A 139884-nucleotide genomic window follows, 5' to 3' on the forward strand; every position below is an offset into this window, starting at 1 on the left:
ATGTTTTTTTGTTGTTGGGGTTAACCCTCCGGTCCCAGAGGAAAAGGACCCGGGTAATTCGAGCAAAGAGGAAATTAAAGTCTTAACAAAAATTATTTTTCTTAAATAATTCATCTTTTAGTAGAACTCATTAACCACTTTGAGTCCAATTAATTGTTTCAAATTTACAATTGTTTAAAACAATATTGGAGTTTTCTAAAAATGGTTGCTTTTTTGTACTTGTGTAAATAACAAATGATCAAGTTTATCAAAGCCCCATTCTTTAAAAAAAAAAGTTTATCAAAGCCTCCAAATAGATTGTACTACCTCTTTAAGATCGAAAATAATGTTGTGATGAAAAAACTAATCCGAATAAAATAAAAGTATTATACATATAAATGACATAATAAGAAACACCAAATCAATATCTGAACTGAAATATCTGAAGGTACACTATTCACTCCGCATAATTTCATTTTTGTGTTAAACTAAAAATTTTGTTTGTAGTCATGTTTCGTTGTTTGATAAGATCCAAGATTTGTAGCGCAACACCAAAGTAGACCTTTCCTTCCTTCAAATCCTTCTCAAATTTATAGATCATATTTCTTCATACAATAGCATGAATTTTGTTACCCTGAAAATGCAAATAGTTAATTAGAAGAAGAAAAAAAAAAGGAACTGGATAAAAAAAAATGAAGGAAAACTAAATACAGAATTTTCACACCTACATGCTATAACAAAAAGCACATAAATACAACCACAATGAAAAACAATCATAAAAAGTATACTCGAAACCTAAATTATGGACACAAAATGTCTTTTATTTTATGAGAGGAAGATGGTAGATGAAGATAATGAAAAACAAATTGTCTATATATAGGAAAAAAATCATGTCAAGATCAATTTTGATTGGCTCATAAAAAATAAATGAGTCATGATCTATTTTGATTGGTTAAGAAAAAAAATTATGAGTCATGATCCATTCTAATTGGTTGATAAAAATATTAAATGCAATGGATACATAATACATAATACATACACAATTAAGTCAACTTTCTTGATCAAAGGTCTAATGCATTGCAAAAAATTTGTTTGAGGAGCATTAAATGCTAGAAGCAAAATGAGACGCCACGTGTACTTATGCTCATAGAAGTATCCTTTTGTATTATATAAAGATGAGGGCATATAGTTGAAAGTTAGGTAAGAAGAGTATTTTCTTTTACTTAGTAATGAGGGCTTATCGTTGGTTTAATACCATTACATACTACTAAATTTGAAATTAATAATGTAGTTACATGCCCACACAAGACTAAATGGCTCCGTCACTGATTGTACCATGCCTCTGGTTTATTATAGTTATGTAACGTGCACCTATTTAAGTAACACGTGTCTAAACGAGAAAATGAGTTAGATTTATGAGTGGAACAATTATCGGTAAACTTTACTTATCTTTTGATCGAATTTCAGATTATCGGTAAATATACTTTTACAAAACTACTTTTATCAAATATTAATGTATTTACATTTTTCGTAAATACAAAGTAGAAGTTATTGACTTGAGAATAATGCAACTAGCGGACAATCATCAAAACTAATTAAAATTGCATTGAAATACTATGATTCATTTTTGAATTTATCAATAAATGAGATATTAAATGATTGGACTAACTTTGGTTTCGTAAGATGAGTATTTTCTTTTACTTAGTAATGAGGGCATATAGTTGGTTTAATACCATTATATACTACTCCCTCATGTCCAATATATAAGAAACAATTGACTTTTTTAGATACATTTGCTAATTAATGTATGAGGTTTATATTCTAAACCAGATACATCAATTATCAAATGTATCTAAAAAGTTAATTGTTTCTTATATATAGGACCGGAGGGAGTACTAAATTTGAAACTAATAGTGTAGGCACATGTCCACACAAGACTCTAAATGGCTCCGCTACTGATTGTACCATGCCTCCGATTTATTATACTACCTTCGTCCCTAATTATAGGACTCTTTTGTGAAAAACACGGAAATTAAGAAATTTGACTGTTGAATTAATTTTGTTGACAATTATTATTGTTGTTTTACATGTTTACCCTTTATGAAAGAGAATTAGTTGAAGTTTTCATAGAGTATTTATTATATATTGTAGAAAATATGCAACATAAATAAGGATATAGTGGTAAAGAAATAATTAATGTACATTAAAATTTGAAAGGGTCTTATAAAAAGAGATAAAGAAAAAACACAAAAGAGTCTTATAATTAGGGACGGAGGTAGTAGTTATGTAACGTGCACCTATTTAAGTAATGTGTGTATCTAAAACGGAAAATGAGTTAGATTTATGAGTGGAACAATTATTGATAAACTTTACTTATCTTTCAATCGAATTTTGGATCATCGAAGCTTTTCTTCTATAAGAATCAAAACGTTACCCCTAAAAAAAAGTAATGTCCACCTACTTACAAGGTTTCCTAAGCGCACCTATTTATAAGATTCCTTAAAAATAAATTAGTTTTACTTGTGCATTTTGAAAGTTGATGCAAAGGTCATTTGTTCATGGTGAACATACTGAGATGCTTTGAACAGGAATGTTAAATTAATATTTTATCATAATACAAAAGTTATACTAATAAAGTTGCACAAAATAATAAATTATTCAAAAGAATATGAATTTGATTTATAGATGAAACAATTCTCGACCAAAATTTAATTACTTTCGGTCCAAACTCTAAATTACCATTATCTCTTTTTTTTTTCTTCTAAAAATCGGAAAGACAACACTAAGAGAGAAAAAAAAAAAAAAGTGAATGTGCATTGATTCCCTTAAAACACTCACTCTGTCTGTAGTATGTGCCCTGCTGCACGCACCTGTGCGTACGACGTTGGTAATTGATTTTACACGTGCATTTTTGAAGTTGATGCAAAGGTCGTTAGTTTATTGTAAACATATCAATGAGATGTTTTATAAACGAGACATGTTTTTTGGCTTTTGAGGGGAATAGAGACATAGTATATATGTTTGAATGGTGGTTGTGACCTAACAATTATTTGATTGTAATATTGATTTGAGCTACTATATTCTTATTAGTGGATCCTCGGTGCTTATTGTTCATTGTTAGCATTTTATTTTCAATTATAAACTGACCGTTTCAGAAACTTCTCAATCAAATTTTTGTACGTGGCCCTTTCCAAAAAAAAAAATCCCAGTAAGTAATCCCTTGAATGCGGCCATGAGAAGAGGCTCGAGGCAAATTGGGAAAGCTATGCTCTGTCCAAGGTCCAAACGTTTGTTTGGCAATTACTATTACCAACTCACCGGAACTTTGTTCGGAAAAAATAGAGGGAGAGGGTCATCTTTTTTATACTCGCAATTTTACTTCTTCTTCTGTTATATGGTATACAATTTTCAAGTTGGTGGGAATGGGGTGATTTTTCCCGGAACATACTTTCCCTTTTCAATCCTCCTCCTTCAATAAGAAATATTGGAAATGCTTAGTTCTTATTTGACACACAATTGTTTGAAAAATTTGTGACGCAAGAAATGGAATTATTATTTTTTTGAAGAAAAAAAAATCCAACGATGGAAGAGGTCGTAAGGGTATTATAGTTTTGTTTTGGATGTTGCTTTCACCTTTTTTTTTGGACTCAGGATGTTGCTTTCACCTAGGAAGAAAGGGATACCTTGTTTGTATTATTAGTGGTTATTCAACTCTTTGGTTTTTATGGTTATTCAACTCTCTCATATTCCTTGTACTTCTCTCATTGGTGTTAATATATTTCACTTTGCCGTTAAAAAAATATAAATTGACTTCAAAATAAAATTATGAGAATTTATACTTTCTTAAAGCATGATGTATTATGTTGAAATTGTACTACTGGTGAGTAATTCTCTTTTTCCCTTGCATACGTTACCATAAATTAATTGAATTTTTTTTCCAATAAAAAGTATAAGGGAATTGGGTTCCATTCCATAGGCTCATCAAGGTCAAGACAAGCCTCAAGATTAAAAGAACACTCATAAATGTATTTATAAATCACTTGTTAAAGAGGTTATCATATCGGCCGACAATAAAAGTAGAACTCACGATCTTGCGTGTGAATCAACTCTTAACCAACTGAACTAATCATAATTGGTTAGATTAATTAAAACTTGTTTGATATAGTGGTTGTGAGATTTAATTAATTATAAGTATTTTTTGGTACAATATAATAAGTTTTTTTATTATAAGTATTTTATTGTTTACACTTTGCTGTTTGCCCATGATGGATCGTGATTTATTTTACTCATGAGTTTATTTTAGTTCTGGGTATATATATTCTTCTAGTATAATATAAATCTTCTTATGGTATAGTGCATGCAAGCTTTCAACGGTTGCCATAAGCCCTTACGAGTGTCAAGTCGGGCAGTATGCATAAGATTATGATGGGTCTGTGGAGCACTCATAAAAATCATATAAGTCTAAATGTGCAACAATGTGATAACACGATAATCGTGATGTTGTGATGTGAATGGTAGACCTCTTACCTACACGTGTCTTTGGTTCATTTAACTTGCTACACTAATTTCAATGTATTTAGGGTCCATTTGATGGTCAGGATAGGATAGAGACAGGATATGATATAAAGCTGGATAGAGATAAGATATGATAAGGACATGATAAACATTAATCCTATCATGTGTTTGATGCGCACATGATAACAACATGATATCATTATAATTAAATGAAAAAATTGCTCTCATAATTAATTAAATATTATAAAAATGGAATGTTATTAATTATAATAGAAAATATATGCTATCATTATTTTAAAAATGACAATATTTTAAAAATGACAGAATATCAGGATAATAAATAAGGAATGATCTTCTAATCCCATCAGGATAATTTCTAACCCAGCCTATACTTATGATAGAAATTACAAAGGAAAGTCAGGATAGGATAGGAAAATGGTTTATTTTATCCTATCCCTTTGGTGCATCAAACATGAGATTTAAGCAGGATATGATTAATGTATCATATCATGTCCCCCTATCCTGACCATCAAACGCACCCTAAGTACTATCATTCCAACATCGTTTCATATAGCTTGGTGCATCACTTTGATGATGTTTAACCAAAAATTTCATTTTGATTTTTTTTTTTAAACTTTTGAAATATGTGGAGGTTTGTTAGATATTTTGAATATTTCAAAATTAAATTAATTCACATTTTATTTTGATCCAATTGATTAAACTTTGTTTTCAGAAATTACCTTTGAAGTCTTGGTGAAATCAGTTTTTTACTTTTACGTATGAAAAAAAAATCAATCGGAAGGGGATAATTTACCTTGTACGTCCCACAGATTTTTCGATGTACATTACTTACTTTTGCAGCTTTTGACATGTTTGGTTGCTTTTGAGTAAAATTGATTCTGGAGCAGTAACATTGATTTTGACATGTTTGGTTACTTTTGAGTATGATTGATTTTGCTTCCATTATTGATTTTAACATTGATTTTACTTTTGATTCTATACTTGATTTTTACACACATATTTGTAGTTCAACTCACTTTACATGAATGTATGCAAACATAAATCACTTTACCTTCAATTCACTTTTAGTCCAAATCAATTTACTTTTAGTCCAATTCACTTTACCCATGTTCTATTCACAATTCGCTTTAAGAATGATGGGAATTAAAGGATATAATTTGAGTTTTGAGGGGTTCAAGCAAAAAATAATATAGAAAGTGATCCAAGCTTTTAAAAAAACGAGGGAGGTTCTCTTGAATCCCCTGGGTGTAATGTGTCGGTGACTACATGTGTAACAACACAACTATGTTTGGAAAAACTACCAAATGAAGTTCCTTCAGCAACAAAATATTCAAGTTAAATTGTTTCAGATTTTTGTAGAAACATATTCACAAAGTATGTTCTGAACTTTTTACTTGTATTGTCCTATAGGAGTAAAAAGCTTGCAGTTTGTATTTTGGGTGTGGTAGTATGTAGAGAAGTATTTTATTTATTTCATTCGTTGAAACCTTCTAATGTTTTATTTGTATTAAGCCCTAAAGGGTTTCATAGTAATAAATTTTGTGAAGTATGAACTTTTCATAGTTTATATGGAGATATATATAATTCTATAATTTTTTTTATCTCCATTTTTTTTAAAGAGAATGATATCATCATTTTATCGCTTAAATATTTATATAATTTTTGTATGAAAACCATTACGGATGCTCTCTATAACACTTATTTTCTTACATTTGATAAAATTAGGTTCATATTTTGGAAATAGATTCTACATAAAGTTGTGAAATTCATATGAATTTCACTAAATAAAAGAGTAAATATTTGAGAGAATGTTCATTGCTTTTCTCTTTTTGTGTGAATTTCTTAATAAATAAATCATCATGCCCCACATATAAAAATTATTGGATCCGTCATTGTACACTTGTGAACATATTTGTGCTCCTTCGGACATTTGAACAGATGTTGCATCTCTGACTTGACTTTCTAAACCTTTGTCGTGCATTGTACACATGTTTCGTATTCGTCAAATTGTGTTTTCTTTTATCCTTTAAAATCTTTAGGATATGATTAGGTTGCATATAGCTCTTTGTTAGGTCAACAACAACCTTATTGTATTTCACAATTAATCTACCTACATGAAGGTGACTTTTATAACTTTGTATCCATCAAATGGTTGTGAACTTCAACAAAAATGGCAGGAAAAAAATCCAACAATGCAATCAAATTAAAAAATATAAAACATGTATATTGACATCAATTGAGTGTAAAACCTTCCGGATATCCTTCTTCAATGATTGAAGACACTCTTTTTGCAAAATAATAATAATAATACAAATTTTTGGATGGAATAGGGCATGGAAGGTGGTGAGTGAATAATGTGTAGTACAAGTAAGCTGCCTAATATGCCTAATATATCAACATATCTGATACGACAGTTAAGTGTCGTACATAAGAATGAAATTTAATTAATGTAATCATGTGAACAATAGTTAACTACCATTAGAAATAAAATGGTTCATTCAGGGTGCTTGAGATCAAACCATGGTGCCTAAAGAGCAATTTTCCTAATATTGTAAGTTCTTTTTCCTTGTTCATTTCAGTAGGCCCAATTCAATATGTTCAACAAGAACTTCCTCATTATTACCAACAACACCCCCTTCTACGTTATCGTCAAACACCCCGTCCACAATATTTTCAACACCTTATACACCCATTTTATCGGAATTTTGCTCTTTACCCAAATAGTTTTGCTCGTTCCCAAAGTAAATTCTCTTTTTGCCCTCACGCAACTTAACATACGCTAGTACAAAATGATACGTGAGTTAAGTCACGCTAGTGTTAACTAAACCAAAAAAGTAGTGTGAGTTAAGTCACGCTAGTTTTAACACTAGCGTGAGTTAACTCACGCTGGTTCTGTGCACGCACCAGAACAGACAGGCACAGGCAGCAGCTACTGTCATGTTCTTGTTCTCTGTTTATTCGTTCGTTCATACATAGCTACAACCATTCATTCATTCAACCAAAACTCATAATTTAGATAACATGCATTCATTCATTCATAATATAGAAACACAATTTTAACGAAAATTAACGTAAATGTCATAAATAAGTGCAACCGCGCAAATGTAAATATAGTACAACCAAAATGTCAGAAAAATACTACAAATATCCAAAAAGTCATAAAAACAAGTCCTAAAATAAGACATTACTGCTCCTCCTGTGGACTCCTAGACCTCCTCCTCGGAACCGGCTGCTGCTCAAACACGCTATAATCGGTACGGAGGCCCTCCAAAATGCCAAAGAAGAGTGGATTAGAAACCACCTCTGGAATCTGCATCGCATGCTCCACTCTGCCTCTGATGCTGCTGATGACCTGCAATGGATCGGGAGGATGTCTGACCCACTCATGGTCAACAAGAATATCCTGGTAGACAGGTCTCGGCATCACAATGTCAGGCTCTGGAGCAGGGTTGACGATGAGAGGATGGGACACACGGTAGAACCACCTAACATACCTATCTGAATGCTTCCAAGGCTCGTCGTCTGGGACCTGGGCACCCCTATGCTGCTGGGGAACGACATGCAGAGCAAACTCCAAGAAGGCAGCAGAAGGAGGGGCCTTAGACCCGATCTATCAACCGGTTCCCAGAACCAAGGGTTATCATCTGCCGGCAACGGAAGAGACAAGGCAGAAAGCTTCAGTTTCCTCCCGTGCGAGATGTCTTTCATCTTACGATGCACTTGCAACTGAAATACAAAAAAAAATTAAATATGTAAAATAAATATGAAACTTTGACATAATAATAAACTATAAATATTCTACGTAACATAAACTTTGACATAATAATAAACTATTTATATTCTACGTAACATAAACTTTGACATAATAATAAACTATATATATTCTATGTAACATAAACTTGACATATCATACGTAAAATAAACTTCACATAATAGTAAAATATCATTAAATTAAATAAAGCAATTTATACTCGTAAGGCCCCCTGGAAAGCCCCCATCCTCGTCCTCCATAACAGGCTCTGCATTCTGCTGCTCAGGATGCTGCTGCTGAGGAGGCTCGACATACTGCTGCTCAGGCTGATACCCCTCGTGAAACTGAGGGTGATACTCATACCCCTCCTGATAGTGATAACCCGGCTGAAATCCAGCCTGCTCCTGATAATGCTGATCCTGATAAGCCAGCTACTGATAATGTTGCTCATGCTGGTACTGTGGCGGGTCCATAATCTGGGATGCACCACTTTGTGACGTCGATCCCCCCGCAACATCGACAATAGCAAGACTCGTGGCCCCCAGTCTCCCTCGACCTCGACCAGCCGGAGGATGTAACGGTTGCTTCTCCCTCCGTGCACTACCAGTAGGGGCATGCCTCCCAGCCCTAAAACCGTCATTCCTCTCCTGCTCAGACATATCTGCACAAAAACCAAAAAAGCTTTAACACATTTGCACATAATTTCAACAGCAAAACATGTGTCATCTTTAATAATACAACAACAACACTATAATGTCGACAATGTCATTTGAATCCATAAACTACCACATTGCAGTTAAATTAACTATCATCAACATTAACAAACATAGCTATAACTAATTACATCATTAACAATCCAAAAAAACAAAAAAAAGTATCATTGAGACATTTCACCGAACACGTAGTGTGCATTTTTCAAACAACTATGTAATCTAACATTTTCTAAACCCTAAACTACCACATTGTACCCTAAACAACATCTAAACAACAATTCCTAAGTTAAATCATCACTAACAATCATAATCTTTAACATGCAAGACAATTTTTTAAAAACCTAAAAATGTTAATTTTCTACAAAAATTCGAAAATTTCAACCAAAATAATGCAAAGAAGTAGTATAATAATCACTTACTTGATATTGTGGACGAAATTTGGTTTGAATGGCGCAAGAATGGTGAAATTTGGATTTGGGGGTGAAATTTTCGTTTTTTGAAAAATTGAAAATGGAGGTTATGTGTTGTTGTGTTGCTGATAACTGACTTAAGTAACGTAGCGCAACTTAAGTCACGTTATCGTTATAGCTGGCGCATGTTAACTCACGCTACATGAGTTAACATGAGTAAGGGCAAAAATGTCTTTTACTTTGGAAATGAGCGAAACTGTTTGGGTAAAGAGCAGAATTCATTTTATCGGGCTCAATGTCATTTAGCCCAACAACATTGTCTTTACCATTACCATGATGAAGAAGGATTTCCAAAAACGAAACTACATATCATTTTGTTGAAACAATGTATCAATTATCATAACTCAATTGTAACACACGTTTTCTTCAATGAAAATTGTTTTTTTGACAAAGAATACTTCCAATTGACACATGGAAATGACCTTAATGCCCCTGACGGTAGTTAACAACCGCAGGGAAACACGTCGGTAGTTAACTACCGCTGAGTGCCAGCGGCTGTTAACAACCGCTGCATTCTGTATCTTAAGAACGCAGAAACTGCAGTTTCTGGTTTACAGAAACACATTCAACACAACTTCTAAAGCATACAAAAATCACCCAAACCTCATTTGCACGAAAATCATCCTAATTTCTTCAAGCTAATCACAAGTAAGTCATCTTAATCCTATTTACATGCAATATAGGTTATTCAGGGTTGTATTTTCATAATTATAGCAAAATGTTAGTGTTTAGGTTAGGTTTAGAAATTGCAAATTAGTATAAAATTTGATGTTGTAATGGATTGTTTATGCTGGCATTGTTGTTTATAGTAGGTTTAGGTACAATGTAGTTGTTTAGAGGTTCAAATAACACTAATTGTGCTTTTAATTTAGAATGCACATAAGGTGTTTGTTAAAATGCATAAGTGAGGAAATATTGCTTTTTTTGTGTAATTTGTTTTCAAGTATGTTCAATTTTATAAAGTATATATGTTATAATTATTATAAGCTTGGATTTTTAAATTTTTTGGCAAGTTTGAAGCATGACATAATGTGGTATGTTATATAAAGTTTGATGAATGTGTTATATTAAATTTTATGAATGCCTAAGTTTCATTTTTGATATGTTACATGTTACTTGCTATGTTCAATGCCTTAAAAGTTTTAAATACATTGTATGCATGCCTATGTTCGCCTATGTTCGATGCCTTAAGTAAATGCTTAGATACATTGTATTCTTAAATACATTGTCAACTTATTTATGTTTTTTAAAATTTGTTTTGTACAGATATGACTAGGGATATGGATGAGCAGCAGCGGGTTATTAGAGAGGATAGGATGCAGAGAGGTAAAGAGGCGAGTACCGCTAGTGCTCGGAGAGAAAAGAGGGCTGAAGACCCGTATGTCCCTAAGACTCGGAGGCGCAGGGGCCCGATGATACATGGAGAGGGCTCACAGGCACATGTGGATGACTCCTCCCAGGTGGTTGATCCGACACCAGCGCATGATTATGCTGGGTATGCGGATGATGGTTTTGTTGGCTATGATCGGATGGAGGAGGAGAGGATGTATTTTCAGTCGCAGCCGCAGGACGAGGCAGAGGATGAGGGGGTGCCAGAGGATGAGGGGGTGCCAGAGGATGTTGTGGCAGATTATATGGAGGCACAAAATGTTATTCCCGAGGGTGAGCCTGAGCGTGAGCCTCAGCCACAACGAGGTAGTCGTGTTCCGCGGATACCGCCCTATCCTGCTGGAGAGGCTCCCTTTCCTGGAGGACCTCAGACCACGTCATTGTTGTCCGACTACGCGAGACACGTGGCGAACCCTCTTTGGGTGAACCATAATAATGTAAGTGTTTAAATTGTTTAAAATTCTTTAAATGTTTTAATTAATTATATTAGGTAGCGTAAGTGGTTTAATTAATTACAATAACGTAGCGTAAGTTGTTTAATTAATTAAAATAACGTAGCGTAAGTGATTTAATTAATTAAAATTAGGTAGCGTAAGTTGTTTAATTAATTAAAATAATGTAGCGTAAGTGATTTAATTAATTAATATAACGTAGCGTAAGTGATTTAATTAATTAAAATTAGGTAGCGTAAGTTGTTTAATTAATTAAAATAACATAGCGTAAGCGATTTAATTAATTAATATAACGTAGCGTAAGTGATTTAATTAATTAAAATTAGGTAGCGTAAGTTGTTTAATTAATTAAAATAACGTAGCGTAAGTGATTTAATTAATTAATATAACGTAGCGTAAGTGATTTAATTAATTAAAATTAGGTAGCGTAAGTTGTTTAATTAATTAAAATAACGTAGCGTAAGTGATTTAATTAATTAATATAACGTAGCGTAAGTGATTTAATTAACTAAAATTAGGTAGCGTAAGTTGTTTAATTAATTAAAATAACGTAGCGTAAGTGATTTAATTAATTAATATAATGTAACGTAAGTGTTTTATTTATTTAAAATAACGTAACGTAAGTGTTTTAGTTATTTAAAATAATGTAGCGTAAGTGTTTTAGTTATTTAAAATAGTGACAATGTCTTATATAATTTGAATTTCAGATGTGGCATGATGCAGCGGGTTATAAGTGCGTAAACGCGGGGAAAAGGTTGAAGGAGCTTGATAAGCCGGAGGAGGCTATGAGGTGGTTTTGGGAGCCTGTGGAGGGGGTCTGGCCTCCATGGTTTGATACACGTTGGGTATTCGACTGTGACCCATGCGATGATACGTGCTCTATGCGAGAGGTGGCACACGAAGACGAGTAGTTTTCATCTACATGTGGGGGAGATGACGATCACTCTGGACGATGTGCATAATCTTCTGCACATTCCTATTTACGACCGCATGTTGGAGCACGATGAGTCGATGGATCGGGAGCGATCTATTGATATGATGACCAGGTTGTTGGGCATGTCAGATGCTGATGCCAGAGCCCAGGTTAGGGATGAATCTCCTGGTCATATCAGTTATCCCGCATTGAAGCGGGTTTATGAGCAGCACCTGACTGAGGCTAGACGACTTGAGCATGCACAGTCGAGGGAGGAGATGCAGGAGAGAGCCAGGAGGAGGGCGTGCTGTGTGAGGAGTTTCCTTCTATATCTCGTCGGTTGTGCGCTGTTCACTAACAAAACGAACAGACACATCGACTTGATATATCTGGATTGCATGGCGGACTTGGGGGCGATTGGAAAGTGGTCATAGGGAGGGATGACCTTAGCCTACCTCTACGATTATCTGGATGATTCTGTTATCTTGAATAACAGAACGATGGCTGGCTCTGCGACTCTTTTGATGGTAATATTTATCTTAATTTCTTTATGAATTTATTTTATAAATTTTATTATCATGTTAGACTATTTTATAATTTTTTAGATTTATTGAAGTTTTAACTCGAATAATTATTTTTGTGTATTATTTATTTTGTTGCAGGGATGGATTTTGGAGCATTTGCCAAGTCCTTACCCAAGGAAGCGTAACCCGGATTGGGACCCGCGGACACCATGTGCTGGGAGATGGCTCACTAGCAAAGACCATAAAAGTGTGCACCATTACCGCTCACGTCTGGATCGCTTGGAGGTGGATGACGTCAGGTTTTCTACCTATGGTGATCGCAGAAACGTGCACCCATTTCAGATGTTGTGCACTTACTCGGGATGGCTTATGTGCGGGAAGGAGAGGGTGTACCGTCATTTGCCTGAGCGGGTGAAGAGGCAGTTCTCCTTTGTCCAGGACGTTCCCAGACATCCTTCAGCTGTCCCTCTGGTGCCTACACAGATGCTGACTATTGTGTTGATGGACGCTGCGGCATGGTTAGTACCTGGTTGGGTAGATGGGTGTGAGACACCATGGCAGCATGTTCCTGGCTACATGGCTTGGTATGCCAGAGTCTCTCACCCTCGCATTCTCCCACCTGATGAGGGATCCCCTCCCAGGCCGGCGAACGTGGAGCAGCTGATTGAGGAGGAGCATGCCAGGGAGGTGCCTGACACACTGACGATCGTCCGGGATGTGGCGCACATAGCCCGAGATATTGCGGCCAGGCAACCGACATGACCAAAGAGGAGATTGTCCAGGAGGTCATGCGGATAGCTAGTGCTACTGAGCCTGCACTTACTTATCAGATTTCCAGGCGACGCAGGGGGCAGCAGAGGCAGGGTAGGCAGGGCTGATTAGTATTAGGATTTTTTTATGTATTTTTTGACTATGATGATCATGATGTATTATTATGACATGTTCCATACATTTTCCTATTTCTATGACATATACGTACGTTCGTTTTATATTATTTCTTGCGTTTTAATTTTACCATGTTCCTGTTAAATATTGGATGAATATGTTTAGGTATCAATTGGTTATTATATGAAAATTTTAGAAGAATTTCCAAGTGGTTATTTGATGAAAATCTTAGATGAAAATGAATATGAAAATGAAAATTGGTTAGGAAACCTTCAGGAAAATGGAAATGAGCTTCTGGAAAACGGGCAAGCACGTAGCGGCAGTTAACAACCGCTACCTTCAGCTTCGGCGGTTGTTAACAACCGCTGGCACTCAGCGGTAGTTAACTACCAGCGTTTTTCCCAGCGGTTGTTAACTGCCGCTGGGGGTAATTTGGTCATTTACTTGTGTCAAAAGGAGGTATTCTATGTCAGAAAAGCAATTTTCTTCTTCAATAGATCGTCTTAATAACAATAACAATTGAGTAACATTTCAAAAAATCCATCAATCCAAATTAAAATTTCAAAAAAAATGAAAGAAATATGTTTTGGACTTTTGGTTTGTTTTCCTCTGATCTCCTCATTATCCAAACATTTGAATTCCTATATTTAAAGACAATAGAATTTTTCATTTATTTTTTGTTAAAAAAAAAAGAAATTTTCATTTATTTTACTGTCAAAATTGTTAAGTTGGACGTTGTGATCGGGGTTCAATTTTTTTTTTGATCAATTTTGTCCCTGTACACGTGGAAGCTGACTTGGAACTCTACGTCAGTGCTTAACGTGATACATCATCACTGTTAACGGCGAGACTTGATAAATGAACTAAATTGATTGACATTTATAAAATTCAATGACGTATTGGCTATTTAAAAAAATTGAGAGATAAAATTGACCGATACATGCAAATTTGAGGACCAAAATGCCTATTCACTCATAAAAAATTTCATTTATTTTGCTGTCGAAATTGTTAAGTCGGACGCGGACGCTGTGATTGATGTTCAAATCCGATCGATAACTATTAAAAAAAAAATGGCAAAAGTGGAAATAACGTAAGTGAAAGACATTTTGTTTGAAATAACAGAAATGGAAGCAAATGTGGAGAGAGAGAGAGAGAAGGATTGATTGATTAGAAAACGTTTTGTTTGGCGCTTTCCTCGCCTTCACTGTTTGAATCATTCTTCGTTCTTCTTCACTATCTTTCTCTTTCTCTTAACTGTTCAAAATCCACTTCCATTCCTTTTCCTTTTTCACACAGAACAGAATCATCGAAATGTCGTGATTGTGATTTCGGTTCAGATCCAGATTCATGGGGATTTGCTTCAGCATCATTGAACAAGAACATAATCACATTTCTCTTTCCGATTCTAAACCTAAATCCGCAGGTAAGTAATTACGATCCCTTTCTCTCTTTTTTTTTTTGTTGATTAATTGATTAATCGATTATATAATTCGATTCCGATTTCAGTTGGAAATGATTCCGGTGCACGAACGACTCCATTAGGTACCGGTTCCATGAATATCAAAGAACTTCGCGAAGGTGCTGGATACAGCAACGTTCACATTTTTACTTACAACGAATTGAGACTCGCTACCAAACAATTTCGTCCCGATTTCATTTTAGGAGAAGGTGGATTTGGTGTTGTGTATAAAGGTGTTATTGATGATAGTGTAAGGGCTGGTTATAAATCCACTGAAGTCGCCATTAAAGAACTTAACCGCGAAGGATTTCAAGGCGATCGTGAATGGCTTGTAAGTTATTTAGCGTTAAGGGTTGAGTGTTTAATGTCTACCATTCCTCATAATTGAATTTAATGTTTGTTTTATGTTACACATTAATGGTTTTGTTTTTAATTTGTGCTTTAAGTTGGTTTGGTTTAGATTGAATTAAAAGTTGGTTGGTGCTGTGAGAAAAATTGGTTTTGAATGAATTGATTCTATAAAATTGATTCTAGCTAAAATCAAGTTGAAGGTAAAATAGTTTATGTTCGGATACATTCATGTAAAAGTGAGTTGAACAATATATTCGAGTGTAAAAACCAATTCTAGAATTAGAAGCTTTAATATCTAGTTTCAAGTAGAATCGATTTTGGAGGCAAAATCAATCCTACAATAGAGAAACCAAGCATTCTATGAATGTTTGGCTCATCTAGAAGTTGAACCGAACATTCTATGAATGTTTTTACTTTAAAAGCAAGTTTGATGTGAGAATTATTGTAAATTATTTACTTTTTGTGTTTTTCTATCTCCAATTGGAACCCTCCATTTCCCCTCCATTTCCTCAAAAGAAATGGTGAGGATCCCAACTCAATTTTATCACATCTAGTAAAACTGAGGTTTGGTGTCAAAATCAGTTTTGCCTGACGGAAAGCAAACACACGAGGCAAAATCAATCAATTCTGATACCATCCGGTGTGAAAACCAAATGCAGTTATTTTATGGTTGAACAATGACAGTTGATAGTTAGAGTGGTGAGAAAATTTTTATGCAAGTGAGCAGTAAACAGGGCCAAACTTAAATGGTCTGATTTTGTTTGTATTCCAGGCTGAAGTTAACTATTTGGGTCAATTCAGTCACCCGAATCTCGTAAAGCTCTTTGGATACTGCTGTGAGGATGAACACCGGTTGTTGGTCTATGAATACATGGCTAGTGACAGCTTGGAGAAACATCTTTTTCGCAGTAAGATTCAAATATTTAAATTTTGAGTAGTATTAGGGTTATGCAATGAAACCGGATTACTCACATTATTAACATATTTGTAACTGGTACTGGGTCAGTTGTGCTTAATCTTGCCATTGACTACGTCTTAATTATTTTTATATCTAAAAGACTAGTTAATCAACTATTATGCTCAAGCTTCTTTCTGCTTCAAAATGGTATAGACCATCTTCCAGCTCTCCCTCTTTCTCTGGCCCTCTGTCTCTTCTATGTCGGTGGCCTTGGTAGTTGGTACCATATGTAGTTTGTTTGGGGGCAGCCAAGGTCCCAAAAGTTTAACACCTTAATATTTATCCTTTGACATCCTACACGATTATGATGTACTTCCTTTTTGCTTGATGAAATATAAAAGGTAAACAGGATGTTCGAAAAACTGTTTCAGTTGTAGTTGTCCTCTTTTGAAATTTGACTTGGTAATAACAATAAGATAAAGAACATAATTGTTTCAGATTTTTTTAAAGAAAAGACACCTATTTTGAAAGAAAATCCTTCTATATAGTGCATTTATTCAAAGTTTTGGCAGAAAGAATCCAAACACTCATATTTCTGATTATTTTGAGAAGCTACTTTAAGTAGTTTCTTTCACTTTCTGAAAGAAACTGTAATTGTAACTGTTTTAAATTGCAACCAAATTAAAATTAACTTTTGCTTTACATAACCTCTAAATAAATAAATCAGCTTTTTAAAAAAATAATAGCAAATAGGCCAAAGCAGCGTCTTATCATCAATGCATGTGCTTAGCGTCCCATTTACAATGATCCTAGCCATTCAATTATTTTAGTGCATTGAATAAATCAATTTAATGGTATACTAAGGAAAATACTGATAAGGAAACTTCCTCTTAGAGTCCTAATCGTCCCATTGTTTCTTGATGGTAGGAGCGGGCTCAACATTGACTTGGTCTAAAAGAATGAAGATTGCTTTGCATGCTGCAAGAGGGCTTGCTTTTCTTCATGGTGCAGAAAGGCCTATCATATATCGTGACTTCAAGACATCAAATATCTTGCTAGATGCGGTGTGTTGCCTTCTAATGTGGAATAAGTTTTGCTTTCAACTTTTTGTTTTATTGAAAGGAAAAAATCGAACTGTTATCATATCCATAACTAATATCATTCCTCTGTTCAACCTGACTTACTAGACACTTGAACAGTCGATGAAGTTTATTTTAGCATCTTTATGGTCTCAGCTAATGGTTATTACTGTCAACTGTAGAGAGTTTGCTGAGCTTTGCTTCGTTAATATGTCTTTCTGCTGTCATGTAGTTGGCGTTGTCTTGAATTTTTTTTGGAGGAATCTTATCCCCGAAAACCATATTTATCTACTTTCCATCTCCAGTAGAATATTAAATTTATCAAGCAGAAGAAGAAAAATTGTCTGTCCTACTCAATAGCATCATAATTCATCCATTTTATAAAAGTAAAGATTGCATAGGTTTCAGCTATCTAAATATTGAGGCATAAATCTGCAGGATTTCAATGCCAAGCTTTCAGACTTTGGCCTTGCAAAGGATGGGCCGATGGGGGATCAAACACATGTTTCAACTCGAGTAATGGGCACATATGGATATGCTGCTCCGGAGTATGTCATGACTGGTAAGTTATTTGAATCTATTTTTGCTGAATTATTTTGTCAGTTATCTTCACTTTTCTAAAATTTCTGAAACATAAAAAGTTCTTCATCGACAATAAAAGTATATTTTCTTTATGGGTAGTGCTAACTTGTGCCTTTAGGGCACATGTTAAGAAACCTAAAAGAAGAAACTTTTTTTAAAATTGTGCATTCAATTCATTAAAAAGTTAAAGATTAAAAGTAATGCACACATTCCAATAAACTATTTCTATATTTGATTTATTAACTTGTGCCTTAAGGGCACAAGTTAGCATTCCCCTTTCGTTATCAATACTTATGCAATTTACACGAGTTGATGTTGACATAAACACCTGTTGCAAGACCATCCTGACCTAGTGGCCTTTTTGTGTACTTTATTGTTGGAAATGAAAGCATGCATGAATTTCATTACCAAATTGAAGAGGTATTAAATTGGATCCTCTTAATTTCTTCAACCTGGGTATTGTATGGAGGAGTAAGGAAGAAGAAACAAGTAACAAGCACATGAGTTTCAATATTCTAAATTTCTCTCTGTATAGGTGGGGTTCTATGACATACTATATTAGGATTGGTATGCCATTCTACTTGTGATATTGAATCTTTTTCTCTTTTACCGTGTCTTGTAAATCGCAACCTGTGCTTTTTCGATTTCTTTTTCATTCTCTTGATAGACATTTTTTAACGAAAAAGAAAAGGTGGAAGTAAACTTTCTGCTAAGTTGTCCCAAAAACATGATGTGAATTTTTCCCTTGTGTCAAATTTTAGTAAACTTTATTTCTGAAGTCCAGTATATATTATTAATTTGTTATGGTATGGGAAACTGTCACTTTTCTCCTTTTGACAGTCCTTTAAAAACGATGATCAATTCACTACTTTAACATGTGTGTCTATTATCATATATCAGTTGTGATTATATCTGTTATGTAACCTATTTGTCAATATGGACAGGGCATTTGACTGCTCGAAGCGATGTGTATGGTTTTGGAGTGGTGCTACTGGAATTACTTATTGGTAGGAGAGCACTAGACAAGAGTAGGCCTAGCCGAGAGCACAACTTGGTTGAATGGGCTCGCCCGTTGTTGAATCATAATAAAAAACTTCTGAAAATTTTAGACCCGAAAGTTGAAGGGCAATATTCAAGTAAAACTGCAACAAAGGTGGCCCTTTTAGCATACCAATGTCTTAGCCAAAACCCGAAAAGCAGACCTCTTATGAGCCAGGTTGTTGAAATCCTTGAAAACTTTCAGTCAAAGGAGGAAAACGAGGAAGATAAAATCCTTCAAAGTGGTGGTAGCAGTGTAACCATTTATGAGGTTCCAAAGAGCAGCAATGACACTCCAACTAAGAGCTAACCAAATTTCAAATGATGAGGTCTATAAGAGCGAGGCAAGATCAGAAAAAAGCAGAACGCAACCTTCAAAGGACTATAATTTATGTTCTTCACTAGACTCCGATGCTCCCTAGATAAGCTTCTTCTAGAAGTTGAAGTTTCATCTGTCCAAATTGTCCAAAATGTTAAATAGGTGGATCATGATGGTGTTTTCACATGTTTATCGAGCAGAATTTGGCAAAGGCAATTATGTAGCTTAAGCATTTCACTTCAATTATTCTTTCCAATTTTGAATCATTGGGATGTTTGTTGAAATATTTCACATAGTTAGTGTCAAACATTTATTTCTTAATTATTTACTTTGCACTTGAAATGCACTCACTAATCAATTGAAACTTTGATATGCTCTTGCAAGACACTACCTGCAATTTTTTTGGTGATTGCCCAGTGCTGTTGTAAACAGTTACAATAGATCGTTTCTGATTATATTGTTCAGCTCCTTTTTATTTTATTTTTTACAAATATAATATCGATCAATTATTTACCTGGATTTAAACCTTTCTATCATCTAACTTTGGTCTTAATTTGCTAACAAATTAATGGTTACAAGACCATTTAGCGAATTTAGCATGTCAAACAAGCAACCAATGATTGATTAGATTGTTGGCATTTAAACATATCACAATAATTCAATTTTCAATGCATTAAATGCATCAATTTTTATAAAAACTTACTAGTTAAAAGTTGTTACTAAGGCGAGTTGTTAGCATTTCCCTCTATGTATTGGCAAGTAGTATACCATGCATAATAAGCATCTCTAACGTTCTGAGTTTACCCATTGATAAGTGGCATGGTACCAAATAGCCACCTCTCTATCATAACCTTATTTCTTATGGTACCAAACATAGTACTAGTATGTACCCTACTCTTGCACTTTGCAGGTCATGGAAATTTGGTGTTCAAATAATGAGTAATAGTGACAAGTGTAGGATACTGGTGTTGAGTTGAAGGAACGAATGTTGATTATATTCAAGTAGAAAACATGCAATGGGTGAAGCTTCATATCATGTCATGTCATCTCTTCTAAACTAAACAAACTGCAAAGCCATACCGCCAAGCTAGGAAGAGTGTGCATACAATCTGCAACAGACTAAAAAACTTTTCCGCCAATTGTCGTGTCATACATACTGTTTCTTAGTTCCAGAAACCCGAAAATGTTTGCGTAGGGTGTTTTGGTGGCATATCATCATAATACAAGACAAGGCATGCTTTATGTCGACAGAATATAAGCAATTTCAGTGTCCTTCAATTTGAGAAAGAAATTATGTGCATGTTTAAGAAGCATTGAATGAAAGGAATGGTTCAGATGCATGTGATGCACTTACTGCATGCATGCAATCCAAATCCCTTAAAAACCTCAATGAGAAAAGCTAGGTAGGAGATACTAACACAGCATATTGTCAACAACTCACTATATGCTTCAAAGCTTCTAACCTTCCGAGAGACACAGTCATGCAGATTATGAAATAAAATTATGGGTTTGGATTTTATTAATCATGTGCTTCACTCCATAGCCTTGAAAGATTTCAATTAAATTAAAACCATTAAACTTTTCTTTTTAAACAGAAATATATGTTTGCCAAAAAAAAAAACACAGTTTCTTGTATCTGTAGAAAAGCAACACTGAAAAAAATAGATGCTGAAAGAGCCACGCTACTTAGATTAATCCATATGGTCAAGATGGTTACAAGACTGAAATCTTAAATCCTGGTCATCTTGTCCGGATTCATCAGACTTGGAAACAAAATCCTCAAAAGCATCTAGAGAAGATAACGTTGAATTTGTCTGCAAAAGGGGGGAATTGAATCAGCATTATTGAGTATAAATAATCAAGACAATAAGCAGATAATAGTTCCCTTTATCTTTCTTAACTTTTTGTTTCCTTAATCTAAAACACATGAAATACCAAATTCCATTACACGTCTGAACCCTAAAAAGATGCGGAAGTTTGAAAAAAATCCAAGTATTGTGTTCAGTAGCATTTCCCTTATAACCGTCACTCTCTATGCTTAAGCTATCTCTCAAGTACTCACTTTACAAGCTTATTCTTCTATCATACTTATACACATACTAAACAAGCTCTAGATATCGTACAACATGCATGATAGGAGAAGAAACAACTACAGCTGGCAGCATAAATATATATATTCATCAAAATCAACAATAATTAAGGCAAGGCTCAAGAGTATGGAAGTACTACACAGTACACACTTACATTTGCTTGTCTCAATTCCAAACTGAGACAAATCTATATGTCCTTTTCAAAGTACCTGTAGCAATAAATAAATATATAAACACAAAGTATCTGCTGAAATGGAACTTAACAAAAGCAAAGTGAGGTACTACAGTCTTACATATGCAAATGAATCTACTTGCTGATAGAAAGGTAGGCTGTTACATCGCTACTTGCTTCCACACCCAAGTTTGGTACACTTAAATCTGCAGCTCTTTTTAACAACAAAAAATGTCCAAACCATTTAATGTCCAGTAGGCTAAATAATTAGAGTATGCAATGTTAAGGGACTGATTTGGCATTTAAATTTCCATGCTATATGCATGATCACATCACCCTTCAATTGCTTCTTTTCAATTTGATCTACACTAAAGATGTTAAATATAATTGTTCTTTTTTCAGAAAAAAAATGACAACATTATGTTATAAATAGACGAATCAGACTAACGAATAATTGTCACCTACTAAAAGATATTTAGAAGTGAGATGAAGTCATGTGCCTTTTGGTGTTTAATACATTTGTTGTCCAATACAATTGCCAGTGGAAAATTTGAATAATGATTATTATTCTGTTTTCAACAGACATTGTGCCCACAAAAGGCAAAGCTACACGATTCATAGCCATGCCTTAATGATTCTGTTTTGAATCAATCGGTGAGGGATGGAAATCTAATGACTTCTTCTCGCAAAGAGGGACTATCTTATTAGATTTGGTCAGTGTACTATCTCTAACAGAATGGTGGTATCTGGCATATGGGTGAAATGGGAAGCATGAAAATTAGATGGTACAAGTGAGAAGATAAGATTGAGTAACACAACAGATGCATAAGTGAGAAGATAAGATTGAGTAACACAACAGATGCATGAACAAGCATCTGAAAATCCAAGATTGGGTAACACAACAGATGCATGAACAAGCATCTGAAAATCCAAAATCAATACCTAAATGAGATGTCATCCTCAACCATATCATCAGCAACTTGAAGCGGAACAGGTCCATCAGATTCTTCTTCGTCAAGCAACTCTGTCAGTGAGTAAATGGGTTCCCTTTATTTTTAGTGATGGAAATTTGACACACATCATACATTTGGCTATTTGCCTATGTCACTTTGAAATAATTATCAAACTTATGCAGGAGTAAGAAACCAAATAAAAGGTTGCAAACTTAAGAGAGGAAAAAACTAGTATTCTATTAAAGGGAGTAGTATAGCTAAACCTAGTGCAAGCTCATGAGAGCTTGCCATAGACCTTCCCTTCCTCTATTAAAGCCTTGTAACTAGCTGTCAAAACAGTCAGAACAGCTTTAACAAAGTGCCTGACAAGTATCAGTCAGCTTTGACCCAAAAAACTGCTACAACAGGTCTAGTGCTAGGGTATATATAAATGAATCACAGTTCTGATGATTCATTACACAATCAACAAAATACAAAAATCAAGACAAGATTCAAAGAGAATCATGAGCAATTTACAGAATCTCAACATATTCCTAGAACCTCTATGGGTCTACATAATTAATCATGGTATTTTGATTTACCTAATATGCAGTGTTTAATGAAAAATTAGGATTCATTAAACTACCTGTGTGTAAGATCATGTAGAGTAATCTCAGACTACTAGTTCCTAAATGAGAAAACATGGCTATCATAATCAACAAGATGAAAAACCAAAACATGGGGGCTATCAGACTACTAGTTCCTTTTGTATTGCGCGCGCGCACACACACTATACACACACATTCCAAGAGAAACCAATGAGGATATCTAGTGACTTCTTGCAAACAGGAACCAACTTACTAGTATTTAATATAACGCATTGTGACATTAAATGTGTGTATGTGTGTGTGTCTAGGTTCATGTACATTAGACGTAGCATCGTTATTTCTTTTCTGAAACTCTCTAAACCATTTTCAAGTAAACAGAATTGCAGGAATGTCCAGTGACATATAAGGTTTAAACTAACAGAAAGGAAACTCGATATTTTACAATTCAAAGTAAAAGAAGAGATAATTACCTGATGGTCTTTCAATGCCACCATTTACAGAGCTACACAGTTGTGAGTCATTGCACTCATTGAGTGACTCGAGATCATCAATAAATGAATCAGTACTAAAACTTTTAGCAATTTCCCTTTCAATGTAAATTATCATGCTATCTGGTATAAACTCATCTTCCATCATGTTTTTCAACATAGACTTGAAAGTTTTCATTGCTGACGAAGATCTTTCGGTTGTGGGTGTAGAAACCGGAAGAGTCATGATAAGGCGGAGTAGTCTATCAATCAAGTAGTAAACTTCTGACTTTTTCGTTGCTGCCAAACATGCACACAATTCTTGGATAGTTGATAAGCTCTTCAAAGTTGAATCTTGACGAGCATCAATAATGAAATGTTGAAGTTGAAATCGCAAAGTAATCTTCTCCTGCTCATTGAAATCCATGGGATAATATTTTTCTACAAGAGTGCAAATATTATCAATGTTAAAAGCTTGGTAAGTATCCTTAGGAACCAAAGCAGAGCCTAGAGTCAACAACTCCATTGATTGGTCACTGAACCTGCTATTCAACTCTTGTATTTGCTTGTCGATGGCAATAAAAAATACTTGTTCTCTATAATACTGCATTAATGTGATTTGATCCACCTGTTCGCGACGAGCGCGCCGTGATATTGGTACATACGGAGCATTGAACTGAGGAACATCAATACCATTTTTATCACAAAAAGATGTCGCAGTTTTTAACAACTTATCCCAACCATCTTGTCTCATATTTTGAAGTAGTGCTCTGGTAGAGCGAACTATATGCTTGATGTTAACTACATTTGGATATTGTTGTTGTAAAGCTTGACAAAGAATATCAGTTATCCCCATAGTATTTTTCATCAAATGCAAGACCAGTACAAACTCAAATGTAGTCAAGTGATTATAAGCCATATAAGCATCTCCATTTTGACAATAATTTGACCCATTCTCAGAAAGTTTTTCTAAAATACAACAAGTTGCATCATACCTATTTATCAAGCTACAAATAGGAGAAAAATATGATGTCGAACGAGCATCACCAACTTGTTGCATAGTACCCATACGATCTTCCCCTTCACCAGTTTCAAGCTCTCTGGTTTCTAGTAACTGTGCAATTTCATTTAACTCGGCAGCTAGTAACTTATCATCGGGCTTACGACAAGTACAGAAAAAATTGACAATGTTAGTCAAGCTAAAAAAGAATTGTATAATTGGACTAATTTCTGTTGATGCACCAACCAAGGCAAGATCCAACTTATGTGCAAAACAGTGAATGTAGTATGCAGAAGGACATTCATTCAAAAATAGCGCTTGTAAGCTGTTCCATTGTTCTCTCATATCACAGGTAGCATCATACCCTTGACACGAATGTTAGAAACATCAAGATAATGTCGAGAAAGTATAGCACAAACTTGTTCCTTAAGAGTTACTGCATTAAAACGACTGTATCCAACATCCACAATATCAAAAAACCGCTCTTGTATAAACCCATTTTTATCAACAAATCTCAAAATAAGAGGCATTTGTTCCTTTTCTGATTTATCACGAGCTCCATCAAGAACAATGCAAAATTTGGAATCACCAATTTCGTCACGGATATGCTTTTTCACTCTACTGGCAAGAATATGCAAGATATGTTTTTGAAATGGAAATGAAGCCCACTTGGAAAGATAGGAGTCATTTCCGGACAAGGCTTGGGAAAATTCATCATTCCATGATGCTATAAGTTCGACCATTGAAAGAAAAGCCTCTTGGTGTCTTTGTTCAGCGGTTTGTTCGCCAAAAAGATCAATACTAAAAGCCATATCTTGAAGTGCTAAAAAACGAACAATGGTGATGAAATTCTTGAGACATATTCGATTCTTGGTAATTTGATCTGAGTTTTGTTGAGCGTGAATAACAATCTCACTATACTCATCGTTTTCTTCAGGACAATTTTGGGGTTGAGAAGTGGAAGCTATGTTGTCTTGATCTTTGTGAGTAAGTATCACGTTTAAAAAGGAATCGATTCCTTGACTTTTGACCATTACTACTACTCCTTTTTCTGAAAATGAAAAAACAAAAATGTGAATGGAAACTATGAAACAATAAAATTAAACCTAGATAAGATAAAATGCCGTTGAAGAACAGAATGAGTTTCTTTCACAACCCTAGTTTCTTACCCAAATGAAATAACATTGAAAAACCCTAAACAGAATCGGTTTTCGCTATAAAAAAAAAAACAGCAATAAAATTAAAAAAAACAAATGTTGAAAAGAAAAGAAGAATGAAAGAACCTGAGAGGAGAAGAACCGCAGCTAGCACAGTGATCGAGATTTGAGAGAGAGAGAGAGAGAGAGACAGTAGTGTAGCATATAACACGGATAATAAAAGGCGCGCAATACCTTTTGTTAGAGCAAGGGTTTTGTTTCGTCAAAAAAGAAAAAAAAAAAAAAAGGGTTTTGTGTTTGTTTTTGTTTTTAGTACTTCCTCCATTTTAAAATGAGTGTCGTTTTAGGTGTTTACACACATATTAAAAAATACAATGATTAAGAGAAAGAGAATGGTTATTTTACCAAATTATCATTATTAACTATTGGTTAGTTTTAAAAGTAATATTTTGGAAGTAGTGTGCAGAGTATTAATTGGAGGGTACAATTGAAAAGAAAAAGTTATTATTGCATTAGAAACTGAAAGCGACACTCATTTTGAAACAAATTTTTTTGGCTAAAGCGACACTCATTTTGAAACGAAGGGAGTAAATTGGTAGGTGTGATCGTTCTCTCGTTCTAATTGTCACATTTGAGTTTGTGCGTAATTTTCAAATAAGTAATTAATTGAAGGGTTAAATATATTTTTTGTCCCTATAAATATACAAACTTTTCGTTTTAGTCCCTCTAAAATTTTCCTTCAACTTTTAGTCCCTAAAAAATTCTCCATCTTTGCTTTTGGTCCCTCTTTTAAAGTAAACTCATATGTAGAATTCATATTTTTGAACAAAAATTTTCAGAAAAATTCATAATATTAAAATTCATATTAAATTTATGTTTTGTTAAAAAATTATAATTTTTTTGGGAAATATTTTTACAATATTCTACACATTTCTGCACAATTTCATTAAAAATGACTAAAATTAACTTAAAATAGGGACCAAAAGTAGTGATTGAAAATTTTATAGGGACTAAAAGTTGAAGAAAAATTTTAGAGAAACTAAAACGAAAAGTTGGTATATTTATAGAGACCAAAAACATATTTAATCCTTAATTAAATTTATTTTAATGATAAAATTGACACTTTGAAGTTTTTTTTATAATACAGAAGAGTCATTAAAAGTTGATGTATTTGATCTTTATTTTAAATTAGATACATCAACTTTTTTAATTCATTTGTCTCTTATAAAATCGTAGTTAGTAGAGAATTTTTTTTTCTTCTTTTTTTAGGATTTTAGTAGAGTAGTTTTGTGATGGTAAATTCAATAAATAATGATGGATCAATGGAAAAAAAATAATAAAAATTTTGAATTATTATTCTAAAGTCACAATGATCTTGAGAAATAGGGAAAAAAAATGCAAAAACAACAATTAAAATGAGACAAAAAGAATACTGATTTGTCGGGATTGAATCTTTAGGTTCATCAGATTGTTAGTTTTGTTCTTACGCCCTAGCTCTATGCACGTACTCTTTTTTTTATGGGTCTTATGAACGAGTGCCTTTAAACATCCCAAATTTAGTAATTAGTCTTTTAAAAAGTTAGCTATTATAATTTCCAATGCATTTAATACACAATTTTTCATTAAAAAACTTTTTATTTAAAGTGCTTAAAGAGTGCCCCGAGACACTCGTTAACCTTCCCTTTTAATAGGGATGCACTTACTCTTATCTAATCTTTTCATGTAAATCTATATTGTAACTGTCTTTGAAAAATCATTACCATATACTCAATTTTAGTTGGAAGTTTGTGTAAACTTTTTCGAATTTTGATATCAAATCAACACAATTATTTTTATTTTGTAGAATATAATGAAAATAACTAATTTGATAAGGATCAAATATGCACCAAATACATAAAAAATTTGTCTTATTTTATTGACCGGCATTTGACAACTTGTTATATAATTTTAAGAGGAAGTTTTGGATGGTCATCATTTGAACAAACTATTTAGACACACATACTTGATAAAACGTAGAAAGAGAACAAAATTAAATACAGTGTAATTTTTAAATAATTAATATGTATTTTTGTGTACAAGTCCAAATGGTACCTAAATGACCGTGAAAATCTAAACATTTTCCTAACTTGAGTTATCCTTCTATGAGTTGTTAGGACTTGAGTTATCCTTCTATGAGTTGTTAGGATGTTGTTTATTGGATTTTTTTTTTTTTTTTGAATTTATCAAAGGCAATTATGATGCATAAACATTTCACTTCAATTATCTGTCTCTCCAATTTTGAATCATTAGGATGCTGGTTAGTGGTTATTGAATATTTCATTTCATATAGTTCGTGTCAAACATTTTATAATTATTTCCTCCGCTCAGGAAATCCACCCATCGAAGTGCATCCACAAAATATTCCAATTTTTTTTTTTTTTTTGAAAGACAAAATATTCCAAATTATAAAAATAGTCCAGTGTATTGAAATTGTAAAAAACATCCAAAGTGTTTTCTGTTAGTTATTTTATGAACAACACTAACTAACCATAGGCATATCCGAGAATCAAACTAACGAAAGCCATATTCAAAAACTGGTTCAAATAATAAGGATCCTAATTTTGAAGGTTGTTGTCGGAGGAGGCCGAAGAGAGTTGACACAGGATAGAGAAAGGTGAGGGGTGAAGCCGTGAAGGTGTCTTGGGAAAGTGCAGTGTCTTACTCCCAAGGGTATGGAAAGGAACGGTTTAGATGCATGTTGACTGCACTTACCACATGTTTCTAATGACTGCATATAAATCTTAATAATAAATGCTGGGTTGAATACTCTAACTTTTATATAGATTATAGAGTCATAATGCATTTCAGAGCCCATAACCTTCTGAGAAACACATTTATGCAGATAGTGAAGAACAAAATGCTGGGTTTGGATTTTATTAATCATTTACTTCACAACATAGCATTGAAACATCTCATCTCAATAAATTAAAACCATTAAACTTTTCTTTTAAAACAGAAATACATGTTCGCCAAAAAACACAGTTTCTTACATATCTATATAGAAAAGCAATACTGAAATAGTTACTGAAATAACACTACTTAGTAAGATTCATCAATACATCAATGATTGTTAGAAGATTGAGATCTTAAATCCTTCTCATCTTGTATGGACTCCTCAGACTTGGAAACATACCCCTCAAGAGCCTCAAGAAAAGACAAAACCGCGAACTTGTCTGCCAAGGGAGGAAAATTGAATCAGCAATATTACATAATCAAGACAAATGAGCCAAATTTCATTACTCTTTGTTTCCTTATTCTAAAACAAATGAACCAAAGTTTGAAAGAATCCAAGTATTGTGTTCAGTATCATTTCCCTTATAACTGCCACTGTATGATTAAGCCATCTCACTTTATATTGTACAATCTTATTCTACCATACCAAATATAATTAAAGTAATTTATAAACATACTTACATTTAAAGTATTAAAGAACTACAAACTGGGACGAATCTCTGTCCTTTTCAAACTACCTGTAGCAATAAATAAATATATAAACACTTAGCATCCGCTGAAATGAAATGTCACAAAGAAAGGTGAGGTGCCACAGTCTTACATAAGCAAATGAATCTACTTGCTTAAGTCATGTGCTGTTTGGTGTTTAATACATTGGCTGACCAAGATGACACAACTGGTAGTGAAAAATAGTTTGATAGTTTAAAACAGGGCATTCAGGTTAATTCTATTCTTAAGAGAAGTTTTATCTACAAAAGCAGCATGTTTTATCCTCGTCACATTCGTCACATCTACCTGACATTGAATCTAAGCTTGATTAATGATTATGCTGTTTTCAACTGACATTATTCCTCAAAAGGCAAAGTTACATGATTCATAGCCATGCCTTGATGATTCTGTTTTGAATAAATCCGAGGCACAAAAAAAAGGATATACAAATTATAAACTCATAAAAGGATATCAAATGACTTCTTGCAGAGGTATCGTCTAGTGCATCATCTCAAACAGAATGGTTGTATTATAATTAGCAAATGAGTCAAATGGGAAGCATAAGAAATAGATGGTACAAAGTGAGAAGATCAGAAAATTGAGTAAACACAGAAGACAACTGATCATGCATTTGAATATCCAGAATCAATACCTAGATGAGATGTCATCCTCAACCTTATCTTCAGCAACTTGAAGCGGAAGGGATCCATCAGATTCTTCTTCGCCAAGCATATCTGTTAGTGAGTAAACAGTTATCCTTTATTTTTCATGATGAAATTTCACACACACCATACATTTTGATTTTGCTAACTTCCAAAAAAAAACTGCAATATTCAAAACACGTCTACTGCTCTACATAATTAATCATGGTTTTACAATGTACCTAATATGCAGTGATTCATGAAATTTAACATTCATTAGACGACCTATGTGTAAGATCATATGCAGTCATCTCAGAACTGATCCTAAATGAGAAAACATGGGTGCTATCAAAATCAACGAAGATGAATCAATCAAACATAATCAATGAGGAATGCCTTTTGTAATGTATGTTCCGACTTCCGATAAAACTAATAACACACTGAACAAAAATAATAGTCTAAATTAACAAAAAGTATGGATGCCGTTAATTCCTTACGTGCTCAATGAAATATGTGATGCACGGGTTTTCCTAAATGGTTGTTCAAAACCTTGCAGCTGGGTACTTATCTGTGCAAGTACATGTTGGCTATGCATGGAAAAACTGTTGTGCTGGATTCTTTGCTTTCACAACGACATTTAAGTATGTTGAAAAATAATAGTAGAAATTGATAATCAGATTCATGTATTTGTGAGTTCATGTACATAAAAGTAGCATCCTTAATAATTATCTTGTAAAATGTAAGTTGTGTGTGTGTGTGACTGTGTGTGTCAAACTTAGTGTGCAATTCCCATCAGCAATTAAGAAATTTTCTTCTCTGAAGTTCTATATAAACCTTTCTCAAGTGAGCAGAATTGCGGGAATGTTCAGTGATAAACGGCTTAACCTAACAGCAAGGAAGCTCAGTATTTTACAATTCAAAGCAAAATCAGAGACAGTAACCTGATGGTTTGATGATGCAATCATTCACAGAGCTACACAGGTGTGAGTCATTGTGCACTTTGAGATCATCAATAATTGAATCAGAACTAAAACTTTTAGCGATCTCCTTCTCAATGTAAATTAGAATGCTATCGGCTAGAAACTCATCTTTCCTCATGTTTCTCAACATAGTCTTGAAAATTTTCATTGCTGAAAAAGATCTTTCGGTTGCAGCCGTAAAAACCGGAAGAGTCATGATAAGACGGAGTAATCTGTCAATCAAGTAGTAAATTTGAGCCTTTCTTGTTCCTGCCAAACATGTACATAATTCTTGGATAGTTGATAAATTCTTCAAATTTGAATCTTGACGAGCTTGAATAATGAAATATTTAAGTTGACGTTGCAAATCAATCTTCTCCTGCTTATTGAAATCCATGGGATAACAATTTTCTACAAGAGTGCAAATGTGATCAATATCAAAAGCTTTGCAACTATCCTCAGGAACCAAAGCAGAGCATAGAGTTAACAACTCCATTGCTTGGTCACTAAACCTGCTATTCAACTCTTGTAATAGGTTGTCAATGACAATAAAAAACACTTCTACTCTAAAATAGTGCTCTATTGTGATGTGATCCTTTTGGTGACGAGAGTGCCATGGTCTTTCTACATACGGAGCATTGAATTGAGGAACCTCAATATCATGCTTTGCACAGAAACATTTCACATCTTTTAACAATCTATCCCAACCATCTTGTCTAATGTTTTGAAGCAGCGCTTTGGTAGAACGAACTACGTCCTTGACATATGGACATTGTAGTTGCACAGCTCGGCAAAGAAGATCAGTTATCCCCATGATTTCTCTCATCAAATGCAAGATCAATACAAACTCAAATGTGGTCAAGTTGTCGTAAGCAATAGAAGCATCACCACTTTGACAATAAGTTGACCCATCATCAGCAAGTTTTTCAAGAATCGAACAAGTTGTATCATACATACTTATCAAGCTACAAATAGAAGAAAAATGTGACCTCAAACAAGTATATTCAACTCGTTGCAAACTACCAATTTGATTTGCCCCTTCGTCAATTTCATTGATCTCTAGCAAATGTGCGATTTCATTTAACTTGGCAGCTAGTGACTCATCATGGGGCTTACTACAAGAATTGAAAAAATTGACAATAGAAGTAAACTTTGAAAAGAATTGTTGAATTGCAAAAACTTCTGACGATGCACAAACCAAGGCAGGTAGCAACTTATGTTCAAAACAATGAATGTGGTATGCATAAGGACATTCATTCAAAATTAGTGTCTGTAAACTATTCCATTGTCCTCTCATATCGCTAGCGCCATCGTACCCTTGACCACGAATGTTAGAAACATCAAGATTGTGTCGAGAAAGTATAGCGTAAATTTCTTCCTCTAATGGCTCAAAGTCTTTAACATGCACAATATCAAAAAACCGCTCTTGTATAAAACCATTTTTATCAACAAATCTCAAAACAAGAGCCATTTGTTCCTTTTGTGGTCGATCACAAACTCCATCAACAACTATGCAAAATTTGGAATCACCAATTTCCTCGCGAATATGACTTTTGACTTTACTAGAAAGAATATGCAATATCTCTTTTCGAAATTGAAATGAAGCACACCTGGAAAGATATGGGCCATTTTCCAGCACAATTTTGGCAAATTCATAGTCAGATTTTGCTGCAACCTTTGCCATTGATAGAAAAGCATCTCGGTGTCTTGCTTCGCTAGTTTCGTCATCACGACTAAAATCAACATCTTGAAGTGTTAAATTACGAACAATGTCAATTGAAGTCTTGAGACATAGTCGATTCTTCTCAATTTTATCTGATTTTTGCACGTCAATAACATTTTCCAACTCACCATATGCAACTCTAGGAACCTTGGAAAGTTGTTTTTCATTTTCTTCAACTTTCGGGTTCTCGAGACAGTTTTCAGGTTTAGACGTGGAAGTCAAACGTTCTTGATCTTTGTGAGTAACTATCCTCTTGAAAAAAGAATCGATTTTTTGACTCTTAACCATTACTACTTTTCTTAACTAGTGAACTGCATAGGAGAACAGAAAAACAAAAACATCATTAATGTGAATACAAACAATGAATGAACAAAAATAAACCTAAACAGTTGAAGAACACAATGAGTTCCTTACACAAAAACATTGCAAAACCCTAAAAACTAATAATAAATATTAAAATAAAAAGTAAAAGCGAGTAGCAACATTTTGAATTGAATGAAAGAAAACGGAAAAGGAAAAACCTGAGAAGTGAAGTGAAGGTTGATTGAGATTTTGAGCATTCAACACAAATAAAAAACGCGCGCTACCTTTCTTTGTTCTTGACAAAATATAGCAATTAGCGAAGGGTTTTAGTCTGTTTTTACAGTCCCCCATTTTTTTATCTGTGATGATATCGTACAAATAGGAGTTTACTTAATTAACCCTTACTTTTGTAATTAAAAGTAAATTACAATAATAATAGATACATGTTCACGAGAACATTTTCCTTTAGAATTTTTAAGGATAAAAAATATTAACCAAAATTTTACCTGATTTAAAAATTTCATAAAGACTAAAAATGTTGACGGAAAATTTAATAGAAACTAAAAATATGATTTCTTTTTATGTACTAAAAACAAAATTCTAAATATTTATAGAGATCATTTACTTAATTAACTTTTGTTATTAAAAATAAATTAACAAAATAATTGATATATATATTCAGTTAGATTAGAGTTCACGGGAAAGTCCTCGTGAGCTTATCTCAATTGATATGGACAATGCATAATATATACAAGATCTGAGGTTCGAACCCCGACCATCACCAAAAAGAGTTCACGAGAACATTTTCCTTTGAAAAATTTGAAAGACCAAAAATATTGACGCAAAATTTTACAGGATTTAAAAATTCTGATAGAAAATTCCACATAGACTAAAATGCTGATGGAAAATTTATTAGGGACTAAAAATACAATTTTTTTTTGTTTGTACTAAAAACGAAAGTCTAAATATTTTTAGAGACAATTTACTTAATTAACCCTTATTTTTTATAATTAAATAAATTACAAAAATAATAGATACATATTCCTTCAACAACAACAAAAAAAGAGTTTCACGAGCATATTCCTTTTCTCTCATGACATTTCATTTTTCATATTTAATAGTTTTGTAAAAAAAAATCTTTTTTGAAATAATTTTGTTATAGGGCACTGAACTTCAAAGTAGCAAAGAATTTTCATATAGTTTTTATATTTTTTGAAAGAACTTTCATATAGTTTTTGTTGAAAAGGAAGAATTTTCATATAGTTAATTGTAGTTATAAAATCATTTACAATTACATTTTTTTACTCGATCATCAAATCTGAATTCAAGGGTAGACGATACTTTGGTCCAATTGTGCCAAAACAAAAATTAATAAATAGATTAAACACGTTAAATATGTGACTTGAAAAATAGTTTAAATGGGTGTTATATTATTTTCGACAATATTGTGTATATTTTCTGCGGACAATTTACCCTCAAAATTAAGTGGATAATGTGAGTTTTTACCCTGTCCATCGTGAGTATTTTTTGTGGGTACTCGATATGTATGGGTGCAAATGCCATCAATGATGGTTTGGATTTTAGTAATCATGTACTCACTATATGAGAAAAGCTAGGTAGGAGATACTAACACAACATATTGTCACCAACTCACTATATGCTTCCGAGCTTCTAACCTTCTGAGACACGGTCATGCAGATTATGATATAAAATTATGGGTTTGGATTTTATTAATCATGTACTTCAATCCATAGCCATCAAAGATCTCAATTAAATTAAAACCATTAAACTTTTGTTTGAAAAATAGCCACAACAACAACAACAAAAAGAAAACAGTTTCTTGTATCTGTATAAGCAATAGTGAAAAAAGAGATGCCAATAGAGCCACGCTACTGAAACTCATCCATAATGTCAAATTGCCAATTATGGTTACGAGACTAAGATCTTAAATCCTGATAATCTTGTCTGAATTCCTCAGACTTGGAAACAGAACCCTCAAGAGCCTCGACAAAAGACAAAACCGTGAACTTGTCTGCAAAGGAGGAAAATTGAATAAGCAATATTAAATAATAAAAGCCAATATGCAGAAAGTAGTTCCTTGTATCTTTTTTTCTTTACTTTCTTGTTTCCTTATTCTAAAACACATGAGCAGAAGTTTGAAACAATCCAATTATTGTGATCAGTATCATTTCCCTTATAAATGCCACTATATGATTAAGCTATCTCAGAAGAACTCACTTTATATTGTACAATCTTATTCTATCATACCGAATACAACATATCCTACAACACCCTAAATTGGAGAAGAAACAACTAAAGCTTGCATCACTAAATATACATTCATCAAAATCAATAATAATTAAAGCAAAGGCTAAAGAGTGTTAAAACACTACATACTTACATTTACTTAGATCAATACCAAACCGAGACAAAGCTATATGTCCTTTACAAAGTACCTGTAGCAATAAACAAAAATATGAACACTTATCTGCTGAAATGAAATGTAACAAAGAAAAGTGAAATGCCACAGTCTTACATAAGTTGTTTTTTTTTAATGTATGTTAATGTATGTTAATTGTTATGTTAGTATTTTTCTCCTTGCCAGGACTTGAACCCTGGATCATTAATCCCTTAGCTCAAACCAGTTGAGCTACTGCACACACACAGAGAGTCTTACATAAGCAAATGAATCTACTTGCTTAAAATCATGCGCTGTTTGGTGTTTGATACATTGGCTGACCAAGATGATACAATTGGTAGTGGAAAATAGTTTAAAACATGGCATTCAGGTTAGTTCTACTCTTAAGGCTTTGTTTGCGAGTTGGGTTTTGGAGGGGAAGGGAGGGGAAGGAAAGGCTTATGGAGAGGTAAACCCTTGTTTGCGAGTTTTAAAAAACAAGGGAAAGGTTTTGGGGGGTTTAGAAGGGCTTCATTTGTTCAATTTTAAAGTTCCCCCAAATTGGGGGGTTTTGGGGGGTTAAGCATATAAATTGACAATTTTGCCCTCATAATAATTTAAATTGACAATTTTAAATATAACCTAATTATTACGATCTCTTTTCAAAACAACTTTTTCTAAACAGCTTATATATCAAAAACAGCTTATTACAACCTCTTTTCAAAAAACAACTTATTTATGCAAATTAGCTTTTAACGACCTCTTTTTCAAAATCAGCTTATTCAAAACAACTTATTCATCAAAAACAGCTTATTACGATCTCTTTTTCAAAAAACAACTTAATGAAAACAACTTATTCATCCAAAACAGCTTATTACAATCTCTTTTTCAAAAACAACTTATTCAAAACAGCTTATTTATCCAAAACAGCTTATTACAACCTATTTTCAAAAAACAGCTTATTCAAAACAGCATATTTATGCAAAATAGCTTATTACCACGTCTTTTTCAAAAACAACTTATTCAAAACAGCTTATTTATCCAAAACAGCTTATTACGACCTCTTTTCAAAAAACAACTTATTCAAAACAACTTATTTATGCAAAACAGCTTATTACCACGTCTTTTTCAAAAACAGCTTATTCAAAATAGCTTATTCATCCAAAACAGCTTATTACGACCTCTTTTTCAAAAACAGCTTATTGAAAACAGCTTATTTATGCAAATCAGCTTTTAACGACCTCTTTTTCAAAATCAGCTTATTCAAAACAGCTTATTCATCCAAAACAGCTTATTACGACCTCTTTTTCAAAATCAGCTTATTCAAAACAGCTTATTACGACCTCTTTTTCAAAAACAGCTTATTGAAAATAGCTTATTCATCCAAAACAGCTTATTACAATCTCTTTTTCAAAAACAACTTATCCAAAACAGCTTATTACAATCTCTTTTTCAAAAACAACTTATTCAAAACAGCTTATTTATACAAAACAGCTTAATACGATCTCTTTTTCAAAAAACAACTTATTCAAAACAACTTATTTATACAAATTAGCTTAATACGATCTATTTTCAAAAATCAGCTTATTCAAAACCGCTTATTTATGCAAATCAACTTTTAACGACCTCTTTTTCAAAATCAACTTGTTCAAAACAACTTATTCATCCAAACCAGCTTATGACGACCTCTTTTTCAAAAACAACTTATAAAAAACAGCTTATTCATCCAAAACAGCTTATTACAATCTCTTTTTCAGAAACAACTTATTCAAAACAGCTTATTTATCCAAAACAGCTTATTACGACCTCTTTTCAAAAAAACAGCTTATTCAAAACAGCTTATTACCACGTCTTTTTCAAAAACAGCTTATTCAAAACAGCTTATTTATCCAAAACAGCTTATTACAACCTCTTTTCAAAAAACAGCTTATTCAAAACAGCTTATTTATGCAAATCAGCTTTTAACGACCTCTTTTTCAAAATCAGCTTATTCAAAACAGCTTATTCATCCAAATCAGCTTATGACGACCTCTTTTTCAAAAACAGCTTATTGAAAACAGCTTATTCATCCAAAAGAGCTTATTACAATCTCTTTTTCAAAACGTGGTTGGATAAATAAGTTGTTTTGAATAATTAGTTTTTGAAAAAGAGGTCGTAATAAGTTGTTTTGCATAAATAAGTTGTTTTGAATAAGTTGTTTTTTGAAAAGAGATCGTAATAAGTTGTTTTGCATAAATAAGCTGTTTTGAATAAGCTGTTTTTTTGAAAAGAGGTCATAATAAGTTGTTTGGATAAATAAGTTGTTTTGAATAGGTTGTTTTTGAAAAAGAGATTGTAATAAGCTGTTTTGGATGAATAAGCTGTTTTCGATAAGTTGTTATTGAAAAAGAGGTCGTAATAAGCTGTTTTTGGATGAATAAGCTGTTTTGAATAAGATGATTTTGAAAAAGAGGTCGTTAAAAGTTGATTTGCATAAATAAGCTGTTTTGAATAAGCTGTTTTTTGAAAAGAGGTTGTAATAAGTTGTTTTGGATAAATAAGTTGTTTTGAATAAGCTGTTTTTGAAAAAGACGTGGTAATAAGCTGTTTTGCATAAATAAGCTGTTTTGAATAAGCTATTTTTTGAAAAGAGGTTGTAATAAGCTGTTTTGGATAAATAAGCTGTTTTGAATAAGTTGTTTTTTGAAAAAGAGAGTGTATTAAGCAGTTTTGTATAAATAAGCTGTTTTGAATAAGTTGTTTTTGAAAAAGAGATCGTATTAAGCTGTTTTGTATAAATAAGCTGTTTTGAATAACTTGTTTTTTAAAAAAGAGATGGTAATAAGTTGTTTTGGATAAATAAGTTGTTTTTGAAAAAGAGGTCGTAATAAGTTGTTTTGCATAAATAAGCTATTTTGAATAAGTTGTTTTTTGAAAAGAGATCGTAATAAGTTGTTTTGTATAAATAAGTTGTTTTGAATAAGTTGTTTTTTGAAAAAGATATCGTAATAAGTTGTTTTGTATAAATAAGTTGTTTTGAATAAGCTGTTTTTTAAAAAAGAGATCGTAATAAGCTTTTTATTTTTATTTTTATAAATAAGCTGTTTTTTAAAAATAGATCGTAATAATTTATTTTTTATGAGATAAGTTGTTTTTAATTAATTTCAAGATAAATTACAAAGTAGAACACAATGTATTGTTTTTAAGAGAAAAAAGGGTAAAATAGTAAAATTATAACATAAGCCCTCCATTTCCTTTCCTTGTTGGTTTTTTAACTCACAAACAAGGGGAAGGTTTTCCCTCCTTTCTCCCTTCCCTCCCTTTCCTTCCCTTCCCCTCCTTAGCCTTTCCTTTCCTTCCCCTCAAAACTCGCAAACAAAGCCTAAGAGAAGTTTTATAGCAGGATTTATCCTTGCCAGATCTACCTGACATTGAATCTAAGCTTGAGTAACGATTATTCTGTTTTCAACTGACATTTTGCCTACAAAAGGCAAAGTTACATGATTCATAGCAATGCCTTGATGATTCTGTTTTGAATCAATCTGAGGCACACGAAAAAAGGATATAAATTATAGGCTTAAATATGTGTCCAGTCCCTGCAAATAAGCCGCAGTTGAATTTTAGGCCCTGTACTTACTAATCCTCCCAATTTGCCACTGCAAATATTAATCACTTATAATTTGGTCCTAATCACGTTTTTTTGATGAGGTGGACGCTGATTAGCAACGTGGCGCTTATGTGGCTACTGGTGACTGGGTATGACTCAAGACACGTCAGCAAGACACATTTGAAATGACTTTTTTGCCCTCAATAACTTCAATTTTGTGTGAAAAGACAATAATACCCCTTTCTTCTTCCTTCTCCCTCCCTCTCTTCAAAAACCAGTAGAAAAAAATGGCTTTCCCAATTGTCCTTTACTTCCAAAAACCAAAATCATAAACATAAATTCACAAACAAACACATGAATATTAGAAAAGAAAGAAGAGGAAAAATCCAGAGTTCAAAAGCTGAGAAAAGTTTGCCGAGTTCCTCATCATTCTTAACAGCAAGCTGAATGTGCCATGGAACAATCCTATTTCCAGCCAATTCCAAAACCTAATCAACAAAAAATTGAGTTTCTAACTTTCAATTATGAAATTCATAGAAACTCCTTAAAAACAAAGACAAATCGATTGAATTAGTATATTGTTACGTGGTGGGTGCCATTGTTTTTCTTTTCCTTTTCACAACATTCCATTAACATTTCAAAATTTTCTTTTCATTGTTCACACATTCCATTCACATTTCCAACTTCAAAATTGAAACGTAAGATGGGAGAAACTGCAAAAAGTAACATTAGAATCATGTTTTAAATTGTGCGGTTACGCCATGATAATAATTGGAGAAAAGAAACAAACCTCGACAGCGAGATACTCGAGGACGGCGGAGAGATAGACATGAGCTCCGACACCAACATGTCCGGCGTATTCATCGCTGGATTCAAGTTGGACGGTGGCGCCGACGAGTGAGCAGCACTGATTGCTTGCTGAGCCATTTCAACTGATGTTTGAAATCCAAAAGATCTATCGATTTCAATTCAATTTTCTGCAACCTTTCATAAGATTAAACTAAAAACCCAAATCGAAATAGACTCAATTCAGCAATATATCTCGCAGATTAGGGAATTAGGTTGAATTCAACAATCACATATTAGGGATTGATGAATAGTTAGTAACGATGGTGGTGGTGGTTGGGGGGGGGGGGGGGTGTCGTTGGTTTCATTGGGAGAAGAAGAGAGGAGAGTTGCTGATCCAATAAGAAGAATAGGAATGAGAAGAAGATGAAGACAATGTATTGTTTTTAAGAGAAAAAAGGGTAAAATAGTAAAATTATAACATAAGCCCTCCATTTCCTTTCCTTGTTGGTTTTTTAACTCACAAACAAGGGGAAGGTTTTCCCTCCTTTCTCCCTTCCCTCCCTTTCCTTCCCTTCCCCTCCTTAGCCTTTCCTTTCCTTCCCCTCAAAACTCGCAAACAAAGCCTAAGAGAAGTTTTATAGCAGGATTTATCCTTGCCAGATCTACCTGACATTGAATCTAAGCTTGAGTAACGATTATTCTGTTTTCAACTGACATTTTGCCTACAAAAGGCAAAGTTACATGATTCATAGCAATGCCTTGATGATTCTGTTTTGAATCAATCTGAGGCACACGAAAAAAGGATATAAATTATAGGCTTAAATATGTGTCCAGTCCCTGCAAATAAGCCGCAGTTGAATTTTAGGCCCTGTACTTACTAATCCTCCCAATTTGCCACTGCAAATATTAATCACTTATAATTTGGTCCTAATCACGTTTTTTTGATGAGGTGGACGCTGATTAGCAACGTGGCGCTTATGTGGCTACTAGTGACTGGGTATGACTCAAGACACGTCAGCAAGACACATTTGAAATGACTTTTTTGCCCTCAATAACTTCAATTTTGTGTGAAAAGACAATAATACCCCTTTCTTCTTCCTTCTCCCTCCCTCTCTTCAAAAACCAGTAGAAAAAAATGGCTTTCCCAATTGTCCTTTACTTCCAAAAACCAAAATCATAAACATAAATTCACAAACAAACACATGAATATTAGAAAAGAAAGAAGAGGAAAAATCCAGAGTTCAAAAGCTGAGAAAAGTTTGCCGAGTTCCTCATCATTCTTAACAGCAAGCTGAATGTGCCATGGAACAATCCTATTTCCAGCCAATTCCAAAACCTAATCAACAAAAAATTGAGTTTCTAACTTTCAATTATGAAATTCATAGAAACTCCTTAAAAACAAAGACAAATCGATTGAATTAGTATATTGTTACGTGGTGGGTGCCATTGTTTTTCTTTTCCTTTTCACAACATTCCATTAACATTTCAAAATTTTCTTTTCATTGTTCACACATTCCATTCACATTTCCAACTTCAAAATTGAAACGTAAGATGGGAGAAACTGCAAAAAGTAACATTAGAATCATGTTTTAAATTGTGCGGTTACGCCATGATAATAATTGGAGAAAAGAAACAAACCTCGACAGCGAGATACTCGAGGACGGCGGAGAGATAGACATGAGCTCCGACACCAACATGTCCGGCGTATTCATCGCTGGATTCAAGTTGGACGGTGGCGCCGACGAGTGAGCAGCACTGATTGCTTGCTGAGCCATTTCAACTGATGTTTGAAATCCAAAAGATCTATCGATTTCAATTCAATTTTCTGCAACCTTTCATAAGATTAAACTAAAAACCCAAATCGAAATAGACTCAATTCAGCAATATATCTCGCAGATTAGGGAATTAGGTTGAATTCAACAATCACATATTAGGGATTGATGAATAGTTAGTAACGATGGTGGTGGTGGTTGGGGGGGGGGGTGTCGTTGGTTTCATTGGGAGAAGAAGAGAGGAGAGTTGCTGATCCAATAAGAAGAATAGGAATGAGAAGAAGATGAAGACAGGGGTAAAACCGTCTTTTCAGCGTAGGCTTTCTCATTAAGGGCAAAAATGACCTTTCATGTTTGTTCTGCTGACGTTGCATCACTCATACCCAGTCACCACTTGACACGTAGGCGCCACGTTGCTAATCAGGGTCCACCTCATCAAAAAAACGTGATTAGGACCAAATTATAAGTGATTAATATTTGCAGTGGTAAATTGGGAGGATTAGTAAGTACAGGGACTAAAATTCAACTGCGGCCTATTTGCAGGGACTGGACACATATTTAAGCCTAAATTATAAACCCATATCTAATGACTTCTTACAAAGAGGTACCGTGTTATTATATTTGGTTAGTGCACTATCTCTAACAGAAAGGTCGTATTATATCTAGCAAATGAGTCAAATGGGAAGTATAACAAATAGATGGTAGAGTGAGAAGATCGAAAGATTGAGTAAACACAGAAGACACATGAGCATGCATCTGAATATCCAAAATCAATACCTAGATGAGATGTCATCCTCAATCATATCTTCAGCAACTTGAAGCGGAAGGTATCCATCAGATTCTTCTTTGCCGAGTAATTCTGCTAGTGAATAAACAGTTACCCTTTATTTTTAGTAATAAAATTTCATACACACCATACATTTTGATTTGGCGATTTGCCTATGTCACTTTGAAACAACTATGAACTTATGCAGGAGTCGAAACCGAAAAATAGGTTGCAAACTTCCAAAAAAAAAATCTGCAACATTCTAAACACATCTTCTGCTCTACATAATTAATCATGGTTTTACGATTTACCTAATATGCAGTGATTCATGAAATTTAAGATTCATTAAACTTCGTATGTGTAGGATTATATGGAGTCATCTCAGACTACTGATCCTAAATGTGAAAATATGCGAGCTATCATAATCAACAAGATGAAACAACCAAACATAATCAATGAGGAATGTCTTTTGTATTGTATGTTCCGATAAAACTAATAACACACTGAACAAAAACAAAAGTCCAAATCAACAAAAAGTATGGATGCCGTTAATTCCTTATGCGCTCAATGAAATATCCAGTGCCACTACATGTTCACTATGCACCTAATACAAACTTATCACTAGAGTACAAAACAGTGCTTGCAAAACACCAGGATTCGTTGCTAAGTTGTTGGGTTTGCAACTAAAATGAAACAAAATGCAACTTCACTCTCTTCAAAATGCTACTTCCTTTATTTCAGAACAATATTTAAAAATAGATACGAAAAAAATGTTGTCCTTGCTTCTTTGCTTTCGCGTATGATAAAAAGAAAACAGTTTCACAACGACATTTAAGTATGTTTAAAATACCAGTATAAATTGATAATCAGATTCGTGTATCTGTAAGTCAATGTCAATAAGAAGTAGCATCTAATTATCTAGATGTATATTAATATCAAACTTCTTGATCAATCCCATGAAGCAACTAATAAAACTGCTTCTCTGAAATTCTATAAATCTTTCTCAAGTGAGCAGAATTGCAGGAATGTCCAGTGACATAAGGTTTAAGCTAACTGAAAGGAAGCTCAATACTTTTACAATTCAAATCAAAAGCAGAGATAGAGTTACCTGATGGTCTGGTACTGCAATCATTTACAGAGCTACACGGTTGTGAGTCATTGTGCTCTTTGAGTGACTCGAGATCATGAATAATTGAATTAAAAGTAAAACCTTTAGCAATCTCCTTTTCAATGTAAATTATCACGCCGTCTGCTAGAAAAGCATCTTCACTCATGTTCCGCAACATACTCTTGAAAATTTCCATTCCTGAAAAAGATCTTTCGGTTGTAGCAGTAAAAACGGGAAGAGTCATGATAAGACGGAGTAATTTGTCAATCAGACAGTAAACTTCTGACTTTTTTGTTGCTGCCAAACATGTACACAATTCTTGGATAGTTGATAAATTCTTCAATTTTGAATCTTGACGAGCATCAATAATGAAATGCTGAAGTTGACATCGTAAATTAAGCATCTCCTGCTCATTGAAATCCATGGGATAATATTTTTCTACAAGAGTGCAAAGATGATCAATGTTAAAAGCTTTGTAAGTATCCTTAGGAACCAAGGCACAACTTAGGGTTAACAACTCCATTGCTTGGTCGCTAAACCTGCTATTCAACTCTTGTAATTGTTTGTCAATGGCAATGGAAAACACTTCTTCCCTGTAATAATGTTCTATTGTGATGTGATCCTTTTGGTGATTAGAGCGCCATGCAGGTCTGGCTACATACGGAGCTTTCAATTGAGGAACCTCAATACCATTTTTATCACAAAAACATGTCACACTTTTTAACAACTTACTCCAGCCATTTTGTCTCATGTTTTGAAGCAGCACTTTGGTAGAACGAACTATATGCTTGACATTAACAACATTTGGATTTTGTTGTTGTAAAGCTTGACAAAGAATATCAGTTATCCCCATAATATTTCTCATTAAATGCAAGATCAATACAAACTCAAATGCAGTCAAGTTATCGAAAGCAATAGAAGCATCCCCACTTTGACAATAAGTTGAACCATCATTGGTCAGTTTTTCTAAAAGAGAACAAGTTTCACCATACATGTTTATCAAGCTACAAATAGAAGGAAAATGTGACCTCGAACGAGTTTGCAAAGTAAAATTCTCCCCTTCGCTGGTTTCAAGCTCATTGATCTCTAGCAAATGTGCAATTTCATTTAACTTGGCAGCAAGTAACTCATCATGGGGGTTACTACAAGAAGAGAAAAAATCTACAATAGAATTCAATTCAGAAAAGAACTGGTAAATTGGAATAACTTCTGACGATGCACAAACCAAGGCAGGCTGCAACTTATGAGCAAAACAATGCATATGGTATGCAGAAGGACATTCATTCAAAAATGGTGCATGTAAACCATTCCATTGTTCTCTCATTTCGCAGGTACCATCATACCCTTGACCACGAATGTTAGAAACATCAAGATTATGCTGAGAAAGTATAGCACAAACTTGTTCCTTAAGAGCTGATGCCTCAAAATTAATGTCTTTAACATGCACAATATCAAACAACCGCTCTTGTATAAACCCATTTTTATCAACAAATCTCAAAACAAGGGCCATTTGTTCCTTTCCTGATTTATCAAGAGCTCCATCAACAACTATACAAAATTTGGAATCACCAATTTCCTCACGGATATGGTTTTTCACTTGACTAGAAACAACTTGCAAGATCTCTTTTCGAAATTGAAGTGAGGCACACTTGTCAAGATATGGGCCATTTTTCAACATGGCTTGGGAAAACTCATCATTAAATGATGCATTGAGTATTGCCATTGAACTGAAAACATCTTCATATCTTTCTTCGGTGGTTTCTCCATCACCACCACAAATAGCGTGATCTTGAAATGTTAGATAAAGAACAATGCCAATTGAAGTTTGAAGAATACATTCTTGATTCTTCATAATTTGATCTAAGCTTGGCACATCAATAGCATTGTCATTATTCCCATCTTGATTCTCCTTCTCAAACTCATCACATGCAACTCTACGAACCTTGGAAAGTTGCTTCTCATTTTCTTTAATTTGTGGTTTTTCGGGTTCAGAGGTGGAAGCTATATTGTCCTCATCTTGCTGAGCAAGTTTCCTCTTCAAAAAAGAATCGAGTCTTTGATTCTTGACCATTACTTTTCTGAACTACATAGGAAAAAAGAAAAATAAAAATCTTCCCACGAATAAATCAAGAGTAAACCACCAAACTAATCCCTGACTTTGTAAAACACTCTCAAATAGGTCATTGAAATATTGCAGAAAAGTTAATGACTTTGTTAAATTTGAATCATATAAGTCATTTATGAGAGTATATAAGAGATTAATTTGGTGGTTTATAATGGATAAATCAATGCCTCATTAGACACTATACAAAAACATAATTGAAAAAACACTAAACAGAAGCTGATTTCGCCATAAAAAATTAACAATATCGAGTAACAAAAAAAAGTGAAAAGAAGAGAAGAATGAAAGTGAGAAGTGAAGAGAGGAATGAATACCTATCGTGCGTGTTCCAGGCAGCGATGGAGTGAGTAAATGGCGGGCATTACCTTTCTAAAGCAAAAGTGAGGAGACAACCACCATTCTCAACTACTTTTTTATCAGATTTTATTTATTTATGTTAATTTCAGATTGCTAAGTTATTATAATAAAATACCTTTCTAACAATCAGTTACTCCCTCCGGTCCTATTTACAAAAGGCAATTTACTTTTTATATATATTAAATAATTTATGTATTTGGTTTAGGTTCTTGACTAGATACATACATTATTTAATGTATCTAAAAAGTCAACTTTCTCTTGTAAATAGGACCGGAGGGAGTATTATAATAAAATATTATAATAAAAAAAAAATCTATTTTTAAGTCTATTGAATAAGTAATGAATATGTCCATATACTTTTAAAAAAAATAAATATGATATATATTATAGACTACATACATCGTTTATTTAATAAACCTAAAAAATGTATTTTTATTTATAATAGTGATTAGAGGATGTAAATACTTCCGTCGACCATTTTTATAAGAACATGTAACAAAAATCACATGCATTTAAAAAAATTGTTAGAAAAGACGTAAGTATAAATTTGTATCCTCTAATCACTATTATAAATAGTGATTAGAGGATAAATTTGTATGAAATGTGCTTCTTTATAAATAGTGATTAGATGATATAAATAGTATTTGAATTTATCCTCTAATCACTATTACCATTTTTATCCTCTAATCACTATTGTAAATGGTGATTAGAGGATATAAATAGTGATTAATCACTATTATAAATAATGGTAATACAAATTTATCCTCTAATCACTATTATAAATAAAAAAATTGTTAGATGTAATAAATGGTGCATTTCGAAAAGACGTAATAAATTAATCTATAAATTTTTAAATAGTTTTATATTTAAGGACAATTTTTCTCTTGTAGATATGGTTAAGAAAGGAGAGAGAGTATAAATTGTTGTCTTATTTTACATTTGATGGGCAATATTGGTCACATTTGAAAGGAGAGTATAAATCGCCTATATATCATAATTTTGTCACATTTCAAATATTTGTTTCTGAAACTATGTCATTTTATACTAAATAAGAATAAATTTTGGTAATAGACCTATCCCATTCTTACAAAACCAATCGTAAGAGTCCCGTGAACTTAACTTAGTTGGCAAAGACAATGCATAATATATACAAAGTCTGGATTCGAATCCCGGACACCACAAAAAATCAATCGTAAGGGAGAGAATATCACTGTTTATAACTTTTCAATGATTTTCTCTTTTTCAAAATGAAACTTCAAAAAAATTCAATGCACTCTCTTGGACCCACTCAACACTAGATCTTGAGTATCATGACGATAAATTCAAATCTATCGGGTTTTTCATATAAGAAATGATATTTGAACAACTGTTATTTGACAACTTTTATGACAACTTTATCTCTCATACTCACATTGTCCTTCTACTTGTGACAACTTTATCTCTCATACTCACATTGTCCTTCCACTTTATCTCTCTATTGCTTTGATTTTTGTGCCACTATCTAAATTTCTTTGTATAATTTGGTTGTCAAACAAGTTGTCACAAGAAAAGATTGTTCAAATAACATAGCTCTTTCCATATTGGACATAACACATTTTTATAAAATAAAACTAGCTTGTAAAGTAAATGGTGCAATTCTTTTAAAACATTATGTGTCTACATTTTTTTCAATGCAAAACTTAATTTGTTTTCTTCTCAATATAGTGTAAACAATAAAATGCAATGATAACATCAGCAGTTTAAACTGATACTTTAGTAGATCAATATAATTCTTTAACTGGTATAACTCCGGATGGCAACTCGACATATAGTCAAAGTGCACTTCTGATCCCATAACCTTCTGAGAGACATCGGATATTATACAGATTATGAAGAAACCGATAGATTTGAATTTTATTAATAAATCATTTCACTCTAGCCTTGAAAAATCTTAATTAAATAGCAAGCACCTTTAAATTTTCCTTTTTCAAGCAGAAATATATGTTTGCCACAAAAAACCAAGTTTCTTGTATCTATAGAAAAAAGATGAAAGTAGCCTGCCAGGCTACTTGGATTCATCCATTGGGGTACAAGATTGAGATATTAATTCCTGATCATCTTGCCTAGATTCCTCAGACTTGGAGACAGAATCCTCAAGAGCCTCCAGAAAAGACAAAACTGTGAACTTGTCTGCCAAGGGGAAAACAAAGAATCAGCAATATGAAATAATCATGTCAATAAGCCAAGTAGGAATTCTCAGAAAATATTCCTCGTATCTTTTTTCCTTCATTTTTTGTTTATTTTTATAAAAGACATGAAATATCAACTTCCTACACACGCCTGAAACCTACAAGACATGAAACTTTGAAAGAATCCAAGTATTGTACTCATTAGCAATTCTCTTATAACTGCCACTCCAGTACTAGAAAGCAAATTTGTGATATTGAAGCCTCTACCGTATACCAAATGGAAAATGTGAATAAAGGTGGGAGGAATTCTAGATGTCCCTACAACACACTAGATTGGAGAAGTAACAACTACAGCTGGCGTTTAAGATGCAAGCAATCAAAATCAATAACAATTAAGGTGGAGCTGAAGAGTGTGAAAGTACTAGAAACTTACATTTACTTGGATCAATTCCAAACTGGGACAAATCTATCTGTCCTGTTCGAAGTACCTGCAGCGATAAATATATAATCACACCGAATATCTTCTGAAATGAAATGTAAAAAAGAAAAAGGGAGGGACAGCAGCCTTTACATAAGTAAAAGAATCTACTTGCTGACGGAAAGGTGGGCTCTGCAACAACTCCAATATATCTTCTGGAGACCAAGTACCCTACATCATAGAATACTACATGAATCACTAAACAAAGGAATACGAAAAGTCAATCGCTACATTGGTATAACATTACCTCTGGTAAATAGGAAGCTAGACGCTGCTCCAATGGTAACGTCTCCATCAATGGCAATATCAGATCAGGCTTCAAAATGTCACCGAGTTCAAAGCCTAATTAAATGCAAGAAAACTGTCAATGTAGAGTGAACAACCTTTTGCTAATATTTTTTATAAAATGATGTTAAAAATCTAAACCCGTCAAACTGCATACTAATGCCCCTCATCATGGGATACAGTTTTGAATATTAAGTTGACAGCTTTAATTTTTAGAGAGCACAGAGAAAGTTGTAAAAGTAGATTGAAATTCGAATATTATCGTATGCAATTGCAATATTATCTGCTGACACATATCCATCACACAGTCTTAATAGATAGCAAGGGAATGAATACAATGCCAAGTGATTACCTTCGTCAGGATCAAGAATGCTATCTGCATATCATCAAAAAAGTAATAGGTCAGATCTCAACACAGTTAAAAGGGAATAAAAGAACATCTCTCTAAATGTAACTTATTACCTGCAGCAGGTCCAATGTTGCTCAATATTCTCTGGAGATCTGCCAATTTAACTGGACCAGAAGATGTTACATCGCTAGTTGCATCCACACCAAAGTTCGGGACAACCAAGTTTGCAGCTCTTTCCAACAAAAAAACAAACTTTTAGTGTCCAGTCAGGTAAATAAATAGATATGCAATGCACTAGTAAGGGATTTGGTAACTAAATAGCATGCTAAATGAATGATCACAAAGCTCAATTTTAATTTGCAAGCTCACGCGTCCGAAAACATTTGAATATCCAAACTAAGTACCTGGATGAGATGTCATCTTCAACCGTATCTTCAGAAACTTCAAGCGGAAGGGATACATCAGGTTCTTCTTCACCAAGGAGCTCTGTTAGTGAGAAAATGTTAATGAGCGTGTTACTCTTTACTTCTGGAGATGAAAGTTTTACTCTAACACCATACATTTAGCTATTTGCCTATGTCACTTTGAAAGGTTGCAAAGTTATGCATGAATCAAAACCAAATAAAAGGTTACCAGCATCAAAATTTTCTGTCATATTCTAAGCACCTGTGTACGTAACCATACTAATATATTTGGCTTTCACCTAATATGCATTTTTTAACGAAATCTAGGATTCATCAAACCACATATGTGTAAGAGTAAGATCATATGGAGTCATATCAAACTATTAGCACTTTAATGACAGAATATGGGGCCACCATAATCAAATGGAAATACTTTCTGTATGTTCACGTAAAACTTTTAACAAAAACACAACAAAAACGTTACTCTAAGATTTGCAAAAAGTAAGTTAAGTACTGTACACAACTGCTCCATGAAAATAAATTATTTACAAGCAATGTTGTCAATAACGGTCGTGGGTCGTGAAATATAAAATTGTATTCAAATTCTGCTGCGCTGCAGTGATATCACGCTACTATAGCCACTATTTGACAATACTTTTTACTAAATTACATTTCGCAAAACAATAGCAGTTTGTTGAAATTCTGCTATGCTTAGCCGTTATTTGACAACAATGTGCACAAGTATTCCTAAATGGTTGTTCAAAACCATACAGGGTGCTTATCCAGTGCAAGTACATACCGGCTCTACGTGGGTACCCAATACTAAGTTGTTTGGTTAGCTACTAAATGAAACAAATTGCTATCTCACTCTCTTCAAAATGCTACTTGCCTAAAAAAAAAAATTGACATGGAGCCTAGCTTCTTTGCATTAATTAATATTAAGACAATAATACTACTTCAAACTTCACAGTGATATTTAAGTACGTTGAAAATAAAAGTAGAAATTGATAAACAGACTCACGCATCTGTAGGTTCATGTACTAGTGCAAATTTAGTAGCATCCTTATTTATAATCTTGTAAATACAAGTTTTATTTATTTCTAGATGTATATTAATATTAAACTTGCAGAGCAATTCAGAAATTATTTCTGAAATTCTCTAAACCATTCTTAAGTAAGCAGAATTGCAGGATCGTCCACTGGCATAAGGCTTACACGTTAATAGAAAGGAAGCTTACAATTCAAAGCAAAAGGAGAGATACTTACCTAATGGTCTGTTGAGGTAATCATTCACAGAGCTACACAGTTGCGAGTCATTATCAGCATTAGATTCCTATACACAATAAAGGTTCAGGTAGAAAATAGAAATATAAGAACTAATCATCAAGTCAAAATACTTAGGGAGACAAGTGGATATTCAGTAATACGACCAACCTGCATCCAGAAGAAGAACTTTCTGTCATCGCTATTAAACTTCAATATGTAAACCCTTCCAGATGTTTGATTAACCTAATCAAACCAAGAATCAGAAGTCAGAATATTCAGAACCATAAAATAATCATACCCAAGATATTAAGAGTAAAGCAGTGGAACCTGCTCAAAAATAGCCTCGTTCGGAAATATTATCTGATCCTGTGTTGGCTTAGGTCAAGAAGCATCAAAATAAATACAGAAGGAACAACTAATATTTCAATTGGCATAACATACGATACATTAAAAAAATAGAATAGTTGCCAAGTCAAAATAATAGAGGTCAGGAAAGAGCAGGAATAAAGACAACAACAACACCAACAACCAAGCCTTGTCCTACTAAGTGGGGTTGGCTACATAGATCAAACGATGCCATAGTGTTCTATCAAATACCATATTTCTATCCAACTTATAAATCTTTAGATCTTCACAAGTCTTCTCTTTACATTGCCAAACCACCTAAGCCTAGTTTCCACAATATTTTCTACTATAGGTGTTACCCCAACTCTCTCCAATGTTGTCATTTATAATCCTATCTTGTCTAATTTTACCACACATCCAACTCAACATCTTCATCTTTGCTACGCTTAATTTATTTTCTTGTTGGTTCTTTACATCCTAGAACACTGTCTCGTACAACATTATCGGTCTAACATCTGTGATAAAATTTTCCATTCAGCTTGAGCAGTACTTTTGTGTCACATGAGGCTTTCCTCTATTTTAACCACCCAGCTTAAATTCCATGGTTTACATCTCCTTCTATTTCTCCGTTGTTTAGCACTATGGAATGGACCCAAGATATTTAAACCGTGTAACTTGTGGTATATGACATGATTTCCAACTTTCACAAAGTGCAGGAAGAGAGAATAACACATAAATTTGTTTGAACGTATCCTACAAAGGTTAACTTGGTTTATATGCCTTCTGTGTGAATTTAGGTACAGTGGTGCTGTTTTACAAACAATAAATTTCAAACATTAACCCAACACTTGTTCACTTCTAACAACCATATTTGTTAGCTATTAAGCTTTTTTTATAATTATCTAGTTGAGAGAAACCTTCCCCAACAGTTTCCATAGGTCCTGCAAGTAATATACTGAAACAATAGCTTTATAGGCACATATAACATTTTCTATCTTTATCATTGTGACATACTAAAGGAGGAAAGTGGAGGAGTGTTGTTGCAAGGGGGAAAAACAAGATTGTCTTTTCTAGAACAAACTGGCCCACGTTATCTTTATAAATAAGGAAACTACCAATATCCATAATAGACACACAACGAGAGAGAGAGAGAGAGTTAATAAGGACAACTCTGCACTTCTATGAAAAATAAACACTAAAGGTTAATCTGCCCCTATAAATTTCATTTACTAATAATTCTAGTAAATTTTGTTCACAAACAAATGAGAAATATTTGTTAATTACCAATTCTATTTGACCCATATAGAGTGAGTGTGTTTCAAAGGGTAAGTTGGGGTAGCTGCTATGACATAAAAGATGGTACTCGTCTTAGGTGATTCGGAAATGTGTGGAGAAGACCCATTAGAAACACCATAGTAGAGTTGAGCAGATGGAGGAAATGTTGGATCGGTCAAATAGTTGGAGGTAGGGTGAGACCAAAGAAAACTACTATATGGGAAACAATCAAAATAGATTTGAGACAAAAAATTAATCGGTCCAGCTATTCTATACAAATTCTAATCTCCTGTTTTTGCAAATCAAGTTCTTAATCCTATCAATTCTACGATGAGTCATCACTCAACTGAACATAATAGTACGTACGCCATTCAAATGAACAGCAATTATATATATTTGGGAAGAAAAAAGGATACATCTTCAACAACATTTAGTGTGCGATCAAGCCACTGAAAATGAACTAGTCCCTCCTCACCCTGAGACAAAAACAACCACTTCAACTAAAAACCAGCGGCAGTCATGGTTGAGTTGAGATAATAAAGAATAATGCTCAAACTTCAACAATGCAAATTCAAAGGGATGTTAAAAGCAAGGCAAAAAAAAAAGAAAATGAAACTAATATTGAAGCGAAGCATACCCTAGCAATGTGAACGAGTCCTTTGCGTGCATCAGGAACTACCCTTTTTCCCTCTAGTGACATTTTACCAGCACGAAACTCCAGGAGAGTTTCCTGTCAATAGACATAACAAACCGATCAATCATAGCATAAAAAATATACTACATTAACACTTCCATCCCAGATCTTCCTGGCTTAAAATTTGACTTGAAGGTTACAGTGGTAATATACTCTCTCTCTCTTTTTTTTTTTTAGTAAAGAAAAAATAAGACAAAGAATCCAATAAACGCAAAGAGCGAGCGAGCGAGCGAAAAGGAAAGTAAAAGATAAAGAGATTATTACCTGGATTGCAGGAAAAGCGTCGATGGAAGATGAACTCATCTGGTTTCAGTAAACTGCAAAAGGAGCAAGGAAAATATTAGTAACAAAATAAAGGAGAAAGGGTATTATAAAACCCTAGAGTGCGAAATATGAAGTTGGAGTCGGAGGTTGATTATTACTCAACTCAATTCGATGATGGAACGAAGCGAAGCGAAGGTATGTGAAAGTGAAAGTGAAAGTGAGGGTTCCGTTTGTTTATTCACTCAGATTTTCTCTGCCGCTCCGACCCCTGTCTTATTCTTATTCTTATTTCAACCCCTTCTTCTTTTTTTTTTTTGACGTTGGATTTCAACCCCTTCTATTCCATATAACCACGGAATTCTCATCTATCTATTTTTTTTTTTTTAATAGTAATCTTTCTTTAGCATACGAGAGTGTGAAATTATAAATTTTTTAACTTTGGTGATTCTTTTTCCCAATAATTTTTTAGATGAATTGAAATGATTATCTGAATTAAGAAGTTTTAGTCTTTTTTTTTTTTTTAGGGAACAAAATTATGATGGCGACCAAATTATATATGTGATTTTTTCTAAGGAAAAAACTAATATACATTCGACAACCATAATCCTATAATAAAAAAGTTAATTGACACCTATTTGCAAAAGCTTTTGATAGTGTCAGTTGGTCCTATTTGCAAGCCATATTACGCAAGTTGGGTTTTGCCCCCCAATGGATCTCTTGGATGATGATGTGCATATCTACTGTGGAATATCATGTAATTTTTAATGGTGATCGTATTGGTCCTATAATACCAGGGAGGGGTCTCCGACAAGGCTGCCCTTTATCTCCATACTTGTATATTATTTGTGCTGAAGGATTATCTGCCATTATTAAAAATCATGAGTTTCAAGGGAAAATTCATGGAGTTCGAATATGTCGTACATCACCGTCCATAAGCCACCTTCTCTTTGCAGATGATAGCTTTCTCTTTTGTAAAGCTACAGAATCAGAAGCTCAATATCTTAAAGGTATTCTTGCTAGCTACGAATGTGCCTCAGGTCAAGCAATTAACATGAGGAAATCTGCCATAAATTTTAGCTCAAACACACCCCAAGACATCATTTCCTCCATTACCGCCTCTCTCGGGGTTCACAATAATATTGGCAGCGGTAAGTACTTGGGATTGCCTTCTATGGTAGGTCGTAACAAAAAGGCTATTTTTTCTTATTTGAAGGATCGGATATGGAAAAAATGTCAGTCTTGGAGTGCCCGATCATTATCTCGTGCCGGTAAGGAAGTTTTGATAAAATCTGTTGCACAAGCCATCCCTTCTTATTGTATGGGAGCCTTTCTCATCCCTGCCTCGCCATGTGAAGAACTTGAGCGGATGATGAATTCATTTTATTGGGGTTCCAAAAAAAATGGTCGACGAGGTATCAATTGGATGCGTTGGGATAACCTCACACTTCACAAAAGTCTAGGTGGCCTCGGCTTTCGAAATTTGGAAGCCTTCAATCTATCTATGCTCGGCAAGCAAGGTTGGAAACTCTTATCCGACTCCTCCTCTTTACTCACCAGAATCCTCAAAGCTAAATACTTCCCTAGACGGGACTTCTTGGATGCAACCCTCGGTCATAATCCAAGCTATACTTGGAGGAGCTTATGGAGTACTCAATCCTTACTTACTTTGGGCCATAGATGGAAGATAGGAGATGGTTCTAAGATTAATGTGTGGAGTATGCCGTGGATCCGCAACCTTCCCTCTCTCAAACCATCCACTTCTCCGCCGCTACACCTAGAAGACCTTACGGTAAATTCTTTGTTCAGTGCCGACTTGAACTCTTGGGACACTACTTTGGTGCAATCTCTTTTTAATGACGCAGATGCTGCTGCCATTTTGTCAACTCCACTTTTTGCTCGTTCCCTTTCTGATATTCGAGTTTGGAAAGCCACTGTGGATGGTACATACACTGTCAAATCAGCTTATCGGATCTGTTCTGACTTACTTCTTGCTGCCACCCCTGTCCGCAATAATCTAAGCTGGAATACTATTTGGAACTTGAGGATTCCACCCCGAATTCGATCTTTCATGTGGCGCCTTGCTCATCAATGCTTGCCTACTAGAGTAAATCTTCTCACTCGAGGCATCCCTTGTGAGGAAACTTGTGTGTGTTGCGGTATCTTAGCTGAATCACATATGCATCTGTTTTTCGTTTGCTCCAAGGCGTCAAATTGTTGGAAGCAAATTGGCCTGCACTCTCTCGTTCAGAATTTGCTCTTAACGGCACAAAACTTTTCTGTTATGATCTTTGATTTATTGAACAGGTTGTCGTTGCAGCAGCAATCCTTGGTAGCTACGATCTTGTGGAGTCTATGGAAGAACCGCAATTCAAAGCTTTGGGAAGACATAGACAACTCCTCGGAATTCATAGTTACACGAGCAAAGACTACAATTAATGAATGGAGTTGTATACAAAGAGCAAAGTTACCGATGAATAATGCGAATACCTCTCTTACTTGGAGTAAACCGCCGGAGGGCACAATCAAATGTAATGTAGACGCCGCTTCCTTCAATAATAACTCAATCATGGGGTATGGTATATGCTTCAGAAACTCTTCAGGTGTTCTCATTATTGGCAAATCCGGTTATTATTATGCCTCCACTACGGTCCTGGAAGCTGAAACCATCGGCTTGTTGGAAGCTATCAAAGAGGCCATTTCAACTGGAATGCAAGCTGTCATATTTGAAACTGATTGCAAAACAATACCTGATGCACTTTCTGTCAATAATATCCCCGAAAATGAATTTGGTGATCTCATATTTCAATGTAAGAGTCTCTTGCTCAATAGACCCGACTTTGTAGTGTCGTATGTTCGGAGGCAAGCAAATAGGGTTGCTCATAGTATTGCTAGAGCTTCCTTATGTCATCCTAGCCCCCATATCTTTAATGTTGTACCTTCTACTTTGTACTCATTAATTATGAATGAAATGGCTTAATATAGCCTTTGCTCAAAAAAAAAAAAGTTAATTGACACTATACTTTAGAAACAGTTAAACAATTGTGAAAACTATCAAATATTATTATTATTACTAGGGAAATGGTAACCGGTGCCCCCGGGGCACTGGTTAAGGATATGAAAAAGGAAATTATATAGTAGTTAATGCATTGAAATTGTGTAATTAATTTATAATAAAGTCAAAAACAGTTTCATTTTATGGTAATAATTCCCTTTTATGGTATACTTAACCAGTGCCCCGGGGCACCGGTTAGCCGGACCCTTATTACTATTGTTAATCAAATATCAAAACGCAAGTACAATTTTAATCTCCAGCATACAAAACCAACATTGATGCAAATAATAATCACCTAAGATAGCCTTACGCATCCATCGCTTACAGCCATCATCGTGTATGCATGATGTAATGAGTTCTTATTAGCATGCAACATTTTGACCAATACACCGATGCATATCTTGTCGCTCTGAAATTCACACATGCACAACAAGACATTCCTATTTACATCATGCTATGTTCATGTTGCTCAAATAAAAGATCCAGATTTTTAGATCTTTTTCAATCAGTGAGATATAATAAAAATGAACCATTTGTAGGTGAGTTATAAAAAGGAGAGATAAGTTCAAGAAAATTATAACAACGGATATAAAAAAATGTAGAAGTAAAGGGATGGTGAATAAGTAATTGTCTTGCATTTGACCTACAAATTGTTGTGATACTATTTTCTTTAGGTCTTAATTCTTCAATCCATGATTTCGTTCCCCAGTAAATGCGATAAAATGGATAAAGATAAATATTAGTTATGCAAACCACGAATGCCTAAAGTAAGGTTAAATTTGAAAGAGACAGCAACGAACCATCACAACTAAATGATGATGTTAGAGTTATTGTTTGAGTTATTCCTAGCTAGTAAAAACACCCAAGTAATTTCTCAAGAAGGTTAGCAACAAATTAATACATAACATTTTGATCCAGCATCGTCGAAATTTATAGAATCTCTCATGATCTATTTTTTTTTTTTTTTAACAAGAAATAAAGACAAACTCTCATTATCTATTTTTAATACATAACATTATCTATTTCATCTTAGAGATGAAGAACCTGGTGCTGCAACGACTATTGATTGATGTATAACAGGGTAATCAACCATGTTTGTTGATAATATAGCATATGCTACATTTGTTTGTGGAAAGTGCTGCATCTCGTTTCTTTAACCCCGCAAAATGTAGAACAAATACGTTATTAAAATCATGGCCATTAACATAAAAATATGGTGTTGAATTAGTGATGAACCAAATGAACTATGATTCTCATGTCTAACTAGTACGATATCTTTGGTGTGATTTTTTTAAAACAACGACTAATTATATTTTATTTGACACACACATGCACGCACGTGCGTGTGTTTGTATCATTAATAATCAACTTATACTTAAAAACTACATATCTCCACGAACTAGAACAATAGTTAAATTGGGGAACTTTTTCTTTATTTACACATGATATCCTATGAGTATGACCAAGTGCAGAAAATTAATTGCTTAAAATATGAATATTTGTTCAAGGAGGCAACGTTTTATGACAGATGCATTTCTATACAATCGAACCTAAAAGAAAATTATTAATCATATGTTTAATCATAAATTATTGGGGGGGCGCATCTACATTTTGCTCCTGAGAAGAACTGTCACTGCTAGTGTGTCCTATTTTTTCCCAGGAATTAACGTAATCTTTCAAATTTATATGGTTCAAAACTCTAATTGCTACATTTAGGTGGTACATAACTTTTTTTGTTTTAGTCTTGATAGGTTGAGAAAGCAACTAAGGAGTCTTAATTATTTTTCTAAAACGTGCATAAAGTTGCATTAATTTTTCTTTGTAAGAATATCAAAATGCATCCTATTTTTTCTCAGGAAGCATAATCTCTCTTCACTTATCTTGTCGTGCATTTTACTGAAAAACGTTATCTTGAATGTTGGTCATTGTTTGTTATTTCTATATGGTGCAAATGGGGATATAATTTTATATACTTCTTTGATGATTAATTTGCATTCTCAGACACTATCAAATTTCAATGGCTTTGCATTTTAGAAAAATGTATTTGTTTTAGTGGATTAGGCTTGCTAGGCCAAATATATGATGAATTAATGTTAACATGTGCGCCAGTCATGACTTGAGATTGGATCGTGACAAAATTGGGTAAGTAAGTCCCCCGCTAGTAGATATTTCTCTTCCTTTTCAATAGAACATTTTTTTTTTAAGAAAGTTTTTTACAAATATAACAGTACGTTATTTACATTTTATGTATAATTTTAATTTTTGTCAAAAAAATGTATAATTTTAATCAAAATTTAACTAATTTAAAAAAAAAAACATTGTCCATAATTTATAGGGTTAGCGTAATAAAAAAACGGAAGGGAATAAAGCGTCTGATAGTAGTCATAGTCCTATTTATATGTTTGGATACACATTAGAATTGATTAATCGTAATATTGCAAAACATGATTTGGTGGTTTTATGAAGTTGTTTGGCTGCACAAAGTTAAAGAAATTTTGTTATCCAAAATTGATTATCGTAGAAGCATTTGGAGTTTTAGCGGCAAAGTGAATTGATTTTATTTCGATATCAAATGTTGTACCAAAATCACCATCTCCTAACAAAAAAAATTTATTTTTATTCTAAGAAGGGATAGTATTCTCTTTCTCTTCTCTCCATCTCATATTCATGTCAACAACTATTATAAGAATGATGTTGATTAGACTCTCACTCGATTTAAGTTGCTTCAATATTTCAGTGTTCACAACAGAATCAACTCATTCTCGTAGATAATCTAAATTAAATATCATCAATTACATGTTTACAAACATAAATATAATAAAACATGTATTAGTTCACCATACCTTTAGGTACTAATTAACTTGGAAGTAACTTATGGTATTTCTCGATATTTTGGATTAAGAGGTTTTGTTTTTGCATAACTATCAATCTTTATATCTCCGTTCATTCTAGCAGCTTTTACAAATTGAGTGATGTTGGCCCTTTTGCAACTGAGAGGTGTCAAGTTATCTGTTTGTTTTTATATTTGCATGGTTTTGGGGTATTCTTTAGATCCCAAAAACGTGTATTGAACTTGATTTATATGCATGCCTTCTCTCATCCATATTGTTGTTGTAGTAATTCAAATGGAATACTTAATGAGTGAATCATCAACTTAGTCCCTGAATTTTCACGCGTCGGCCAAATTAGTCCCTCAATTATGCGAAATATCAATTTAATCCCTGAATTTGTTAATTGTCAATCAATTTAGTCCTTCTGTTCAAACGGAGGGTTTACGGGGCTGACGTGGCCGTTAACCTCTCACATGTCATACGCCATGTAGGCAGGGACTAATTTGGCCGAAAATAACAAACATTTTGAAGGACTAAATTGATTGATTTGCAGAAATTTTTTTGGTTTCTTCCCAAACAGCTCTTTTCTTCCCCAACGTATCTGTCTTCCCCAATTGTATAAAATTGGAACTCTAATTAAACAATCTGCAATCTACATTCTAATATCACCTAAATTTCCTCCAATAATAAGTGGTCCAGTTCCAGTTCTTCCCCAATTCAAAAAACTTGAAACCCTAATTTTTCCGTATTGAATTTGAAAGCCAAAATCCACAAAATTTCTTGAAGTAAAACTATTTAAATTGAATCTCAAATGATGGGGGGTGGGAATATGGGAAAAAATTGTTATTAAAGTCGAGCTTCATCTTCAAGCTCCAACTTTAATGGTGATGAAAAGAGGTTGAAGATGATTCAGAAATGTAACCTTCAAATACATCCCTACGTAATATTAAAAACCATCAAATAAGTCCCTGAATTTTTTAATCATATATCAAATAGATCCTTGAAATTACAGAACACACAAATTGAAACTGAAATATTATATAGGCAAAAGTCATAGGTCATAAGTCATAAGTCTGAGAAATTACATAGGCAAAAGCAACCCAATTTTGGGGCATTAACAAGTCATAAGTCTTAAACGGCAAGTTAAGCAAAAAGAAACCCAACTATGGGGCATAATTCAAATAAGCCTAAATATTACAAATCCAAAACATCTATTAAACTCGAGGAAGCATCACTTCTTTGGAAATCCGGGAGTTGGTATAAACTCCATGAATTTAGTAGGTTGAGTCGAACCGGGTGGACCATAGGTTGGATATGGAACCCTAATCATGCCAGCAGGAGGTTGATGAGCTGGTGCAAGACCCCTCATTGGTGTTTGCTTAGGCCTATCAGCTGAAGGAATCGGTCCTCTAAGGCCATACCTCCTTGGTGCAACACTTTGAAATTGCAAAATCAATCAAATTAGTCCCTGAATCATATTACTTACTATCAAAATAGTCACTGAATTATATTACTAACTATCAAAATAGTCCCTGCATTATTTTACTTACTATAACATCAGTTCTAAAACTATAACATTTTCAGCTATTACTATACATCAGTATGCATGCAAAAAGGAGACATAACTTGAATGAGAAAAAGACTAAGATGGTTATTCATACCTTTTGCATGTCTGAGATGAAGTTCCATCCATTACGCTCATAATTTCCATTACGCCGGGGATGGTGATGATTTTGGAGGGGTGAGAATGGAGAAATTTTTAGCGGGAGGGAGAAGGGTCAAGGATGTTTTTGATGGTTCTGACTGAAATGTGAAGAAAGAGGAATATGTAATGCAGGGGCAAAATGGGAAAAGCAGGAAAAAATAAACTGAAAAGTGAAAAATGAACTTTTTCCAAATCAATCAAATTAGTCCCTGAACACGTGGCTTCCTTCTTGCCACGCGTACAAGACAACACAGCATGCAGGGCGACATGCCAGCATGGCTAACGGAGCACTTGGACGGAGGGACCTTTTTGATGGACGTCTAACAAATTCAGGGACTAATTTGATATTTCGCATAATTGAGGGATGAAGTTGGGCGACGCGTGAAAATTCAGGGACTAATTTGATGGTTCACTCAATACTTAATATTTCATATTCATAGTAAACAAAAATGCAACAATATGCGGAAACAATTTTTATAAACATATAAGATAAAATTGATATAATAAAATATCAGAAACTCATGACTATTTTCAAAATATAAACATTAATGTAACGTTTCTATTTAGTAACTTTTATTTTATATGCAAAACACCGTTCAATGTTTGCACCGCTCTCGTTGTAGATTTTATGTGTTTATATTTGCATAAAAAAATTTTTATATACATATACGAGAAAGTCAATAGGATAAATTTTTTAAAACTCATGACTATTTTTAAAATATCAACATCAATGCGTTTCCCTAAAATAAATTTTTATTTTATATTTTAAACACCTTTAAATATTTGCACCGCACTCGTTTAAGATTTTACATGCTTATATATGTATTAGAAAATTTTAATTTACCTATATGCGATAGTTGATATGATAAAATTTTAAAAACTCATAACAATTTTCTAAATATTAACATTAATATAATGATTCTATTAAATATTTTTTATTTTATATACAAAATATCGTAAAATACTTGTACCACATTAATCACAAATTTTACGTGTTTAAGTCTCAAAAATCAAATTTTATATATACCGCTATAAGAAAGTTGCAAAATTTTTAAAAACTAATAATTGTTTTTAAAATATCAATATTACTTATTTTTTATATGCGAATTGTGAGATTAAAAAATAAAAAAGATGAAGAAAAAAAAAAAAAACTATTTTAAAGTAAAGTGAATTTGGAGCCTAGCCTAAAATACTTTCAATCTCTCTCACTCCGTAGGGCGTAGGGATATGCATTATTCTTCTATTAGGAAGCACATGTTGATGGGTTCCTTCTTGTTCAGACACAACAACATTTCTCTTTATCCTTCATCACGGTCACGGCGTTGTAATTATTCGATGGAACACCAAAGTGAAAGAGATAGTCATCATGTTCATTACAACCATACCCATCCCTCCAAATACGCTAGATGGAACGCTAGGTTCGTGCGTCACATTCAATTCAATTCAATTCAATTAATACTATGCTTCTATCTCTTCTTCTTATTCATTTTATTTTACATTACAGGGAGAGCTTCGAATTCATGTACGCAAGGCCTTGGCAACGAGTCAATGATTTTTACTTGAACACTGTCCGTGGCAACTTCTCTTTGCCTCTTCTTTTTCAATCTCAGGTCGAATCCCTAACTAACTACATTTCAATTATCAACTTCTTAATTAACCCTTTATCCTTCCTTCTTAATTATTCACTTTCTAACAGACCCATCCTCATCATCATCATCATTCTGGAGTTCCAGAAATTTTGGATAATACTGAGTTCGAAAGTGATGGTGTATCCAAAGATCGCAGTGGGAAGTGGGCAAGATTCAATTTCAAAATTCTTCTTTCCTATCACGGCGCTTCTTTTGATGGCTGGCAAAAGCAGCCAAACTTGAATACTGTTCAAAGGCAACTTCTTCTTCTTCTTCTTCTTCTACACTGTTTAATTCATATTGGATTCTCATTTTGCTTGCTTCTTCATACAGCATTGTAGAAGTGTCACTTGGTAAATTTGTTGATGAAAACAAAACTCAACTGCTCAAGGACAAAGGTCTGCCTATCGAAGGTTGTGCTGCTGTTGCTGGTCGAACAGATAAAGGAGTCACAGCCCTTCAACAAGTTTGTTCTTTTTGTAAGCCATTTCCCTATTCTTAATATCAATGTCTTTGCAATGTCAAATCCTTCTTATAAATGAATTGCTACATACACAATATCAAAAAACCATATGTCTCTGCATTCCACAACCATATGTTATGTCTAACAATATGGCTCATATACAGACATAGAAGAGGGGTAAGGGGCGGTGCGTTGCAAAGCTCCCTCCACCCCTGCCCTTGGGTTTGGCCCAAACGCGTGTGTTAGGCCCAATTGTCGTTGGGGGAGACGGGGGTGCGGGGGACCATAGCACCGCGGTCATGGTTCGTGGGTATTGTCGTAATCTGGTCCATATATATATATATATATATATATATATATATATATATATATATATATATATATATATATATATATATATATATATATATATATATATATATATATATATATATGGGTTTTGCGAGAAGACACCTTTTATGAAGGTGTCTTTTAGCAAGTTATTCTATGAGCATTTGTTAAAAGACACCAACTAATTTTTATGAAGGTGTCTTTTAGCAAAGTTATAACTAAAAAGTGGAAATCACACCTTAAGGTGTGGATTGCTAAAAGACACCTTCATGGGTTCTAGCAAAACCCTATTTCATCAAAAGTACCATACGAAACTATAGCAACTCTATGGTCGTAGAGGTAGACACAATTGACCGAACTGTGTGAACAAAGATGTGTCTCACTGTCTTGCGATTTTCGTTTCTTTTATTCTTCTGTTACTAATTGCTGTTCTAACAAATAACAATTATATTTAGTACATTTAACCTAATTTGATGGTAAAATTGTTATGGATAAATAAGGATTGAGGTTGAGAAAGAGAGAAAAAAATAAAGGAATGTGAAGAAAACTGAAATCTGAAAAGAGAATTCACTGAGATGAAAAACTGAATATTGAAATATGACTAACCAACTGACAGAGGTATAGACAGTGGGTTCTTTTTTTGCACTTTGTCGGATTTGATTGAACCTTCCGTCCCTAATCTAGGGTTCATTATGCACAGACACTTGGAAGAAGGATATTAAACCAAAAGAAATTGAAGATGCAATAAATGACGCAGCACCAGGAAAATTGAGGGCTGTATCTGTATATGAGGTAATATCCTTTTAAATAATATGCGACATGAAGCTAATGTTTGATACAATTATCAGTTGCCATGAATATAAAGAAAAAGAATCAGAAAAAATGGTTTGCTGGTCTCACATTTATAAATGTGATAACAATAATAATGTGAATTATGGTAGGTATCACGTGCCTTTCATCCGAACTTCTCTGCCAAATGGAGGCGTTACCTTTATATTTTCCCACTCACCGATGGACAGGATAAGCACCAAAGTGGCGGCAATGGGGAGTCTTGTGACAGTTTTATATATAATGGAATTTGTGATTCTGACAGCAAGGATGGGTTAGAAAATGAAAATAAATCATATGTGTTCAGCGTAAGGAAGGTGAACCGGCTTTTGCAAAAATTGGAAGGAAAATTGCTGTCCTACAAGATGTTTGCCCGTGATACAAAAGCTTCAAGAAACGAGTAAGAACTTAATACTTGAATTTCTATCTTTGTGGTGCACATTATAGATACTTTCACATCATACTTTTGGGGAAGATAGCGAATTTTATTGTTTATGCGACTATTATTTGGAATCAAATCTTAAATTGTATGGTGTATACAGTTTTTAGATGAATGAGATCTATCATTCAAATGATAATTTTTTTGTTTGACAGCACTCGAGGAATAGATGGGCCACCTTCATATTTCCTTGGTGCTGATACTACTTTTAAGAGGGGAACTGTCCTTCACTGAGTTTAGTCGTTTACTTATTACTGTCATTCTGTTTCAGTGGTCCACCAACAGAGTGTTTTGTTCACCATGCTCGAGCTATGGAAGCCAAATTGCCTATAACTGTGAGTAACTTTTAAATTTTTAATATTTGTGCACTCTGTAACTTCTCTTTATAATTTCCTTTATCTCTTTTTTGTTGCCCAATATTGTTATTCTAAATTCGAAGCACTTTGAGTTGTATGCTCTTTTTATGTTTTGCTGTGCTTGTGGATGTGACTTGCTCCAACTGGCAGAGTGTGCACGCTAGTGCTCTCTACTCTAAGCTTCTAGGTAGCTCAGAAAAACAGATTCTCGTAAGCAGGGCACATTTGTTTGTGAAGATACATTGGTTGATCCAGAGACATGGCCACTACTGGCCTATGGATTCTGTTTTGTCTACTCTGCCCAAGTTCCATTAAATCACTAAACATATCCACTTTATTTCTAGCTTATCTTCACATTTTTCCTTTCATATGATTTAAGCAGAACATTACTGGCAGACCAAGCTTCAAATTATAGTCATATTCATTAGGTGAAAAACAAATTATTCGTGACTTTGCTTGCTTATCATCAGAATAGAGAGGGTAAATTTGTCCAAGTAAACACTGAATAGGGGAAGGAAGGGCAATTTCTGAAGGAGTAAGGATCCTCTCTATTTCTCAAAAGAATGGGAGTGCTCCATCACTAAAGTTTCTGGCGTATAAAGACCTATATTTTTAGAAATGGTGACAGGTGTTTCGTATTACTGGATTTTTATACACTCAAACCATTATGGAGCCCTCCATTTTTTTTTTTTGAGAAATGTAGAGGATCTCTACCTTTTCTGAAGAATGCACAGACATGCATCATTTTACTTCACTTTTTAAATTTATGAATGACAAATATATGGAAGTTTGTTTATGATGGGTTTCTTGGACCGGTGGCTTGAGCTGGGTCATCAACCTCAATATAATTCACATTGCACAGTAAAGTGTATACTGTTTTTTTTTTTGGGGGTACTTTGGGAAGTGAAAGTGTCTAGATATAGCAGATGATAGTTTCTAGACAGCAAAACGGAAAAAGGAGAGTGAAAACACTCGCAGACATATTAGCATTAAGTGAAAACTAAATCTGTAATGCCACTTGACATTAGTCGCAGCCTTTTTTTTTACATACACATTGTTTATGTTATTTTTTGTATGACAGGAATCTTATGAGATATTATTTGTTAGAAATGCTAGAAAAGGACTGGAGAAATTTCTGAATCATACATTAGGTCTGATTTTGCTTGTTTTCATCCTAGCACGGGGTTCTTCAGCTAGCATTTAAGATATATGGTACTACTAGTGTTTTCATGTTTCCTTCAGCAACAAATAATGGAATCTTCCAAACGAGATGAAGATTCTATCGTATTATTTCCATTACACATCTTGACCATTTAGTCCAATCTGCATTGAAATGGATTGAGTTTTATATTGTTGATTCCAATTAGCCTACCAACCAAACATGCAAATTATGCTATTTGTCCATGGACTTCGATATTAACAGATTTTATGTCTCCATAATATTTGTCGTTACATGATTTATATGTCGTTGGCTTCTTTCTATTGATTTTCGTCTATATAACCTTGACAAAAATGTATTTTCAGTATTTTTCCTCTGAAATATTTTACTATACCAAGAAATTTTCTATTGTTGGGTTTGTACTATTCAAAAGCTATATGAATTCTTTTGCCAGTATATTTTTTTATTTATTACATCTTTCAAGTTTTGTCCTTCTGAGTGACAATAGGAATTTAATACTTTCTAGTTATGCTTTAACTCAGACGCCTTGGTTTTATAGAGTTTTTTGATGTTGAAGAGAAGCTTATTGATGTTCCATTTCACCTGTGACATTGCTAGGAAAATGGAGAAGAAACGAGGGTTATGTGCATTGAGTTAGTTGCTAATCGCTTTTTACGCAAGGTAAACATTGTATGTTTTTTATTTCCTTAGAGGAAACCATATTCTCCGAAGGTTTTTGCTTCTCCAATTTTAGAGTGTTAGCAACACTCACTCCAACACTTTTATTTTTGTACACTAACACTGGATGAAATTCATGTATGTCCCACCATTTTGAGAACAGGTCCCACATAAAACGGTGAGATCTACATAAATTTCATTTAATAAGAGATTGAGTATTGAAAAGAGAATGTTAGAGTGAGTGTTGACAAGACCTTTATCATTCTAAAAGAGAGAGAGAGTGTGTGTTAGAATGCTTCAATAAGAGAGAGTGAGTGTTGAAAAGACCGTTATCTTTCTAATATTAAGATGTTGATGCTTCAAAAACAAATGAATCATTTTAAAGGACACATACATTATATATCATTATTTATATTTTATCCATTTGTAATGGAGGGTTATGCCCATAGTTTTTTTTGTTCTTCTGATTTCCTGATTGTGCAAATGCCATGGGCGTGCAGTCTGGTACATAGACCATCTCTAATAATTGGCATGTGTATTTATTATTTATTTATTTTCACATATTGACTCGACTGAGGCTAATCAAATTTTTGCAGATGGTTAGAGTGCTTGTGGCAACCACAATTAGAGAAGCTGCAGCCGGTGCTGAAGATGATGCCTTGTTAAAGCTTATGGATGCTACGTGTAGGCGTGCCACTGCTCCTCCAGCACCCCCTGATGGCCTATGTCTAGTTGATGTTGGTTATGCAGAATTTGAACGGGAAAAATGTTTCATCATGAAAGATTAGAGCTTTGGTAAGTTGTAGAAAAGTGAATTTCTATGAAGAGATCATTTTTGTAAATGACTCTAAAGGGTCAATATTAAAAGCGAAAAATATTGAGTGAGCAAAGTGAAAGCGGATGCATGCACAAGGATTAAAATGAAAGCCATCACATATGTGAAAAACTAAAACCGTGCTTATAAAAAAAAAAAAAAAAAAGGAGGGGAAAACTAAAACCACATTGCTCTTAAACTCGCCGTGGTGCAGGGGAGAAAGTGGAAGGGGAGCAATTTGGATTCCCTCTAATTGTGGAGGCACTGATCTAAATTATTGGATAACACATATTCCTGTATTTTGGACTCGGTTCACCCAAAATTGGGAGTAGCATCATTGTAGAGCTTTTGATCAATATTGAACAATTTAGATTGTGTCTGCGTCAAATTCACGATTCATTTGTCGGAGGGATTTCAGATCTGAATTCTCTCTTTGAATTTGTGTATTGACTTAACTTTTTCTCATTCTCCTTCATTTATTTATCCAATCAAGCCCATGTTCACATCCTTATTGTTGGGGTTTCAGGAATTTTTTTAGCTGCAAACCTATACATATAGGTCGTATCATTTAAAATAATAAACGTTAGTCTTTTATTTATTTATTTGAGACGGAAAAATAGACGTTGCAGTGCGAATGTTATCTACTACTACAATAATTATTCAAAGGTACAGTGCTGTTTGAAAGTTTTTGTTACTGTAATTACCCATTTGATAATAATTGAGCGTTCATTTTCATCTTTAAAATTTGAATCCTAGTTTATAAGAAAAATACAGGCTTGAATATTTTTAATTTTTAAAATAGATGTTTATTTGAATTAGTTTTTCTTTAGTTTTAAAATAACTAGTCCCTTTATATATATATATATAATTTTTGACATGAACTAAAAATACTTAAAAGATTAAAATTAAATAGAAACTAATATTTGAAAGACATCATGTTTTAAGAATAGTAACATTTAAGACAAACAATATTTATCATTACTTGTTTTCCTGCCTTATATGTTACATCTTCTCTCATAATAATAATAATGAGGAAAATGCTAACTAGTTCATGGGGCACTAGTTAAGGAAAATGCTAATAACAATAGAGTGTGGGAATTGGTACAAGTTAGTGCAGAGAGATGTGATAATGAAGAAAGCATGAATGAGCATGGATTGATGATGCAGTGTGAGTGTCGTTGGCCTTTCCTTTTTTATTGTAAAAGGTTGAGTCAGCAGAACAGAAACCTTAAAAATAGGCATACAAAAAGTGGTGTCTTATTTAAATTTCAAGGCTGTCCGAATAGTTCTACACATTGTTATTGTTATGCAACCATGAAACAAAAGACTTGGTCAACCTCTGGTTACCTCACTCTCTCAAATACATTATCCATCTCCTATTATTAGCTCTTCTTTTTCTTTCTTCTCTCTCCTGTTTCAATGCCATCAAAACTTTTCCACCCTCCATGACCAACCCCTTTGCTTCTTCACCCCTAGCAGCTCCTCTTTTCTTTTAATCTCCATTGAGAATCAAACCTTCCCTGAGGGCGCGCACGCCGCCCGTAGCGCGTGTGGGCCATCTTCACTATGGCACTCATCACTCATATTATGAACAATAATATCATATTCATCACATTCATTCTCTTGTTTTGTGTTGTTTCGTTATCTTATGGTGCTTCTGACTCTGAATTGCTCCTCAAGGTAAAGGACAATCTTGAAAAAAACCCTGAGGTATTGTCAACATGGAACACGTCAACCACACCTTGTAATGGTGATCATGCCAATTGGCGTGGTGTTCTTTGTTATCAAGGAAACGTTTGGGGATTGAAGCTTGAGAATATGGGGCTAAAAGGTTTCATTGATGTGAGTTCTCTTAGGGAGTTACCATATCTTAGAACGCTTAGTTTCATGAATAATGATTTTGAGGGTGGTTGGCCTGAGATTAATAAACTTTTTGGTCTTAAATCGCTTTATCTGTCAAATAACAAATTTTCTGGAGAGCTTCCTGAGGATGCTTTTGACGGTATGCAGTGGTTAAAGAAAATTCATTTGTCAAATAATCAGTTTACAGGTCGTATTCCATATTCTGTGAGGTTGATGCCAAAGCTTATGGATTTGAGATTGGATGGAAACAAATTCACTGGACCTCTTCCTCCTTTTACAACAGAATCCAAATTGAAAACAATCAATGTAGCTAATAATCAGTTGCAGGGACCAATACCAGCCGCTCTTAGTAAAATCGACGCTTCTTCCTTTTCCGGTGAGTAACAAATATCCTATTAGCGCACACACATCACATGCATGTATGGTTTATGTATAAATGACTAATATAAATATAACTCAATGTGATTAGCTTAGTGGAAGCATGTTACGTCTGTAAGTTAGGATAACGCGTACACGAAAAAATTGAGATATTCTATTTTTGTTGGTCTTTTGCCTCAAACAGGATCAACTCCCCTAGAAGGATAGTTGTGGATTTGACAAAATTTGGGAGCAGTGTTGTAGGAATTTGAACAAATCCACAAGAGTCATCGCGTTTTATATGGAAACAGTGTATAGATGAAGGTGGCCGTTGCAAATTCAGAAATAAATTAAAGCTATCATAATATGCTTTGATTTTCTTTGTATTATTGACACTGATTAAAGTATAAGGGTCTGCTTGGATTGACTTATTATAGCTTCTCTACCGACATAAACACTTGTGAGGCTATTTGGGAGAAATAACTAATACATAAACCCTTTTAGCTTATATGAAAATCAATCGACTTTATTTTATATTTTATTATAGAAATAGCTAACACATAAACCCTTATATGATAAATGTTTATGTTAGAAGCACTTAATTAAGCTGTTTACCCAAACATGACATAAGTATATATAGCAGCATCAATCTTAACTAGTCTATATGTATCAAAATGATGAGCAGGTAATGAAAATTTATGTGGAGCACCATTGACTGCATGTCCTATAAAGCATGCATCAATTGCAAGTATTTGTGTTGTTGTTGTGGTTGTTTGTGTAGCACTGGCTGTGATTGGAGTTACTGTGTTTTTCATCCTACACCGGCGGCGAAGAAAACGAGAGCCATCATCGACTCTAGAGAATCCACCTTCAGGCCACTACAACAACAAAAAAGTTGGAAGTGAAAGAGATATTGATGATGAAAGTAATAGATCATCAAGATCAATGAGTTCCAACCACAGTAGAAGAAATGATCACATGAAGTTGTCTTTTATAAGAGATGACAGAGAGAGGTTTGATTTGCAAGAGTTGCTGAGAGCTTCTGCTGAGATTTTGGGAAGTGGTTTTTATAGTTCTTCTTACAAGGCTTCTTTGACGAATGGGCCAACAATAGTGGTGAAGAGGTTTAAGCAAATGAACAATGTAGGGAAGGAAGAGTTTCAAGAGCATATGAGAAGGATTGGAAGGTTGAACCATCCTAATTTGATTCCTCTTGTTGCTTACTATTATAGAAAAGAAGAGAAGCTCTTGGTTACTGACTTTGTTCAGAACGGTAGCCTAGCTGTTCGCCTTCATGGTACGTCTTATATATGTATGAACTCATTTCTATTTTTTTTAATGACAGAATCGATCAAGAGTAATCTAGTTCAGATCACGGCTGAAGTCTTCAGTCAAATTTTACTTAATTCACAGCCAAACTTCATATCATTAGGGCCAATTGTTCTTGGAAATCGAATAGTTAACACAAAAAAGAAGAGGGCTTATCAGTCCCCCCTTTCTGCTACATTGACCTTCCCTTAATTACACACACATCCTCTCTATTATGTAAAAGTAGAGAACTTGTATATTATTTAAGAAAAAGTGAAGGGAGACGTATGCAATTTCCTCTTTTTTAACAAAGGCTAGATTTGAGCTAACTACGATGTTTTAAAAACTAGATCGAACACTGAACCAGTGAGACCTTCAAATCATGGTTTAATTGGTTCGATCGATACAATCACGGTTGGACTGAATGATAAATGAAAAGTAAAAATATTAAAAAATAAATAAAAATTCAGTTGAACTGATTGCGGTTGAAATGTTTTTCAACCTTGGTTCAATCAGACTAATGTAACCGGGATCAAGCCAACTAACTATTCCTGGTTCAACTAGTTAAACGTCTGGTTTTTAAAACATTGGTTTACTAGTTGCACATCTATTCGTTCACTAATATTGTTTGCTTATGAATATAGTTATGCATGGTTACTTCTTGTGTTTCAGGACACCAAGCACTAGGGGAACCAAGCCTTGATTGGCCAATAAGGTTGAAAATTGTGAAAGGCATAGCAAGAGGTCTTGAAAATCTATACAAAGATATGCCAAGCCTAATTGCACCTCATGGAAATCTCAAATCTGCAAACGTACTTCTCACTGAAACATTTGAGCCACTTCTCACAGATTTTGGATTAGTCCCAGTAACAAATCAAGAAATGGCCAAGGAAATAATGGTAATATACAAATCACCTGAGTATTTGCAACATGGAAGAATCACAAAGAAAAGTGATGTTTGGTGTCTTGGAATATTAATATTGGAGATTTTAACTGGTAAACTTCCAGCTACATTTTTACAACAAGGTAAAGGAAGTGAGGTGAGTTTAGCAAATTGGGTGATTTCAGTAGTACCTGAGGAGTGGAATAGTTCAGTGTTTGATAAAGAAATGGGTGCAACAAAGAATGGTGAGGGAGAGATGGGAAAGCTTTTGAAGATTGCATTGAGTTGTTGTGAAGTAGATGTTGATAAAAGATGTGATTTGAAAGAAGCTGTTGAGAAAATTCAACAAGTGAAAGAGAGGGATAATTCATGATAGTGAGGAGGATTTTTTTACAGCTGACATGAAATGAAAATAAAAATCTTTTCATGGTGATGAATTGTTATTACCTTACTCATTCAGTACTTGGATTTTCTATCTATATCCCTTAAAATTGAAAAACAATGTCACATTAATATGAGAGATGGATATATTAATTTACCCGGGACATTTTCTCATTAGAAATAGACAGCTTCGTCTACAAGTCAGAGTTTTAGTTCAACTTATAAAAATACAAAATTGTTTGGTGTTTGAATCCCGACTCCACCACTTATGTGTGTGAGTTTTTAATTACTATTGTCTATAGAAAATATAGATTGCTTCTATGCTTTATTGCAATTCCAAATATTGGAAAATGTTGATATTTTATAAATGATTGCCTGACAATATCCTATATTTCCTTTTTATTTTTCACAATATCCTATATTTTTCAGTAAAATTTTTTTTTTGTAAATAATAATAATAATACAATTATCTAAATATTTTTAAGAGCAAAATGGGTCAAAGCTCCAAAACAATTCTCTATTTTTTATTTTTATCTTTACAAAAATCTTATATAAAATCATGTTTTTTTTACAAGACCGTCGATTGGGTTGGAGTATTGTGGGCATCTAAATTGTCAAGGTAGTGGAAAGAATTCTGCTCTTTACCCAAACAATTTTGCTCGTTCCCAAAGTAAATGTCTATATTGCCCCTGCGTGAGTTACCGAAGTTAAGTCACGCTGCGTGAGTTAACTCACGCTGCTTTAAAAAAATAATCGATCAACCCAATTCAAGAGAAAAGGAATCAACAGAGGAATTTAATTCCCCAATTCCAAATCGATTTCGATTGCAAATCTGAACTCATTCAAAACATATATTGCTTGCTGAAATCAATTCCCCAATTCCTTATACATTGCCGACACAATTAAGACTTGTTTAATGTGTAAATTGTCCAATGAAGACTCATTAAAAGCATATATTGCAGTAGGTAAATTCTTGCATGTACACCCTCCGGTCACTATTATATAAGCAAAAATCAACATTCTAGGTTCATTCATTAAATGATGTATGTAGTCTTTGTTATAGACTACATACATCATTTAATGAATGAACTTAAAATGTTGATTTTTGCTTATAATAATGACCAGAGGGTGTAAGACTTGTTTGCCGACACAATTAATTGGTGTAATTAAAGGAGGGGTTGAAAAATTGGAAACAAACCAACCGTTTCAGTGAACAACGATTTGGAATTTGCAGAATTGGATATTGCAGAATTGAAAAATGTTACGTGAAGCTTGCGTGAGTTTGGGAAGAAAATACAAAACTAGAGTGAGTTAACTCACGCTACTCATTGTATGTTTTGGTGAACTAGCGTGACTTAAGTCAAGCAACGTGACTTAAGTTGCGTTTCGTTTTGCACTAGCGTAAGTTAAGTTACGCTACGTACCATTTTGCACTAACGCATGTTAAGTTGTGTAAGGGTAACAATGTCATTTACTTTGGGAATGAGCAAAACAGTTTGGGTAAAGAGCAGAATTCTAGTGGAAAGATATTTCGATGGATGAACCCAACACATAAGTTACAAACAGACCCTTTTGGGTTAAGAGAATCATAGACACGCCAATCTTGAATCTAGAAAACAATCCGACTCAAGATTTTCAAAATTAGAGTCACCAATTTGAATTTAATTAGACAATCTAAATTTTTTAGACATAGTATAAAAATTCAGCGGTATTTGGTCAAAGCTTTTTATTTCTTCCTCCCAATTTTTTATTTCTTGTACCTTTTAACGTATACTCCCTCCGATCACATTTATAAACAAAACACAGTTTTTAAGGTTCATTGAATAACTAATGTATTTGGTCTATAAATGTGACCAAATACATTAATTATTTCACGAACCTAAAAAATTGCTTTTTGCTTATAAATATGACCGGAATGAGTATTTCTCATGTGAACTCCAGATTACTATGATCATCTTCGCCCTTTGAATTTTACTTAGCTCTTGTCTGAACTCCGGATCATCATGGCCCTCTTCCTGTAGAAATCGGATGGTTAACACACAAAAAATTGATTAATCAAAGAGTTCCAAAAAAAAAGACGCGTCTTTCCTTACTTTATTTTATATATATATATATATATATATATATATATATATAATTATAATGATATTTATCCATTTAAATTGGTATAATACATTGAAAATAACATAAATTCAACTTCTTTAAAAATGAAAAGGATAAATATGCAAAACTCACAACACTCGTATTAATAACATAATGACAAAATGCATTGAAAGGCTACAAATTCAAAGTGACAAATCTATTTATGTCTATGTAACATTAAGAGCTAAATTATTGATTAAAATTGTAAAGGGTGAAAGTCAATCTATCAATTTAAAACAAATGAACACTACAATAAGACGAAAAACAAATAACACCTTACCAACGTGACTAACAAAACAACGTCGATAGTACCAGAGCTCTCTGATGAGCACATAGCAAATTGTTGTTTCGCCTTTTAATAAAAAGAAAGTTTATCAAATGGTACAAGAGAGATTCATGAATCTAATTCAAAAGAAGTGAAAAAAATTCCTTTCAATTCTGATTAAAGTGGATCCCTACTATTTTGGCTTGAGTCTCAGGCTACATAAATTCGCTATATCCTACTTGAGCTTTTTTTGGATGAGAACTTGACATATTCTTTTGAGAGAAAGAATAAGTCAAAATTCACAGTATCTTACTAGACCTTTTTTTTTTCTTTCTCTTTTCTCAAAAAAACACTTGACCTATTTTTTTTTTATTATAATTTATTAATTAATATTATTTCTTAAAATTTTAAAAGTCTGTATAAATATATTTATAATTATCACTACCAAAAAAATATATTTATAATTATATTTTCTTTTTATTTTTTAATATCTGATTACAATCTTTGATTAAATTACACTCATCTCCCCTAAGAGAAGCTTGAATTACACTCTCCTCCCCTCTTATGTCAAAATACACACTCCCTTCCCTTGGAAAAGTAAAATTTATACTTCTCTCCCCTATAAGATGCTTGAATTACAACTCTCTTCCTTAATAGTTAAATATGCACTATACTTTAATCTATTTTAACATAAATAAATATTTTCATGATATATACTAACTTTGTACCACTATTTAAGAAAAATAAATTCATTTCTTTATAATTTAAATGTCAATGATAATTAAATTTAAATATTTTTCTATTAATTTTATAATTTAGAGTATAAAATTTAAATTTTTTTTTAAAGAAAAAACTTTTAAATAACCATACTTTGTCGTCTTTAGTAATTTTTCACATATTTTAATTATATTTTGGGTTGTTTCATATTTTACAATAGGGTTTAAAACTATATGTTAATAAAATTGTGAATAAAAAATAGAGAAAAATATGTATTCAAATTTTGATTATATTAAAATGGGTCCGCAATACAATTTTTTTCGAAGTGTGTTAGATTATATTTTTTTTGGTAGACTATTAAAAAAAAATATTGAGGGAGTGCAGTGTAGATTTTAACATAAGAGAGAAGAATGTAATTCAAGCTTTTCTTAGGAGAGGTGAGTGAAATATTTTCTAATATGTTTTGAATAAGAAGGGAGGCAAGTGTATATATTTAACATAAGAGGATGTGGGTGTAATTCAAGCATCTCTGAGGGGAGAGGAATATAATTTACTCTTTTAGTTTATGTGACATTCAATATTTTGAATCTTGATTAACAAGTTTTTTTTTTTTATAAATCTTGATTGACAAGTTATTAAAATATAAGTAATTGAATCAATTATAGTAAATAATTTGAATGAAAATATTTTTAATTTTGTTTTACCAAATTAAGCTTGTTGAGCGGTTCCTTTTGCCTTGAGCTCTCTCATAGAAAGAAAAACAACACTTTTATGAAAACCTCAAAAAAAAAAAGTGAAGAGAGAAGAAGAAACTGTAAAATTTCACCCTTTCATTGTGGCATTTCAACAAACACCACAACTCCATCATCCATGGAAGCTCTTGCTTCACTTCACCACCGTCACCAACCTCTTTGTTCTTCTCTCCACCCTTCTCTATCATCAACCACCGCTTCTTCTCTCTTTCTCTCACAACCTTCACCTTCAACTTCACCATCATCTTCCATTAGAGCTTTATCTTCACCATCACCCCCTTCTTCTGAATCTCTTCAAAATCTTCAATACCCAGAAACCAAAACCCCTCAATTCTTCAACCCTCTTGTGAAAGTTCCAAACTTTGACCCTCCTCGTCAAAACCCAGAACCTAAATCTCCTCAATTTTTTAACCCTATTGGTAAATTTCCCTCTTTTGTTACTGTTACTGTAGCTGCATCAGCTTTTCTCTTTCTGGGTTGTTGTCAAAATGGGTTTAACAAACCAATAACATCACTTTCTTCAGTTGTTTCTGTTGAGGAAAAAGCATTGGATGAAAAAAGTGATTTTGAAGAATTTTTGGGAAATAAACCAGATCATGTTGAATCTGTTTTGTATTTGAAGATGAAAGAGAGAATTCGCGTTGTTCACAGTTTCAAGAAAATTAAAACTGATGATGATGAAGCATGGGAAGTTTTGAGAGCAGAGGTTGTTAGCTGCAGTGAGAATTTGGAGTTGATTAAGATTGGTTTTGAAGAGATATTGGAGAAAGATATGGATTGTAACAAGGCGCATGAGGATCGTGTTCTCGAGTACCTTGAAATGGTTGATGAATGTTATGCCTTGTTGAAGGGTATTAAGGTTGCAATGGATAAGTGTGAGAGAGAGGATGCAGATATAAATCGTTATCTTAGATTATTCGGCAAGGTTGTTGATCGTATTAGGGTCTTGGAAGGAGATATGGTTGGTGCTTTGAAGTATTTTAAGCAGCTTGAACAAGAGTGAGTAACATGAAATTTGATTTTAGGGTCTTCTTTTGGATGATTCATTTCTGATAATCACCGAAGAAGATATTTTTCAGGCTTCTTTTCAAGTTTTGGTTTAGTTTCAGTTATTACTTTCATTACTTTTATCATATGATATGTTAATTTAAAGTAGTGGTTTATTAAGATGTGAAGCACATGTATATAATTAGGTATTGAACATTTAATTATTTAGTAGCATATCATCCTTTGTTGTTGTATTGTATGGTATGCACCATTTCATGTCCTTTGACATTGCTTACTGGTATGAGATGTTAATTTAAGCATAAATTTTTGACCTAAGTTGATGAATTTTTCCAATCGTTTGCTTTTATCGAAGCTTTTACAATCGGCTTGGTTTTATGCGTTCTGGAATATTGTAATTCTGTTTCTGATTTTGCGAAGTGTGAGAAACAGATTATATTTTGCAGTTTGATCAGGAGTGCTTTTGAATTGGTGGCTTCTAAACAATTAAGTTTTATCATGAATTTTATCCCTTGCACAAGATTCCGAAGAAAAATATGTTGGAAATTTCTGCAATTGCAATCAAAATAAAAAGCTATGAATTTTTCTAGTTTTGAAGATAAAAATCGTGAACCCAAGTTAGGAAATCTCAAGCCAGAATCAACTTATGGGAAGCGAACTGCACCTTTAAGGTGAGGGTAACTAAAACCTTACAAATTATATTCTTTTCAACATTTAACATGGCAGCATTTAGAATTTGTACATACAACTCGACTTCTAGTGATTTATACCTTGTTTTGTTTAACAGATTTTTTGGGTACAGTACAATATTTGTTTACTAGTTGGCCATTGTTTCTTTCACTGCCTTTGCCACAAAATGTATAGATCTTATGCAGTTTAAAAATTTTCCAGTTGAAGTTGGAAATATAATATAAATTCATTTAAGTGTCTTCACTTATAGGTAGTTCATGGCTTTTGACTATTATTATTGGCATACCTTTGTGGCGTCGCCACAATAGAACATGATATTTAACTTGTTTCTTAAGCCGAATAAGGTTTAAAAAGTATGCTACGTGTTTACACATACATGTTTCGTGCAAATGGAGTTAATGAAAAAAGTTTCTCTAGCCTTTATTGTTTGTCCAGACACCAAATCTGTTAAGTTGATTCTTTAGATTGAATATTAGACTGTACTGGCTAGCAAGCTTGACTTGCAGGCGTGTAAGACCACCCCAATTGAGTTTTGTAGTCATCTCTGTGATCCAAAATCGTTCCCCCACCCAGCTGACAATATTCAAATTCATTATTCAATTGTTCCCCAAGTCTATGCCCAAAACATTGAAAACTTCACGATCTTTTTTAGTTGAGAACAGTGGCTATAGTATTGTACCTGAGTTTCATCCAATTCAATGGCTCATGTTCTCCGGAAAAACACTTTTGTTGTTAAGGTAAGTTTGATCTTTACAAGAGCTTTTCATCATTTATCTTGTCTTTGAAGCTCAGTCATTGGCACTGTCAACACATTGTACCCATTTTTACGACAACGATACTGATAGTCTGAAGGCAACAACATAGTGTGAAATTGTTGACTAATGACCACATTCAATTACATTACATGTAGCATTACTATTGCTAATTTACTGCAGAGTACAAACAGTCTTGCTACTTTACTACCAACGATTGTCTGAATTGATGCAATTTCTTAGCTCTTTAAAGCTTGTGTTTGATATCGCATTAGCGGTGAAACACAAACTACCGCGTGTTTCAAGTTGTAAGTTTTCACATAAAGCTGCATTAGGACGCGAGAATGGTAAAGCCGACACACAAGCAAACATTACAAATAATATTTTGTCAAAATTACTTACAGTTTGGAACTTCTAGTTATGTTATCAAACGTAGTGGTGGAGACGAATAAAAAGATTTGAAGTAAATTGATTTTAAAAAAAATTATGAAATAATTTCACAAGAGTTTATTATTTTTGTTGTTGCAGTCCTTGTGATATTCTGTTCATGTTCAATCCATCCACAAATATTCAAATAAAAAAGTGTATTATTGGATTTAAAAACAAAATCAAATTATAAAGACTAAAACAAAACAGACATAGACAAAACAAAAACAATGTCTTGATGTAAAAAAAACAATCCTGGTTAAAAACGATGTCTTGTTGTAAAAAAAACAACCCTGGTCAAAATGATTTTTTTTTTCTTTTTGCGGAAGTCATTTTGAATAAAAGATTTAGAAATAAACAAGATAATATATGTCTATTTTTTAAAGGAGGTTTCGAGGTGATTCACTAGCTAAAAAAATATTATCTTGGAGAGAAGAAAAACAACGAGAGAAGTATTGTATTTTTGTTTGTTAGCTAATTATGGTTTGCGTCAATATTAACCTTCATAGATTACAACAACACATGTCATTATGTTATGGTTCATTACAAAATGTAGTACGCGTGATTATTCACTAAATATAGAAAATATTAACAAACTGCTAACTTGGAGTTACAAAATACTTCTTAAAATAGTTACGACCAGGTATTAGTTATATGTTTCTACACTTACATTTGTTGTCAATTCCTTCTTCAAAATGTTCTGTCTCTAGCTAGTACACTAAAAAAAACACAATAAATAGAAATTTCTTCTAGTTGATTTCACAAATTCATTTATTCATTAAAAACACTGTTTTACATTTAGGGTAATAATAATTTACATTTATTATTACCATCATTGATTTATTATTACCTTCATTCAATTGAAGGTAATAATAAAATCAATAGGGGTTTCATCAATATTGAGAAAGTAAATTGATTAGCATAATGTCAAGGTCTATTCAAGAGAAGAAGCTAGGTGCAGGACGTGTTGTGGCAGTGGCAATTGAGAACAACAAAACAAGTCAATATGCAGCTAAATGGGCTGTTGATAATCTTCTTCCTAAAGATCAACATCTCTTGTTAGTCCATGTTAGACAAAAAGCTTCTTCCATTCCTACAACAAGTAATTATTATTCTTCTTCATTCAAGGCCTAAATATTTTTCATATTTAACAAACCATGCACACGTTAATTACTTCAATGATTCATTAATGCAGCTGGAAGCCATGTATCTGTTGATGCCAATGATGATGTAGGCAGAGCATATATGCGACAAATGGACAACGAATCTAAGGAGCTTTTCAGTTCCTTTCGTGTCTTCTGCAATAGAAAGAATGTAAGTTCTAACACATAATGTGCTCTTGACTTTTCTAGGGATTGCTATCTGGCTCTCGTCCACAAATATCCTAGATTCACCCAAAAAAATCAGAAAACTAACGATTAAATGTCTCATTTTTTTTCTTTAAATATGATAGATACTATGCAAGGAAGTTTTATTGGAGGACATGGATGTATCTAAGGCAATCATAGAAGGTATTAGAGAATATTCCATTGAACTTTTGGTTCTTGGGGCACCATCAAGAAGTGGTCTTGTGAGGTAATTATTCATTCCGCACTTCTTACCAAATATTAGTCCAACCAACTATGAGAAATAGAATAAAAAACATGCATGATCATCACAAGAAAACATTAGTTTGAGCAAAAAATGAAGATATTTTGAACCATTTTTTATTGTGTCGGAACATAACATATTCCATTTTTTGATGAATTTTAATGCATGACAGAAGATTTAGGACAAGTGATGTTCCTAGCCTTGTGTCTAAAGGGGCGCCTGAGTTCTGCACCGTGTACATTATTTCCAAAGGAAAAATCCAATCTGTAAAAACTGCTACTGCTCCATTAGCTCCTAAAGCCATGCCCCGTAATAATGCATTGCAGCCACAACAAAGTCCTGATAGAATCGATGTACAACAACTAATGCGAAACCACCCACTACGACGTATGTTTATTTCTATTTTAATATTAATCTAATTTTGGTTATGTTATGTCATTTTTGTTTTTTGTAATGTTGCTCACAAAATATTATTTGTATGTATCTGTTACATCACAGCCTCAAATGAGAAACCAACATACCTTGCACATCGTCCAGGCGATGAAAATGAAATCATGTAAGCAACTTATGAATTATTAGTTGGAATTATATAAAACAATCTAATGTAAAAACTGATAACATTCGTAGCATATGTTTAGACAAAAAAAATTCTTTATGCTATAATATAGTATGCATCGTTACTATGCATAAAGTTATCTGAATGTTAATAACAATATAAGTCTACATGAGAAATGGTTACTGAGAATAGTAACTTCATTTTATGGACAGATCACCATTCACAAATGGTGCAAGACCGACACACAGATCGTATGAGTCCTCAATCTCTGACTCAGACATCTCATTCGTCAGCAGTGGAAGGCCAAGCATTGATAGGATGTTCCCTTCATTGTATGAAGAAATGGACTCTGGAAATGGAATCACCCCTCGAATTTCAGGAAGCTCGGATTATGATCTTAGAAGCTTCGGTTCGTCGTACTCAGGTGTTAAGTCAATTGATCACAATGATTATTCATTCAATTCACAAGACAGCGGTCGTAGTGGGATGTCCATGTCATCACAATCAAGGATATCATACTCGGTAAGCTTATTAGAACTCTATGTTATATGTATATAATTAACAAGGTGAAGATGACCTAATATGCCTTAATCTGGTTAACATGACAAGCGCCATGGACTTGTGAGATTTAAGTATGTAGTAGAAAGGTGTCTAAAAAAACCATATGTATGTATTTCTTTTGTCTTATGCGTCTAGGATGAAAGATTTGATAAATGTTTATTTTGAAATTGTAGGACGAAGTGGAAGCTGAAATGAGGAGGTTGAGGTTAGAGTTGAAGCAAACAATGGAAATGTATAGTACAGCTTGTAAGGAAGCACTAACAGCTAAAGAAAAGGTGTTTTGCAAATTTTAATTCAGTTCAAATATATTAGCGAATAAACTAAATTGCCATAAAAAAAAAAACACACGTAACTAAATAACTAAAATAGTGACCGTCAATAAACTAACATAACATCATTCTCCTACAGGCACTGGAACTTCAACGTTGGAAATTGGACGAACAAAGGAAATTGGAAGATACACAATTTTCTGAAGAAACATCATTGGAAGTCGCTGAGAAAGAGAGAGCAAAATCTAAAGCTGCTATGGAGGCAGCAGAAGCATCACGAAAAATTGCAGAGTTGGAAGCACAAAAAAGAATGAGTGTAGAAATGAAATCTAACTCTGATTCTGATCAGAGAAAAAGGACAATAGGAGACAGTGTATTAAATAGTCCTGCAAGGTATAGAAGATACAGTATTGAAGAAATAGAAGAAGCAACAAATTACTTTTCCAACTCATTGAAGATTGGTGAAGGAGGTTATGGACCAGTCTATAGGGCCGAACTAGATCACACCGCAGTTGCTATAAAAGTGTTAAAACCTGATGCGGCTCAAGGACGCTCACAGTTTCAACAGGAGGTACTGATATTTTAAAATGACATAATATACGACAAAAATATTTTAAACGAGACGCCTAATAAGTGACAGATGGAGTATAATTAAATCACCAAAATCATTTGAGCCTTGATGTAACTAGTGGAATAATATATAGTTGAATATTATTGATTTAATTAATCAATTAGGTTTTTTGGTATTTGATTCATGCAGGTTGAAGTGTTGAGTAGCATAAGGCATCCACACATGGTTCTCCTCCTTGGAGCATGTCCGGAGTTTGGTTGCCTAGTGTATGAGCACATGACCAATGGAAGCTTGGATGATTGCCTATTCAGGAGAAATAATAGTAAATTACCAGTTCTACCATGGCAGCTAAGATTTCGAATTGCTGCGGAGATTGCAACCGGTCTCCTTTTCCTTCACCAGACAAAACCTGAACCATTGGTGCACCGTGACTTGAAACCTGGAAATATTTTGCTCGACCGGAACTATGTGAGCAAAATCAGTGATGTAGGGCTGGCAAGGCTTGTCCCTCCCTCAGTTGCAGACTCTGTGACACAGTATCGAATGACAGCAACCGCTGGAACTTTCTGTTACATTGATCCGGAGTACCAACAGACGGGCATGCTTGGAACCAAGTCTGATATTTACTCACTTGGGATCATGCTTCTACAAATGATAACAGCGAAGCCACCAATGGGTTTGAGTCACCATGTTGCAAGATCTATTGAGAAAGGTACTTTTGATGAGATGCTTGATCCTGCCGTTGAGGATTGGCCAATTGAACAGGCTATGCATTTTGCCAAGCTTGCTATTCAGTGTGCAGAAATGAGAAGAAAAGACAGACCTGATCTTGGCAAAGTTATTTTGCCTGAGCTCAACAAACTCAGAGATTTTGCTGATGAAAACATGCCTATGATGATGGTGATGTTTGGTGGTGGTGCAGGATTCGCTCAAAGAAATAACAATTACTCGCGATCAAGATTGTCCTCATCAATTCAAGTAAGTCACACTCACACCTTTCATAAAACATGTTTTGTTCTACATATATTATACTCTTATATCATATTATCATAATCATGTGTGTTTTTTTTTATGTAGGACTCAATGAGTGAATCCCAGTCTATGTCATTGTCAGGATATGAAAGCCATTCAAGCTCATCATCGATGGGAAAAATGTAAATTCTGCACTCCATAGTAAATATAAATGCTTCTTCTACCTTGTTTTCGACAATGTGATTCATAAAGTGTGTTTCACAATGAAGAACCAAAGCGGCATAATGTCATGACATTGCAACCGGCATCCACTTCAAAGTCTAAGTTCTGGGTTGATTTGTGAATGGGAATACAACAGACATGAATGTAACTGTAACTATATATGCAACTGTTCAATTGTATTTAGCAATTTTTTGTCATTCATGAATACAACAACAGACTTGAAACATACACCGTGTTCTTGCATTGCATTGGTCTAATCTTTTGGATAGAACTTGCTGGTTTTAAGCGGGATGAACAAATAAAACATGTATATATTTCATTCTATAAATTTTACAACACAATTTCCAAATCCTATTACTGATGCATCTCTTACAACTTTTCATGTCGATATAATAACATCCTCATAATTTTTTCTTCTTTTCATTTTCTTTTGATCAAATATTTTACCATCTCAATTTCTTAGGACGTCCAAAAAGAAGACAAATTACATACAATATCCGAGTATCCGACTTAAGGTTGAAAACAAGAAATTAACACGGTGTATTAAAACAAGGGTTAAATACACTACCCAAAAAAAAAAAAAAAAAACAATGCTTAAATAAGTTTTTGGTCTCTATAAATACAACAAATTTTGTTTTTAGTCCTAGAAAAAAAGTGACATTTTTGGTCTCTATAAAAATTGTTAGCACACAATTTTAGTCACTATTAAATTAAAATTTATTTAATTATTCTTAAACTTCCATATTTTTTAATGGTTTTTTCTAGACATGTCAAGAATATTATAAGAAACTCTTTTATAAAAAAAAAATATATTTTTAACCTTTAATGATTTAAATATATATTTTTCTAAACACCAAAATCTCAAGATTAAAGTAATAAAAATTTGGACCTAAAAATTAAATTTTGAGCTAATTGTTTTGCAAAAAATTGTATAATGTTCTAAATAAGTATGTAAAAAAAATAATTTAAAAGTTTAAAATTTAAAGTATAATTAAACAAATTTTTTTGCTCAAAAAAAAAAATTAAACAAATTTTAATTTTACAAGGGCTAAAAGTATGTGCTGGAAAATTTTATAGGGACGCAAATATGCCATTTTTTTATGAGGACTAAAAACAAAATTGATTATATTTATAAGGACCAAAAACTCAATTAGCACTTAAAACTATCTTATAAAAAGTACATAAGACTTACGCCAACGCAAAAACCATTAAAATATATAAAAAAATTCACAGAAACCTAGTGACACAAAATCAAGCATGTCTTGATTTATGATCGATAACCTACAAAATACGAAAAGTATGGGCTGATTTTTTTTTTTATAAAAACCCAAACATGCCATTTTTTTATGAGGACTAAAAACAAAATTAATTATAGGGTTAAATATGTTTTTAGTCCTTATAAAATTGGGATTTTTTAAGTTTAGTCCTTACTTAATTTTAATAGGTTTTTTACTCCCAGTAAAATATTTAGGCACTTAGTTTTAGTCCCTACTAAATTACAAATTTGTTTAAATATGCTTAACCTCTTAAGTTTTTGAGCAATTTTTTACGGACATCTTAAGAACATTACTAAAAGTTCATCCGAAAAAAATTATCTGAAAATTTGATTTATACATCCAAATTTTTGTTACTTTTGTCTTGAACTTTTTTTGTTTTAAAAAAATCCTATTTAATTTATTTCATGTTAAAAAATTCTAAATTTTTGTAAATAAACCTTTCGCAAATATTCTACACTTGTGTAAAAAAAATCGTTCAAAGATTTAAGGGTTTATGAAAAATTAAACAAACTTTATTTTAGCAGAAACTAAAATTACATGTTAATATTTTTTATGAGGCTAAAAATGCTATTAAAATTAAGTAAGGACTAAACTTAGAAGTTTCTAATTTTATAAGGATCAAAAACATATTTAACCCTTAATTATATTTATAGATACTAAAAACTAATTTATCCCTTAAAACACTCTTATGCCTTACGCCAACAAAAAACAATTAAAATATATATAACAAATCACAGAAAGCTAGTGACACAAAATCAAGCATGTCTTAATTTTAACTTGCTAGATATGATTGATAACCTACAAAATGTTGGTTATTACCTTGCACTTATCCCATGTGTTTTATAAGATATTGAGTGATTGCATGACTTATAACATCTAATCAGTTACTATTTAGGAATTTAGAAAGTTAATTAGTTTTAGTTGTTATTTAGTCATTTTGAACTAGTAATGCTTAATATGCTTGGTTTTGTGGAACATGTGAAATATCTAGTGTTGTGATACAAGAAGATACATCGCTGGGAGTGATCCTAGCGATGTAGGAAGATGCAGCGGTATGAGTGATTATGGAGATGTATCGCTGCAGAACTTCCAGTACGGTCATACACTTGTATGAACTCTTGGGTCCCTTGTTTACCTTTGCTTGGGGACGAAGTTCGATGAGATGTCCCCAATGATTGTAGTACGAGGAATAAAAGAATATGTTGAATACCAAGAGGATAAGACAAAGACGTATGTTATGAGAGATTACCAAAGTGCACAACTTGCAGTGGTTGGACTTGTACTATAAAAGGACAACCACATTGTGATGCCGAAATTTGATTGTTTGAATTGAGCCAAGACCCAACTAGGGATAACAATCACTATAATTCTCACTTCATCCCATCTCTTCCATAGATAAACATGAGTTCTAGTTCTTAGTGAGTTAGAGTTAGAATTACTTAGGAGATGCAAAAAGCTCACCTATTTTCATTTTGGAATGTAATCATATTTTAACTCTTAACTTCTCCATTTATGTAGTTATCATGTTTTTAGTCATCTCTTCTTTATTTTATGCTTTTGTGGTTAAATTCATCATGAGCTAAACTTCTTTAATTGTTTAGACATGACGAGGTTATGATTATATTTGTATAAGATTAGAGAATTATCGCTTCAAGCTTATTTTAAACAAACTATTTTAAAGATAATCTTTAAAAGTAAAACTTTGATAGGTTTTACATTTATTGCTAAACTCCCTGAGACTGAAAAGAGATGGGAGTAGAATTGTTTGTTTAATATTAGTTACTTCCCTAAGATTTAAAGAAGATGAGAACTTGAAATATTACTCGATATCAACATAGATCTTTGAGCACGAAGATCAAAGATCTAGATTTCTTGTCATAGGCAAAATTCTCAGCCTCTCCATGAGAAGAGCTACCGAGACCTAACATGGTAAAGTTACATGTTAAATACCATAGTGAACCCCTAAAAGTATGCCGTCCCATGTTTAACATGATGGTTGAGTTAAAATACCCTTAAGGCGACCATGTTGCCAAAAAGCTATATAAAGCTATATCTCTCTATATCGTTGGAAAGTCATGTTATAACTGATTCTTTGTCCTAAACCACACTTTTATTCTTGATATCTTTTAAGTGTTTAAGTTGATTTCCTAAACTGTTATTACTTTTAAAACATTATTTTTATTGTTGTGACATCAAATGATTTTTTTTTTACGCAAACAAGTTTACCATTGGAAAACTACAGAAAGCTATAACACCCTAGTTCTCGTGGGTTCGATCTTTTTATACTGTTAGTTGAGAAAGTGTATTCTTGCACTAGTATGACTAATTAAAATACAAAGTGTTTTAAGAGCCACCAACTATGTAGTTTATTACTCTATCTAAAATTTTGTTCATAATACAAGAATTAGAAACATAAAATGAAACAACGATCCTCTAAAAATCGTTATGAAATACCATAGCCTATCACTAATATTTGGGGTGACAAATTAAACATGAAATTAATTAATCATTGTACAAAATAATTATTGAACATATAATGATAGGAGACTAATTATCAATGCCATTAGAACTTTCGCAAGAACACACAAACTAGATATAGATTACAAAAGTGCATATTCTTCATAGGAGGCTTCGTCACATAGTCATATACATCAGAAAATGATCTACAAAATCAAACAAAACAAAAATTTAAGTGTTGCAAGTTTGCAACACTCACTCTAATACTGTTTTTTAACACTCCCTCTTTCATCCAATATGTGTTGAAAATAAAAACAATGTCTAGTTGTAACAAAAAAATAGCCATGGTCAAAAACAAAATGTCTTTTTTTTTACAAAACAAAAACAATGTCCGGTTGTAACAAAAAAAACAACGATGGTCAAAATGAAAAAAATTGCAGAAGTCATTTTGAATAAAATATTTAGAAATGAACAAGTTATTTATGTCTATTTTTAATTTTTGAAGAAGGTTTTGAGATGTTTCAGATAACAAAAATTTAATCTATGAGAAGAAACACAGCAAGAGAAGTATTATGAAGAATGAAAGTAGTGTATTATTCCTTATGGAATCAGTAGTTACACAACTATTCATAGCTAGCTGAGCCTGTACAATACCATACAATAGGTAGGCAACAACATATAAGAAGAAAATAGAAGCTACACTATGTTACTTGGAGTCTTAGCTATCCTCTATATTATTATGATGTAATAAGAAGTAGTATATTTTTGTTAGCTAATTATGGGTGGCGTCAATATTAACCTTCCTATATTATAGCAATATGTGTCATTATGTTATGGAACATTACAATATAGTACGCATGATTGTTCACTAACTATAGAAAATATTAACAAAATTCTAACTTGGAGTTACAAAATACTTCTTAAAATAGTTACGACCAGGTATTAGTTATATGTTTCTACACTTAAATTTGTTGTCAAAACATTCTGTCTCTAGATAGTACACTAAAAAAAACACAATAAAATATAAATTGCTTCTAGTTGATTTTACAAATTCATTCATAAAATCAATAGGGGTTTCATCAATATTGAGAAAGTAAATTGATTAGCATAATGTCAAGGTCTATTCAAGAGAAGAAGCTAGGTGCAGGACGTGTTGTGGCAGTGGCAATTGAGAACAACAAAACAAGTCAATATGCAGCTAAATGGGCTGTTGATAATCTTCTTCCTAAAGATCAACATCTCTTGTTAGTCCATGTTAGACAAAAAGCTTCTTCCATTCCTACAACAAGTAATTATTATTCTTCTTCATTCAAGGCCTAAATATTTTTCATATTTAACAAACCATGCACACGTTAATTACTTCAATGATTCATTAATGCAGCTGGAAGCCATGTATCTGTTGATGCCAATGATGATGTAGGCAGAGCATATATGCGACAAATGGACAACGAATCTAAGGAGCTTTTCAGTTCCTTTCGTGTCTTCTGCAATAGAAAGAATGTAAGTTCTAACACATAATGTGCTCTTGACTTTTCTAGGGATTGCTATCTGGCTCTCGTCCACAAATATCCTAGATTCACCCAAAAAAATCAGAAAACTAACGATTAAATGTCTCATTTTTTTTCTTTAAATATGATAGATACTATGCAAGGAAGTTTTATTGGAGGACATGGATGTATCTAAGGCAATCATAGAAGGTATTAGAGAATATTCCATTGAACTTTTGGTTCTTGGGGCACCATCAAGAAGTGGTCTTGTGAGGTAATTATTCATTCCGCACTTCTTACCAAATATTAGTCCAACCAACTATGAGAAATAGAATAAAAAACATGCATGATCATCACAAGAAAACATTAGTTTGAGCAAAAAATGAAGATATTTTGAACCATTTTTTATTGTGTCGGAACATAACATATTCCATTTTTTGATGAATTTTAATGCATGACAGAAGATTTAGGACAAGTGATGTTCCTAGCCTTGTGTCTAAAGGGGCGCCTGAGTTCTGCACCGTGTACATTATTTCCAAAGGAAAAATCCAATCTGTAAAAACTGCTACTGCTCCATTAGCTCCTAAAGCCATGCCCCGTAATAATGCATTGCAGCCACAACAAAGTCCTGATAGAATCGATGTACAACAACTAATGCGAAACCACCCACTACGACGTATGTTGATAATCTTAATCTAATTTTTGTTATGTCATTTTTATTTTTTAGTAATGTTGCTCATAAAGTATTATTTGTATGTGCCTATTACATCACAGCCTCAAATGAGAAACCAATATACCTTTCACGCCGTTCAGTCGACAAAGATGAAATCATGTAAGCAACTTATGAATTCTTAATTGGAATTATATAAATAAAGCTAATGAAACAATGATAACATTCTTAGCATGTGTTAAGTAGACAAAAAAAAATACTTTAAGCTGTAGTATAATATGCATCATTGGTATGCATAATTGTATATGAATGTTAATAATAATAGAAGTCAACGTGAGAAATGGTTTCTGAGAATACTAACTTCATTTTATGGACAGATCACCATTCACAAAAGGTGCAAGACCAACACACAGATCGTATGAGTCATCAATCTCTGACTCGGACATCTCATTCGTCAGCAGTGGAAGGCCAAGCATTGATAGGATGTTCCCTTCATTGTATGAAGAAATGGACTCTGGAAATGGAATCACCCCTCGAATTTCAGGAAGCTCGGATTATGATCTTAGAAGCTTCGGTTCGTTGTACTCAGGTGCTAAGTCAATCGATCACAATGATTATTCATTCACTTCACAAGACAGCGGTCGTAGTGGGATGTCCATGTCATCACAATCAAGGATATCATACTCGGTAAGCTTATTAGAACTCTATGTTATATGTATATAATTAACAAGGTGAAGATGACCTAATATGCCTTAATCTGGTTAACATGACAAGCATGCCATGGACTTGTGATTTAAGTATAAAGTATGTAGTAGAAAGGTGTCTTAAAAAACCACGTATAGTATTTCTTTTGTCTTATGGGTTTAGGATGAAAGATTTGATAAATGTTTGTTTTGAAATTGTAGGACGAAGTGGAAGCTGAAATGATGAGGTTGAGGTTAGAGTTGAAGCAAACAATGGAAATGTATAGTACAGCTTGTAAGGAAGCACTAACAGCTAAAGAAAAGGTGTTTTTGCAGATTTTAATTCAGTTCAAATATATTACTGAATAAACTAACAAAACACATAACTAAATAACTAAAATAGTGACCGTCATTAAACTAACAAAACATCATTCTCCTACAGGCACTAGAACTTCAACGTTGGAAATTGGACGAACAAAGGAAGTTGGAAGTAGCTGAGAAAGAGAGAGCAAAATCTAAAGCTGCTATGGAGGCAGCAGAAGCATCACGAAAAATTGCAGAGTTGGAAGCACAAAAAAGAATGAGTGTAGAAATGAAATCTAACTCTGATTCTGATCAGAGAAAAAGGACAATAGGAGACAGTGTATTAAATAGTCCTGCAAGGTATAGAAGATACAGTATTGAAGAAATAGAAGAAGCAACAAATTACTTTTCCAACTCATTGAAGATTGGTGAAGGAGGTTATGGACCAGTCTATAGGGCCGAACTAGATCACACCGCAGTTGCTATAAAAGTGTTAAAACCTGATGCGGCTCAAGGACGCTCACAGTTTCAACAGGAGGTACTGATATTTTAAAATGACATAATATACGACAAAAATATTTTAAACGAGACGCCTAATAAGTGACAGATGGAGTATAATTAAATCACCAAAATCATTTGAGCCTTGATGTAACTAGTGGAATAATATATAGTTGAATATTATTGATTTAATTAATCAATTAGGTTTTTTGGTATTTGATTCATGCAGGTTGAAGTGTTGAGTAGCATAAGGCATCCACACATGGTTCTCCTCCTTGGAGCATGTCCGGAGTTTGGTTGCCTAGTGTATGAGCACATGACCAATGGAAGCTTGGATGATTGCCTATTCAGGAGAAATAATAGTAAATTACCAGTTCTACCATGGCAGCTAAGATTTCGAATTGCTGCGGAGATTGCAACCGGTCTCCTTTTCCTTCACCAGACAAAACCTGAACCATTGGTGCACCGTGACTTGAAACCTGGAAATATTTTGCTCGACCGGAACTATGTGAGCAAAATCAGTGATGTAGGGCTGGCAAGGCTTGTCCCTCCCTCAGTTGCAGACACCGTGACACAATATCGCATGACAGCAACCGCTGGAACTTTCTGTTACATTGATCCGGAGTACCAACAGACGGGCATGCTTGGAACCAAGTCTGACATTTACTCACTTGGGATCATGCTTCTACAAATGATAACAGCGAAGCCACCAATGGGTTTGAGTCACCATGTTGCAAGATCTATTGAGAAAGGTACTTTTGATGAGATGCTTGATCCTGCCGTTGAGGATTGGCCAATTGAACAGGCTATGCATTTTGCCAAGCTTGCTATTCAGTGTGCAGAAATGAGAAGAAAAGACAGACCTGATCTTGGCAAAGTTATTTTGCCTGAGCTCAACAAACTCAGAGATTTTGCTGATGAAAACATGCCTATGATGATGGTGATGTTTGGTGGTGGTGCAGGATTCGCTCAAAGAAATAACAATTACTCGCGATCAAGATTGTCCTCATCAATTCAAGTAAGTCACACTCACACCTTTCATAAAACATGTTTTGTTCTACATATATTATACTCTTATATCATATTATCATAATCATGTGTGTTTTTTTTATGTAGAACTCAATGAGTGAATCCCAGTCTATGTCATTGTCAGGATATGAAAGCCATTCAAGCTCATCATCAGTGGGGAAAATGTAAATTTTGTAATCCATAGTAAATATTAATGTTACTTCTACCTTTGTTTTCAACAAAGCGATGCATAAAATGTGTTTCAAGATGCTACACCAAAGCTGCATAGTCATGGCATTGCAACAAGCATCCACTTTAAAGTCGAGTTTTAGGTTAATTTGTGATTGAGAATACAACGTACATGAATGTAACTGTAACTATATATATGCAACCGTTCAATTGTATTTAGCAGTTTTTTTGTCATTGATGAATACAATAGGCTTGAAACTTATCTCGTATTCGTGCATATGCTAATGGTCAAATCTTTTAGACAAAACTAGCTGGTTATAGCAGAATGAACAAATAAACATACATATATTTCATTCCCTAAATTGCACAACACAATTTCCAAATCCTATTACTGATGCATAACCGGTTGTTTTGTTCGAACAAAAATATAGTACATTAAAATGCCAAGTTTAACACCAAAAGTGATTGGATTTAATTGGTTTGAATCTCTTGCAATTCTCCATGTGGATATAATAACGTCCTCTTAATTTTTTCTTCTCTTCATTTTCTTTTCATCAAATATTTTACTCTCAATTTCTTAGGAAGTCCAAAGAGAAGACAGATTACATACAATATCTGATTTTAGGTTGAAAACAAGAAATAAATATGGTGTATTAAAACAGTCATGCAAAAGTACGCAAGATTTACAACGAGAAAAGATCATTAAAATATATTTAAAATTTCACAAAAAGCTAGATTTAGTCTAGTGACAAATTGAAACATGCCTTAAATTCAACTTGCTAGATATGATGCAGTTTATTACTCTATCTAAATGTGTGTTCTTAGTATAAGAATTACAAAACATGAAATGAGACAACAATCATCTAAAATCATGGTGAAATCCCATAACCTAGCACTAATATTTGGGGTGATAAATTAAACATGAAATTAATTAATCATTTTACAAAATAATTATTGAACGGATAATTATGGGAGACTAATTATCAAAATTTCATTAGAACTTTCTCAAGCACACGCGGACTACATATTGATTACAACAGTGCAAATTCTTTATAGGAGGTGTCATCAGATAGTCATAATATCCATCAGGCAGTCGAGCCAGCTGGTTCTGTCACCACCTTGTTAACTAATACCATCTTCTGTTGTGGGGGCTGCATTTGACACGAACAAAAAATAATTTACAAAATCAAACAAAACAAAAATAGAAGTGTTGCAAGTCTGCAACAATCGCTCTAATACTCTTTTTCAACACTACCCCTTTCATTGGATGAAATTTAAGTGGATCCCACAGCTACATGAATTTCAGCCAATAAGAGAAGAAGTGTTGAAAAGAGTGCTAGAATTTAAAAGCTTCCAAATATTCTCAAAACTTGAACAACCATTAGCCATGAAATAGTATTGAAAGATCACATATAATGGTTTTAAAGGCATGTTCGTGTGTGTTTTCCTATCAAGTGTTTTCCTATCAAAACATTTCCACAGCAGCACCAACAGGGAGATATAATTTTGAAAGCCATCGCTAGGGTACATAAATATATTCAGCACTATATTAGTTCTTACCACAGCCAACTCCTCCTCGTGCTTTGGAATAAAAGCAGTATCAACCTTGCCATTTTTGAAATCCTGTAATACAAGGATATTGCATACATTAGTTAATTTAATTATGAGTTATGATTGACATAAAATACTATTAAAGGATACAAGTCAGCAAAAAATTACATAAAAGATGCACCTACCTCTATGTCAAGGATAAGTTTATGATAATCAATTGTTGTAGGAACTCCTGTAACAAAATTGAAAGTGTTAGCGATATCATAGAAAGCTAAGAGTTTAAACCAAGGATCATTATCATCTGCAGTTCTTTTCAAAACAGAAGGATTTAAAACTGTAGACCCTTAAAACGTATATTATAGTAAACAAAATGGCAAAGATCTACTGATTTGAACCCTAAGATCAGAAAACTGCAACTCCTGCAATTTGCTTCAAACTGCAGAGAATTCAAGTCCTTAAACAAACTCCTTTGTTCTGTTTGCAAAGTGAATGAACAAGGTGCAAAGGAAAAGTATTTGACTTCCATCAATTTCCTGGCTTCTGGCATGCAATTGACTTACACCAAGTACAGATATCTAAAGGATTGTCACAATAACAAAATTCAGATTGCTTTACCTGTGATAATAGTGTCATCGAGTGCCCTTTTCATGCGTTCAATTGCTTTTTCTCTAGTCGGAGCCCATACAATCAGCTGCAAAAAGTACGCGAACTCAAGAAATGAGGAAGAGTTTCAGATTAAGAAAAACATTTATTGCATCTAAGTTCTTCTCACCATATCATATCTCAAGACACAAATATATATTAGATATTGTTTTAAATTATAAAGTGAACTGTGAAACACATGTGGAATATATTAGATCCTATTTATTAAATACATTGAATTGAACCCCTCAACTTTTTTCTCTTTTCATCCATCGATGATTTCCACTTGACTTGTGTAGGGCAACAAAGACATAAATTCAATGTTGTCATCACTCAGGAAATATTACAAGCCTAATATTTAAACGGGTAGTGACTCTTGATAGAAGTGGGAAACTTTAATTGAACAGCAGTTTTAGAAAATCAATACACATTGATGACAAATTTATTGTACTGCCTAATTTTCTTGATTTGTATGAAATAGTCCAATGAAGCTTTTATATTTAGAGACGGGACGGGTGAGTGTTGTACATTCCAAGAATACAAATTTCAATCAAATTAAAAACAGCGTCATACAAAATAAATAAAACATTGCCTTGTACAATCAGCTAATGTTAAAAGTCATAAGTGAAAATAGTTATCACCCTATTGGTATCGATATTTATACCTATCACTACGTAAATCCCAAAGCCCAACCACAAAGAGGCTGTGCGCACAAAAGTACACTATTTTTTTATAAATATATGTCTACGCGAGTTTTGTCTATGTGGCTCCGCAGGGTCAGGGAATCCTCAAGAATCAACCAAACCTTACAAAGGTACTTATCATATTACCCACCAATGAGGTATGCACATCGGTAACGGGATTTTAGCCCACATTCTTGCAAGAAACGAGTCAAATTCTTAGCTTCGGTACTGAACCAACATTCGCTGACAAACTTAAAAACTAATCGAGTAACAAAAGGATTAGTATATATTCGCATTAGATGTTGGTTTCATTAAACTGAATACATTCAGTAGATATATATACAGTTTATGCGTTTGCATTTCATGTGAAATATAAAGAGATGCACTATGTAGTATAGCAACTGAGATGCGGATGACAAGTAAATGTTACGAAGAGAACAGATTGGCACACCTTTCCAAGAAGAGAGTCATAGCTTGGAGGAACAACATAATCGGGATAAATATGGCTATCCATCCTGACAAATGGACCACCAGACGGCAAGTATGCTGTAATTCTACCTGTTGTTTGAAAGGAGAAAATTCCATAGATCAACAAAATTTCAATTTCAATTAAAACAAATGAAAACCATAAAATCCAAAACACTTGGCAAACCATTTTCAAATGAGGAAAAGAAGCTCATTGATAAAAACTACCCAATGTATATATGTAATCTTCTATTTTTTGGTGAATTGTTTATATGTAATCTATTGTGCATTAGGTAAATGTTACAGCCGAGGAAGCTGGTGTTAGAATGAAATTGTATTACAATTTATCTTTTAACACATTTATACAGAAATACGCCTCTGATACATCAAGATACCTGGCCCTGGTCTAAATCCCTTAAAAGCATCTTCTGCATTGATACGGCATTCAATGGAATGTCCTCTGAGTACAATATCCTCCTGTAGGAAAAACAATGATAAGAGAAAGATTCTAAAAAATTGCAAGTAAAATATCTCTTTTAGTACCTGTTTGTATCGAAGCTTTTCTCCCATAGCTACACGAATTTGCTCTTCTATCAAATCAACTGAGGAAATCATTTCTGTCACGGGATGTTCAACCTGATCTCAACCAATACCCCCACCCACAAAAACAAAAGAATTAATTACCGAAACTAATCAGCACACCTCACAAAAAATTGAACATGTGGCATTTTCTATCAAAAGTTCTTGTCTAGGGTATCTTATTAGACAAACATAAAGATGGTAATGGATGAGATGAAGGTAAGATATTACTGTACTAGAATATCCATGCTCATAAATCAACAATTTAGAAAATGACATGTCCCCTCATACCTATACATGATGAGCTCTTATTAACCCAGCCCCATACCAATTACCTGCACATTAATTGAAAGGACCATGCTCTCTCTTTACTGTGTTTTTTTAAAACAAATACGTTACGTTACCGCTAATGTTAATCAAATTCAATTGTTAGTAGGTATAGGGTAGGTCGGGTACTTTAGTACTTAAATCTGCACTAACATCCACATATTTTTGTGATTTAACAAACTTGGGCCCGAGTACAAATCCATTCGATAAGAAAAAATCATATGCACAGCAGAACCTATTAGGTTCAAGTACATTTATCATCCCTAGACAAGTATATTAGAAATCGGTTTCAACCTGGATACGAGTGTTCATCTCCATGAAGTAAAAAGAACCCCTTTCATCCAAAAGGAACTCAACCGTTCCAACACCTATGTAACCGATAGATGCGGCAGCCTGAACTGCTGCATCTCCCATTGCCTTCCGTAACTCTGGGGTCAATGCAGGAGACGGTGCTTCTTCGAGCAGTTTCTGATTACGCCTCTGCATAAAAATCGCAGTCAATATGAATAATTACTTCAGGTGAGATCTCTTGAAATATCATTACATAATGGGAAAGTAAATCAGCACAACTTTTGATATTCTCTAAACTTGTTTCATAAAATTGAAACCATATGATAAACCAAGTTCAAGGTCTTTTAATTGTATTTAACATAGTTAATCCTCCAGCAATATCAGCATTAGTTACACACTTGTGAAATTCCACAGGGAACAAAACAAAACAGAAACTTTAAAATAATCAGTATGATGACAATGTAATCATTTCAGTTAGGGCCAAAACATTACTTTAATCTTTTGCAATAAGAATTATTAAAAAATTTACACTCCAGTCAGAAAAGCATCTCATATGTATTAAATAGTATATTTAATTTTTTATCTTGAATTCACTAAGGTGGGAAATTTCATGTATATAGAACACAGTTTTCATAAATGTCATTTGTGCAAAATGAGTACTAGTACACATAATGCAAACTGCTATTTAGAAAGACTAAGTGCTGATACAGAAAGATAAGAGATTGAGGATACTAGTTCAAAGGACCTGGATACTGCAATCACGTTCTCCAAAGTGAACAACATTACCATATTTATCTGCAAGAACCTGCAAGCCATAAAAACATAAATCGATGAATTAGACACAATATTATCATTTATAAATGCACGCGACCATTAAAGCTCACGGAATTATAAAGTGGTCAGGAATTTTTTATGTTTGAAAATACTCCCTCCATTCCTTATTACTTGCACTTTTATAGAAAACCTTTGCTCTTATCTACTTGTCGTCTCAAAGTTCAAGCAACATTGATTATTGTTTTGTCAACAGCACCCTTAAGTATTTATTACAGTAGAGAAATAGGTGAAATGAGATGATAAATAATTAATGGTATTATAGGGAAAAAAACAAATAATTCAATCAAAAGTAACAACACTTATTAGTTTTCTTGGTATGTGTAGATAACTCTAAAAGGACAACTAAGAACGAACAGAGGGAGTATATCTTTTTCGTTATTGAATACATTTAGTTAACAAAATTAAATGATGCAATCAACGAGCACAGTTGAAATTCTATTTCAGGGCTTCCAAGGTAGACAGACAGGACATTCACATTTGATGAAAGCAACCAATTATTGCATTGATGAGAAGTTTGAGGTTGTCTTTTTGAACAATCCTACCTTGAATGTTTCCTTTGGATCCACAATCTCTATAGATATAATTCCCCCGAGGATTCATGTGATCCCCAGGTTACAGTGAAATTGCAGATTTCAGAAGGGAATAGGGCTACAGTCAAACATTACCTGGAATTCAATGTGCCTTGGGTTTTGAATGTACTTCTCCAAATAAACCCCATCATTTCCAAATGCAGCAGCTGCCTCACTCTTAGCTTGCTGTAAAGAAATCAAATTGAAAACATTTACCAAAAAAGCACACACACACACACATATTCCTCATCAATGGGATAAACTCTAGAACTATTTACAATGACAATAACACCATCCCTTCAATCAGAATCAATTGTGAAGGTCTGGCCCTAAAATTTCTTCTGCTACAGATATGTATTCATCGCATAGCAATTATTGTTGCATTGAAACCGCAAGAAACCTTCTTCTACCTGTTGGCCCCAAGTAAATCAATAAAAAAAAAACTCGGGGCATAACCATTTCTTGCTTCCTTAAGTTTTTTGCTTAAATCTGATTATAGGTAGATTTGACAACTATGGCTTCTATATTAATATTAATTTGAGTTCAGGTTACCCTTTTTATCGTTTGCATATGGCTATTCCATTTGATTTTAAACAGATAAATAAAAAACTGCAATATAATACAGACTATGGAACAAAATCTACCACACAGCAACAAATACCTGTAATAATTTCACAAACTCTTTAGGTTCTTTAGCAAGACGCATGCCACGTCCTCCACCACCTGCGGTTGCCTGAGAAACACCATATGTTTGTCAGTCCACATAAATTGGCAAAGGGAAACTTTGCACATGAACATTACATGGCCCATTCAACTGGTTTAAGTAAGCAGCCAAACATATCGTGAAAGACTGTATTAGAAACTAATGCATATTCCCCAGCCCTGATAAAAATAAAAAAATAACCACTGACTCAAGGATTAATCCCATAATTGGCCTAAGCCGTGGGGATACCTTTGGGCACCTACTGGTGTCAAAGTTCCTATTACGGTGGGTTAGCAAAAAAAAAAAAAAAGAAAGAAAGAAAGAAACGAATGCACATATGAATCATAAGACTATAATAGAAACCAATACATATTTTTTTAAATGTATCACAAACATAATAACATAATTATGGTAGTAAGTTGAGTAGCCTGCAATAGAACAAAAACCTCCAGTTCCAAATGATAAAAACATTTCAAGGGTCATACATCACTTATATGTCCACAAGAAATTTAAAATTTTCAATATAAAAATTTATTTTCAAATAAGATTCATCATCCCAAGTATATTTCTACCGATTAAGGGACAGAAAAACAAAAATGTAGTAAGTTGTGCTTTGGAGGACGCACACAGACACGAGTATATACATTATTGGATTTAAGAGTACATAATGTAAGCATGATCAAATGTCAACCAGAAAAATTGGAATTCAGTTCAAATGGGCACAAGGGAAACCAATTAACCAAAAATGCAGTAAGCTGTGCAGATACAGAACTATAAGCCAATCTACCTTGATCATCACAGGGAAACCAATCTCGTGTGCCAGTCTGATAGCTTCTTCAGTGGTCTGTCAAATAATGAATTCTTATAAGTAAATTGATGTCATGGAATCTGAAAGTTACTTCAGAATTTTTATTGATCATCTGATGCTATCAATACTACCAGTGTCTAATATTATACCTGCAAAAGCCCCTCACTTCCTGGAACAGTAGGAACATTTGCTTTCTTCATTGTTTCTCTTGCAGTTGCTTTGTCACCCATAACCCGAATACTGTCAGGCTGAAAGGTTTGGCTAAATTTTCAGTTTTACCAGATAATTTGAAGGGGAAATATTTGAGAACTTTATGAACAAAACAAGCATAACAGCAGAAAATCAAACATAACTTTGCAAGTTCGTTTTCTGCATACGTGTTAACAATACTATCATTTTAGTCATGCCACACTCCAACAAAACTTTCTTACCAGCTAGTAGCTAGAAATTTTTGTTTTCTGCAATCATCGAGGATAAACAGAAATCCCCATCATACAATAACACCATGTTTATAAACTAATATCATTTTGATGCATTGATGGCTTACAGACTGGAAGTGGAATTCATGTAGTTCAAGCTAGTTTTAAGATTTAATAGAGAATAGTTTGAATAAGTCTCGTTCAATCAAAAATTTGAAAGTGAATGTCATATTATAAACTCAAAACGTAAATCCCTTAACTAAAGTAGTCACAAGAAATAAACCAAAGAAATGCAGTATTGTACAAGATGCAGAGTCTAGTCCTTCCACTCACGTTAGGTCCAATAAAATTGACTCCATGATCTCTACACATTTCAACAAACACAGCATTCTCAGCAAGAAAACCATATCCAGGATGCAACATGGTACATTGGCGGCTGGTAGCAGCAGCCAGAACATTTGGAATCACTAAATACCTGCACAGAGAAAAAAAGAAAAAGAAACACATTCTAATTACAAAAATGCACTTGATTTTTGCAGTTTAATATTAACCATGACTTATAAAACAGTGACACTGGATACGACGCTGACACGGCTTGAATTAATGGAGTTAGTATAGTACGTACGATTGGCTACTGGGAGCTTCACCAATACAAACAGATTCATCAGCCAATTTAACATGAAGAGCATCTTTATCAATGGTGGAATAAACAGCAACACAAGGAATCCCCAATTCATGAGCAGTACGAATAACACGAACAGCAATCTCGCCTCGATTGGCAACCAAAATCTTGTCAAGACGACAAGTAGCACGAAGAGCACCGCAATGACGCGCTTGGCGTTGTTTACAAGGTTGAGTAGTTTGCCTCGGAAACTTCACCTTATTGGTTCCGGTCAAGAAAGTGCACTGAAAATGTGAATTCTTGTTGAATCCTCCTCCTCCTCTCGCCGCAAATAAACCCTTGGATCAATCAGATTCAGAAATGAAATCAATTAATTAATTAATTAATTAATGGAATGATAATTGAGAATGATGAATTAATAGATAGATGAAGTAATTGTGAGTTACTGTGACGGTGGATGGTGAGGTGGGAGATTTGCATGCTGCGGACATTGTTGCCTCCATAATTGTTTCTGTAATTTAACAGAGATAGTGAATGTGATGGAAAATAAACAGAGAATGATGAATGATATAGTAAGTGAGTAGTTGAAGTTTTATACCTACCAATACCAATAGGATATTGAATGAGAATGAAAATGAAAATGTGTTGGAATGGAATGGGGGTTTTTGAAGTGTGATTTAGTTATTAGTAATAGTATATTGGTGTCGATGGAAACGAGGGTGAGGGCGAGACTGTGTCTATGCTATGCTGAGTTGAAAGCTCCGTCCAAATCTAAATCTAACAACAACAATATTGTTGTGCTGTAATAATGGACCCTGCCCCTCCTCTTGGAACCTCAGCAACTTAGCCCTTATTTCCTTTTAATCTCAGCCGTCTATCTATCTATATACTATTTATTAAATTTGATGCCATATAATTTTCCATTTTTGGTAATTTTCAAATTCATGGTTATGGGTGAGTGCCACCTCACCATGCCGTGTGAATTTCCATTTTTGCCCCTCTCCATTTTTTTAAATTATTTTCTAATTTTTATATTTTTAATAACTTTTAACTATTTTTCAACTTCTCTATATTTTTAAGGAGAAGTTAGGTCAAATACAATATCAATTAAGTACTTACTAAAAAAATTACTTTTTTTTTAATACATAAAATTGAATGGAATGAGTTTTGGCCAAAAGTTGTTGGATGTTACTTTAAAAAACTACTTCTCGACCATTTATTTCACAAACACCTCTTTTCAACCCACGTTGGGAACCTTTTCTTTTATTTTTTAATATTATATTTCAATATGTTTTTTCTTCCATTTAACTTTATTTTATTTTATTTTTTTGAATTGTTCCATTTAATTTTTTAAGGAGATTCCATTTAATTTCAATATCGTTTAATTATCACAACCTCGCAAATATTTTTATTCATGCTGTCATTTAATAATACCAAATATTTTTATTTCCTTTCTTCAACCTCGCGAATATATACACAACACATTAACGTTAGAGTAATATTTTTTGTTCGTCTATCTGTTTTTTTTACGCTAATGCATATGATTTTTTTCAGTGTTGCTTGGTTGATTGCTACCTCACCAATTTTTTTAACAATTTGTCAATTTTTATATTTTTAAAAACTTTTAACTAATTTCCAATTTTTTTTATTTTTAACTATTTTTCAATTTTTTCTCCCAAATACTGTTGCTTTTAGACTGCCGTTATGGAAGATTAAGATACCGTTTGACCTGGTTTTTTTCAATTTCTCTACATTTTTAAGGAGAAGTTGGACCTAATACAATATCAATTAAGTATTTATTAGAAAAGGTACTTTTTTTAATGCATAAAATAGAATGGAATGAGTTTTGGTCAAAAGTTGTTGAATGGTACTTCGAAAAACTACTTCTCGACAATTCATTTCACAAACTTCTCTCTTCAATTCACGTTGAGAACCTTTTCTATTATTTTTTAATATTATATTTCAATATGTTTTTTTCTTCCGTTTAATTTTTTTTAACCGTTCCATTTAATTTTTTTTAAGAAGGTCCCATTTAATTTTATTACCTTTTTTTTCAAAGGAATTTTATTATATTTTTATCACGTTGTCATTTAATGATACCAAATATTTTTATTTTCTATCTTCAACGTCGCAAATATACAAACACATATTAGCGTTTAGAGCAATACTTTATGTGTGTCTATTTTTTTGTTACGCTAATGCGTATAATTTTTTTGGCGTTGTATAATGCGTATGATTATTTTTATAAAATTATGATTTTAATTAAAAGTAAAATTTTAGAAGTCTTTTCTTCAAAAAAGGTATAGATGCCTAAGAAAAATTATACTTATATATATATATATATATATATATATATATATATATATATATATATATATATATTGCACCTTTATATCATAACAAACTATGCATATCTTTTTCTTATTTAAAAAAAACTAAACATATCTGTTTCCATGACACCAACAATGTAACAAATATAATATCATATAATATAAATTCTTATCTTTTTGAAAGACACCAAAAATATGGTATTCTTATAACGAAATTTGTTATAGAGTATAATTGAAATAGAAAAAACAACTATTTTGATATTATTTATGTTATTATTTCAGGCTCCATAAATTGTTTCTCCTTTTCAAATATTTAACAAGTCATTTATATATATATATATATATATATATATGATGATACAAATTTGTTTTTATGTTACACAAAATAAATGTTATTGAGTAAATATAGTATTTGTAAAAAAAATATATCTTTTATTTTTTAACATTTTTAGCGTTCAGAAAATATTTTAAACATTTTTTTATTTATTATGTTAATTCATAATAAATTCAAAGTTTTGTCCTCGTGAGCTTAGCTCAGTTGATGGGAACAATGCATAAATATATGCCAAGTCCAGGGTTCGAACCCCGGACACCATAAAAAAAAATCAAAGTTTGTACAATATTTTGCCAAACATTTAACTTAACAATAACTTTAAAACTAAAAAACAAAGAAACCAAACAACTTTAACTTCTTTATTAAAGGCTTGTATTTTAACTTTGTTTTGAAGTAACTTTCAGACCATAAAAAACCTTGGTCAAACGATATCTAAGTTCAGCTCATATGAGGTCATTTTCTTCCTTTTTTCATGGTTCTGAGACCATGCATGACTTAAGTTGACTGATTTTATGGCTTGAGGGGTTCATTTTTCGACACTGTTTTAGTTTTTGCTTCATCATAGGTGGTTTTCTTCCTTTTTTCACGATTCTGCATTTTAAGGGTTTTTTTTTCTTTTTTTTTTAATTGTTAGTGGATTATGTATCATAAATTGTTATGTTGCATGACTGTAGAAAATTCTTCCTTTGTTATGTGGAGTATAGTAGAGGTCATGATGATTGAATTTTAGCTCATGGTAATGTTTTGACACAGTTGTTATTTTAGCTTCTGGTACTGTAGTTGAAAAAAATTGATGCATGTGGGTTATTTTAATTTTTGTGAGTAATATTAAAGTTGTAACATTTTTCATATTTGGTTTATTCTTTCCTATTATATCATTGAGCCGTACGAAAGTTGATTGATGTAAATTTGTTTTGGTCATATCATTGAGGTCCATAAAGTTGATGATACAGAAATTTGTGAATTTAATGAACAAAGGGAATAAAATTAAATGATGTATTGTTGTATTTCTATATATGGCTTTCAATGTCAAAGGATTATGACTACATTAAGGATCTCAAAAATGATTTGGACATTTGGAAAATAGGATTTGGAGTGCTGGATTCTTGGATTGTGACTGGTAGTAATGAGAATCAACATATGAAACTCATTATTTGTGATGCAAAGGTTAGATGAGTTAGTTAAAATTCGTTGTAATTTCCTTTATGATTTATCAATGTTACTTATTAGTGTACATTTTGATTTATTTATATTTTTTGGTTTCTTTCTCAGATTTAGGGTGATCGAGTTCATGTAATAACTCGATATAGAGAATTGGAGCATTGGAAGACTTTGATCGAGGAAAAAAAGACTTATGCTTTGTACAATTGTCAAGTGTTTGATAATGACATTGCATTTAATCCCTTTAAGGTTGTTTTTGGTTCTGGAACAAAGGTGCAGAAGGATGACAAGTTAACTAACGTTCTTACTCATGAGTTTCGCTTTAAGCCATTTAAGGAAATTCAAGATGGAAAATTCAAAACTGACGTATTATATGGTATAGTCATGTGTTTAATTTATTTATGTGTTTTCTCCTATTATAATGTTCTTATAGATGTAATTTTTTTTTTTTAGGAAATCATCGGGTTTCTTCATGATATTGTCAAGACAACGTCAATTGGGACTGGAAAGAAACCGTGTACGAACATTGTGTTGAAAGATAAAATGTATTATTTTCTAATTTGTCAGCATTAGATGGTAGAATTTTGTATAAGTTTGATAATGACCTGAAAGATGTTTTTCCTTATGCAGTGGGAATATGGTTGATGTAACACTATGAGAAAAATACTTTGTAGCTTTATCATTTACCATCTATTTACCTTGAGTTCTTTGCTTCCATTTTGTAATCAATGACAACCCAAATATATGTAACAATTGGTCAGGTACGAGGCTGCTCATCAATATTTTGATAAAGATTTATAATGTTTGTGCAAAATTCATTAATTTGCTCATTTTTCCTTCGAAACAATTTTTTTACAAGATACGTTATCTCAACCCGTGCGAAGCACGGGTTTGTAACTAGTTTATTCAATGAAAAAAATACCTTCTTTCGATCCTATGATCAAAACGTAAATCCATTTCTTGATTTATACTACAATCCAACTGGGTTTTCATTAAAATAAAATCTAAGGTTAAATATCATTATTATATTTTTATAAATAAAGGGGTTGAAGGCTTCAGCCATAAAAAAGGCTATTAAATGAGTAGTAGAGAAGAGACCCTCTCAAGTCTTAACATCGTAAATGAAAAAGGATGATATGAAATAATGCTAAGTAGACATTAGTTAAGCAATTAAAACAAGTAAATTTTTATTAAAAATAAAATGTATGATTATTACTATTTGATTAAAAGTATCAACTTATATTTTCAAGACAAAATTTATATTTATGAATTTCTTAATCAATGTCTCTGGTGCACTGATTAGTAATACACAACTATTCCATATTTTCCGATACATATATTTCTATATTGGTTTTCTTAACTAGAGTTTCCCCCAAATTATAGCCTTTTACTATGGCAGTATAAACTATTTGTAAATTGTAAGCACATACGGAAGCTCGACTATATAGGCTACATGAAGGATGCCACAACAGCCAACAACACAATCAATGTTGACTCTAATTCATCTTAGAGAGAGAAAGAGGAAAGGACCATTTTATCTCTTGCCACTCTTTCAACTGCACATGAAGAAGTTGAAGGAAACTACAATATTGTGATTGGGAGAGGATTGTCTCATGTGACCATTTTATAGTCCAGTGAATTTTCATCTCTAGATTTTCAATGAGAGAGAAAGAGAGAGAAAAAAAAGATACATTTAAGGGTGGGATCTAAACTGGAGAGTCCACTGAAAACCTCACTAGAGGGGATCCATTTCCATTGTGATAATCTCACACATGTCATGTAGTTTTTTTTTTTTTTTGATCGGGATTTAAACTTCAATCTTGTATATATTATGCATTGTTCTTACCAATTAAATTAAGCTCGCGAGGACGTAGTTTTTTTTAATAACATTGAATGTTTCTGATTTATTAGTGTAATTATTATATAATATTTCCAATTTCTTCAAAATCAATTGCATGAACGTGATCTTACGAAGAACATCTAACGAATACAATTTGGAAATATGATTGAATTTGGGGACCGAATCTATTGGCGAAAAATATTCTAATGACTAAAAAAGTTGATGAATTTTTTATGGAATTTTTTTTTTTGAAGAAACTAAAATGAAATTTATTCAAAACGCAAAAAATCCTAGCGAGCACAAGGAATGCTAGACTAGGAGTCTTAAAGTAGCCACATACAAAGAAAAAGTGTGTCGTATATATACGGAACACCCATACATGAAATACAAACCACTACAAACAAACCAAAAACACCCTCAAACTTCTACAAACAAACCAAAAACACCCTCGCCCCCGAAACCAATAAAAACTAAACACCAAAACCAAAAAGCCATCTCCAAAACGTCTAAACACCCGCGCAGTAGTAAAAACAAATCTTGTGCTAAACCGTTACTAACCCCCTCCAAAAGAACCATCAAACCTACCAAAAACCCATGTAACTACACCTTGCTTCTCTTGACTCCACAAAACCACAATGAAATGATAGCCCAATTCAGCACAACACCACAACCCACAAAAACAACCAACTCCCTACCTAAACAACGCATGTCACTTCCTCTTGATCAGTTCTCGTCCCTCGGGAGATTCAAGTACAGAAATTCCACCACGACACCGTTCAAACCACACCACTACAATCACGGCAAACCACCACACAAACCAACACCACTGCTATCCCAAAAAACTACCACAAAACCACCACCAACAGTTGCCTACCACTCATCTTTGCTGCCGCCGCTCGGCGCTTTCTATCAACACCAGCACCCGAAAACCCCGTATGTCACACCACCAGAGAACCACCACCCAAACGCCGCAAATCACTGCCCTCTCATCTCCACGGAAACACCATGATATAGCCACCAGAAATACCGCACATCATCACCTCGTCACCACCTAAACACCTTACATAACCACCACCTTACCACCATGGAAATACCACTCCATCACCACCACCGGACCACCCAACCACCCTACACACAACAAAACATCACAGGGAGCAGCTGGTGTAGTAGCCAAAACGTGATAGCAAGGCGTAGCTAAACCGAGTCAAGTAGATCTAACTCAGAAACCAACAGATCTGTAACAAAAAATGAACCCATGACAGAGGACAGCCAAATCAACCAAGTGGGACAAAATGGTTCAGGCACAACAAAAAAGAAAGAGAAAACAAAAGATGAAAAAGTGCAGCTGAGACGCAACCGAGTTACCAGAACCACCTCCGACGGGAGAAAAAACTCGTCGCCGGAGATCGGGGAGATGGTGGTGCGGAGGGCCGAAGCCGCTCGTCGCACCACCGGAAACCGCATCTACATGGTAAGGATTGGAGATTTGGATGAAGGGAGGTGAGGGCGGCGGAATGCAAATGTTAGGTGCCTATTAATTTTTTTATGGAAATTAAAATTGAAAATCGATAATTTTATGAGATTAAAAAGATATTTAATATTATTATTGTTTTTAAGAAAAAGATATTTTTTAAGGAGGAAAAAATATATTTTTTTAAGGAGGAAAAAGATATTTAACAATATTATTTACATAGTAACCGATTTTATTTTTATATATATTTCACCTATTTGGACAAATTAAAGAATAGTTTCTTTTTTAAATTTTGGTAATCGGATAGTGGCCAACACATATTCACATAGGGGTGAAAAAAATGGTGACTTGAATTTAAACTCTGCATTTGGTTTCGCGTCCCAAGTTGGGTTCATTGGATTGTACCGTGGTGGATGAGTTTGTCTGCTTCATATTTCGTTTATATAGGGTTGTTCCGAAATATAGTTTGACACTTGTTGTATTACCATTTAAGGATTGTTCATTACACTTGTATGATCTCACTAGGGTCAGGTTTTCGTTCCTAGTCTTTGTACTTTTATTTTTATTTAATATATATGATTTTTGCTTAAAATATATTTCATGTCAAAAGAGAAAATAGTTTATAAGAGATAATAGGTTTTTTTTTTCAATGAAAAGAATTTCTTAAAGATGTTTTTTTAAAGGAAGTTTCTAAGCCTATTCTCTAATATTTCTTAAAGAAGTTATTTAATTTTGCGCACGAAGGATAGTTAAAAATTAAACAACTAATGAAGTAAATAAATAAAGCAATCAGATTGGATCCCTAAGATATTCCATGTCTTTGATTGGAGCACCACCATCTCACCTTAAATTTGTATTAGCAAAATATAGAGTTTAAAATTTAAATAAATTACCTTAATTTGAAAATTTTATTTCAAGAAAAATAATAATCAAAATGATTTAGGGATGAATATGAACTTGACTAATAGAAATAAGAAATATATAACGTCCAACAAAAAAAAAAACCAATTATTTACGGTGGCCTCTTAAAATTTAAAGTCATTGACACCTGGATGGCTCTACCTAATAACCCGTCCACCTAATAACACACCACAATCATCTATCTTTTAAACCTAACTATACGACTAAAATCACACTTATAAATTCTTAGATCGGAACGTAAAACTCTCCGCCACGCCAAGTGGTTTGAAGCTATAACAAGAACAATATAAGTTAAATCAATTAAATATTTGATTGTGGTATATTTCAAAAGTCATTATAACCAATCACGATAAAACAATCATACAATCAAGCTAGCATGCATAATATAGATAAAATAACATAATGAATTGTGTACTATTTTTTTGAAGGAAAATAATGAAATATTTATTATTATGCAGGTGCAGAGTGGATGGATAGTAAAGTACATGTATCAACACACATTTTTTTTTTTTTGAGGGGATAAATTGAATCAACACACTTTTGCAGACAAGTACATGTGCATATTATCATATCATATACTCATAACTCAGTCATAATGCTAATTTTTACCATGCCTCTGATTCCCATTGGCATCACTATTCTAAGTTCAACAAAACCAATCATTCAAATGATAACTAAAATAAATAACAGCAGAACAAAATTTGCTTTGGAAATGTTCAAGGCAGAGCGACTCAACTGCAAATTAATGACTACCTTTTACAGTAATTTCATTGCTACCCCACTCCTCAATCCCCAATGCAGACAAAGGGTTCTGAAGGTAGACGAACAGGAGAAATATGCCACCTGTCTGAATTAATTAATGGACCTAATGATTATACCACACTAGGTCATCTATCATTCTACAGTCTACAACAACTCCCATACTGCGAGCATATAAATTGTACAAAAATATTTAGAGGTGGTTTGGATCAGCGGCGGCCAACCTTTTTTCACGTTCCAATGCAGTTTTCACCGTGAAAACTAGAAGCTTCAAATTGTAGATGTTATGCCACGACAATTTTGTCCATTGCACATACCATTACAAGAGAACCCGAAAAGGAATTGAGCGCATCGGATGGGATGTGAAGGTAGAAGCCGCCCCACCAGCCAGAGTAACCAAGAATATTCCGAATAGTCTGGCAGAAGAACAAGTCACAGATACAGAGAATTTGCAAAAATAATACCCCGTCGAAGGCTTTCACTCGCTGCTGCAAATTTCTTCTCCAAGTCAGCTTCTCCAACTGCATCAGCAGCAGCACGCAACTGGAAAGAGGCAAAGATGATCATCACAGATCAGAACTCTAAACACTCATGTAAAAACTGAATTATATACATGTTTTCACCAAACAATCAATTAGACCTAAAATATCATATAGAGATAACTTTTAACAAGGAGGAAAAACGAAGAATTTTCCAATGGTAAACATAATTACTGAAACACAAACAACGGCTACTTTAATCCATACACTTTCTAATTTAGCAATTAAACACCTCAAACTTCAAGCTTATATCAAACATTACATACGTAAGGTTATTAAATCTAACATAAATTGTAAATGTTCAGAATATCACTTTTAATGAGTCAAGTTTAACCAAACCACCCAAAACTATGATATGATTTCTCAATAGCTTAAGTTTACTTTTCAATATCTTCTATTTTCTCATATGTCCTTTAGCTTACTTAGGTCAAACAGCTATAACTAATTATATTCAGTAACTTACTTCAGTTACAGCTGTCAGCTATAATCAGTAATGTAACCGCAATGCTAAAAAATGATCACATACAGCAATACTTGTAGAGCTCAGATTATCAAGGGATAATAATTTGGATCTATCGTTTCTATTCAGCTTTTCTCTGAATCCCTAAACACTAGTACAAATCAACAACATTTACTAGCTCTTTTCTAATTTATATTCATAGAAGGGTGTATTTGCATTTTGCAACGTGAAATTACAAGGAAAATCAACCGTCGAAGATAAAACCATGTGGTTACCTGATTCAAAAACTCGTCAAGCCTTCTAGCTGCCCTAATGATACTCCCCTCGAAGATGTCAGTCATTTGAGTAACATCAGCAAAACTTGATCCCTAGGAGAAAAATAAGAAACAAGAGACAAGAGGTTAATATAAACTTACAAACCAGTACAAATAACCGCTCATTTTCATCCACTCATGAACCAAGGTTTGCATAAATCCTGCGTCTAGGATGTCTACATGTGTCTATGAAATCTAAAATGAGATTTAGTATCACAATCAACACAGAGGAGTCTATTTTGAAGACTACTTGGAAATGAATCAAGAGTGACAGACCGTGTGTGTGTGTTTAGGAGCATAAAGAGTATATGGTTATATGATATTTCAGCGACAGGCCAGTGTGTATGCATGCATACTTTAAGTAGTTCTTTATCTTCTAAGCATGAGCTTTGATTCCGTACATTACGAAGCAAAATAATCTCCGTAATTGGTTAGAGGCTCTGGCACATGTTGCTATGTGTCTACCACATGTAACAACCATGGCAACCAACACAAATGACTACATTTCACAAATTTTGATAATTCATTTTTTTCTATTTATTATATATAAGGGCATGCTCAAGGGATGATTTTAGTATGACAATTGAATATTATAAGAAAATGTCTAATTACCCTCAATCCTTTTATCTTCTTCTACCTGGAATGTCAAAGGCTATATTTGCTTAAGCTAACTCTTCTGAAACTTGTGTTCAAACTTAAAGGAAATGCTAAGTTCCCCTTGTATTCTTTATTTTGCTTTGACTAAAGCAGCAAGATGACCAACTACAATCCCCAACTTCCAATCCAAACAGCTAACAATCAAACCATGTACTACTAAATTATTCCAGATGTTTCTCATAATTCAAATAGCAATCTATGTTAATTTCTAATTTTGAACTAGACAACCCAAACAAGTGGTATAGAAGAAGCTCAACTCTAGAGACTGATTCAAGAATATGAATAACAACTCATCCAGGAATAGAAACTTCACCCAAGAAATCAAGCAAACAACTTAAAAGTGGACAAGGCATTCAAGTCAAAAATATGATATTACGAACCTTTGACCAAGAGTATATTACATCCATCAAGAATGGCCTTACTGTTGATTCGACATACTCATTCACATTTACCTCCAATTTGCATTCGTGCTCTATCTGTAACCATAGAGTAATCCCATTTATAATTTAATTCAAAAATTCACAAGAAATATTAAGTTAAATGATAGAACACCTCTGCTATCCTTCTTGCACTGTCTTGAAGCTGTTGTAGAGGTCTCGCAAGCTCTGATCTCAGTTGTATCTGCTCAGATGATTTCTCTATTGGTATAAAACAACTTGCAAGGGCAGCAACTTGATGATGGTCAAGATCATTAAAAGTGCCTAATGGGGAAGGGAAAATGAATAAAAGAAAAAAATCAGATTATGTAACACAAACTGCAAACCATACAGAAAAAACAACAAACAAACGCATATTGATTCACCATTAAACATTAATTCGGTGACAAGGAGTTCATCGCCTGTGTCAATCAAGCAGGCTGCCCTTCCTTTCAATTGAACTACACTATCAGAATCAATATGACCAAGCTTCTTTAAGACTCGCGAGCGATTTTTAAGTTCTTCCCGAAATTTTTGCAGCTGAAACATTGACAATTTTCCCCAATAACTATTAAGTTCATCAAAACAATCATGGAATCATACAACAGTTTAGAAAAATAAATTAAGGAGTACAGATATTGATTGTCAACATTCAAGTATGATGCACTCGAACATTTGTCATGGATAAAATTATCATATTAGCCTCCCATCAAATGTTAAGTTGTTAATTATTCACATTTGGTCATATAGGAATATATAATGCATAGCACAACACATACTGTCTTGGCTCCCATTCAGTTCCATACTTCAACTCCTAGTTAGCTTAATAGTAAAATGTAGTAAATAATGAGGCCTAGGCAAAGTCAATACCTGGGAGTCCCGCATTTTTGCCTTCAGTTGTTGAATTTCATGATTCACTTCAGCTTTCCTCTCAAAGCACTTAATTTGATCCACATCTTGAATCTAACTTACAGCAAAGTGTTGTGGAAACATTCAAACCAAAGACCAATAACATCACATTTATATATAGAGAATATGGACCAGATTCATTTTAGCAAACCTTATGCATAGGATGATCAAACAACTTTTTCTCAAGTTCCTCTATTTGATTGACAAGTTCAACTATCTCTGAATCTCGAACATCCATGTCCTGGAAATTTAGTTATGGAATAATACATAAGTAATGGTGCGATTCTGTCTATGATCAAACTAAAACTCAGCTGTGAGCATGTGCTAAAAATATGATGCATAAGGCAGCTCAAGGCTTTGACTATCCAATGCAAACTTTAAAACATGCCCAAATATTGGGAAGATACAATGTTGGAGACCAATAAATTTGCTACAACTTTTGCCATACAGTTTACATAAAAATCGTGTCTCTATTATCATGTGAAACATTAAAGAGCCTAGAACAGCCACCCCTTAATTTTGATAGCATAAGTAGTGAACATACCACAATTTATGACAGCTGAGTATGGAAAATTTTACCTTCACAGGGTTAAGCTTTGGAAGACCTTGAGGAAAACGATTGCCCAGCTCCTGAACAGCAAGGAGTATGCTTTGCCGAGCTTCCAAGGGCCGGAGATCAGGAGGTACATATATCCTTAGTTTACTAAGGGCAGAGATTAATGGTAATTGAACAGGGACCTAATGCAAAAGGAAGCAGTCAAGAGAATGAAACAGTTTTTTGGATAAGTAAAGTGAAGTGAGTGACAAAACAAATCCCTGAAGTAGCATGACGGTCAAAATGGCAGCTTACCACATGCATTTCACCTTTCTCTCCAGGGCGGGGTGGGCATGGTTTTGGTCGTATACTGTTTTCGTTTGAACCAGGTGAACAATGAAGTAAAGTGTCAACTATATAACCGCCAACAGGTTTCTTAACAACATTGACTACAACACCCCAGCCCCAATCTGTCCCACCTTCTCTTACTTTAATCTGCAAGATTAAGAAGACAGTCTATTTCAGTGATGTTTGATGTAATAAAAAAAACAGAAGACAAATTAAACACAGTAGAACCTAAAAATAGATATATAAAATTGTGCACAGCAGTGTATGAAATAATTGACGCTTAATGCATGCAGAGCTTGTTTTTGACAATTAATACCTACACACACATACATATTGATGAATTTATGATAACTTACATAAACTCATTTGCATGCTGATGCTCAAGATTAATTAGAGACGCAAAAAAAAAAAAAATCCAAACTTAATTCCACACCAATGATAAACGATAACTATCACTTACCAGTCGACCAGGGACAAGAAAATAAAGAATCATTTCAGGTCTAATTATTTGTGACATCATCTTCTTCTCAAGCTGAGCTAAGTCCAATTTCAGCTTATGATATTCCGATACTTCAGCCTACACAATAATGAATAATAGCAAATAGTAAATCAAATATCAATATATAAAAATCCACAGAAAATATAATTAACAAAACAAAACAGATGGCCCAGGAATAAAGACTACCTCCCCTGCAGCATCAAGCAAGGCTACTTCCTGCTCCAGCATAGACACCCTTTTTCCCACATCAGGTAAGGTCTGAATTGAGTAACGAGTACACAAGTTAAATATCACAGTGCACAAAATACAAATCAGGTTTTAAAGGAAATGGTTGCGTACAAACCTTTTCATATTGAAATTGATGAAATGAATTTCTTATCACGTGTTCCGCAGTGAACTGGCCTTCTGCTCGGCTCATCAAATTTAAAATTGAGTAGTAGCTAAGCCTGAATGTACTAACTAAAGGAGCAGGTTTACCCAAAACCATGTCTTTGAGGTTATTCATTTCCATCTGTACAAAATAATCAGATAATAATAATTGAGCTTATTATTGCAAAATCAATTAGTTTTAGTTTCCCATCCAAAGTCAAACAAGAGACTTTTTTTTTATCAAGAGTCAAACAAGACACTTTGACTTACCAATATAACTAAGAATAGAATGTGAACACAATATAAAGCAGCTAACTTTTACAGCCTACCGCGTGAAAAAAGGAATTACCAAGAAAACCAACAAGAGTTATTATATAAAGTATAAACAACGGAATTTTCAAGCACACACAAATAAATGTACAATATATTATTAAAAAAATGCTTTTGAAAGCCTAATTTACAGATTCTGTTCATACGCATATGAAGGGAAAACAGAACGACAAAAAACAAATAATTACATGCTATTGCTAACGGAGCAGGAAATCTCCTTGTTCTTCGGGTCTATCATAATCTTGAAAGAGTTAAAATACCTTACACAAAACTAACTATTATCATGGGTGTGTGTTATATTTCATTATGCTGCATCGGAGGTACAGAAAACAAAAATGACTAGTAATACACTCACCTGCTCATCAATCATTATGATACAGATCCCACGCTCATCTTTGCCACGACGCCCAGCCCTTCCACTCATCTAAAGGTACATATCATTAATTGTGAGTGGGAATAGTGATACATCGATAGAATGATTGAGATTTCAATCACCAACACCAAAAAAATAAAGCATCGCTCACCTGTATATATTCACCAGATCCAATATAACGGTGACTATCACCATCCCACTTCTTAACAGCAGTGAATACGACAGTTTTTGCCGGCATATTTAAACCCATTGCAAACTGTAGAAAAGCGCATCTAAGAATCCTTTCAAAAATATATTATCAAGAATTAAAAAAAAATAAAAATCAGAAGATTGATAAAATCTTACTGTCTCAGTAGCAAAGAGGGCCTTTACAAGACCTTCCTGAAAAAGAAGCTCAACCAATTCTTTGATGACAGGAAGAAGGCCAGAATGATGAACAGCAATTCCTCGCTGAAGAAGTGGCAACATCAACTCGATAGCAGGTAAGCTTCGGTCTTCTTCATTCAAACAGAGCATTGCATTCTGAAAAACGTGTTCCACTGTATCCTTTTCCTCTTGGGAATTGAAGTCAAGTTTAGACATAGACATTGCATGCTGCTCACACTCTCTCCTACTGAAGCTAAAAATGATAACAGGTTGGAATTTCCTTTCCATGATCATCTGAAAATTAAGAAATATACCAACTAAAATAAAGAGCAATAAAATAGTGTGGAGGATAAAAAAATCTTCAAAAAGTAGAGAGAGTAGAAGTGTACACCCATGAACAATAACATCATCAGTGTAATAAAACTACCCGATTCGTCAACATATGTGCAAAGAACACTCTTTGAAAAAAGCCATGACCATGAGATTTACACATTCCTAGACATATCATATGCCTAGTGCCTAATCATATCCAAATGCAACTTTTTATTTGTAGATACTAGATATCCTCAAAAGTGCAAGAATTAAACCTCTCTCTAAATCAAGTGCACCAAAGTATATCAAAGATTGCACATTGCCTAATGCTTTGGCTTTACTTCTACCAAAACAAGATCAAACTGGTTCAAGGACTTGCACCACATTTTTCAATAAGTTATGCATATAAATTCAAGTGTATGCATAAGAATTAAATTGTAGAAGTGGAAAAAACACTTCAAAATACCAAGATTACTTCAATCAACAAAAAAAATTATACTTATAAATTAAAAAGTAATATAGCATAATATGTTTTATTTTATTATTATTATTATTATTGTTATCGTGCTTATATGTCTGACTTTTGCAAATCAGATTAGCAATTATTACTTATTAAAAAAAAAAAAAAAAAAAAAAAAGCAAATTGTAAAACAGGGTAGAGAGCAAAACGGCATGGTACCAAATATAAATAAGAAAGAAAACAAAACGAAAAATCGATACGTAAATTCGTAATGAGTTTTGTGGGTTAGAAACTGACAATCGGAGCCGTTCAGCCATTCTAAATGTGGTATTTGAGGGTTTTTAATGTCAGCGTCGTTTTTAAGTAACCGGATCATGGACCCGACCTGTCAACCACAACTCTGCACAACATCAAAAGAATGGTCCGACATGTACCATTTTTACAACCTTACACGGCAGACCCCAGCCGCTCCGAACAATTTGTGATTCTACCCATGCTGGAACTCGGCAAGACCTACCAAAATAGCAGAATCACACAATCTCACGCGTTGACTCGCTATTTTGACTGCCATCGTCTATACCCACCCATTCCTCTCTCCCTTACAATAATATTTAGTCCTTTACCAAATATAAATGAATCAAGAACTCAACAATTAACCACATAAGGTCCACGTACTAAACTAATATTATACTGCCAATTAACTCGTCCAAGGAAAATCTTCTATTTTCATGAATCTTGAATGCAGAGTTTTCAGGTTAAAGAATTGGTGGCAGCTCTCTACCAACACAAGTTTGTCTTCTCCGAACAGAGAAGTGGAAAAATTCCTAACACTAATTGATTCCTTACATTCAATATATGCATATGATATTAACGGGTTTTCAACAAAAGCCAGAGCATACGTGCATATGATATTAATGATGGTTTTCAACAAAAGCCAGAGCATGTGAAAGATATATTGACCGAAATACCCAAGCAACATTCAACAACAAGCTCTACGAGGACACTACACCATTTATGATATCATTATCTTAAGAATCTGCCAATATGTCGCAACAATTTAATATTCAATAAGCTGGTTTTCCATCAAAATAAACAAGATCCTTGGCAAAGTAAACCAATAAATAATAAACAAAATTAACGGAAACACTACCAGTTCCACAAAAAAAAAAAAATTAATATAATTTGATCGATGACTAACGACATATAGAAGGGCAAAAGTAACAGACCTTAACAATCTTGTATATATCAGACCCACCAGAAGCAGAACCACCTTTTCCAAATCTTCCATTCGATTTACCACCCTTCCCTTCACCAAGTTTCTGCTTAACAAAAGTATCCTCCACCTTAAGAAAATTATCTTCTCTAAACTGTTCATTCTCATCAACAACCAAATACAATCCACTCCCACCAATAGGAAAAACATAATGCTGCAACGGTGTCGGTCTAAAATCAGTGTAAACTACGTGACAGGGTTGTTTATGTATATTACAAATCCACTCCGCAAACTCTGTGGCATTCGACATAGTGGCCGAAAGAAAAACCATCTTAATAGCAGGTGGTAAAAATATAATGCTTTCTTCCCATACAACACCCCTTTCACGATCCTTCATATAATGAATTTCATCAAATATGACCCAAGCAACTTCCTTCAAAACTTCAGAACCACGATACAACATTCCACGAAGAATCTCCGTAGTCATAACAAGACATGTCGCATTCGGAGAAAGAGTAACATCACCAGTCATCAACCCTACATCTGTAAATTCCTGACTCAATTCTCTATATTTCTGATTACTCAAAGCTTTCAATGGTGAAGTATAAATTACTCTCTGTTTATCTCTAAAGGACATTGCAATTGCGTATTCTGCAATTGCGGTTTTTCCGGCGGAGGTGTGAGCAGAGACTAAAACAGATTCGTTTCGTTCGAGACATGCAATTGATACTTGTTGAAATGGATCAAGTGTGAAAGGATAGGTTTTAGCCATGGTACCGTTGTGGAGAGGGTTGGAGAGTGTTCCGTGAAGTGATTCGTCTTTCGTTGAGGTGTAATTGATTGGAACTGCTACTTCGTGAACGCAGGTGCGTTCTGAACTGCGGCATTTTTTTGATTGTGAAGAAGTGTCGCCGCCGTCGGCGGTGGACACCGGTTCCGGTTCACTTCGTTTTCCGAGTGTTGTTGATTCCTGCTCCATTGCTGGCTCTTGCTCCATTTTCGCCTGAGATGAAAATTTGAGCGGAAAATGGAGTTCGATTTTGATTGTGATAGATAAACCCTAACTTCGTTTCTCTGTGGTTTTGCAGCACATTTTTTTTTTTTTTGACGGCGTTTGTGTTGAAACTTCTTCATGTGGGCTTGATAGGCCCAAAACAAAAAGAAAATTGCTTTTTTTACAAAGAATACTTCCAATTGACACAAGTAAATGACCATTTTGCCCCTGGCGGTAGTTAACTACTGCTGGAAGATCCGCCGGCAGTTAACTGCCGCTGGGACCCAGCGGTTGTTAACTACCGCTGATGTCTTTCCCCCCAAAACCATAAAACCCCTACCTCCTATTCACTCATCAGCTTGTCACCATTACCAAACTCCAAAAAATTCCCATTTCAAAAATGTTGTGTCAAAATCTTGGTTTCAAATCATTGTTGATCGATTGTTAGGACGTTTCTACACACAAAATGCATCAAAGAACAGGTATTACAACGTTAAAATCCATTGCATTTGATTGATTTTTCTGGTTTTTTTTTTGTTCTGACACGCGTTGTAGCGGCAGTTAACTACCGCTGGGAGTGAGCGGCTGTTAACTGCCGCTGGTAACTTAGAAAATTTTGAAAATTTTTCTAAGTGCAGTAGCTACTGCCCAAATTTTTTTTTCTTCCATTTTTTTTCTTTTGTTTTTTTTGTTTGTTTATGTTAATATATGATATTAGATAGATGTTTATTAATTAGTTTAGTAATTGTATGTTGTTTATTTATAGATAATGTTGAGAATTCGGGTGATCGAAAACCTAGAGTTGTCGATTCCATTAAGGTTGAAGCTCCCGCTAAGATCGAAAACCTAGAGCTCATGGTGTGGTGAAGGAATATTTGTCCACCTCCAAGGGTATTTTGGGTACTTGTTGGCATAAAATTGATGAGATGTTGGCAAACCAATTTGAGGAGATACAATCATCGTTTGGTAGGAGCATTACGGTCTTGGAACATCGATACAAAGATGTCACTTTGTACTCCGGGTTGGGTGGTCACGTGTCTAGACAAGCCAAGAATTTTATTTTTGTGGAAGAATAGCGTGCTAGGAGAACCTTGTCCGTTGAGAAGAAAACTTGTGGTCGTGTTCAAAGGACGTCGTATGGCCTACCTTGTGCATGCTTCATTGCTGTGAAAATCCGTCACAACATGCCCATTCGATTGGATGAGATACACCCGCATTGGCATAAGTTGTACATGGGTGAAGAACAAAGTAATGAAGATTTGTTTTCGGTCGCGAAGGAGTGGCATGGTATCCAAGAACATCTCCAAAGAGTTTCGCTCCAAATGAAACTAGAAATCAAAGAGGCTTTGCGGTTGTTAGCGTTTCCGGAGACCACATTGTTGTCACCACCTCCAAGAAAGGTGGCAACCAAAGGAGCTCCCAAAAAAATCAAAACCACACGTGGTAGGATCCCATCTACGTGGGAGACTATTGATTCTCAACATCCGGAAAGTCAATCTTCACCACGGAAAAAATCTTCACAAACTAAAAGGAAAGGTGCTCGCATTGGCATTTCTCCGGTTTCGGTTCCTAAGCCTAGCTTGGTTTCAACAAGTTATGATCCATCCAATCCTATGTATTACATGCCAAAATTCATGAGACCATACATTGAGAGAGTTGTGGATGTTATTGGTGATGGGCATTGTGGGTTTAGGGCTATAGCGGAAGCCTTGAGTTTGACGCAAGAAAGTCATGTTATGGTGCGGAGAGCACTTATTCAAGAGTTGAAAGAGCATAGGAGCAAATACATTGAGGTATATGCGAGCGAGCACCGTTACAACTACATCTTGGATGGATTACATCCTCCCAAAAATCCCAGTAGCTTTGCACCTCCCAACAAATGGTTGACATTGCCGGATATGGGACACATCGTTGCATCATGTTACAATAGGCCGGTGTTAGAGATGACTACGTGGAAAGACTACATCTCCGAGACTTTTTTCCCACTTAGAGGACGACCTCTGGTTAACCCGAAAAGCAACATGATTTGCCTTGGTCTAATCCCTAATCATTTTGTCCTTCTTTCACTAAAAGATGGTTGCCCACTACCTCCAACATCCACGGAGTGGAGAAATCACAGGAGCGAAGAGGCGGCAACATGGGAGGATGAATTTTTGGATCAACACGATCGTTTCCAAACACTCATGGACATTGAGCTCAAAGAGAGACCGGTTCCACCAAAAAAGCCAACAAATGAAGACAATCCAATTATGTTTGATGACACTCCGGTTAAAGAAAACACCGAATTTGAAGATGTTCTGGAACATTTAGATGATTTGGTTTTATTAGATGAAATGTGACACTTTTTGGTCGGTGTTAATCCGTTTTTTGGTTGATACGCGCCGACGTATTTTTTTGGATATATAATGTAATGACCAATTTTTTGGGTGATATAATGTAACTAACCTTCAACTATTTATATGTATATCAATATATTTGAGTTTCGCATTTATTAGTAATTAATGTACATTACGTGTAATGTTTTGCATAATGTGGAAAATTTGATGAATTTCAAACAATTGTTAAATGTTAACGCATTATTGGTCTTGTGTAATGTTACCGAATAATTGATAAACTATGAAATGTTGATGTTTGTGATTGCTGGATGTTGTTGTTTCGGTTTGATTTCCTCCGGAATTGCCGTTTGAAAAAAACCAGTTACATACTGCACTGGTTCTGTAACTGGTGTGAGCGGTTGTTAACAACCGCTGGGTACCAGCGGCAGTTAACTGCCGGCGTATTAACCAGCGGTAGTTAACTACCGCTGGGGGCATTTTGGTCATTTACTTGTGTCAATTGAAAGTTTTCTATGTCAGAAAAGCAATTTTCAAACAAAAAACTTCATTTTTGAATGAATGAATGGAAAAGGGTAATTTCTAAAGAGACCCCTTGTATTACTTAAAATTCAACCAAAACACTTATTGAAGCTAAACGTCAATAGGCTTGGTAACAGAATGGTTTTTAGTCAAAAAATTATCGAATGGATGAAGCCTACGTTGGTTCGGTTTTTAGTATTCGTCAAAAGTGGGGTTGAACTTAACTATATGGTTTAATTTGATTAATCGGTTTGTTTGAAAATACACCTGATACAAATAAAACAATCTTTTGATTCTGCTCAGATTATAGGTTTGCTATATTTCAATCAATTTCATATGCAATTTTCAATATAGCATACTCAAACAAATTGTTACATGCTCTCTGTTTTATAAACAACTTCGCAATACATCCATCAAATAAATTATTCCTTGCTCTTTGTTTTCAACAAACCTCATCAATTTCCAATAAAACCCTAGATCAAGCTAAGATCTCATAATACAACACACCATGATTGAAAATTCGAAAGAAAATCGATCGAATTGAAATGAATTGGGGATTAATTAAGGTTTGGTGGAATTTTCTAGGGTTTTGTGTGGCGAAAAAAAGGGAAAAACTTGTGCGTCTCTTTAATTTTCATGCTTAGTGAAGCGGAGTCGGCGTTGTTGGATGCTTCCATATGCCTGCGTGCCTTGGCATTGTGGGGTGTGGGATGTTCACATCCATTTGGTGTACTATCAAGTTATAAACAGCAGCCAAAGAAATTAGTACCCTTATGGATGTGATTCGAGTAACTGGTGAGTAGGTATCGAAAAAATCTATATTTTCTCTTTGTCTGAAACCTTTGGCTGTGATGCATTCATACTACATTTAAATGAAATAAATTCACACTACATCAAATACAAATACATCCATCCATCCCGAAATTAAATAAATTCATACAACATACTCAAACTAAGAATAATAAACTTAAAACAAAGGCTAATAATGTCTCGTTTACGATAAAACAAACTAAGCTAGAAATTAACAGAGATCTGAACATGAATTTTGTATTTACGATAAAACAAATATTGTATGTGTTGTTTATATATCACATCATACATTGGCTTAGTTTGGATTGTTTGCTTCTTGTGGAGGTGTCCTTGGTGATGACAAGGGTGATTTCTTATTTGGTCATGCTTCCAAGGTCAGTGTTACATGGAATGTTCATGATTATGACTGGGTTGTGGACATTTTTCGTGACCTTCTGAATTGAGTATCAGACTCTAGGTAAATTAAAATTTTATTATTTTTCTATATTTTGAAGTTGAAGACCAAAGTCAAAGCGTCACTAATTATATTATGATAAAGCTTGGGACTGGACCGTCTACAACAACTTCTTGCTGATATTTGTGATAAAATTGAATAAGTGAATAAGAAAGCGTGAAATTTTTTTGTAAGACTTAAACTTAATATATAGAGTAGTGTTAGATATAGAGAGAGTGAATAAGTGAGGGTGAAAAGCTCACTTAATATAGTGAAAATGTATTTCTTCAGAGGTTTGACCTCATAAAAATACTTGCTCAAGATAAACTCGTTAAGTCGGGAGAAATTCTTTATCATCTTATTCAAGTGCTCTCTTTTTATTAAACTGAAAGAAATCTCTTATTATCTCATTCTAGTGCTCTCAGATGATGTCTGTAATATTAATATATTAAAGACTGCATTGACAAATTTTCATTTACATTAAAGAACTTAATTGAAGCTGATATTTCATGGTTAAATCAGTCATACACACACTTGTGCTTGATCTTAGTAACTATGACTCCTAAAAAAAGAATATGTCTAATGTTTTAGATTTTATTTTTTAAAGATCTTTAAGAAAAATACACCCTCCGGTCACAAATATAACACTACTAAAAAAACTATGTTTTCAGACGGAATTTTCGGACGGATAAGTTTTCATCCGATTTTTTCGGACAGATTTGGGACAGATTTTAACCAGCGAAGTTTCCGTCCGAAATCCGTCCCAAAATTGTCTGAATGCTTTGCACACTGTTCTAACTGGGTACTTTCCCACAGATTTCGCACGGATTTTGTTAAATAAATAAACCTGTCCCAAAACCGTCTGAAAAGTTGAGACGGATTTCGGACGGCCCGTGTTGATAAATTATTTTCATATCCCTCCATTATGTTAAAAAGTTCCCACTCTCTTTAAACCCTAAAAAGTCATTCCCAAATCACTTTCTATTCCTCACTCGGCTCTTCCTCTTCCAATGTTCTCTTCCAATTACATCTCTTCATCTTCAGATTTTGACTTTTGATTCTCAATTTCAGGCCTTCCTCTCAGATCTGAAGTGATTTCAACTCTTTCTCTTCAGATTAGAGAGAGTTTCTCTTCAAATATCAACTCTTCCAAAATCAAATATGGCTCTTTCTCTTCAATCTCCTTCCAAAATCTTCTCTTCAGATTCTCAGTCTTTTCATTCCAGGTATTGTTTTAATTATTAGGGTTTTCAGATTAGTGATACGGTGATTTGGGGGAATCTTGATGTTATAGGTGTTTTCATATGATATTGAACTATTGTTAATATTAAGAGTGATGCTGTTTTGTGTTGCTTCCCTTAATTTGGTAGTGTCGTGGGTGTTTGGCCTTCTTGTTGGTTGGTCTTGTGCTGTCATTTGTGCATGTGTTTTTGTGCTAGGCTGTTTGTTTCGGTCCTGCCCTCTGCTTTCAGCAAGGCTCTGTAGTTTGCTTTTTCTCCTCCTCTGCTCTTCTTGAGTGGCTGGAGCTGTGTTAATAAAATTTGGCAGTTAAAAAAAAAGAAGATAAAAGGGCTGATTTGTTATATTAATGAATGCGTGTCTATCTCATTTTATATAATTTTAGTATTTTGTAGACAGAAGCTTAAGCTTTAATTAATACTGGAGCTTTAAGTTTAAGATATAATTTTAGTATTTTTTAGATAGAAGCTTAGTATTTTGTAGACAAAAGCTTAAGCTTTAATTCAAATAGGTTATGAAATCTGCGGTTTGAGAAATTGCTGTGTTATTTTCATTTATTTCTTAGTTAAAGTTGTTGGTTCGGTCATTATCAATTATGTTTTATATAGCTTACAATCATGTATCATTAGTATCTTTGCTTCAAATCTTGTACTATAAGTTATGAACTGAACATACCAAATTCTGTCATGGATGTGGTTCTTAATAAAGGTTAGGAGAGCTTTGAGAGACACCAAGGTGGTCAAAATGAATATTTAAAAATTACAAATTTAATTTTTGATACACAAATGTTAAAAATCACTATGTCATCTATAAAACCAAAGGGGAAATGCAGTAGACTTGAAGACTAGAAGAGCATTTTTCCCCTTATTATTGTAAGTTAATCTTGTGCAACACTTGTCATTTGTAAATGGCAAAGTCTTGAAGACTGAAATAAGGTGGTTGGCTTTTTTAGACATGTAACAAGGTGGAAGCACTTCTCAGATAAATATTGGCTTCTAGGGATATATACCCCACCCCCTGACCTTTTTTCTATACATTTCCCACATAATCGTAGGTGACATTCCTCCTATTCAATTCCCAAACTGCAGCAGTGGAGGATGTTGCATTGAGGTGTTGATATTTTCGATAGTGTTGTTACGTGTTATTTAAAATACCTTTATAGCTATGAACTCGTCTCAATTTTGTTTTTCTATATCATTGGTTGGATTCTGCATTTTGGTGCAGTGTTTGATTCACAATTAACTGTTGCTATGAAACCATTGGCCTCAAACAAGCTTAAGTCAATATCAGATAGAGGTGAAATGTTTAGTGGTGGATGCTTCAAAAGATTAATTGTTGTATTCCTTTGGATTTTTATTTGACCAGAACATGTGCTTCACAAGTCAGTTCATGAATAGAAATTAGTTTGATATTAGCATTATTGTTGCATGATAGTGTCTATAATTTTGTAGTTTTTTCTTATCCTGTTATGCTTAGCTATTTGCATCGTTTTGACTTTTTTTTATCATCAATGCTTGCAGTGTGAGTGTGTTTGGAGCCTCAACCTTGTGAAAAAGATGATACCATATGAGGAGGAGCGACAAAAAAGAATTGCAGATATTAATAGAAAGATTAAGGATCTCAATCTGCATAAACTCTCCCAATCCCTTGTCCAATCCTCTTCTGCCACTAAAAAACCTTCATCGGTATGATTGAATAATTTTGAAACTTTAAAACCTTCATTGGTATGATTGTTGATAATTTTTTCTGTTACATAAAAACTATAGAACTTTTGCTCATAAAGTGACCATTTATGTTTCATGTTTCTCCATTTTTGCTTATTGCCATATTAGAAAGGATAAGACATGGGTTGATAATAGAGCTGAGCAAGCCTATGTAAGTAGTTATTTAACATTACAGATTTAATTTATCTATAATTTATCTATAATTTTAATTTACCTATAATTTAAGTTATGATAATAGAGCTAAGAAAGGATAAGTTTTAATTTATCTATGATTTTTTGCAGCTTTATAATTGGTTGTTATTTAAGTGACTAACAAAATTCAAAATTGTAGGAAAATTTTAAGAAGAGAAAAGCAGAGCTTTTGGAAATATCTATGTCTCAAAATCAAGAGGAAGAAGGATTGTTTTCTGAAAGCCATCATAATATGCTAGATGACTTGACTATTTGGAAGGAAGTAGCTCCCAAAGGTAAAAAGGGAAAATTATATGGTTTAGGTTCTATAGGAACAAAGGCTTCGAAGTATACTATTGACTGCAGCTGTCTGTATTTGGCTTTGTTATGGGAGTTCCTTTTGGTTGGAGTTATGTTTCCAAACCTGTTTACCTTATTTGTTTGGCTATTTACTTTTTGAGGGCAGTTGTTGTCTCCCCTATCCCTGCTAGTGCAATTGATTGTGTTACTTTTATTGTTGAGCACTGATTAATGTACAATTTAGTCATGTTATTGTGTTAGAACATTGAACACTTATATGAATCTAGTTTATATAATTTTATTTCAGGCAATGAGCATTTGTTTACTCTTGAGTTACTATTTATTTTTATTTGATTTAGTATGTATTATTGAATTAAATTGTGGCAATTCTGTAAAATAAAAAAAAATTATAACCACGTCCGAAATGCATGGAAATTTTTTAAAGCAAATTAAATCCGTCCGAAATTCGTTAGAAAATTTAAATTAAATCCGTCCGGAATTCGTAGGAAATTAAATTAAATTCCGTCCCAAATCCGTTTGAAGTTTAGTTCAACGTGTTTGTGTGAAAACCGTCCGAAATCCGTCTGAAATATATTTCGGACGGAATTTGGGACGAAAATATGATTTGCGACGCGGTTGTTTCGGACAGCGCCCTATCCGTCCGAATTCCGTCCGAAAACGGATTTTCGTCCGAAATCCGTGGGAAATTTCCGTAAATTCCGTCCCAAAACCGTCTGAAATTCCGTCTGAAAATGACTTTTTTTTAGTAGTGTAAGCAAAAATTTACTTTTTAGGTTCATTCAATAAATGATGTATGTGGTTTATTTAATAGTCCACATACATCATTCATTGAATGAACCTAAAAAGTGGATTTTTGCTTATATTTGTGACCAGAGGGTGTATGTCATTAGAGAGGTAAAAGTAAATTTTTTAGAAGTAGACTTTGGATCGTAAGACCCTCCATACCTTAGACTAAGACCCATAAATTTATTATTTTTCTTCTTGATTTCTTATTTTATTAGTTGATTCCTAATTGCAAGTATTAGTAAAAGTTTATTAGGCTAAATATGTTTTTTATCCCTATAAATATACAACCTTTTTGTTTTAATCTATCTATTCCCATAAAATAATTTCATCTCCACTTTTGGTCTTTCTTTTTAATTAATACATATTTTTTTAAAAGTTTTGTAGAAAAGTTTATAATATTATAAGAATATCACGCAAAAAAAAATTATAATTTTTTAACAAAACATAAATTAGGTAGCCCCTAATATGGACCCTCCTAAAAGTGGTCCATCCATGGACCTTTGGTTTTTACCGGTCATAACCTGTTATTAAAAATAAAATAAAAATCGCAGTTTTCTGGAATACCCAACAATGAGCTCCAAAGCACCACCGACCATCAATGACATGTGCTACTCTACACCCATCTCTGTTTGCATTAGTATATCACCATCCCTCAAAGTCTGCAACATCAACTATGTCAATTTAAATATTTTTTTTTTGCCTATGTTGGTTAAATCCAACCAAAGTCATATCTCCATCTTCCATTGATCACAAAAGATCTCGTCACCGTTTTCTCTGTGCCTTAACAACAACCTTCATAAATTTTCCCTTGGGCCTCACAATTTTCTTACATTATTCGACATGTAATTTTCAGTTTTCTTAGCTTCAGCATCCAAATTGATTTTCTCATGACTGGAAAAAAAAAAATCAATTCCAACAATAATAGACCTTTGAACAATTAGGAAATTGCATTTTTCAACATTCAAGGATCTCAAAACTGGGAAAATAGGAAATTATTTTCAAGTTGCACAATGCACAGCTCACTGAATTTGGTATGGATCTAATAGAAACTTCCGAAGCCTCGCTCCTTTTGGTAGCCCTTGAAGTATAACGTAGAGGTAGGTGAAGAAAGTGGAACACATCTTTCTTTTTTGCTTATTTTTAGTTTTTTAAAGAAAATGGAAACAACCGGTTATGACAGGTAAAATTCAAGGGTTCATGGGTGAACCATTTTTTACAGGGTCCATATTAGGGGGACCCCATAAATTATAAATGAATTTTTATATTTTTAGCAACCAAAAATATTAGTAAAAGTTTATTAGGCTAAATATGTTTTTTATCCCTATAAATATACAACCTTTTTGTTTTAATCTATCTATTCCCATAAAATAATTTCATCTCCACTTTTGGTCTTTCTTTTTAATTAATACATGTTTTGTAGAAAAGTTTATAATATTATAAGAATATCACGCAAAAAAAATTATAATTTTTTAACAAAACATAAATTATAAATGAATTGTTATATTTTTAGCAACCAAAAATATTCATATATTTTGGTGATAAAATCTAAATTTTTTAGAGAATTTTACAATATTTTTGACAACGAAGATAAAGTCTAACCAAGCCATTATTTTGATAAATCGGTGACAAAACACCAATTAATCAAACAACAAAAATATTTAAACTAAAATTGGTGGGGTGCGCCAGCTCATGCGATAGTGCAAAGCATAAACGACACTCGAGAAGCCCAATAGCAAGCTATTGTAGTGGCTTCTCCCCCTCAAAAAAGTAATTTAATATCGTGTGACCCATTGAGCCACATATCAGATATTAAACTGATAAGAACAGATACTACACTTGATCTTAGCCAAAAGGCCGAGAAAGGTATGAGTTTAAAGATGAACTCGCTTCTGCTTTTATATCTCACATCCTCTCACTCTCTTTCTTGAACAAACGATGTGGGACTATTTTGCAACCGCTTGGCAATGTATACACGCATGTGTTTACGCATTTAATAGGCAGAGGATATGTGGTTGGAGCACCCACCCACCAAGGAGAATCTCATGTATGTCAATAAAACATCTTACAGATTTGGAGAAGCTCTCCATACTAAATTGTTAGTCAATCGCTTGTTGAATGAAAAGGGAGGAATTAAGAAGGACGCATATTCATTTTCTACTACTCAACTTGCATGAGTTGATTCCATTATTAATCAGTGAACACTGAACCAATATTTAGGAGCAGGAAGTCATGTTTTCATTTCAATCTTCTATTACTCAGTTTCATTTTCCTTAAGTCATGAATTTTTTAATTTAAATGATTTGTTGAGGCCACTATAGAAACAAACTAAGGCCTCATGAAGAGTAATATCAGCTCTCAAACTAAAATAGCGTAATTGGAGGAATCATGCTTTTCTTAAACCAGCCACAAATATTGCTCCAAAAATTCAATGTTGTTATGTTCACAATCATGGTATTAATGTCTTAACTCTTACGAGCTGCGAGTCTTATATATACAAACCACATATATCTTCACTCCAAAACATAATCATCAGAACAAATTTTACTTTCTACTTTCTTAAATATTAACATTTCTAGAAGTGAAATGGACTTCCCATAGCTTGCAAAGATAAATTGATTGATATAAGTGTACAAAAAGTAGAGGGATAATCCAATGGCGTTAAGGACACAATAGAACAACAAGCTAATATAATAACAGTCATAATCATATTTGCAAACTACTATGCACATCTGATTAGGAGAGTGAGATAAGGAGAGACTATTTTTAATGGAAAAGTCTTAAAAGATTTTAAAATACTACATAGGAATGTATTGATAATCTATATCATATGTGATGTGAGCATCCACCGCGGAGATTATCATGTCAACACAATATTTTACAGATTTGGAGAAGTTGTCCTATGAAAATTGTTAATGGCTTGATGAAGGAAAATGAATGAAAAGGGTGCATGGTATATATCTAAGAGTGTGAATGAAATGCTGGTATAGTCCCTTGAATTGAATTCAGTCTATCTTCTCCCTCCTTTGTCTGAATTCCCTTTCTTCCAATTCTAAAACCACTGCACTCCACTTGAGTTCATGGCCTTATATTCATTTTTAGGAGTAAACAAATATTCAGAACATGTAGGATTAGGAAGTCCAATTTTCATTTCAAATATTGTTGAGGCCACTGGAAACAATGCCTTATGAAGTGTAATATCACTATTATTTGAATTAAATATCAGCTCTCAGACTAAACTACCTTAACTTAACTGGAACCATCATACTTCTCTTAAGCAAGACACATATTGCTACAATTTCATTTTTTGTTTATTTGATGATGCTCGAAAAATTGGTTAATGTTCTGCTTAATCGATGGTGACATGTGTCCACTTTTTTAATTTCTTACCTATTTATTGGCTTTTATAAGTGAGAATACAAATAATCAACAATTTGATTTATTAAGGAGTGATAACAGAAAAATAATCAACCATTAAAATAAAATAATAACAATAAAAGGAAATAATATATATAAATAGATCGAGTGCCAAAATATTTTTATATTGTGTTCCAAAATATTTAAGCAAAACTTGTAGATTAAGAAATCACTTGCGAAAATATTATGGAACGCAATCAGAAATATTTTGGTACATAGATCTGAATATATTATGGAACGCAATCAGAAATATTTTGGTACATAGATCTGAATATTTTGGTACATAATCTAAGATATTTTGGTACTCGATTAATATGTGAGTTACTTGTTCTCAAAGTTATGATTTTTTTCTATAAATATAGCATTCACCTGGTTCATTCTACACACCAAAAAAGGCTTTTGAGTCATCAATCCTTCTTCTTCTATCCTCCCTTTGGCTTTTGTTAACAAGTTGTTCTTCTATTCATCTCATCTTCTTCTATCCTCCCTTTGGCTTGTGTTAACAAGTTATTCTTCTATTCATCTCATAAAAATTCTTTTTATGAGTGTTTTTAAGATCATAGTCTCTTTCGAGATATTCATCTCATAAAAATCCTTTTTATGAGTGTTCTTAAGATCATAGTCTCTTTCGAGATATATTGTCACTTTGAAGTTAAGAATGATCTTGAGAACATAATTCTTTCCACAATTTGTATCCCTAACACAAAGAAAATAAAAAACAAATATATATTATTGTCAAGATTGCGATCATCGTCATTGCATGTCTTCTTTTTCTTTGTTTTTATTTTCTTTGTTGAAAGACACCAATATTTTAGCAAAGAACAAGAAAGAAGAAGGAGACATGTAATGTTGATGATTCATGGTCAAGGAGTTCAAGTTCAAGTATGGGATTTTGACCACAAAGAGATTAATTTCTCTATTTTTGGTAGTTTAGATAACAATTCGTATTAGTTTGTACGATTTGGTCCATAATTTTAATAACTTTTGTATTTTTGTAATGAAATTGTGCAGAAATGTGTAGAATATTATAAAAATCTCTCCCAAAAAAATAGATTTTTTTAAAAAAAAACATAAATTAAATATGAATTTTTAACCGTCAAAAATATAAAAATTCATATTTAATTCATATTTGGTTAAAAAAATATAATTTTTTTTTGAGAGATTCTTATAATAATATAAATTTTTCTGTAAAATTTTCTTCAAAAATATGAATTCTACATATGAGTTTACTTTAAAGGAGGGGCCAAAAGTGATGAAAAACTTTTAGGACTAAAAGTTTAAGAAATTTTTTAGAGGAACTAAAACAAAAAGTGGACATTTTACAGGACCAACAACATATTTAGCCCTAAAAATAAAAAATAAAAATATACCGTTGATGTGTAGTTGATGTTTCAACTTTCAAGATATATTTAACCATACGTTAGTTGTAGCATAGGACTAATAGATTTTTCGGCGTCCCTCAGCTAACCAATATAGATTTATCAACAACGTAAAACAAAAACAAAAGAAGCATTATTTAGAGCAAGTGGAAGAGTGGAAATATTTTCAATGGTCACAATGTAGCTGTCTGGTGATGTTTACAAAAGGACCAGCCAAAAGGCCCCACCTTTCAATTCAAATGTCAAGAGACAAGAATTTCTCTCAAAGGCAGATACATTGAACTGTGTTGTGATATTTCAACTATACCAACAGAAATTTTGTTCCAACTTTACAACAACATCATATGCATGGCTTAAAAACATCTAGCTAAGGATATGAATGAGCTCCACCGAAGATTTGATTCATTAGCAGGTTATATTACCTTCATGGAAGTTCTAGACAGCAAATTTCACCATCATTTGTTCTGGCTCTTCCAATTTGCCAGTGTAGAAGCAGGATAAAAATGTCCACAGAACCCCCACAAATGCATCATAAATACCTTTTTGAACAACAATGATAATCTATGCCGCCTAAGAATAAACTATGTTACCAACACTGAAGAATAGTTAGCGAATTCCTAGACCCCGTTTAAGCAATCCCGCCATCAGAGCTGCTACTGGCCTGTCTTGGAAGGCCACCATTGCCAAAATCTCCATCTAAGCTCATCTGTTGAACTTCTTGAGGAGAAAGTATTTTAATACAGCGGACACAATTGACAAACTCCCTGACATGTCCATAAGAAACAAATAAGATATCAAATCAGCTAATCGAAAAAATAGGGTTTTTAAAATTAGGAGTATGCGCATGAACATAGGCAAATCTGGTGAGAAAAGAGAAGGCAGAGTACTTACTCCCAAGGGTCATCTCCCACTAGCAGAACATCATTTTCATGATCTACATAAACAAGTTTCCAACCTACTCGTTGTCGATCCTCTAGTTGTCCCTCAATACCAAACCTACGTGCCAGATCATGTTTAAGCTCATCGTAACCTGAATATCTTGTTATGTCTATGGACCTTCCCACAGCTCCGCGTTTATATACCTAAAAAGGAAAAAAGCTAATGTAAAACAACAAAATAACTAAACAGACATACTAATCAAGAATCACATGTCCATCGCTGACATGTGTTTGTTGTTAAAACAACAGCAAGAGTAATAATACTAAACCTTGGTATATGTTCTAATCCGTTGAAATTGATGTGGCGGCGGCGGCGGAGCCCATGGACCACTATCCAAGAAATCACTATCATTTATGGTGGAATCAATCGAATTAAAGGTCATATCAGGGACTCCCCATGTTTGTGAAACCATGGAAGATGAAAGTTCTGCCTGGGCATCACCGTTATTTTCATAGCCCCCAAGCAAGCCTCCCGAAGAGAAATCATTTGACAAATCCTTGCCCAGTCTTGTTGTGCCTTTGGTTACCGTAGAATCTAGATTCAGTGGCATTCTCATTTGCCCATTCATGCTATTGCCATATGCAACATTGCACCTAGCATCAGCCTGAACTTCCAAGTTTTGAATGTTGTCTCTAGAAAACATTGACTGAGGATAGTAAGATAACGGTTTGTCAGCCTGATGAAAGCGTGAATCACTCTGAGAAAGGCAAACTGAAGTTGAAGAAGACGACGTATCCAAACAATCTGTCTGGATAGCAGCACCATTCAAGCAAGTCTGAGGGTAAAAATTCACTGGGTTGTGATTTTCGGAAATGTTTAAACAAGGCTTAACATCATAATTTGGCTGTGCATATTTTACCATATTTGCATTAGAACTTTGACTCAAGATGGTCGCAGCAGACTGAGCCACGTCATCCCCTATTGTGCTCATAAGGATCTGGGATGTGGTCACTGGAGGAAGCGCGCCAACACAGTTATTTGTGGAAGGCGAAGTGGAACAAGATGGAGCATTATCAGTATTTACCGATGGTACTGTCCCAGTTGCTACAGTCCGTATACTGCAACCGGAAGCAGATAACTGATTAGCAGTAGTTGCAGAAGGAAGTCCAACATGACTAGACATTTTAGACAGTGAACCGGGTTGTGTTTGCTGTTGTTGATGTTGAAGCTTTTGTTGCTTGGCTGGATGGGAGAACTGAACATTGTTCTGGCTACTATGATCTGTCATCTGATGGTTCATAGAATTAGCCTCGAGCAGTGAGTTTTGAAGCGTATGAGGAATTTCAAACACTTGACGGGGAGTTATTGCCCTAGAGTTGTGTGTGACATCTAATTCTTGCCTCTGCTGGTCATGGTTTTGAATAATCTGAGCAGGCTGCTGCAATGCAGATTGCTGAGACAAGAGTGTCTGTTGTTGCTGTTGAAGCTTCTGTAACAACTGAAGCCGAACCTGATTATCAGACATATGTAACTGTTGATTAATATGATCTGGCATAGTGGGCCTAATCATATTTTGCGGTTGGTTTTGCCCAATTATAGTCTGTTGAAACTGTTGCAGTGGGTTCTGAGAGAGACTTCTATGGAGTTGATTGTTTTGAATGGACGGTTGTTGTGATTGAAGAATATTGTTCGTTTGGACAATACTCTGGGGATTAAGAAGTTGGGTCTGAACTTGACTCTGCGGTAGAGTTTGATATGCCAAGTTCTGTCTAGAATGTTGTTCTGGCTGCATGACTGCTCCCAATCCACTAGAAGTGGATGGTAGCATCTGAGGCATCCCCGGTGCAGTGAAGGCTACATTGTTTGATTGAGAGATTTGTTGAGTGGAAAATCCCAATTGATGGGCAATATCGGATCCAGGAAGATTTTGTACGACAGATGCAGGCATGGAAGGCACATGATTTGGTTGCAATGAGCTAGCCATAGCAGGATTTTGCTGTATGTTCATCCATTGAGCTAAGCTCATGCCAGGGAAAGCCTGGGGATCCTTCATACACATATCATCACCAAGCCAAGGCATTGTATTCTTGAAAAGGTTACTGAAATCAAATGACTCATCGTCTGCAAAAATTAAAAAGAAAATACAGAAACATAATAAATGAATAGACAGACGTATAAATAAAACAAGTGCAAAGATCAAGAGTGTAACGATTCAACATACTTTTGCAACTAAAAGGCGTGTATCGAAGAATTATTTACCAGGCATTCCAGGTTGTCTTGGTCTCTTGGGTCTGAAGAATGGAGGTGGACAGATGAAAAATGGAGCAGTAACAGGTTCAATTTCCCAGGTTGAGACCCTACTTCGCCTTTCCCCAGCGGTGGCTTCATCCCAACCAACCTGAACATTTTTACGTGTAGCTTACAAAAACTGCTTGAAGTTGAACAAAGTTCTTTCTTAAAGTATAAGTGATGATTCAAGGTTCATCTACTTATGGATGATAAATTTTACCTCATTGAATTGCTAAAAGATGACACAAACTGTACCTGCAAATTACGCCACTGCGAGTTTTTCCATCTCACGGAATCCAGATCACTAACACCAATAACTGTACCCATATATCTGCAATAAAATTAAAATAATATTCCTAATCAAAGAATTTCCAAGTTAAATATAAATTTTCAGACCAACATCTCCTATCACAATAATACTATCATATAAAATGTTAATTCTAAGTTAACTAAATTGAGAAATGAAGTATTGTTTCAGTCAGTCAACAACTAACTTGCAAGCTAAGCTATTTACATCCTCCAGTTATAATATTCAACCTCCCAAGTTCTCTTCATAAAGGATTATTATCAGACTTGGCATTTTTAACAAAACTACTCATATGATACATGGTCACAAAGTGAAGCACCTTCTTGTTCCTGAGTCTTCTGTTTCAAACATCATTCTAAAGCGCATGCCAGGTGATATTTGATGGCTGTATACTGCCCTGTAGTACTTGGCCAATGGAATAACAAATTCTGAGGGACTGGCCCTGCACGTAAAGAAAGGAAAAAAAGTCGGTGACAGATAAATTATGCATTAATATTAGCAGAATAAAGTCGGTGACGGTGACAGATATTGACCTAGGATTATAAAACACGGTGAAGGGACTATTGTTTGCACTAGCATGAGCTGCTGCAGCCAGAATTCCAATGTGCATACTATCACTTGAGAGTACTGAGGAAGATAAATTAGTTGGTTGTCTGTTTGCTCGTCTGATACCCAAAAGCAACTGCTGCTTTTCATCTCTGCCAAGAAGCAATCAAAATCAGGAAATATAGTAAACTTATGAGTTGCTAGCGTAAATGAGTTGAGCCAAAATGATAAACATTGATTGCAGAGTATCAACATATTTAAATATAACTTTGTAAACCACAAACATCAACAGAATAAAAGGTATGAAGTATACTCTTACCGTATAAATAAAACAGAGTCTCCAGCTAAAAGCCTCTTTCCACTGATAAATAGACTCCATCCGGTTGTAAGCAAGTGGCGTTTCGGTTGTCCTGGTTTAGAATATCATGGATAAGCAAAAGACTTTAAAAAGGGTGCTTGACAAAACGTCAACAGATTACAGACACGATAAGTTTCTGATAGTACAACAAATTCAAACTCGTAGCTAGATGTATGTAAACATACCACGGTATATATGGCGGAACTTCCAAACATTTCCATGCAAATCCTTTGCCACAAGTTCTTGAGCAGGAGGTTGCGCTGAGAAATCCTATATAGAAATAGTAACCTGATTAAACTCTGAAGTTCTAGTAGAGGTCTTGAGAAATTGGAAGGAAAAAAAATTAGCATACAAGTGGGGGGAAAATCTTCTCTGCAGCACGGCGGGGTACAGAGAAACCTCCATGAGTACTCGTATCACTAGCTGTCAGTTGCTTGCAGAAAAACTCAGGTTGTGGCTTGTTCGACTTGAGAGAAATATCTGATCTTAATATGGCATCCATGTCAAACTACACATGTAAAGTCGGCAAATCAGGTGACCCGAAACTTGAAAATTTTGTAGGAACTAATAAGATTCGATAGTAAAAGTATAATAACATATGAAATGGTGCTTACGGAAGGCACTGGCTGAAGTGTCATCCGGGCATATACTTCGTCTGTGTCTGGATCTGCCTGAAAGGACAAATACAACAAGCGAAGAAAATTACAATACAGAAAACTCTTGTATAAGATAAAAAAAAAAAAAATTAAAAAGAAAAATCCAGCATACATGTAAGGTGAGACAGTGAAGAGTACAAGGCAACTTGGAAGGAAGATTGGAATAGTTTGGTACTTGGACATCCCCATCTTTCTTCAAAGATGCTGCAACCTGAAACAAAATGAATGTAAGCAGCAAACTATTATGATTATAATACGGCCATGTTTGGATAAACAACTTAATCAAACACTTATCATATAAGCTATTTCTAGAAGAGAAGATAAAATAAAGTGAAATTGTAAATAAGAGGTGAGTTTACTTGTTCGGAGTGGCCTTGAGGGAAGTAAACGACATGGGTACCAGGTAAAGGAAGATTGACAAGAGGACCAGCACAAGCTTGCCATAGCTCACTGTTAACGCCACCGTCATTCTTGTCTTCTCCTGCTAAACCAACACATCTCATTCAATCTTCCTTGTTTCTCGGATGCATGAGAGAAAAACAAAGCAATAATAATAATAATAATAATAAACTATAAATAGAAACAATAAAAAAAATGGATTATGAAGAAGAAACCAAAGTTATGGAAATGAAAAAGAGAGAGAGAGAGAGAGAGAGAGAGGGAGAGTGGTGACCTGCGGGAGCTACGGCGGCGATGGCGGCGGAGGGACCTTCTTCCTGCGCGGTGGTCATTGGTTTGTTAGTCAGTGATTCATCTGTCTGCGTCAGCTGGTGATTGATGATTAGATGGAAGAAAAGACGGCGGCGAGCTTGGCCGGAAAATAGTGGAAGTACGGTGAACGACGGCGAAGAGAGAAGAGAGCGAAATCCTGTGTTTGAAAAGTTGTCTCTCTCTCTCTCTCTCTCTCTCTCTCTCTCTCTAAGTTTGTAAGTTTGTCTTTTTTTACATTGAAAGATCGCGTTCCAGTTCAGACACGGTTCCTTCCTTCCTTCTTGTTAATTGTGTTCTGTTTTGGAACTTGGAACACCGTTGACTAATTTTCTTTCTTTTTTCTTTTTTCTTTTCTACTCCACTTTTTATTTTTTAACCAAAATATTATCTTCTACTTTAATTATAGTTACCGCACTAACAAACACCCTTTTCAATCATGCCTATCGTTATATTTTACTAACTCTATTCCTTTTTAACCGCCATTTTTTGACATTTTACACAAATCAAGACACTCAATAAATGTTACTTTTTCTTATATAATAATTTATATTTTTACTATAATAGCTTTAATCATTTAATGTCTTATTTCATATATTTCTCTCTCCGCAATAAATAACTAAGGGTAATGTTGGTAAAACAACATTTATTGTTGCATTGAACTTTGAAAGTGACAAAAAGTAAGAACAAAAATGATCTTCAAAAGTGACACTTAAAAAGGAACGGAGGGAGTAATTTTAAGATGTGTTTGATTTGATAAAAAACAAAATATTTGATTAGGCAAATTTTTGTGTTTTCTTTGATTTAAAATCCAACTAGTTTAGAGACCCGGCGTTGCCTGGGTTAGATATTAAATAAGTTTTAGTTTGTGTACATGAATACACGTGTCACTATATTAGATTGAATTTATTTAAATTTAAAATTATAATAATATCATAAAAATAAATATAAATGATGAGATGAATGTCCAATTCAAAAATAAAAAGTGTAACAAAATCGGTAATGAATTAGTCCAAGTGGTAAGAGTTTTGGGTCCCTTTAAACATGTGGTCATGGGTTTGTTCCGTGGCTTATACGTATGAGAGAGAAAAAACGATTGAAAGGAAATAAAGTGGTTGAAATATATATATATATATATATATATCAAAGTATATGTATGAGAAATAATAAAATTGGTGTTTGGCTAACCTAAAGAAGGAAAAACGTTAGATCAAAAGAAGGTTTGGGGTTTCTGCTTGTGCTCAAAATATGTAAATATGTGATTAACGAAAATTTATTTATTTATAGTTAATATTTACATTAGAATATGCTGCTAAAAGATAACATAGTAACTAATTGAACCTTTTTTTATCAAAAAAAAAAGTAATCGAACCTTTTTTTTCCTCAAACATAAAAACTAATTGAATGATGTAGTGCTAAAAGATTAGTAATAACTAATTGAACCTTCTTTTCCTAAAAACAAATAAACAAATTGGAGTCTTTTAATCATAAAATAAGATCGTATATGCAAACTTTGTTGAAAGTATTATGTGTAGTTTGTTGAGATATTTCTGCTACATAAAATATTATAAATTAAATAAAAATTTAAAGAAAATATTGAGTGGATAAGATCAAAATGTTGTTGGGATATTTATGTTAAATCAAATAGGGTTAATTAAGTTTTTAGTCCCTAAAGATATTCACACTTTTGTTTTTAGTCCCTATAAAATAAAATCACACCTTTTAGTCCTTGTGACATTTTCCTTAAGCATTTTATGGACCAAAAATGTTGATGAAAATTTTTATAGGGACTAAAAATGCTAATGAAAAAATTTTATAGGGACTAAAAATGCTGATGGAAAATTTTATAAGCACTACAAAATGTGATTTTATTTTATAGGGACTAAAAACATAATTTTGAATATTTACAGGGACCATTTACTTAATTAACCTAATAAAATATTGGTTTTTTTTTTTACAGAAATAAAATATTGGTTTTTAAAAATAGAAAAAATAATAAAAATATTGAGAATGAATGTGGAAGTGACACATGACATAAAAAACCTTACTTTTTATATATACTATTGATTATGAGACTCAGGAAAATAGATAGGAAGGGATTGAATAAAAACATATATTCTCGAGACATTCATTAAATCATGAAAGAATTTTTTTATAAAAAAAGTGAGCTTAGA

At 33.7% G+C, this 139884-nt stretch overlaps 16 protein-coding genes, 5 long non-coding RNA genes and 1 other non-coding gene across 33 annotated transcripts; 11 read left to right on the forward strand and 11 right to left on the reverse strand.

Annotated features, from left to right (window-relative positions):
• Positions 1-378: 378 nt before the first annotated feature.
• LOC146934383 (uncharacterized) lies at positions 379-1093 on the reverse strand. The gene is made up of 2 exons (XR_015008459.1): positions 708-1093; positions 379-613 (listed from the first exon to the last, which is right to left on the reverse strand). It is a non-coding gene; the product is annotated as an uncharacterized LOC146934383 (long non-coding RNA).
• Positions 1094-10376: 9283 nt separating this feature from the next.
• Positions 10377-12201, forward strand: LOC146934384 (uncharacterized). Its single transcript, XM_085707907.1, has 2 exons — positions 10377-11275; positions 11998-12201. The coding sequence occupies exons 1-2, from the start codon at positions 10718-10720 to the stop codon at positions 12199-12201; spliced, it is 762 nt and encodes a 253-aa protein (XP_085564033.1). The 5' UTR covers positions 10377-10717.
• An 868-nt stretch (positions 12202-13069) lies between these two features.
• Positions 13070-13489, forward strand: LOC146934385 (uncharacterized). Its single transcript, XM_085707908.1, has one exon. The coding sequence runs from the start codon at positions 13070-13072 to the stop codon at positions 13487-13489; it is 420 nt and encodes a 139-aa protein (XP_085564034.1).
• A 1215-nt stretch (positions 13490-14704) lies between these two features.
• On the forward strand, positions 14705-19710 carry LOC146934386 (Protein kinase superfamily protein). Its single transcript, XM_085706265.1, has 6 exons — positions 14705-15035; positions 15119-15402; positions 16195-16330; positions 17248-17384; positions 17838-17961; positions 18926-19710. Exons 1-6 carry the CDS (start codon positions 14960-14962, stop codon positions 19327-19329), a joined length of 1161 nt encoding a protein of 386 aa, XP_085562391.1. The 5' UTR covers positions 14705-14959; the 3' UTR covers positions 19330-19710.
• A 1168-nt stretch (positions 19711-20878) lies between these two features.
• Positions 20879-25991, reverse strand: LOC146934387 (uncharacterized). The gene is made up of 6 exons (XM_085706264.1): positions 25891-25991; positions 23611-25658; positions 22543-22624; positions 21722-21814; positions 21583-21637; positions 20879-21152 (listed from the first exon to the last, which is right to left on the reverse strand). Exons 2-4 carry the CDS (start codon positions 24950-24952, stop codon positions 21736-21738), a joined length of 1503 nt encoding a protein of 500 aa, XP_085562390.1. The 5' UTR covers positions 24953-25658; positions 25891-25991; the 3' UTR covers positions 20879-21152; positions 21583-21637; positions 21722-21735.
• A 2709-nt stretch (positions 25992-28700) lies between these two features.
• LOC146934388 (uncharacterized) lies at positions 28701-33220 on the reverse strand. 2 transcript variants are annotated; one of them, XR_015007749.1, is made up of 5 exons: positions 33089-33220; positions 30827-32878; positions 29897-29978; positions 29218-29273; positions 28701-28976 (listed from the first exon to the last, which is right to left on the reverse strand). XR_015007749.1 is itself a non-coding variant. In XM_085706267.1 (4 exons), the coding sequence occupies exons 2-4, from the start codon at positions 32853-32855 to the stop codon at positions 28949-28951; spliced, it is 2139 nt and encodes a 712-aa protein (XP_085562393.1). In that variant the 5' UTR covers positions 32856-32878; positions 33089-33219; the 3' UTR covers positions 28701-28948. The 2 variants fall into 2 exon arrangements, 1 of the variants encoding a protein (XP_085562393.1); XM_085706267.1 differs by lacking the exon at positions 29218-29273 and having other exon boundaries at positions 33089-33219.
• Positions 33221-34621: 1401 nt separating this feature from the next.
• Positions 34622-45887, reverse strand: LOC146934389 (uncharacterized). Of its 2 annotated transcripts, none has more exons than XM_085706275.1 (5): positions 45726-45887; positions 43290-45372; positions 42193-42274; positions 35272-35326; positions 34622-34902 (listed from the first exon to the last, which is right to left on the reverse strand). In XM_085706275.1, the coding sequence occupies exons 2-4, from the start codon at positions 45358-45360 to the stop codon at positions 35305-35307; spliced, it is 2175 nt and encodes a 724-aa protein (XP_085562401.1). In that variant the 5' UTR covers positions 45361-45372; positions 45726-45887; the 3' UTR covers positions 34622-34902; positions 35272-35304. The 2 variants fall into 2 exon arrangements, with proteins under 2 accessions (XP_085562401.1, XP_085562402.1); XM_085706276.1 differs by having other exon boundaries at positions 43290-45367; positions 45726-45852.
• Positions 39161-40073, reverse strand: LOC146934390 (uncharacterized). Its single transcript, XR_015007751.1, has 2 exons — positions 39645-40073; positions 39161-39342 (listed from the first exon to the last, which is right to left on the reverse strand). It is a non-coding gene; the product is annotated as an uncharacterized LOC146934390 (long non-coding RNA).
• On the reverse strand, positions 40798-41468 carry LOC146934391 (uncharacterized). The gene is made up of 2 exons (XR_015007752.1): positions 41282-41468; positions 40798-40979 (listed from the first exon to the last, which is right to left on the reverse strand). It is a non-coding gene; the product is annotated as an uncharacterized LOC146934391 (long non-coding RNA).
• A 1619-nt stretch (positions 45888-47506) lies between the features above and the next one.
• RPN13 (regulatory particle non-ATPase 13) lies at positions 47507-53550 on the reverse strand. 2 transcript variants are annotated; one of them, XM_085706279.1, is made up of 14 exons: positions 53459-53550; positions 53296-53348; positions 52975-53067; positions 52754-52813; positions 51045-51083; positions 50886-50960; positions 50718-50784; positions 49453-49534; positions 49162-49280; positions 49052-49075; positions 48662-48756; positions 48508-48585; positions 48370-48424; positions 47507-47937 (listed from the first exon to the last, which is right to left on the reverse strand). In XM_085706279.1, the coding sequence occupies exons 2-14, from the start codon at positions 53332-53334 to the stop codon at positions 47813-47815; spliced, it is 951 nt and encodes a 316-aa protein (XP_085562405.1). In that variant the 5' UTR covers positions 53335-53348; positions 53459-53550; the 3' UTR covers positions 47507-47812. The 2 variants fall into 2 exon arrangements, with proteins under 2 accessions (XP_085562405.1, XP_085562403.1); XM_085706277.1 differs by having other exon boundaries at positions 53296-53346; positions 53456-53550.
• An 8547-nt stretch (positions 53551-62097) lies between these two features.
• LOC146934393 (Pseudouridine synthase family protein) lies at positions 62098-68089 on the forward strand. 2 transcript variants are annotated; one of them, XR_015007750.1, is made up of 9 exons: positions 62098-62301; positions 62388-62493; positions 62580-62767; positions 62845-62990; positions 64005-64096; positions 64246-64532; positions 64843-64906; positions 66009-66767; positions 67361-68089. XR_015007750.1 is itself a non-coding variant. In XM_085706273.1 (9 exons), the coding sequence occupies exons 1-9, from the start codon at positions 62111-62113 to the stop codon at positions 67550-67552; spliced, it is 1329 nt and encodes a 442-aa protein (XP_085562399.1). In that variant the 5' UTR covers positions 62098-62110; the 3' UTR covers positions 67553-68089. The 2 variants fall into 2 exon arrangements, 1 of the variants encoding a protein (XP_085562399.1); XM_085706273.1 differs by having other exon boundaries at positions 66705-66767.
• Positions 68090-68235: 146 nt separating this feature from the next.
• PRK1 (Leucine-rich repeat protein kinase family protein) lies at positions 68236-72621 on the forward strand. The gene is made up of 3 exons (XM_085706272.1): positions 68236-69817; positions 70484-71095; positions 71779-72621. The coding sequence occupies exons 1-3, from the start codon at positions 69145-69147 to the stop codon at positions 72360-72362; spliced, it is 1869 nt and encodes a 622-aa protein (XP_085562398.1). The 5' UTR covers positions 68236-69144; the 3' UTR covers positions 72363-72621.
• Positions 72622-76215: 3594 nt separating this feature from the next.
• LOC146934395 (uncharacterized) lies at positions 76216-77569 on the forward strand. Its single transcript, XM_085706274.1, has one exon. It carries the CDS (start codon positions 76266-76268, stop codon positions 77247-77249), a length of 984 nt encoding a protein of 327 aa, XP_085562400.1. The 5' UTR covers positions 76216-76265; the 3' UTR covers positions 77250-77569.
• LOC146934396 (U-box domain-containing protein 35-like) lies at positions 76291-84086 on the forward strand. Of its 4 annotated transcripts, none has more exons than XM_085706268.1 (11): positions 76291-77922; positions 80052-80221; positions 80315-80433; positions 80573-80694; positions 80882-81096; positions 81208-81265; positions 81478-81787; positions 82000-82101; positions 82235-82666; positions 82856-83644; positions 83744-84086. In XM_085706268.1, the coding sequence occupies exons 1-11, from the start codon at positions 77828-77830 to the stop codon at positions 83822-83824; spliced, it is 2493 nt and encodes an 830-aa protein (XP_085562394.1). In that variant the 5' UTR covers positions 76291-77827; the 3' UTR covers positions 83825-84086. The 4 variants fall into 4 exon arrangements, with proteins under 4 accessions (XP_085562394.1, XP_085562395.1, XP_085562396.1 ...); XM_085706269.1 differs by having other exon boundaries at positions 77721-77922; positions 80885-81096; XM_085706270.1 differs by lacking the exon at positions 76291-77922 and having other exon boundaries at positions 79777-80221.
• A 4568-nt stretch (positions 84087-88654) lies between these two features.
• LOC146934397 (U-box domain-containing protein 52-like) lies at positions 88655-92692 on the forward strand. The gene is made up of 10 exons (XM_085706284.1): positions 88655-88882; positions 88976-89094; positions 89234-89355; positions 89543-89757; positions 89856-89913; positions 90129-90438; positions 90657-90758; positions 90877-91275; positions 91465-92253; positions 92352-92692. The coding sequence occupies exons 1-10, from the start codon at positions 88705-88707 to the stop codon at positions 92430-92432; spliced, it is 2373 nt and encodes a 790-aa protein (XP_085562410.1). The 5' UTR covers positions 88655-88704; the 3' UTR covers positions 92433-92692.
• A 422-nt stretch (positions 92693-93114) lies between these two features.
• On the reverse strand, positions 93115-101724 carry CAC2 (acetyl Co-enzyme a carboxylase biotin carboxylase subunit). Of its 4 annotated transcripts, none has more exons than XM_085706283.1 (17): positions 101528-101724; positions 101372-101436; positions 100929-101263; positions 100637-100778; positions 100034-100132; positions 99864-99920; positions 99035-99106; positions 98470-98559; positions 97716-97775; positions 96974-97159; positions 96317-96409; positions 96169-96250; positions 95760-95866; positions 94599-94674; positions 94169-94215; positions 93993-94055; positions 93115-93583 (listed from the first exon to the last, which is right to left on the reverse strand). In XM_085706283.1, the coding sequence occupies exons 2-17, from the start codon at positions 101426-101428 to the stop codon at positions 93518-93520; spliced, it is 1632 nt and encodes a 543-aa protein (XP_085562409.1). In that variant the 5' UTR covers positions 101429-101436; positions 101528-101724; the 3' UTR covers positions 93115-93517. The 4 variants fall into 4 exon arrangements, with proteins under 4 accessions (XP_085562409.1, XP_085562408.1, XP_085562406.1 ...); XM_085706282.1 differs by having other exon boundaries at positions 101524-101724; XM_085706280.1 differs by having other exon boundaries at positions 96169-96409.
• Positions 101725-104624: 2900 nt separating this feature from the next.
• Positions 104625-105330, forward strand: LOC146934399 (uncharacterized). Its single transcript, XR_015008460.1, has 3 exons — positions 104625-104756; positions 104862-105126; positions 105204-105330. It is a non-coding gene; the product is annotated as an uncharacterized LOC146934399 (long non-coding RNA).
• Positions 105331-109520: 4190 nt separating this feature from the next.
• On the reverse strand, positions 109521-118896 carry LOC146934400 (DExH-box ATP-dependent RNA helicase DExH10-like). Its single transcript, XM_085706285.1, has 16 exons — positions 117855-118896; positions 115836-116150; positions 115642-115746; positions 115473-115541; positions 114762-114929; positions 114605-114676; positions 114380-114496; positions 113887-114066; positions 113616-113774; positions 113188-113277; positions 112998-113090; positions 112514-112667; positions 112264-112412; positions 112092-112187; positions 111016-111108; positions 109521-110284 (listed from the first exon to the last, which is right to left on the reverse strand). The coding sequence occupies exons 1-16, from the start codon at positions 118836-118838 to the stop codon at positions 110174-110176; spliced, it is 2955 nt and encodes a 984-aa protein (XP_085562411.1). The 5' UTR covers positions 118839-118896; the 3' UTR covers positions 109521-110173.
• Positions 118897-120019: 1123 nt separating this feature from the next.
• LOC146934401 (uncharacterized) lies at positions 120020-121174 on the forward strand. The gene has a single exon (XM_085707909.1). It carries the CDS (start codon positions 120020-120022, stop codon positions 121172-121174), a length of 1155 nt encoding a protein of 384 aa, XP_085564035.1.
• A 4813-nt stretch (positions 121175-125987) lies between these two features.
• LOC146934402 (uncharacterized) lies at positions 125988-126678 on the forward strand. Its single transcript, XR_015008461.1, has 2 exons — positions 125988-126047; positions 126228-126678. It is a non-coding gene; the product is annotated as an uncharacterized LOC146934402 (long non-coding RNA).
• A 2168-nt stretch (positions 126679-128846) lies between these two features.
• Positions 128847-129041, reverse strand: LOC146934403 (U2 spliceosomal RNA). The gene has a single exon (XR_015009019.1). It is a non-coding gene; the product is annotated as a U2 spliceosomal RNA (small nuclear RNA).
• A 3062-nt stretch (positions 129042-132103) lies between these two features.
• Positions 132104-137966, reverse strand: LOC146934404 (auxin response factor 19-like). Of its 2 annotated transcripts, none has more exons than XM_085706305.1 (14): positions 137676-137966; positions 137362-137483; positions 137115-137213; positions 136961-137017; positions 136699-136854; positions 136532-136616; positions 136308-136398; positions 135976-136140; positions 135762-135884; positions 135391-135466; positions 135106-135244; positions 133175-134967; positions 132859-133049; positions 132104-132731 (listed from the first exon to the last, which is right to left on the reverse strand). In XM_085706305.1, the coding sequence occupies exons 1-14, from the start codon at positions 137731-137733 to the stop codon at positions 132596-132598; spliced, it is 3291 nt and encodes a 1096-aa protein (XP_085562431.1). In that variant the 5' UTR covers positions 137734-137966; the 3' UTR covers positions 132104-132595. The 2 variants fall into 2 exon arrangements, with proteins under 2 accessions (XP_085562431.1, XP_085562430.1); XM_085706304.1 differs by having other exon boundaries at positions 137362-137486.
• Positions 137967-139884: the final 1918 nt, after the last annotated feature.

This window comes from Medicago sativa, chromosome 4, assembly GCF_051527215.1.
Source record: "Medicago sativa cultivar Bolivia chromosome 4, Bolivia_mono, whole genome shotgun sequence".
Lineage (NCBI taxonomy): Eukaryota > Viridiplantae > Streptophyta > Magnoliopsida > Fabales > Fabaceae > Medicago > Medicago sativa.

Excerpts from the sequence above, each read along its gene's own strand:
- LOC146934384 (XM_085707907.1), top strand. The coding sequence starts at position 10,718 with ATGACTAGGGATATGGATGAGCAGCAGCGGGTTATTAGAGAGGATAGG. Across the intron at positions 11,276-11,997 it reads TTTGGGTGAACCATAATAAT|ATGTGGCATGATGCAGCGGG; the intron begins GTAAGTGTTTAA and ends TTTGAATTTCAG.
- LOC146934385 (XM_085707908.1), top strand. The coding sequence starts at position 13,070 with ATGTTGTGCACTTACTCGGGATGGCTTATGTGCGGGAAGGAGAGGGTG.
- LOC146934386 (XM_085706265.1), top strand. The coding sequence starts at position 14,960 with ATGGGGATTTGCTTCAGCATCATTGAACAAGAACATAATCACATTTCT. Across the intron at positions 15,036-15,118 it reads TTCTAAACCTAAATCCGCAG|TTGGAAATGATTCCGGTGCA; the intron begins GTAAGTAATTAC and ends TTCCGATTTCAG. Across the intron at positions 16,331-17,247 it reads GGAGAAACATCTTTTTCGCA|GAGCGGGCTCAACATTGACT; the intron begins GTAAGATTCAAA and ends TCTTGATGGTAG.
- LOC146934387 (XM_085706264.1), bottom strand. The coding sequence starts at position 24,952 with ATGAGAGAACAATGGAACAGCTTACAAGCGCTATTTTTGAATGAATGT. Across the intron at positions 22,625-23,610 it reads TGGCATTGAAAGACCATCAG|AGTTGCTTGACGAAGAAGAA; the intron begins GTAATTATCTCT and ends ACTCACTGACAG. Across the intron at positions 21,815-22,542 it reads GAGGATGACATCTCATTTAG|AGCTGCAGATTTAAGTGTAC; the intron begins GTATTGATTTTG and ends GTTGTTAAAAAG.
- LOC146934388 (XM_085706267.1), bottom strand. The coding sequence starts at position 32,855 with ATGGTTAAGAGTCAAAAAATCGATTCTTTTTTCAAGAGGATAGTTACT. Across the intron at positions 29,979-30,826 it reads TTGCATCATCAAACCATCAG|ATATGCTTGGCGAAGAAGAA; the intron begins GTTACTGTCTCT and ends ACTCACTAACAG. Across the intron at positions 28,977-29,896 it reads GAGGATGACATCTCATCTAG|ACAAGTTCGCGGTTTTGTCT; the intron begins GTATTGATTCTG and ends CTCCCTTGGCAG.
- LOC146934389 (XM_085706275.1), bottom strand. The coding sequence starts at position 45,360 with ATGGTCAAGAATCAAAGACTCGATTCTTTTTTGAAGAGGAAACTTGCT. Across the intron at positions 42,275-43,289 it reads TTGCAGTACCAGACCATCAG|AATTACTCGGCAAAGAAGAA; the intron begins GTAACTCTATCT and ends ATTCACTAGCAG. Across the intron at positions 35,327-42,192 it reads GAGGATGACATCTCATCTAG|GTACTTTGTAAAGGACATAT; the intron begins GTATTGATTTTG and ends TTATTGCTACAG.
- RPN13 (XM_085706279.1), bottom strand. The coding sequence starts at position 53,334 with ATGAGTTCATCTTCCATCGACGCTTTTCCTGCAATCCAG. Across the intron at positions 53,068-53,295 it reads ACGCTTTTCCTGCAATCCAG|GAAACTCTCCTGGAGTTTCG; the intron begins GTAATAATCTCT and ends GTCTATTGACAG. Across the intron at positions 48,425-48,507 it reads AAGTAGATTCTTTTACTTAT|GTACTTCGAACAGGACAGAT; the intron begins GTAAAGGCTGCT and ends TTATCGCTGCAG.
- LOC146934393 (XM_085706273.1), top strand. The coding sequence starts at position 62,111 with ATGCATTATTCTTCTATTAGGAAGCACATGTTGATGGGTTCCTTCTTG. Across the intron at positions 62,494-62,579 it reads CTCTTCTTTTTCAATCTCAG|ACCCATCCTCATCATCATCA; the intron begins GTCGAATCCCTA and ends ACTTTCTAACAG. Across the intron at positions 64,533-64,842 it reads ACAAAAGCTTCAAGAAACGA|TGGTCCACCAACAGAGTGTT; the intron begins GTAAGAACTTAA and ends ATTCTGTTTCAG.
- PRK1 (XM_085706272.1), top strand. The coding sequence starts at position 69,145 with ATGGCACTCATCACTCATATTATGAACAATAATATCATATTCATCACA. Across the intron at positions 69,818-70,483 it reads CGACGCTTCTTCCTTTTCCG|GTAATGAAAATTTATGTGGA; the intron begins GTGAGTAACAAA and ends AATGATGAGCAG. Across the intron at positions 71,096-71,778 it reads CCTAGCTGTTCGCCTTCATG|GACACCAAGCACTAGGGGAA; the intron begins GTACGTCTTATA and ends CTTGTGTTTCAG.
- LOC146934395 (XM_085706274.1), top strand. The coding sequence starts at position 76,266 with ATGAAAACCTCAAAAAAAAAAAGTGAAGAGAGAAGAAGAAACTGTAAA.
- LOC146934396 (XM_085706268.1), top strand. The coding sequence starts at position 77,828 with ATGAATTTTTCTAGTTTTGAAGATAAAAATCGTGAACCCAAGTTAGGA. Across the intron at positions 80,222-80,314 it reads TTCTTCCATTCCTACAACAA|CTGGAAGCCATGTATCTGTT; the intron begins GTAATTATTATT and ends TCATTAATGCAG. Across the intron at positions 81,788-81,999 it reads AATCAAGGATATCATACTCG|GACGAAGTGGAAGCTGAAAT; the intron begins GTAAGCTTATTA and ends TTGAAATTGTAG.
- LOC146934397 (XM_085706284.1), top strand. The coding sequence starts at position 88,705 with ATGTCAAGGTCTATTCAAGAGAAGAAGCTAGGTGCAGGACGTGTTGTG. Across the intron at positions 89,758-89,855 it reads GCGAAACCACCCACTACGAC|CCTCAAATGAGAAACCAATA; the intron begins GTATGTTGATAA and ends ATTACATCACAG. Across the intron at positions 92,254-92,351 it reads GATTGTCCTCATCAATTCAA|AACTCAATGAGTGAATCCCA; the intron begins GTAAGTCACACT and ends TTTTTTATGTAG.
- CAC2 (XM_085706280.1), bottom strand. The coding sequence starts at position 101,428 with ATGGAGGCAACAATGTCCGCAGCATGCAAATCTCCCACCTCACCATCC. Across the intron at positions 101,264-101,371 it reads CCTCACCATCCACCGTCACA|GGTTTATTTGCGGCGAGAGG; the intron begins GTAACTCACAAT and ends GATTGATCCAAG. Across the intron at positions 95,867-96,168 it reads GGGATTTAGACCAGGGCCAG|GTAGAATTACAGCATACTTG; the intron begins GTATCTTGATGT and ends TTCAAACAACAG.
- LOC146934400 (XM_085706285.1), bottom strand. The coding sequence starts at position 118,838 with ATGGAGCAAGAGCCAGCAATGGAGCAGGAATCAACAACACTCGGAAAA. Across the intron at positions 115,542-115,641 it reads GATCTGGTGAATATATACAG|ATGAGTGGAAGGGCTGGGCG; the intron begins GTGAGCGATGCT and ends ATGTACCTTTAG. Across the intron at positions 112,668-112,997 it reads CAAAAATGCGGGACTCCCAG|CTGCAAAAATTTCGGGAAGA; the intron begins GTATTGACTTTG and ends TCAATGTTTCAG.
- LOC146934401 (XM_085707909.1), top strand. The coding sequence starts at position 120,020 with ATGCCCATTCGATTGGATGAGATACACCCGCATTGGCATAAGTTGTAC.
- LOC146934404 (XM_085706304.1), bottom strand. The coding sequence starts at position 137,733 with ATGACCACCGCGCAGGAAGAAGGTCCCTCCGCCGCCATCGCCGCCGTA. Across the intron at positions 135,885-135,975 it reads ACCGTGTTTTATAATCCTAG|GGCCAGTCCCTCAGAATTTG; the intron begins GTCAATATCTGT and ends CTTTACGTGCAG. Across the intron at positions 135,467-135,761 it reads GAAGACTCAGGAACAAGAAG|ATATATGGGTACAGTTATTG; the intron begins GTGCTTCACTTT and ends ATTTTATTGCAG.